Source organism: Tachypleus tridentatus, chromosome 8 (genome assembly GCF_004210375.1).
Source record: "Tachypleus tridentatus isolate NWPU-2018 chromosome 8, ASM421037v1, whole genome shotgun sequence".
NCBI classification, from domain to species: Eukaryota; Metazoa; Arthropoda; class Merostomata; order Xiphosura; family Limulidae; genus Tachypleus; species Tachypleus tridentatus.
The window spans coordinates 66,346,577-66,490,755 of record NC_134832.1 but is presented as its reverse complement, the minus strand read 5'-3'; the positions used below and the strand labels follow the sequence as shown (position 1 = coordinate 66,490,755).

At 33.5% G+C, this 144,179-nt stretch overlaps 2 protein-coding genes across 10 annotated transcripts; one reads left to right on the top strand and one right to left on the bottom strand.

Annotated features, from left to right (window-relative positions):
* Positions 1-12,412: 12,412 nt before the first annotated feature.
* On the bottom strand, positions 12,413-50,097 carry LOC143222559 (DDB1- and CUL4-associated factor 12 homolog). 2 transcript variants are annotated; one of them, XM_076449205.1, is made up of 9 exons: positions 49,993-50,061; positions 48,188-48,226; positions 47,507-47,953; positions 46,596-46,802; positions 35,109-35,169; positions 20,589-20,752; positions 19,052-19,114; positions 16,215-16,523; positions 12,413-14,945 (listed from the first exon to the last, which is right to left on the bottom strand). In XM_076449205.1, exons 3-9 carry the CDS (start codon positions 47,924-47,926, stop codon positions 14,787-14,789), a joined length of 1,383 nt encoding a protein of 460 aa, XP_076305320.1. In that variant the 5' UTR covers positions 47,927-47,953; positions 48,188-48,226; positions 49,993-50,061; the 3' UTR covers positions 12,413-14,786. The 2 variants fall into 2 exon arrangements, with proteins under 2 accessions (XP_076305320.1, XP_076305321.1); XM_076449206.1 differs by having other exon boundaries at positions 14,803-14,976; positions 47,507-48,226; positions 49,993-50,097.
* A 21,883-nt stretch (positions 50,098-71,980) lies between these two features.
* Positions 71,981-143,659, top strand: LOC143222557 (bifunctional peptidase and arginyl-hydroxylase JMJD5-like). Of its 8 annotated transcripts, none has more exons than XM_076449200.1 (9): positions 72,321-72,486; positions 78,121-78,234; positions 78,394-78,614; positions 88,356-88,507; positions 92,565-92,734; positions 94,087-94,241; positions 101,238-101,399; positions 118,486-118,591; positions 122,153-126,632. In XM_076449200.1, the coding sequence occupies exons 2-9, from the start codon at positions 78,145-78,147 to the stop codon at positions 122,330-122,332; spliced, it is 1,236 nt and encodes a 411-aa protein (XP_076305315.1). In that variant the 5' UTR covers positions 72,321-72,486; positions 78,121-78,144; the 3' UTR covers positions 122,333-126,632. The 8 variants fall into 8 exon arrangements, with proteins under 8 accessions (XP_076305314.1, XP_076305315.1, XP_076305312.1 ...); XM_076449201.1 differs by lacking the exon at positions 72,321-72,486 and adding an exon at positions 72,551-72,868; XM_076449199.1 differs by lacking the exon at positions 72,321-72,486 and adding an exon at positions 71,981-72,088 and having other exon boundaries at positions 78,121-78,614.
* Positions 143,660-144,179: the final 520 nt, after the last annotated feature.

Sequence of the window (144,179 nt, the reverse complement as noted above, 5' to 3'; positions counted from 1 at the left end):
GTTCAACCATATCCAGTAAGCCCGTACTCGTTACTTTCTTAAAGATTGAAGACTGCTATATATCTCCAACTATTTTTTTGGATTTGGTCGAATTGAATGGACGAGGAGCAGAAACAATATACACGTCATTGTTGAACAGTTTGCACCGTGCCGGATTCGATAATGAATATTTGAAAACTAATTTGATTGCTTTCTGTTCAGATGGGGCAAGCGTAATGCTTGGCCGTAATTCTGGAGTGGGCGCTCGATTTAAAAGCAATTTCCCAATATTATCATTTGGCATTGCCTAAATCATCGATTACAACTTATTTTGGATGATTCTGTCAGAGAAGTAGAACAAGTGAATCACTTCAAAATATTCATGGATAAAATCTACACAATCTTTCACCAATCAAACAAAAACCAAATGGACCTTTTCAAAATTTCAGAAGAACTTGGCCATCAAATTCTGAAGATAGGAAGAGTTTTGGGACCAAGATGGGCTGCTTGCAGTTTGAGATCTGCACTTGCTGTATGGCGTGTTTATCCAGCATTGTACAGATATTTCTCTAGTGACACGAAATTTTCAGGAATGGCTGCGCGTCTTGGCAATACATATTTCTTTCATGACTTGGCACTGATGATAGATATACTGACAGAAATTTCTTTACTTTCTGATGCCCTTGAAGCTAGATGTTTAACCTTGTCAAGAGCTGAGAAACTGATAAAGAGATCTATTAAGGCTTTTGAAATACTGAAAGAAGGTATTGGAACATTTGAAAAGAAATCGACGATAGAATTTCTTCTGATGAATTTAAGGATATCCATTTTATCAAAAATAATAGATTTGTTAGACTTCCTCGTAACAATTTACTTGATGTAATAATCGAAAATATGAAAAAAAGGCTGATGGACTGCGATCATTTAATATCCAAGAACAATGACCGGGAAGCTGACAACAAACTTCATGAATTGCTGAACTTGCTGGAACCAAATACTTGGAATATTCAGGAAATTGTTGTCCCATGGAAAGCTGCGGAAGAAAAGTTGAATGGCTTCTGTAAAATATTTCATCACAACATTCCCATTAATGATTTTCGTGATTATGTGGAAAATGTCCTGAAAGATTTTAATAATCCTGTAATTCCTGAGAGTATACAAAAGGCGAAAACCATTATGAATACGATTGCCATCAGTTCTGCAGAGGCAGAAAGAGGGTTTTCAAGAATGAATATTATATACTCAGATAAAAGAAGCCGCCTCACAGTAGAAAATGTCAGAAACCTATTGACGATTAATCTTATTGGCCTTCCTTTCGATTTATGGGATGCTACTCCTTTTGTTAAAACATGGCTTCGCAATAATCACAGTGCAGATGATAATAGAGTGAAACAGAAAAAAAACGGACAAATATGATGACAATCAATTGACTATTTGGAAATTTTTAAAATGAAATAAATAAAAGATTTTAAAGCACTTTTTCCATTATTTTCCTTTTCAAATGATGTATCAGTATAGACTTCCGGAAAAGTAAGAGAACCCGTTATTATTGAGGCCTTCCCTTGAGAGAACCCCTTCTTAAAATTTTTGAATCCCACCACTGGGCGTGGCCAAGTAATTAAAGTATTGTGGAGCGGTTGGAAGTACTGACACTTTAATCTGTAGGGGCGTTATAACTGTGACAGTAAATCCTGCTATTTGGTTAAGAGTAGGAGGCAGGTGGTGCTGACGAGTTGTCAATCTTCTGATCAACAGTACCAAGTTATGAATATGAAACAAAATGTTGTTCTGATTAAACATTACAAATACAAAATACTGTAAGTAAATCATATAGAAAATACAAAAGCCCAGAACACTCTGAAGATTATATTCTCACGCAATGTGGACAATGTATTAACCTATTTTTTTTAAATTACATACATAAATCATATTATCCACTAATAAGAACAAATCCATTTCTAACTGCAACAAACATGACTATTCTAAACATTAGCGACACAACGATTTCAAAATAGAGACGGATAATCAAATAGTATATATAGTGTATATAGTGAAAAACAATACAGACTAAAAAATTAATCTACGTATTACATGCTGAGCGACTCATGCATACCCGCATCAGTCAGAATATCAACATATGCATAACATATTAGAGTCAACAAAGAGCGCTGCAAGTGAACACTATCTAAGTCACCACGTGACTTTTCACTTGATAATGATTCTACCTCTGTTATGTAAAAAAACATATATTTTACTAAGAATAAAGTACTTTAAAAATCGGGTGTTTTTTCAAAGCGCAAATTAAATGAGTTATTTATACTCTGCCTGTCACAGGTATTGAAACCCGATTTCTAGCAATATTCACTTGTAGACGTAACGAAAGGTCACGGGGGACTAAAGAATCAGAAAAATCAGCGACTGTATTCTAATTTTAAAATGTTCATTGTAATAAACAGAGACACGGATAAAATTATTTGTATAATCGCCTTTCCTACATACTTATATATTTTTAGAAACATGTATATTTATTATTTCTAATTATTTTAAAGTTTCTATCAGCTATTCGTATATTGACACTACTCCTTGTCATTATATTATCAAAAAATTAAATTCTGAATGTTTGCAACTATATTGATGTGTTATACCAGTCTTGTTTTCGGTTTGTTTGTAAGTTGTTGGTTTTTTCGCACATATGAAGGAAAAGCGTACTCTTTAAATAACGTTTAATGCTACAACCTTATGTTTTAATAACAGTCTAAACATTATGCGATTCTTCAACACATTCGTACGTAGAATGATGTCAGACGTAATTTCAAACTTTTCGTAAGTAGCACTTCCATAATGAAATGGAAAAAATAACACAATCAGGAATAGGTTTTGTTCTATCTGAAGTAAGATGTCGGAATTCTCTTAAGCATGTCACAAATATTTCAGCTTGCACAAAAAAAAACAACGACATCCACACCATTTCACATAATGAAGCTCGTTTGTTTGCAGAATAAATAACAAATCAGATGACGTTCTTTCTGTTTAAGCTACAATTGTTTTTGAGAACTATTTTGAAGTGAAAAATATAGTGTAGTATTTACAATAGCAATACAATAATTTTACAGATAGAAAGCATAGATAGTGTAACAAAGAGAGTATGGGTAAGATCCATAGGTTTATAATGTAATAAAATAAAAATTAGGACGAAGCCGATTGAGAACGTTGAAATCTCTGTTAAGTCTGACATAGAAACGTCAAACGGTTTAACTGATTTGAAATTCATTAATATATAATTTCTGAATGGTTGACTAAAAACTCGGGACCCCGAGGTTTAACTGTAATTTTAATTATTTATAACACAAAAGTTCGGAGATCGGTTCGTGCTGCGGAATAATGCATTCAACTCATTGCACATCTTTACGTTTAAGCAAAAACTAACAATTGACGCATAACAAATGACTATTGTTAAACAAACAATAAATGCACGGATTAATTATATTCTGCCACTATAGGGAGAAGAAACTAAACCTTTACTTAATTATGTCTTTGACATTCGACTCGTAATCTGAGGGTCGCGGGTTCGAATCCCCATCACACCAAACATGCTCGTCCTTTCAGCCATGGAGGCGTTATAGTGTGACGGTCAATCCCACTATTCGTTGGTAAAAAGAGTAGCCCAAGAGTTGGCGGTGGGTGGTGATGACTAGCTGCCTTCCCTCTAGTCTTACACTGCTAAATTTGGGACAGCTAACGCAGGTAACCCTTGTCTAACTTTGCTCGAAATTCCAAACAAACCAAACCAAATCTGTCTTTGAATTTTTATTAGTTTAATGTCTTACTATTATTTTAACATGTAAATGCATATCATTTACCTCGAGTTTGTCTGTCAGTGGTTTCTTAAATTTGAATAATTTTGTTATTACGAAGGTCAGTATGTCGCCGATTTAAAAGATTATGGTTAGTTTTGACTAGCTCACAAAATCTAGAAATGTGTTACTACGTTCAACGTGTTAACATTTAAGACGTCTTCACTAACTCACAATATGTAGAAAGATTTTATAGTTTGCAATGGCTCGCAGTTATATCACCTTTCCCGGCTCACAGTATCTAGATATATTTTATATGCTACAATACGAATCATTTAGATCATTTTAGAAACTAACAAAATCTAAATTTTAAAGTTCAGAAAACATCTCTTCAGCTCGTTTTAACTCACCAAATATAGTTATATATTACATCATAGAATTCGTCATATTTAAATCATCTTTACTATTTTATTTCAATACACAAAGGCTGAAAATTATATTTCCTTTCAGAGCTGACAGTAACGAGGTCATTAGCTATTCTATTGAGCAACAGATTTCAGCTCTTGGCTTATGTAGATGAGGAGTTATTGGAGGGAAGGAAGGAAAAGGGAATAGAGAATAATATAGATTATGAACTTAAATAGGTTGTAATTACAGGTGACTCCTTGACACGACATGTGTATAGAATAGTATGTTGGGTAAATACGAAGAAAAGAGATTATGCTACTCTTGGGTACAGGTGGATAACATAACTGACAAAGCAAAAGATATAATGAAGGAGATTAGCAACGATGTAGTTTTTGTTGTGCATGTAGGGGTAACGATATAGGGAAGAGTTAGTCAGATGAGCCAATTAATAAGTACGAGGGGTTGATAAAATAATTTAAAGACAAAGGCCATAAATTAATTGTATCAGGGATACTGCGAAGAATTATTTGTGGAGATGAAATTCTATTTGGTCACAATGGCTTAATGCTGGGCTCAAATTAACATGTAACGATGAGCAGGTTAGCTGGTTGGGCTTGTGGGATCAGTTAAGACGGAGGAGAGAACATTTTGGAATGGATGGTTTACACTTAAGTAGTAAAGGGTCTGACATGTTTGCAACAGCTATTAATGCAGCTTTAAGTGAAGTTTTAAACTAGAACTAAATAGTAGTTAGAGCAAAAATAAACTAAATGAAACAAAATTGAAATGTAGAGGAACGTTTATAATAGGAAATCAGTATAAATGTTGTTATAAGAATAGATTTAATTGTTACTATTGCAACGCTAGAAATTTAAGAAATAAAATAGCTGACTTTAGGGTACTCGTAGAGATTATTTTGATATAATGGGAATAACTGAAACATTGTTAAATGTAGATGATTTTGAAGTCAGAAATTTCTTTGAAACACATGGTTATGGATTATTTAATAATGATAGATTTGTAAAGAGAGGGGAAGGAGTTGCTGTATGCGTAAAGTGTGAGGTACATCCTGTTGAAGTTGATAATATTAAAGATAATAGCAAGGAGGCTGAATCCATTCAAATTTCTGTTCGTGGATATCAAGGGGAAAAGCTTTTAGTAGAGATTTGTTACAGACTATCAGATAAGACTGATTAACATTATGTTGTGTTCAGTGCCCCTCGTCAGTGGAACTTTCGGTCCTTTAAAACTCGTACTTCTTCGGGGTGGTGTGCCAACAATGTACTCACGCCACCCGTCGCTGGTGGGCTCGATCTACTTTAAAGATGAAAATGGTTTCTTCACTTCATTTGTAGTCTATTTGCTCTTCTTAATATATTTTGGTCGTATCCAGGATAAGCCTGATTCAGCTGAACATTGTTTCCGAATCCCAAGTCTCAAAGCTACTTATGAAACGAGGTTGCAACCTCGGCAGCTAACTTCAAACAGATATAATGCTTTTTTCCATCTTCTATTATCATAAGTACAAATCACTTCAACATATCTGGCGGGCTTCCGTTGATGGGATCCTTCCATTGCACAGTCAACTCACTAAAGATTTCTTGTCAATCACATAAACAATATTCAGCCTGAGGTTTGTGAGTATAATTTAATTTCAGGTGGAAAATTTTCATTCCCTCGAAGATCTACCGATATCTTCCAGTCATTTTCACAGGAGAGTATGCTGTTTCTCCGTGAACTCCTGCCATTACTACATGACCCAAGAACCTCTTTGATAATGGTGATAAAATGCCTGGAGTCAGTTGCTACCTCTTATTCATTAGCTTTCTGCATTTTGTCTCCATGGCTGTATCAACAATCACTTGGGGCACGTTGTTATGATGACAGATGTACATGCCATCAGCTATGTTTGATGGGCATGAACTCGAGATATACTGCAATACTCTCTTCCTACCACAAGCATGACATAAGTCTGACTTATCATTATTCCAAACACTTAAAATTGGATGACATAGAGAGCAAATCATATGAATATCACCAGAGGAAAGAAATTCTAAATGGCTCCATCCTCCATAACACATTCCATGATAAAGTATGCTGCTGTACATATTTCCATTTTGTCCAAGCACCAGGTTTCGCCATAGTAACTGTTATGGCCAGTATCTTTTCCTTCTCAGCTTTTCGAATCTCCTGAAAAACTAATATTACTCTTGGTGATCAGCAGATAACAACATATTATGACTTGACAATCCTCGGCCCTTGTACCCTACACAAGTAGCTCTAACAATCACTTTGTGCCTGAGTCTGGACTTTGCCTCATTCACCACTTTTTCAACAGGCCACTTTCTGCAAGATCTGACATCAGGTTGAGTATCTCTGACCGCAGGGTTTTTTTGAGTCTTTTAGAGTCATAAATGATCTTGCCTTTCATACTTTGAACTCATATACAAAAGACTATTAACAACACTAAATTTGTGCAGCAGCTGTGCAATACAATGTTATTCAAACAACCAGAAATTTTTAACCATCCCTTCATATACTTGTCCACCTGGCGCTCCGTTCTTGATACATGACCAATTACAGCTTCATATACAGTTAATGGCCATGTGATTTTGGTATAAGGACGTACTCTTTCAATACTCTTGCTAGACTCTCTAGCATCAGCTTAGTTACTTCCTGCACTCACTTGGCGTCTTTCAGCTCTTTAGTCCACCATTGTCTTTTAGCTTCTTCTGAGTTACGTTGAGTTCACTACTCTTACCCAATTCAAATAGCTTCTTCGTGAATTGGTAGAAGTCATTGAAAAATTTCCCTTTAGACAATCTATCCTCTTCTTTTTACATATTTGTTGCTCAGTTAGGATAACATTTGGTGCACCTACTCAAGAAGCTTTGTAAGTCCTCACTTTTCCTCATCACCAACTATTTCCTATTGTCACCTGAGACTTCTATCTTAAGGTTATAATTCTCTTCTGCCACGTACTTAGTATAAACTAATATCTAGGTAAATTTTATAGATTATGACTTGAAATATAGCATAATGTATAGAGTGACAGAGTTTCCTCCGTTAAACTTGGTTTTTTACTTACTTAAAATGTAGGTCACTTCAAATACTCTGCTGTTAAATTGCTCTTTTCGCTCCAGTATAAAGTGATTTTCAGCATGAAGCACGAAAATAATTTTACATACTCCGTTCACAATACTAAATTATTTGAAAAGAATAATTTATTCGATTGTTTCAGTAGTTGTGGATTTGGTATATGATAAGGAAAAATAATTATGTTTATTTAATTACATTTCCAACCCTAACACCACTTTATTTGACAGATGGGCCAATGACCACTTTAAGGTCCAGGATCATAAACATCCCTAATTGAGATCTGTTGAGAAAGGAAAAGCAATCAGTCAGCAGAACATTCTGCCTTCACTTCCCTGAATATCGTTCGTACCTTCTGACAAAATAGTCCGGATCACTAACTCCCAGGTCAAGTCTGCCCGATATTTATTTAATGCAGCTACCATATTTCTATCTCACTGATCGTTAAAAATGTCTCAAGATATATTAATAATTTCCTTTAAAAATATCTTAAAGCTACTGTACTTGAAACTCATGCTAATATTTCCGAATACGTTTTTACTTAGTTTGTGTATCATAAAGCTTCTCAATGGCGTATCTACATATTAAAGAATCGAAATACGGATTTTAGCAGTGAAAGATTAGAGGAAGCAGCTAGTTACCACAGCTCGCCTCCAACTCTTGGGCTGCACTTTCACCAACGAATAGTGGGATTGACCGTCACATTAAAGCAGCTGACAGCTGAAAGGACTGTTTCTTGTGAAACGGGGATTCGAACCTGCAAACATCATATTGTGAGTCGAACACTAACCATTCGGCTATGATGGGTCATGTATATTCTGAAACTTTCCACTGACTCACTGGGGGGAACTTTTTAATCGTTACGACAAGTTCAGTACATTACGGTGCAGAAATATTATGCTTAAAAAACAATCACTGTCAAATTCAAAGAATTATGTTAACTAATAAGCTTTTAAACTTACAGATATCACGTTAACTGCATGCTTTTTTACTGTATTAAATACCCAACCGCGTCTTAACCCAAACGAGTATTATAAACTGTTTTTGTACTTACAGCTATACTTTCTACCATTGTAAGAGTGATATGCATGAACTGAATTTTCTTTGAAAGTGAAGAAAATAATTTTTGTTTACACAGCCCTCCCAAAAGTAGACAGACATGTAAATCCAGAAGGACATCTTCCAATCACTGTTATAATACGCTGTAGCACTTGACTGTCTTTTACATGAATAACTGTTGCTATTGTTCTAAATTACATACAATTTTTTTATTTAATAGCTTACTAAATTGTACACTGACACAATACTTAGAAAGTGTATGGACCTTATGATATAGAAATTGTGGTTTAAATGTTGATATTGGAATACAATTATAAATACGAGAATCAATTAAGTTAATGATTAAATGAGTGATTCATATCAGTATTAGTAGTGAGAATTATCTTTTCTACACAGTTAGTCAAAAGCTTAGCAATAACAACCTGTATGTAATCTATACGTTAGGCGTAGATACCATTAGGCTTGGAATATTTGTTCAAACGTTGTTTACGAATTGAAGTCTAAAATTTGTGCCACGATAAACGTAGACTGTAGCGAACATTAATGAAGAAATAAATTGATACGTTATATTACAATTATGTTGAGTGCATTTGACATTATTTTCAAACTCGTAATCCGAGGGTCGCGGGTTCGAATCCCCGTCACACCAAACATATTCGCCCTTTCAGCCATGAGGGCGTTACAATGGTACGGTCAACCTCACTCTTCATTGATAAAATAATAGCCTAAGAGTAGGCAGTGAGTGGTGATGACTACTGCCTTCCTTCTGGTGTTACACTGATAAATTAGGGATGGCTAGCACAGATAGCCCTGGTGTAGCTTTGCGTGAAATTCAAAAACAAACATTATTTTTACCAAATAATCCAACAAAACTCACTCGAAGAAGGAACATGTTACAAAACTGGTTTAAAAGCAGGAATATTTCAGTGAAAATAAGAATATAGAAATTTGATTAAACTTTAACTTCAAGATGATCACAACAAAAACAGAAAATGAGACCGAATCATTATTAAAAACAAGACACAACTGAATTAAAAGAAGGTCAAAAAGTGCGTAAGAGAAAAGTAAAAGAATAATAATAAGATAGACTCGTAATATTTATAGAAGTATTAAAACCAAAAATGAATCTGACTAAAAACCGGATCAATGAAGTTACTGCAGGTGTATGTAAAAAGAGATTACAACAGCATGATAACACACGTGAAGAAAATAAAAAAAATAAATGAAAGAATAAAATATTTGGAAAAATAATTGGTAAACGCAAAGATCTATTCTGGCATACTTTTTTCTGCCTCAGCTCAATAATTCCAACCTGAAAAATCTTTGGTTATTACATTCATGTTTCTAGAAAATCACTTGTAAAGAATAATCTAGCACCAAGATACAAAATCTATAGCTTATATCTAATATCTATTTTGAGTACTTTCAAAAGCCAGACCTTTCTTCTTCAAGGGCAAACTATTACATATAAAACGAGAGAATCTCTTTGGCCTAAAAGTGTTGCTGTGTCAACTGTGACTACAGGACCTTCCTGGATTATTCAAGCCATGACACGACCAAATGAAGTTCCAGAATTATCTGGCTACTTCCTTGACATTACCAAATCAAGAAATCGATGGACTACAAGAGAAAGTTATCATGAAGTGAATATCAAACTCAGTCCAAAATAGTTCTCAAAGTAAACAGATGGATTAATGAATAAGCTTTTTTTCTTGGTGCCCATTTAAAAGGGACAACTTTAATAAAGAAACCTTTCAGATGGAAGTTGTCATTACTGCCAAATATTATTGGGCTGTCTGTGCTCTGCCCACCACAGATATCAAAACCTGATTTCTAGCAGTGTGTGTCCTTAGACATACTGCTGTGCTACTGGTGGGCGAAACATTAGTAATTGCCTTATTCAACAAACTGGTAATGACAACATAAAGACATATCCAAAGCAAAATTCCAGAAAAGGGTAAGAAAAGACCTTAACAGAACTTAGAAAAGATTTGTAAATTCTTTTATAATTAAATTACCTGACCTGGATGTTACAGGTCAAGTGATGAATTGATTGGCACCCTAAAGAGTTTAACAGTTTCCACAACTAAAAAAGGTACAAGAATCAGACTGAAAAAAGTAAATGTATCTCTTTAATTTAAAAAAAAAAGATCTAAATATACAAGTGATTGATTTATCAGATCAATTAGTATTAAAACACTAATTTTCCCTGACAATAAGCTAGAAGAGATGAAAAGATGAATTAGGCAAGTTACACAGAATGTAGGAAATAAACCACGGGACAATGTATGTTTCAAGTGTAATATGAAAGCAAAATATTGCCCAGAACAGAGGACAAAAGCTGCATGGGATAAAAAACTTTTCTAAATGATTTCTTCTTTGTGGTATCACTTGGGAATCTGGCCATTAAAACCTAGACTGATAGGAATCAATAGTTAATAAGCAAAGAAGACAAATTTCTAAGAATGAGTTTTCAAGCCCATTCAGATCAAAGGAACAACAAATAGCTAAACAGACATTGTAAAAACAGAAATTACCTTATATCACTTGAGTATACTTTATTTGCAACAACTGAGATAACAATTTAATTAAACCAGTTTACAGGTTTATTAAGAGGGAAGGTCTTGTACAATGTTGATCAATATTTATTTTGTAACTACAATAGTTAGATCACATATCATAATAAAAGACAAGAAATCGTATTCAATAGTGAAAGATGAAGATGGATTGATGGAAACTGCAACAGTGCATAAAGTTCTAGCAAAAAGAAAAAATGTTTATAGGTAATTAATATAAAGTACATGTTGCAATCTGACTTCATGCAAAAACATTGATGCAAAATTAGCCTAGTTTCAAATAGCTTCAGTACATGATAATTATTGCATCTGAGGTTGTACTTCCAGTAATGAAAAGGAGAAAAGTTCTTGTAATACAAGAAGTGAAATACTATATCAGAACATATAAGTTGAGGTTGTACTTCCAGTAATGAAAAGGAGAAAAGTTCTTGTAATACAAGAAGTGAAATACTATATCAGAACATATAAGAAATAAATTTATGTCAAGTGACTGGCACATATTATAGCCAAACATTACAGTGTCCTGATGTATTGATAGTTAAAAACAAACAAACTATATTGGATATAAAGAATATGTATATACTGTCATTAATTCCATAAACACTACAAAGTGTAAAAATTCAAGTCAAGTCAGGATGAAACATTATCAGATAAGGAGCTGTAAAGGTAGTACTACAACGTTATATATTTCAAGATGGGACATCCAGCAGTGATGATGAACTAAAATGTATCTCAGAACAGCTGGCATGAGTATTAACACTTTTACTGATAAAGAGAGAGTATCAGTTAAAGTGTTAATACCCATATCAGCCGTTCTGAGATACATTTTTATAACAATGGTATTTAATACATTGTGGTTCTAACTATTTTACCAAATAAGCCAAAAGAACCACCAAACGATTCAGGCAGGTAACTCCAAAAGACTTATTTTAATACTCTAAAACAACATACTTGTTGTACAAGTTGTTGAGAAGGAAGTATTTTTCACTTGGTATAAAATATTGCCCACCTGCCTGCTTTTAGCCCCATATTCAATATACAGTGATTCAATTTTTATACAACTTTATGAATTGTCAAGTTTTAAGAGCTGGTGGAATTTAGAGAAAGTAAATTGGTATAAACTATTCTTGGAGGTTTTGTACCATTTTTGTGTGTTTTAAACTCTCTGAAATATCCATATTTGGGAAAAACAAGCAATATGAGCTTCCTAGATATTTCCTTTTCACATATGATTGCACTGGATACAATAGCTAATGAATTTACTGCAATTATGAATTTTGTATTTTCATCAAGTGAACAATTTCGTATGCAACAATGCATGTATGATCAAGCATATCAAATATTCTATCCATCATATTTATCCTAAAAGTCATGTTTGTGTTTCCATAGTTATACCATCTAGGTTACACTGTAATGCATGGCCAGTGGACCATATCACATTTAGAGATGGTACAGATACTTTTGGCAAGGTAATGCATATAATAAGAGAAACTCAACTCCTTTTGATGTATTAAATTTTATTTGTATTCCTATAAATCAAAAAAACAAACTTACTTAATCATACTGGCAATATGATGAATACTAATCTTGGAGGAAATAAAACTTGTAGTATTTTTGATATATAAAAACTGATATACACTTTTGATGAAAAAACTATTGTATGTGTAAAATCTATTAACTACAAGTAAGTTTTCAGTGTAATCTAAATTTTGTTTAATTCAAGATGGAATTTTTATTCCACAGCAAACACTTTCCTTGCTATAAACATAAAGAAAAGTGACAAAAACAGTTCAACTTTTTGTTGATATTGAAAAGAACATGTTTAAATAAAAAACAAAACTAAGATCTTTTTCTTTGTGTTTTAGATTAAGCTTCACAATAGTCTGCAGTACAGATAATCTTTATTAAGTAATGCCATATATATACTTATTTTTAGGTTCCTACTTCAGTTATGGATAATAAAGATCTTTTAAATTAAAAGCATAAAAGTAACTAATAACAATATGATTAAAATTTTAAGAAAATTATCTAAAAGACACAAAATACTCATCACCAAATCAAGGCTGTCTTTCCTTCTTTAGAGCCTACACAACTTGAACATGTGAGCATACATGTTTCATAATGACTTTTCTGAAATGTATGAAATAAATATGAACAGTATAACAGGAAGAAGATCACAGTCTCATACTATCCACATCTAGAACTTTTAAGATTTAAGTTTGAAAAAAAATTATGCATGCATCACTGACAAAAGTTTTGCTGAAAATTGAAGCACACAATTTTTCAACAACTCTTTTTTTCATGAAATACATCATAAAATATGTTTTATGTTACCATATGCTTTCACTAATGTTTATGTATGCTTGTAACTAACTTAAAACTGTTTTCAATGTATACAATTCTGAAGAAAAAATCAAAAGTTAATACATATTGTTAAAAAACATTTCACTAAAATTCATAAATATAATAACTATTTTCATACATGAAATTAAGTTACCATTATCACTTCTTGGAACAGATGCGACAAAATGATGGTAATGTTAGCAATGAATTCAAACTCAAATTGATTAATTCATCAAGACAGTAACAAATGTAAAAAAAAACTTTGTTCAGAATCAAAGTACACAAAGTATCAGTTTTTCAATGACAAAAACTATTTTAATAATTACAAAACCATTCTTTTTTGACAGCCAAATTATTTTGATGGATTTTTTTTAAATAATACACTGAAAAATGAATTATGTATGCATTCTTTTAAAAACAGTTAAGACATTAAAACATTGCTATGTATTTCAAAGACAAAAATGATGAATTTCTAAAGGAATCAAAGGCTTATAATGCATTAAGAAAAATACAATAAAGTCACAATATTAGTTTTTCATTACTCCATACACACAATAGTTTGTTAAATGTGTACAACACCAAAAATGATCTTCTATTAAAACATGTCACCTCTATTGAAAACTGATTTAAAATTTTGTTTATACTTATTAAAGTGCCTGTAGTAGCTGATATTTAAAAAATTTTACTAGTGCTCTTGCCATTCCATGGAAATTGTTATAAATTGTATGACTATCCGTTTTATATTTGTCCAGAAATTTTTGAATAACAAAGTTATATATAATAACAATTTTTGTTCCAATAGAACAAAATTATTATTCTGAAAACATGATTCAAATTGAACAAACTTTATTTTCACTTCTATATGTTTTTAACATTGAAAAATTAAACTACTACTAATAATTTAATGAGATAATCACTCAATACATAGAAAAGTTACATTATCACCCTTCAAATGCAAGTTCCTGTGACACATCACTAATAATTGAATGCTCTGCACATTTGTAACTAAAACATCATACAACAATTTATTTTTCTGCACAACCACAACTATTTACACTGAAATTCGTTGAAAATCATGCATAATAATATATGCATACAAGACAAAGAAAATTTTACCACTTTGATTTATTCTAATCTTACAGTGTAATATCACTGGACCCAAAAATGCCTATCAAAATAAAAATTCACTACATTAACCTGAGATTTCACCTATAAACATGAGACAATAGAATTGTTTGCACAAGTATTAAAAAGACAGATTTAACTTATGAAGTATACATGTACTTTGTCAGACAACAAAGAGTAACAACTGAATTACTGGTTACAAAACACTTAAAAAAAAAAAGAAGAAAGGGCATAATGAACAAAACATTTTAAATGTGACCAACACAGAATGAAGTTACCAAGTGAACAATCGACACATTTTATACGTTGAACAAAAGTAAGAGAATTTTGTACAGTATTTAAACCATGAAATAGAATAACAAATTAAACTAGTTTAGCACTGCTTGTTGTCATTTAACAGCATCTGTCACTGCCAAATTCCTGCATAGCTTCCTTGAAGACTAGCTGGTAGAGGACCACCAGCTGCAAAAAGTCGGGTTCCAGATGTATCATAACAGTGGGTGTAGATGGCAGTATTATGCTCCCAATTCATCAGATATTCTTGGAATATCAGTTCATCTGGATACTGAAAGTACCAAAATAATACGATTTTGATACTAAAAGTACCAAAATAATATGATTTATACACCATTGAAGATTTTCTGCTGATAGTTACTGTATTTATCACAGATAATTATAAGAAATTACCATAATAAACTGTTTAATAATTGTTTATGAAAACATTGTTGGTGTTATGTAACTCTACTGCAAATATTGTCATTAGTAAAAGCAAAGAGTAAGCCATGCATAAACATTCTTAACCTATTATAGTTGAGTACAATTTATACATGTTCTACTGTAAAATAAATACACACACAACAGTCCTCTAATTACATCCTAAAGTTTCACCAATTCCATTATATGTGTAATATTTAATTTCAAAAGGCCCAAATGACCATTCATGTGTATAAAATAATCCATTATAGTTCAATTTCAAATATAAATTACATGCCATATTAAAAAAAAAATCACAAGATTTCTGTGCTCATACTTTGTTGATATTTTCTGGTTGTAATAAATGAATAAAATTTTCTAAATCACAATATTATTTCAGTCAGTAACTCTCAACTTGAAAATAAAAGTATATTTCCTGTCATCAGTATCTTAATAGCAATATATTTTCTAAAGCTGATTATAGTTCTCATCCTTTTTCTGTAAATTCCTTTTTTTATTGTTATCAACATATATAGAAATTCACTTAATACTTGGAATTATTCCATAAGAAACAAAAACATTAATTCTGTCACACTGTTATGAGCTTTATTAAGCAATATAAGTTCAACAATAAAACAAAAGATAAGGTTTTCTTGTGACCACACTCAATTACATTGTTTACCTTATTAGAATTTTAATTATATGGCAGACTAGGTTTACTATGTTTTTAATAATGAGAAAAATTGTACAACTTGAATCACAATAATGATTGAGCTAATGTGATCACTAATATGCTTTGATGAAAAAAAACAAACTGTTAAGTCAGGAAATGGCCATAATAATTTACAGTTCTTTGGAAGTGTACATGCAAGTTACTTTTGGAAAATAATACCAACACAGAAATATTGTGCTGTGAAATTAATAATCTATGTTGTTTTTTATTATAATAAATTAACAGACAATTCAAGAGGAAAGGTATCCACATCTGTACAACTCTGAAAACATGATTAACTGTGCTTTACATAACTTTTCCAATCAGAAATAAAAATATTATGTATGCTTCCTGATTGAGTCAAAATCAAAACAGAAAGTTCAAGAATGTCTCAAACAACTACAGTATATCATATATGAAAGTTCTTACCACCCAGCTTTTTGAAGCACAAAGAAATGCTTGACGATTAGAATCCACCTGCTTTAGGTAGTCCGATGCTCGAAAGTCATAAAAATGAATCTCTCCAATACCTGTCCCTATTGTGAGAAGGTCCCCACGAAAGCTCAGAGAACGGATACTGACTCGTTCTTGACTGGATGGGATGCTTTTTATAAGACGCAAAGTCCGATTGTCAAAAATTAAAGTATGAGCCCGAGAACCAACAACGTAGATACCTCTTTCTTGTTGTTGAGCTAAACAAACATTCTCTTGACAGAAACCTAGCTTTCTCGAAGTTTTCTAGCATAAACAAATAATTTAGTAATGAAACCAACAAGGTGTTCAACTTTTGTTTGTGGGTAAATAAAATTAAAAATTTATATCCATAATGTATAATAAAACCTCGTACAAAAGTCAACATGATATTAAGAGTCATAATTATAGAAGTTTATTAGTCCCGTGGGTCAAACTTATAGCAAAACAATACAATATTTCAAGAAAAATATTCAATCATCATAGAATGTGTACAAATCTCACCTATATCCACTTGTTTACCTCCTAAGCAAATACATTAAGTTGTGCAATATTTATTTATCAGATCATTAGTAACCAATAGTACAGTAGGTTAAATAACTGGCAAACAATAGAAATATGTTCTGCCTAATACATTAAAAACATGTGTGAGCACAGTTCAACCACACTGTCAAAAGAAAATCATTTAATAAATATAAAACACAGATTTGTAGTTAATCTCTATCATAACATAAGATTGTGACTGATTATAGGAAAACAGCATTCCCTTTTGATAACAAGTTTTTTAAATATTTGCAAGTTTACTAAATTTCCAGATGTTTTAAATGTAATTTTGAAAACACTTGGATATATATTGAGCTTTAATACTTAAAAAATATTATTTGTAAACTATTAAAGTCTAACTTTGTTATAACAATTGACACAGTTTTCCCACGAACATCTATACTGCAAAATATGTTTGTCATTAAAGCTAATTTCAATTTTGTTCATAACACTTTTATTGGTACAAGGATATAGAGAAAATTTAGGGGTAGTCATATGCTACTTCTTGTTGATGCATCTCTTTTCTTGATGCCATGATTGGATTAACTCTTTTGTATGCTTTGTCAATAAGTACAATGTTTAATGCTTTTTGTTTTATTTCAACATAAAGAGTTATTAAAACAATCAGTTGAGTGATAGAACCATCCTCTCTTCAGAAATGAAAGCACTAATGAAACAACTGTTCTAAATTATGAAATTCTGAAAGATTAGGAGACAGAATAAGAAAATATCAAAGTGAATATTTTGCAGATCTTCTTGTTAGTTCTTAATAAAGATACACACAACTTATGAGTTGTTTCTCTTCTCTTCTGTCAGGGAAAAAAAAATTTACGAGGTCTGTTCAAAAAAAATACGCGGACTGACGTCATAAAACAAAATGTACTTTATTTAGAAGTTACAGGTCTGGGACCCCTTCAAAGTACTCTCCTCCCCAATGCACACACTTATCTCAACGGTGTTTCCACTTGTTGAAACAGTCCTGGTACGCTTCTTTTGTAATGTCCTCCAGCTCCTTCGTCGCATTTGCCTTAATCTCGGGAATCGTCTCAAATCTTCTTCCTTTCAAGGGTCTTTTGAGTTTGGGGAACAAGAAAAAATCACAAGGAGCAAGGTCAGGTGAGTAGGGAGGGTGGGGAAGAACAGTGATCGAGTGTTTGGCCAAAAACTCACGAATTCTGAGGGCTGAATTTCGCAGCAACGCGGTGCATCTTCAATTTTTCGGTCAAAATCTCGTAACAAGATCCAACTGATATCCCACACTCTTCAGCAAGCTCCCTGACATTCAGACGTCGATTTGCCTGCACCAGGGTGTTGATTTTGTCGACGTGTGGGTCGTCAGTGGACGTGGAAGGACGTCCAGGACGCTCATCATCTTCAATGGACTGTCGACATTCCTTAAAATGTTCATGCCACTTGAAACATGCCGTACGCTTCATAGCAACATCACCGTAAGCCGTGTTAAGCATAGCAAAAGTTTCAGTCGCAGATTTTCCAAGTTTAACACAAAACTTCACAGCAAGTCGTTGCTCCTTCAGGTCATTCATTCTGAAATCTGCCAAACGAAAAAATCGCACTTCACTTAAAACTGCGTAGCTAATACACAAATGAAGATATCTGCAATCGGGGAAATTGCGTCGTAATCAGTTGATCTGTGCGAACCTAGCGACACCAAGCGGATTCCCCTGGAACCAACTGGAGCCACGCAATTCAAACAGTCCGCGTATTTTTTGAACAGCCCTCGTAAACCATGTTTTGGAAGAATAAATGTGGTTTGAAACTCTAATTTAATCAATAATAACTAAGTTACTACTTCAAATTTATCATTTCCAGTTTTAAAAATGTCATTAATAAGTATTATAACTAATAAAATAACAGAAATTATAATTTCATTTTGCATTCCCTATTTTGACCAAGAATGCAGTCTCACAAGTCTGGAGATTGTCTCACCTTTGATTCTTTAGCAAAGAGTATTATGTTAATTTTTTGTTTACTTCTATAAAAAATTGTATCTCATGAGTAGTACTAGTTAGAAAAGTTTTTAAAAAAGCTCTAACCAAGATCTAACCAAGTTTATATTTATTGCTGCATTCAGTGATGGAAACTATCATTTTTAGTTTTATAGTACATTTTTCACATTTCAAGAAGTTTGCTGCAGTATTGGTTATTTTCATTTCACAAGAAAAGCTGAAACTTTGAAATGAACTATCTTAAAACACAATAATTTATTTTAAAACTTATATAAATAAACTTACCTGTCTGAAAGTGCCAACATCCCACAAATGAAGGTAGCCATTTAAAGATAAGGCAACCAGTTCCTAAAAAAACATAAAACATAGTTAATTTTTATACAAGATATTTATACTTTAGTACAGTTGTTTTTATTATGATATTTTGCAGCATAATTTAACTTTCAATTATTATATTATTTGAATATTCAGCATTGTTCAAACCTATTATTTATACTTTTTTTTAAATGAATAATGCATGAGATATTTAACACATTATTTTACATATTTTAAATTATACTTAAAATAATCATTTAAATAAATACTTATATTAATTTACAATTATAAATTTCTATAGTTTTGCTCATAATAAAGAAATATTGGGAGCTAAGATTCCTAACTGAAACTAAAATAAATAAGAACTAACTATAAGTACTAAAATCATGATTACTTTACAATGTATGAACTTACATTAGTTTAAAATTCTAATTTTATAAGATATTATGTTTGGAGTTTGCAGTTTTAACATAACTTTTACTAACTACAATGTAACTCTAAATTTCAAACTAATTTCAGTAACTAAATTAAAACAATGTTTTTTGGACAAGTACTGCTTATTTTACAATCACAAACAATACTCAATGGAAGTGTAAGAATAACCTATCACTATTGTTTGAAATTCCCATAAATGGTAGGAAGTCCTTTTATGAAAACAAATACAGATGCCAACTATTTCAAATGACTGGGCATAAAGACAGAGCCCTTTCACAGCTTTAGTCCTTTTAGATTTGCCAGAAACAAGACGATCTGGTGAATGAGACCTCTTTTTTTCTATCTTGTGAACGATTGCATTGGTGTTTCTATGCCGCTTAGAAAATGAGAAATATCCATTTACGCGAGTGCTGATTGGCTGACAAGCACTGATGATGTAACAATGGATTCTCCCACGTACCCAGTATGGAGAAGCACCACACTCAAACTATTGGTAGACGTCGGAGATACAAATATTTTTTATTATTTCAAGCACAAACATTATTATCGCAAGTAGCCATTTGGACTATGTCTTTTATTTATTATCAAAATTTATTTGTATCTCACTAAAAATTTTCTTTTCACCCCTTTCAAGCCCTGGGGGAACAATTTATCACTTTATTGTATAGACCTATATAATATATAATAATTTGGGAGTTCCAACAAGTTGTAATATTTGTCTAGATGAGCCTATAGTTGTAATGTATATACCAAAATCATAACAATTACGCTCAAATTGTAATGGTTGGCATCTCTGCAAATAACACAAAGACAAGTCACATAATGAATGCCATTATAGGCATACAAAGAAGTATATTTTCTTGTCAAGTTAAACTGTTCTAATGCAATTATAAGAAAATATGTATCACTTACAGCTTTGCTTAGATTATTTATATTACTCAAACAAATCATTTAACAAAAACTAACTGTATAAAAATTAAAACTAGTTTAAATACAACAAAATATACCACTTAATGCACTTTTAGATATTAAGACTCTACAGTATTAATAAGCCCAAACAAAATAAACTCACATGGCAAATATCATTAAAAAGAAGAGCTCTAACTTTGTCTGCACTTTTACATGTCTTTATAGTCAAAGGATGTATAATGTGATACTTTGGGAGATTTTCTTCATTATTTTGATAAATTTCATTGTCCTTCACTCTCCATAATGCCAGTTTGGTATCTCTTGAACCTGAAAAAGAATTATTTTTAAAACCAACAACTTTACTGGAAAATAAGAGATCTAAACACATTTAATTATCAAAAATATATTATGAATACATATGAATGTTTACTATGATCCTGAACATATGTTTTCTCTACTTAAACATTTCACATTTCAATATAACTATCCCATAAATTACAGCACATCCTTGTAAATGATGCTGCTATTCATGAAATACAGAGTATATATATTTTAAATGTCCTGATGACATACTATCAAAATTTTCAACTTCAGATGCGTGAGACATTATTATTTTCCTTACCAAAAAATGTATTTCAAATAGATCCCCCTCCTGTATCCCAAGTTCCATCTAGCTGGACATATCTATGAGAAACTTTTTGAAGATACTGTAATGAGTGTTGTTTTTTTTTGTGTGTGTAAAAGATGCAGAAATGGCCATGTTAATTCAATAAATATACAAATGAAGTAGGTTTGCAGAAAACCCCATCCCAACAGTGGGCACTGAATACAGGTAGATGGATTTAACACTTGCTGTTCTCCCTTGCGCAATGCAAATTTTAGATACATATTCTCTGCGAGTCAGCACTGACTGCTCAGAAGGATCCAATGACACCAAACATAATGTAGTTTTCAGTTCCACATGGTTATGTATGTGCATTTTGCCTTTTCCTTCAAGTTTTTTCTGTTTTTTTGAATGTGTCCAAAAAACAAACAAACAAACACATACTGATTTTCAAGAAATGTGCAAGGGAACACTGAGGTCAAATTAGATCAGCATAGAAACTGGAAAAGAACATCAATAGGTAAAACTCACCACACTAAAGCCCCTGAATAGAGGAGAATGGTGATCACAAGGATGTGAAAACCAAAAGTGAATGAAACCACCCCATGATGTAAGTAATCGGAGATGGATGTATTAAAAGTCCGTATACCTCATTGGATAACCTACATCAAAAGCTGGCACCATACATATGTATAAGATGGAGTTTTTCAAGGTTTATGATATGCACAGGAAATTTCACAACAGCTTCACACCAGGAAATAGCTCTTAAAAGGCACAGAGAGGTAAGAAACATTTCTGAAAGGAAAATCTACTTTAATTAAACTGTTATTTAAACTGATGTATCCAAAACTCAAGTAAACTTCTGCATTAAAACTGATATTGTTTATGAAGATGCATTTACCCAAGAAATAAACCTATGAACCAAGTAAAAAATCTATGGAAACCTTACAACACTTAAGACATTATATGCTTAATTAAAAAGATAAGTAGAAAGTTGTGTGTGTGTCTTTAGAAAAACATACTGTACTTCTGGAAAGTAACAAAAATTATTGTATTTTCTTAGACATGTTTCTTTCCAGATTATGCACATCACTGTAAATCAATATTCATAAGCAACTGCCCTCATTTATATTGTACAGCTTAAATACAGATAATTTTACAACAAATCCTTTCTGAACAAGACTTAACATGTAAGTACAGTTTACTTCTTTCAGTGTTGTAAAAGCTTTCTGAAATATAAATAAAACAAGCAATGCTACTCATTAATTTAATGACAAAACAGGTTCAATTAATGAGGAACTTTTCTATTCAGTACATGGTTTTTCAGTCATTTCTCAACACATCACTGTATATTCGCAGCTGACAGTTAAAATTTTTGTATGATTTACCAAGAAGAGTATAATTGAAAATCTACTACAGCTACTAGAAAGTAAGAGGTTATAAGTAATAAATTCGATATTTTGTGGAGAAGATAATAAAAATTAACTTAGTATACGTAACACATTTTGCACTTGTGTACATTAAAAGACCTACTAATTTTGATATCATCTGAAGCCTGGACTTCCTTTTTCCATACAAGCATTATTAAAGTGAATTTAAATAATTTTAGTATTGTGAGTGAATACTAAAGTTTTCTATGTAAACATCTTAATATTTATTAGTCTCATTGAGTCCATTAATCTTTGACTAGATAACTAGATATCAGCAACCTTAGTTTTTAAAGGTTGGTTGGTAGTTTAGTGTTTACTGGTACAAAGCAACTGGGGTATCTGCGTCAAACAGCAGGTAAAAAGTAAAATCAGTAAAATATGTAAAAAGAAATCATGCTAAAACAAAAAGTCCAATTTTCATATTAAATTCTTAAATAGAGTTAAATAGACCAATGGCCCTTAAAAATTTAAAAACACAACTGAGGTGCACATTATCACTCACCAATGACACTGACCAATTTCAAGGGTGAACTCACCGTACAAATATGTTTAAAATGGTGCCATCGTTAGAATCGAGAGTGATGGCACGACAGTAAGATGTGTGCTATTGTGACTTGAGTGCCACCCAGACCACACATTGTTGCACCAGTATCAGATAAAAGAAAGTGGTGAGTTAAAAAACTGTGAACAATGCATAGCCTAGCCAGAACAACTTCCTCCTTCTGATCCTTAGGGAAACAAGAAGCTAAAGAGCAACAGAAGGTTTGATTTACAAAACCTTATAATGTTGCTCACTCCAAGTTGACCGGACTGTCAACAGGCATGGAGTCGAGCCGTGAATACAGGACCATGGTGTATGTATGAGACAGGCACAGCAGCAACAGTACCAGAGCAGATTGACTTAGCTGCGATGTCAGCGAGTTTGTTCCCGCAAATACCAATATAGCCTGGCATCCAGAAAATCTGGACAGAAGCAGATGATAGAGAGAAATGGGCCAGTTGGTTTTGAATATCGGCGAGAACAGGGTGAGAACCGATGTGAAGTGATTCCATGACTAACAGAGAGCTAAGTGAATTGATATAAATAGCACAGTTTGTGTAATGCATAGCTTCTGTGTGATCCAGTGCAAGAGAAATGGCATACAATTTTGCAGTGAACACAGAAACTGTAGAGAGAATTCTGTGTGCAACAACTGAATTATAACAGAGCCCACAGAGTTACCTGATTTTAAACCATCTGTATAAATTAGAATGGAAAGATGGTTCAAAAGATGTTCAGCAAATAGAAGGCGATACTTCCAATCAGGAGTATCTGCCTTCTTCAGATGACTCGCAGAGAGGTCACATTTGGGGATAGTAATTAGCCATGGTGGGATGGGCTGATTTGTGGATACTACGTCATCCAAAGACAGACCCAATTCATCTAACTGCACCTGGATATGGAGGCTAAATGGATCAATGGCAGACCATCTATTATGAAAAAGTGTGGTTCACTGAGGTTGGAAAATACAACCCCAGGTGGGACATTGTGGTAAAAATCAAAGTTTTGAAGCATACATTAAAGACAGTTGTAAACGACAAAGGTATAAAGGCGGATCATGGGATTCCATGTACAAACTCTAGACTGGAGAAGTGTGGAAGGCCCTCGTGCAGAGCCAAAACCCCTGATGGTGAACAGGGTCCAACATTTCCAAGGCCAAGGTCCTGGTAAAGCCACAAATTAGAGACCCATAGCCCAGTTTTGATCAAATAAAGGCACAATAGATTTTTAGCATGGAACATCGATCTGTCTCCTGAGAGGTGGAAGAGAGGATATGGAGAATATTCAGTGCCCTTGTAAATTTGACATGTAGCTGCTTGATGTGGGGAATAAAGGTCAGCTTATGGTCAAAGATAAGCCCCAAGAACTTCGCCTCAGGGACCACGGGAAGCAAAACTTCATCAATATGGAATTCAAGATCAGGGTGAATACCCAGTTGATGGCAAAAGTGCATGTAAACAATTTTGGAGAGAGAAGGGTTAAAACTGTTTGCTGTGGTCCACTTCAGTAAATGATTGAGGGCAATCTGTAGCTGCTGCTCAATATATCTCATGTTTGATGACTGACTTGAGGCATGGAAGTTGTCAACAAAGAGACCGTAAATGTAGGGGGTAGTTGTTCACTGATGGCATTAATCTTTACAATGAAAAGTGTGACAATGAAGACAGCCCTGTAGGACTCCAACTTCCTGTAGGAAATTGGAAAGTGTTGAATCCCCACAGACCTGGAATTGCTGGTTCATTAAAAAATGTTTAATAAAAATTAGTAAATTGACATCTGACCTGCATTACCTTCATGTTGTATCATTAGCTTTCACAAGGTCAATAAATACAGAAACAAAATGTTGCTTGAGAAGGCTTCCCTGATTAATGTTTCAAGTCGAATAAGGTGGTCCATGATGGAGTGCTGTCTTTGGAACCCACACAGAGGGTAAAAGTAGGCTGTTTGATTCAAGAATCAAACAAGATGAGCATTAACCATCCTCTCTAAAATATTGTAGAAACAGCTCATCAAAGCAATTGAATGATAGGTCAGAGGAATCTTGGGATCCTTCTCATGTTTAAGAAAAGGGAGTAAAATAGCATGGCACCAAGCATAAGGAAAAAAAATTATCCTGCCATATCCACTTAAAAACAACCAGAAGAATAGCAAGAGAAGCAGGAGAGAAAAGGCACAACATCTCATAATAAATACCATCATGTCCAACTGATGTACTGCTAGATCGATGAGAAGTCAGTTTAAGTACCACCAGTGAAATGAGGTGATTATAGTTATAGAGACAATCAGCCCAAAAGGAAAGAGGCGATTGTTCTGCCCATGTTTTGATGACTAAGAAAATGGCGTATGAAGCAGAAGTCCTAAATCATGAGAAAATTTTTTGCTGAGAGTACTGGCAATGCTCTGGGTATCAGCAACTTCTTAGCATTCAGAGAGCAAGATCGAAAGGGAAGCAGAAGTATACTGTTGACTGACCTTTCGAATCTTGTTCCATGTGAATTTGGAACTGGTGGTTGAAAACATGATAGAGGTGTATTTAATCCAAGATTCCATTTGGCTTTGACATCAGACTTGATGAGCATGTACACACACCTGCTGAAATGCAATGCAGCTTCAAAATGTGTGATCCCTACAAAAGATATCACAAGCCCATTTTTGAGCTTTTCTAGTCATGTGGCAGGTAGAATTTCACCAAGGACGAGGATACTGTGGGAAACATGTTGAGATTTCAGGAATATAGTGAGCAGCTGCTTGAACAATACAGCTAGTTACTGCTGCTACACAGTCATCTATCAATGGCAGAATTAAGATCTGAGAGAGCTGTAAAAGAAGGCTAGTTAGCCTGGTCCAACTTCCATTGGGGCACATGGGTTGGATGGCATTGACCATGACCAGTCTCTCTCAAAATGACAGGAAAATGATCCTTGCCCATGGATTACTTTCATTCATCCAAGAAAAGTGAAAGGTAGCAGACAGAAAGTTCTATAGCAGTAAACGACTCACTAGGTGCATAAAAATAAATATAAGAACCAGTATTGAAGAGAGATAGGTTGTGCTCCAATAGCATATGATCTATAGCATGACCCCTCCCATCAATACTAGCACCACCCCAGGGGGAATTATGTCCATTAAAATCCCCCAGTAGTAAAAAGGGGAATGATAACTGATAAATAAAGGCATCAAGGTCTGACTGGTTATAGATCTCTTCAGGAGCCAGGTAGAGAAAATAAATAGTGATGATACAACCCAAGTAAACACAGATGGCTACAGCCCCCAAGGGTGTATGAAGTGATCAACCAGCAATGCCACCCTACCATGCACTTGTCCATCACGACCTGTCGCTTTTGTACAAGGAAAACTGCACAAGGGTAACTGTATCAGCAGGTTTCAGAAACTTCTTGTAAGGAGATGGCAAGAATCAATCAAATCCTTAACATAATCTATATTTGATCAAAACCCTCAACAGTTCCACTGGATCAGAATGGCCATTCTTATTTATGTGGAAGACAATGTGGTGGGAAGATCTTCTGTTTCCAACCAAATTTTTTTCTTTATTGAATGATGATCTATCAACCTCCATGGGTCCTGCCCTGGGCCAAGTAGGCAGGTCTCTGTTTGTGGACAAAGATTCCAATAACTGAGGGCATGAACAAATGGCTGATTTACTTCTTGGGGCTGCAGAAGAGGATGGATCTGAGAAAATACTCGACCCTCAAGGAAGTGGAACTGGGCAGTCACTGGAAGGAGTGGTTGGGACAGAGATGGAAGTTGACATAGATGCATCAACTTTAATTATGAAGGGTGCGAGATTCTTAAGATGTTTTGTAAACAACTCTACTGGAGACATGGAAAGAACTGTCTGCATTCCCACTGTGTCATGGAATGGTGTGCAGCAGCATATGTCCGAGATGGAATTGGGGACAATAATTTCCGAGCCTCTGGGTAGGTGATATTATTAAATCTTCTACTCATTTAGGGCAAGAAATAGAGTAAGAGGAGTGTGAGCCACTACAGTTAACACAGTGTGATTCCAGGTTGCACTTGTAAATGTTGTGGTCATTACCACCACAACAAGTACATATCAAAGATCCATGACATGATGTTTTTGGGTGACCAAACTGCTAATACTGGAAACATATGCGAGAGTTAGGAATGTGAGGCCAAATACTGCAGCTCAGATAACCTGCTTTGACTGTGACAGGAGGACGTGGTGATGTAAACATTAATATCAGAACATTGGTAGGGTCCATAATTCAGTCTTTATAAGTGAAGATTTGATGCACCAGACTTACATCTTGGCTGGAGAAACCAGCAAGAATCTCTAACTCAGGAATGTTCTTTAAATTAACTATAACTCCTCTGGAAGAATTCAACGTTGCATGGGAAGTAACCTCAATGAGTATAACCCCAATGGCCTTTGATTTCAAGAGGAGTTTGGTATGTTGTGGTGAAGATGTTTCCACCAAAATGTCTCCAAAGCATAACTTCTTTACTCACTTTGGGGAGCCAGCAAGTCCCTCTAATCCATTTTGAATAAAAAATGGATAATCAAAAATCAAGGTGCGGAATCTGGCTGTATAATATTGAAAGTACAACAGTCATCCATGCATGTCTGTTTTTAAATGATCTCTTTGTTTTCAATTTTTATTTATTTTGTCAGAAAGAGAGGTATCCATAATAAATAAGCTACATTTCAGTGTCCACTGATCCCACCCACCATACGAGGGCATGCACTGCAGTGCCAAACAAGGATACTGTAGCAACATCAGGATTTTGTGAGCACTATACCCAAACACCAGCATGAGATACAATGTCTAAAACACCATTTGAGAACATCCAACACTGGCACTTTGTTGACCCTAGGGGACTGTCACTCCAAGACTGTCCATCTATAGAAATTCAACATCAAAGTGATCTGTTAGGGTTGGATCCCTCAACCATAAGGATCCTCTCCTCCCCTTCACAGGTCGCCATGCATGGTAAACATGTAGGTGAATGTTTAGACCCCAGAGGAGGTAAACTGAAAGAATAAAACCTTCTCTGGAAGGTCCCCTCACCATGTACAGGAATCTACACCAAGGTGAGTTTTTAAAGGAATTTAATAATCAAGTTTTTAACATCATGTAGTTTTTTTATCAACACACATTAACCAATTAATTCAGTAGCACTAGTTATTTTTGTTTTTGATTGTAGTGAAATTAAATTTATATCAGTAAAGTTAACCTTTTCCTAAATTGAAAATACATCTCAGATAATTCCTATTCTGACATTTATAGTTATTACTCAACTTAGCCTTTCTAAAAATTCGTCTGACATTTTCTTGCTTGCTTCACTCTTTTATACCCCACTCTATTATCCTTTGTAATATTTGTCTCCTGATACATTCCACCAATGTAAATGCACCATCTAGCCTGATACTGTATTTATATAAGCACCTCATTTAGATAATTTTATCACTTTTTTAAGAGTGGAACTATACAAGTCACTAACACTAGCTCTCAGTGGAGAGGAAGGGCAGTAGAGTATCAGCAGATGCAAGTATAATTGGAAATACATTTTCAATGTAAGAAAATGTTAACTTCTGAAACATACTTACCATTCCCTGATACTATAGCTAGAATCCCACAAGGAGAAGATGAAGGCATTAGTGAGGGCATAATTCATACAGAAAGCATCTTCATGTATCATGGGTGAATCTAGATAAGAGTGGTACATAAGTGGTGAAACTGCACTATACTACAGATATGCCTTTCACCCTGAAATTAGTTCATGTACCAAGGTTGGAATTGTACATGAGTAATCCTAACTATAGACCAGTACTAATCAGAAAGCCAAGGTTTCACTACTCGGGGTTTGAATTAAGGGATCTTGGCCTCTATATACCAAATTGGTGGCCAGTGCAATGTTATATATAGATACACCTTTTACTGGATCCCAACTTGTAGTCATAGAGTGATGTGCTTCAAAGCACTGGGATCATGACAAAAAGGTAAACAACACCTATGCAAACAAACCTTCTCCTTCACCTGAAGAAGCCTGAAAGACAGCATCCCAGGCTTAGAATGGAAGGATCAGGTATACTTTACTCAACCAAATTAATAAAACTCATCTGGTCTGAACTTATGAACATTCATCCTCATTTTCTCACCTGAGTGAGAAAGAAGCCATCCACTTGCTCCCAGAATTATGATAAGGACTTGGATAAACTGTGCTCAATCAATGACTCATGATGGGACCACTCTAATTCAGTATTACAAGGAGATAGTAGACTTTCTTTCATGAACAATATACTGAGCCCAATATTGATCTAAAAGAAAGACCATGCACATCCCAACTAGATAGCTGAACATCAAATGTGAATCACTATTACGAGTAGGTCCACACAGGCTAGTGCCACATCCGAGGAAAACACCTTGGGACCCAACATAGGAGGGCCTTCAACCCTATCCTCTTCTCTAAGAGTGCAAGAATTCATTGAAACACTCTGGAGGAAAACCTCTGTCCACCACTCCAGTGACTGGAAACCAGCTGTGGTAAGAACTCCCTAGCTCTACTAGTAGAATCAGGGAGGTAATGTGCATTAAGGATTCCTGAGGAACAGTGCTCTACAAATAGTGCAATAGGTGAATCAAGTTCTCTTAATTTTTGAAAGCAAAGTGATCATGATTATTCAATCCAATGATTAGCAGGGACGGGCAGGACTGCCTTTAACTCATGAGAGTCCAAAAGTGGAGGTCCAGAGTAATAAGGTAATACCATTTGATGAGCTCTTGGATGGTCTCATTGAAAACCTCATTTCTACAGAGCCTGTTGCAACCAGTAGTAAGTATTGTGGATATTGATTGCTAGTGCAGAATAGGATTTATAAAAGCACACCTGTTGGAGCAATATTTCCTTTGGAGTGGATTTCAGTGAAAAAAAAAAAAAAGGTTGTAACAGGCTGTGGAAAGTAAAGAGATGAGGAGAGGAAAAAATATTCTCCTCTCCATATAATCTAGTAGATGTAGTCAAAATGGCCACAGAGGGTAAGCAATAACCCTTAATAGAAAATACTGACTGTTTGTTTAAATAATGGAAGAGACATGTATTGGGATAAGTCAATATATCAGCCCACACAATGCCTTTTAGAGAGCAATTCAAATGAGCAGCTCAAGACAGAAATGTGATGAATCTGATGAGATGTGACCCTGAGAAGTTTCCTTGCTTATAAAGAAAGTCCAGAATAAACAATATGGATCAATTTGAAGCAACCTGGTCAAGGTAATCAGGGATAAATCCAGAAAACTGAAGGATCCAACGAATAAAGAGTTAATTTCTAGCACCTTGAAAAAAGTTACTAAAGCCACCTAACACCTCAGGAACCTGAAAGGACATAAACAATTTGAGCAGTCATATGGGTGAGAAACAGCTGACAAATGAATTGGTGAGAAGGATTTATCCCTTTCCCTGGTTACCAGTCTTAGGAAGAAAGGACTTATCCAGTTATACCAGGACAAAAATGGAATGAAGAAAAGTCCTGAACACATGTAGTGCGAACAACTTCAACCTATAATGTCCACATGCAAGCAACAACAAAAAATTTTTAGTGAAATAGTGATACACTGTCTATGAGACTAAAGGCTTGAATGGATGTCGAGATAAAGCATGTAATACCATTCTAATATCCCAGTTATGCAACTGAAAAGGCCTCTTGTGACAAAGGACTTGAAACAATTTGAGAAGGCCAGTTAGCAGTGGGGACTCAAATACTTTCAAATGTTTAGAATACTAAATTGTAGTCAATAATGCTGTCTTATATAGATTCACAATAGACAAAGTTAGACCTTTGTCAAAAAGCCACATTATGAAACAAGATATGGTGAACACAATTGGGTGAAGTTGGCTCAATTTCCTCATGAGACACCACTGGCAATAAATGTGCCATTTTCAATAATAAATGGCCATTGTGAGGCTAGGGATAGATTAAGATACATACATCAAGTGTTTGAGCTTGGGAATATCTGGGTGTTGTATCCTATATCAAGGTTGCCTCAACAGAGATGGCCAAAGAGGAAAGGCATATGTGGATATTCTTAAAAATACTGTAAAAGAGGAAACCATGGCTGGACTGGTCAAATTGAGGCCACCAACAGTACTCAACAATAAATGGATCGAACTGTAGCCAGAACTCTGGGAAACAGAAACATCAGGGAGAAAAAAATAGAGAAAACATCTAATTTTATCTCAATGCACCCACTGCCAGTGCTTGAGAGTGAGGTACCAGGGTTACAAACCCAGTAGTGAAAATTTCCAATGTGTGGTGAATGTGTCAGTTATCAGTCCTGAAGTGAGAGCACATCCACCAGATAAACCTCATGATGGAGCATCCATTTAGTCAAAAGAATTTAGTTGGGCTGAAAAAGTGATCACCCATGGCACATGACAAGCCAAGAGACTGATAACTATGTGAGTGAGCTCAGTATAGAATATCCAAAGTTTGAAAACAAGATTCAAAAAGTGTACTGTCCCCTTGATTTGAAATGTAAGATACTACCATGAAATTTTTGGAATGAATCATAATGATTTCCCCCTTAACAGAGCTAGACCTTTGAACACTGGACAGCAAGAAGCTCTAAAATATTGATGTAGAATAAAGATTTGCCATCTATCCGTAAATCCTGGAATTTCTAACTGATGATATATGCACCCTCTCCCTAAAGTGAAGCATCTGTGAAGAGATAAATCTTGGGAGGAAAGGGAGGTACAGACACACCAATGGTAGTCTTGGTCTAATGCAATTGTGGTTTGAGATCTAAGATGTTGTTAAGTAAAAAGACTGGATGATCCAGTAGATAACAGTTCATGATTCATTGATCATGCAATGAACACCGAAAGGACCACATGTTCTTGTCCCAAATAAACAAGAATAAAATCCCAAAAGAACAGGATTGTTCTTCTCTATGCCCCTTGACCAACAACTCTCTAATAGACTTAGAACAGAGACCACACTCTGTGAATCTGATGGGTGTGAGAATATCACAGATTGGGAGGATAATGGAGATGAAGATGTAAACTTGTGAAATGAATGACCAATTCCCCTGCCAAAACCTGAAGTAACCATGAATCTGTAGTGAAGGAATTTTACATATTAAAAAAATGTTATAACCTCATTCTCACAAACCAAACTGGCACAGAGTAGTTACCAATTCCATTGGTGACCATCTGCCCAAGCAGAGAAGCTTCTAGGGTAAGGATGAAACGTATTCTGGGTACCAGTAGATCAAGATATCAAAACCAAATGTTGGTACACATGATGAGCAGTCATGCCATGACTTTCAGTAGGAGCCAAAGAATATTTAGAAGCCAATGATGAAAAGGTAGAATGCATATGTGCATCATCAGTATGTGATTACAATGCCTCTTGAATGCTTGGAAACATCAAGGGATGACAAAAAAAAGCCTCACATAACTCGCAGAGGGTGAAAGCTGGTAGATATATCTGAAGGAAAGACAAATATTTCAGAACAGTAGTGAAACACAGATGAATCCGAGAAAACCGTAATTTATTTTAAGTGTTCACAAGGTCCGTTCTGAAACCCCACATGATCAAAGAGAATCAAGCCTTTAAAAATTAAAATACATGTCCTCCTGATGGTCGTACGCCAAAGTATGCTGTTCTGACAACAACAGGTGACAAACCATAGCTATCCCATTAGGTAACAGAGATAAGCCTCACAGCTTGAATAGCAATATCAGGTGATAAAGGAAAAACTATGTAGCCACCCTGAGGCCTTTCAGCCATGAAGGAAGTAGAAGATTTAAAAACAATTGGGGAAAGCCCAAAAACCTTACAAACCTGATTGACTAACTGAAGAAATCAGCAAGGCAATGCTAATTATCACAATAATTCTTTACAGAAATGCACATCTAAATTCCTTTTCAAGAAAAAGTGATAAAATTATCCAAATGAGGCATTTATATACAGTACCAGGATAGAGGGTGCACTGACCCTATGTGGAGAGTACCATGAGACATATCACTAAGGACAACTGAGTGGGGTATAAAAGACTGAAGGGAGAGAGAAAACTCATACAAATGCTCATATGGGTAAAACTGAAACCCTGGCAGTCAAATAATAGCTATAAGTGGCAGCAGACGTATGTTTTGTAATTAAAACAATTTTCTATGCTTTACTAAAGGTACAATACCATATTTACTTTCTTGTTAGGATTTCTCATTCAAATATCGCTGTTCACTACTTAAACAATTTTATGCTGTTATACGAGAATGGTAGCAACTCTGCATTTTGAGCAATTGTTTTCTCCTTGCCTCATATATTTTGCTAGTTTCTGAGAACTACATCTCATTATACACACTTCTGTTGTAGCTGATAGTAACTTTTGTGCTAACTGAGGTAGTACTGGAAATGTGACTGTACAGGTTCTAGCATGGTAATAGATTACATTACCATATCAAAAAGGGTAGCAATAAAAATAATTCCATTGAAAACAGCAATTTATGTCATGATCTGTTTCATCAGTATAATTAATGTCATAGGTTTCTGCATATATTTCATTGTAGTGATGTGTCTTTTACTATAAAGTTTCAACAGGTAATAGTGCTAATGGTGAGAGGCTATATGTATCCTTCAACGAATTTTATTGTGGAATAGGAAGTGTGAGTACTTCCTAAAACATTCTACTAAAGTGAGGACCAAACCAAATAAAGCAAAATTAGGATTGTTTTTTTATTTCAGCAAATCTAGTTTCAAGCTCTTTTCTCAAGAATGCCTTCACTGGTTACAGTTCAAACTGGCTTGTGTTATCCTTTAACAAATAGCAATGAAAAGTAACTAAAATTAGGAAAATTTCACAAATACCTGAGGTCTTGAACCTAATATTTCTAGTACTTTTTGAAAATAGTTGTATGATTGTAGCATTTTAAAGTTTGCTACAACTGATATTGTTCTTGTTGAGGATGATGATGTTATATGCAGCATATTCTTTCCTTTATTGCACAAGCCTTCCAAGGAAATAGAATAATGCAGGTTTCTCTGGAGCAAACTTGAAACATTTTATAATGATACTAATGTACTACTTGAACTTAAAATGTATAACAATCTTTCTAGTGATAGTTTTGAGATCATGGAATTCCTCCAGAACATTCACAATCACAAGTTCAAGTATGTAGAAGAAGCAAGATTCATTTGAAAATCTAACATTATTAGATTTGTTTGCAATGTTTACTGCATTACTACTTACTAGGCATATAATAAGTTTATATAATCATAAGATCTTCCAACATCCTTCCTGTTATATCATGATTATAGCTTCCAAGGAAACACTAGATATTAACACCCACATGTTGTAAATCTATGTATTCTGTGATCCAGTCTGGTGAATCAAATGAAACTGCTGTTTGTTGTGAAGCATTACTAGATTTTTGATGTCTTGCAAATGATATTGATATTCATATTTTGAAGAGAAATTTCAGTTTAACATCTTACACATATATATCCAAGATACATTTTCCAGAAAAAAACAGCCTGTGTTTGACAGATTGTATCATGGTTGTGTTTCTTTCTTCTTTTTTTTTATTCATCAAGTGAACAAACAAACAAGGATTTTTGTCTGGATAAGTAACAGAATTTTATGCTTATTCACAAATAGCTTTTATTTTCAGATCAACTTGAGAGAAAAGTGTTACTTGTAACTATAGTCAATGCAGTTCAGGTTCCAGTCACCATTAAAATGTCTTTACAAAGTACTGTCAAACAAACTAGAATCTTTGGATAAGTAAAAATTGCAAATTGTAGACTTTAGCTAACATATATATTTCTTTTCCTACAATTTCAATCCATGCTATAATGAATATTTTAAATAATAAATAAATAATTAGTAAAAACATTATAACAGAAACTACGACAGATTTCATGAGCTTCAAACTTATTTTATTGCCCCTAAAGTGTTGTTATTTTAAAAATTCACAAATAGTTTCTACAGAAAACAAACAGGCTACTGTTTGAACCATAATCACCAAGTTGTTTACCATTTTATTATTTCGAGCAATTTACAAATAAAAGATATTTCAAAGTGTTACAAATTATGTTTTATATATTAAAAAAAATTATACCTGACACAAAAAACTGGTCATCTAACCACTTGATATCAAATATCCAATCATAATGTGCTCCCTGAAAAGAAATAACTTCAGATATATAATTTGTTTAATTACTTTCTTGAACAATATTTTTTTATGCACAAAAACAAAAAACAAAGAAAGCATAACATTCAAGTTATCCATCCCACTGTTTGTTATTAAAAACATTAAAAGTTATATACAAATAACCATTTTGAAATAGATAGGCAATAAGTCTTTCTTCATACAGCATGGATATAAATACTTTTACTTTAAAATACTCTTAAAGGAGGTGGAAATTTGGTTTATTATGAAGTAAGAATATTTCTCTCCAAACTTACAAACTTCACCAGTTTCACGTTTTGTGTAAGTAATGAAATATTGAAACACGTCTTCTTGTTTTTTATTGTACATCTAAAATAAAGCTGGAATTAGAGGGGGTTATTTATTCATAAGTGTAGCATTGAAAGATGATGTTTGTTTGATTGGTTTAGTGTTTTATGGCACAAAGCAACAAGGCTATCTGCATTAAATATCCAGTAAAAAGTTAAAATTAAAATGAGTAAAATTCATAAAAGAAAATAAAGGTAAAAACAAAACAAAGCTTAATTTTTGAGTTAAAAAACATAAATAGCATTAAGACCAAGTTTTACATCTAGTCTTCAGTGGTAAGTGAAAAACTACAGTAATACAAGTTGTAAAAACTTTCTGTAGTGTAGTTGTAATTATCATAACTCACCAGGAAGACTAACAGGTAAGTTCAAATACCACCATTAGTCACCTGAAGTTGGCTTTTCCAGTCCTGGTTCTGAGTTATTTGATGCTGTGGCCATTTTCAGAAAGTAAAGTAATAAAAGTTTTGAAAGACTTGTAGCAAAATTTTAATTATAACTTGTCAACTTGTCAGAATGACTAATGGGTAGTTCAAACAGCAGCATTAGTCATCTGAAGTTGGCCTTTCCAATCCCGGTTTTGAGTTATTTGACGTTACAGCCATCATAAACCATAAAAAAGGATGATATAACTATTTTTCCAAAATAGAAGTATTTTAGAAATCCAAGCAGAAACTCCTATTTCTTCATTAAGAAATGCAGCAATGATTTTAACAATACCAAAATATATCAATGAAGAAACAGAGAATTTTCAGCTTTCCACAAATCCCATTGTTTATATAAAAGTTGGATACATATATTGCACAAAACTTTATTCACATTTATCATTAATAAAGAAAAAACACTTTTAAAATACAATAAATGAGGGATGGCTAATGTCAATTTTAAGGAAACAATGGAAACAAGATAGTAGGGATGGTATTTGCATCATATACACATAATAAAATAGGAATGCATCATAGTAGCATATTAAGACAAAAATAGGATAAATTCACTCGTGTTTGAATAGTTATATATGCAGACAGACACACACACACACACACATATATTTTACTTTTATTATTATGTAGTAATGATGTAAATGCCATCCCTACTATAATGTTTGTAGTTTCTTAAGTACTAACACCAACCATCCTGATACTTATTTCCTTTTTGAAATATTTTTCTTTAATTACCTGCTTGATTTTTAATGCAAGTTCCACAGCACATAAAAAATACATTCATCACCAAGTTCTAAGTACAATCAGGTTCCAATTGTAGTATTCATTGTTTATCTATTATTGGCTGAAAATTCCTGTTTTACCCTGCATTTAAACTTTCTGAAAGAACAGTAAATTTCTGCAAGAAAGCTAACTTCAAGAGATAGTGATAACATTGTTTACACTAGAATTATGACTTTTTATTAAAATTGATGTTTATTAATAATACTCATAAAAGTACACAGTGTCTGAAACTGTTACCTCATTGAAATTGGTTGACAATATTGTTTTGGTTATCAGGTAATAAAAAAAAAATTAGAAGAAAGAACAACAAGAAATCTAAACTTTTTCCTATGATATTTATAGGCATTCCCAGGACTTCTGACTCAGTCATGCAATAGAAATACATGTATTGTAAAGTTTAATGGCCTGTTGAACAAGTATTCAAAATACCATTTTAATGAACAATTTGGGCCATATGTACACAGACAGTGGTACCATATACCCAACAGTAGTATAAATTAACAGGAAAACAAGAAACAAACACTTTTAATATCTTTTTTGACCATTTAAATGTCAACATCAATTTTAATGTAAATCTGCATATCCAGTTCTGAGCACCTCCAAAATCCCTTTGAACTCCCCTTGTCTAGAGTAGTTTTGCATGGAATCTTACAAGCTAATACTATTTTTTAAGTAAATAAATTCTTTAAAAAATTCTTAATATCTCATTTTTGGAAACTTTTAATGACCCCTTCCAAAGCGTTTTATCTATTTCTATTATTTGGGACAAAAGATCTCACATAAATACCTATTCTTTTTCAGTGTTGACTTCTATATATTTTTTTTTTTTGCACGTGCCACAAAACTTCAAGCTCCCATGCATCTGGAATTGACTGAGTTCAATGCATCTTGTATGCAAATCATCATGCAACCCCTCTCCACCAATAAGAATGTGACATTCTCTTGACTCCCTCTATTCATTTTTACTTTAAATTTTGGCCGAAAATGGAAGAACTAGTTTTCAGTGGGAAGGAAAGGTGGGAAGTGTGAGAAGTAATTATCTATCAGAAATACATTTTCAGAATAGGAAAATTATAATTTCTTCTCACACAAATAGCTAGAATCCCACACAATGCAGCCAGAGGTACTGGTGTAAGGGAAAGAAAGAAGCATCCTTTGAAAGCATCAGAATGACACTCCTAAAGAGATTTTCAGAGCTGAAGATCATAATGTGGGTGACTACACCACTTCTGTATCAGGTATACTCTACACTCAGAGTGGAAAAAGGTGTTGCAGGTATGGGCAGAAATAGGGAGAAGCACATCCAACAGGGAGAGAACTATGGTTGTATAGCAATCCAACTATAGGATATATGAATCTCAATCCTATAATACACAAACGTGTCAGTAAATGGATGTGCCTCCAGATGTCAAGTGATGAGTGTGCAATAGATTATACACAAGAAGTCAATTAGATCCAAAACCCAGGTTGCCAGCAACCAACATCCACGTGGGAGTAGGAAAGAGGATCATTATGGCAACAAGTCAACTAAAATCCAAAATCCAGTCATCTGATAGGGACAGGAAAGAGGATAATACTGTCTTCACTCAACTTCATAAGACCAGAGGGAATCTCGTACTCTTTGATCTATAAACGGGCACATTATACCAATGTGAGAAATTGAATGATTGTCCATGAACCCGACGCCCAGCATCGACAATGTCTGCATATTGCAAACCATCCCATTTAAAATTAAAATGAAAGAAACTGCTTTCAGCAAAATAGCATCCTAGGAATAATAAGAACACTGAGGGGAAGTAAAAGGGGGAGAATCATAGTAAATTGCAAGTACCTCCATTGTGACCCATCACACGAGGTAACAATAGGAATGAATGAGGAAACAGAAATATTTGTAATAAATGTGTGAGGACCTTGATTGGTTCTGCTGTAAACCCAAAACCCAGCCACTGGGAACACACATTAATGTGGAGGGTAGGATGAAAGATCCAATTGACAGGGTGAACTGCAATTTTGATGTTTTACTCCAATGGTATATAGTGAATGATGTCTTGCCATCTACAAGAGCAGAAGACTTCTCTCAACTGAATAATATATGTAAAAATGGCTTGTTTGGCTTGAGAAAATTGTTTACGTGGGTGATTTTCTGTTTTAAATTGTGTATTGGTTCTTGTAATTTTGAGGTTAAGAAATTATATTTGATTGCTTTATTCTTTAAAACAGAAATCCACTGAAAAATCACCCATACTGGACTATACATTCCTTGGGACTCAGCACATGAAACAAAACAAAAACTCACATACCAAGAAACCAAATAAACACAACCATAAACCTATGCTCACCAGATAAAATTAATGATGAATTAGATAAAATAAAACAATACTTCATCAACATCAATAAGTTTCCTCTGCAAACCGTAGAAAACATTATACGCACACACCTAGACAGAAAGCAAAATCAACCAACAAAAGTAAATATATCTCATGAATCAAGAAATTACAAAACCATATACTGCTGCATACCATCTATTCCTGACATCAGCAGAAACATAACCAACATTTGGAAAAAACTAGTAACAAAATATGACATTCCAGTTGATACCAAATTTATTCAAAAACCAGGCACAAAACTGAGGTCTATACTATGTAAAAACTACACTGACAAACACCCCACCAACTTTATTTATAAAATACAATGTGATAACTGCCATGACTTCTATATTGGAGAAAAAAGTAGAAAAAATGGAAACCAGATTCAAAGAACATAAAAAGTCACCTTCACACGTTTTTGAACATTGCAAATCAAATAAACACAACATAACCATAGAAAACACTCAAATACTAAATAAAGAAATAAACATAAATAAATGCAAAATTAAAGAAGCCTTACTTATACAACAACTTAAGCCCAAAATAAACCAATATAAAGGAACACCTTTGTACCTGTATCAAAAAATATAATAAATAATAATAATAAAATGAATAATATAAAATTATATATTCAAACATCTAAGCACGCCCTCTACATTCCGACACTCAGTTACACAACCCCTTTGAAACATGTAGTCAGTTACCTCTTTCTTTCTTTGTAAACCTGACGATGAATGAAGAAGGTTGAAACGTTGTTCGCTCCTCTACGTAAAAAATTTTCTCAACCCAAACGAGCCGTTTTTACATATATTTTTCTCTACAAGTGGGTTTTCTTGATATCACTGATTATTATCTCAACTGGATAGTTCCATTATCATTTATGTATAAGTAGTGTGTGTGTGTATACATATGCACCGAAAAACAAGTCTAAACAAATATAAATTAAAAAATAATAAACAAAAAGTGCTACACTAACTTTAAAAATGGCAGTACCTTATTTTTCTTATTCTTATTTTTAGTTTCAAATTAATGTTTTCTTTTTTCTTTACTTTAAAGAGCAATCACATTCCCACAACTGTCTGCAGGTAGTAAAGGATGATACAGATGTCGGACATTGTATACTTGAGCACTCACATCTTGCTCTCCTGATTTATATATCTATTGCTACTCCTTTATTTTATTTATGTGAAACAGGTGAATGGAGGTTAAGACTGAAAGATGATTTATTCCCACTGCAATGTGTCTCCTACTTCCACAGTCACCTCCAAAACCTAGGGTACATTTTATATCCCATATTATAGCTTATACCCTGGGATCTTTTCATTTAGTGCAGAAATATTATGTTCATTATTTTTTAATTTATTTTTGTTTTGGCTTGTTTTTAAGTTATAACAAATTGATATAATTAGTCAGAAATTTGGATTTGTTGTTTTTAATGCAGTCCTTCCTTTTGATTTTGTTTACTTAACTTTATTAGTATTAATTTTCTCTAATGTATATATAATTTGCATTTCATTAACACATTCAGGAGGATTCCTTTGTGGTCTAACACCACCAGTGACTTGGAAGAGGAAAGTGTTAAGAACCCTCAAACTCCACTAGCAGAAAAAAGGGGATGAAAGTATGGTGGAAAATCCAGAAGAATGACAACTCCCGAGAGAGTGCAATGGGTGACCACAAAACCCTATTTTGAAAAGCAGACAATACTGGTTTATTCAATATAAGGAATAGCATGAACAAGAAACTATTTCCTCCTGCTTTACCCATATAGTCCATGGGTGTATACAGTCTAGAATGGGCATAATTAAGAAGCAAACATTTCACAATAATATACCTACAAGAGATCTTATGGAACACCCAATCTCAGCAGTGTGTGCTAAGTTGCCACAGAACTATGATTCTTAAGTCACCATGGTCTTACAGTACAGCTTATACTAGCTTAAACATACCTGGACAGGCAGCACTAACCACAGAGGAAGAAGAAAAAAAAAAAGAGACATGTTTCTGAAAAATAAAACTACTTACTCAGTCACAGCCTCACAAAAGAGTAAAGTATGGTCTCAGAGAATGTGAAATTAATGTATGTGGTGAAGTCCCAGTTATTGACAGAAAAATTATCTCTAACAGATGACAGGGTTAATATTCAGTGAAAATGAAAGATGTATGAATGAAGAAACCAGGAGGAATAGAAGAAAGTCAAAGAAGTGGAGTAAGTGAAGAAAATCAAAGAGGAGGAGAAAGAGAAGAAAACCAAGGGAATGGATTCCATTGAAAAAAACTATAAAAAAAATGAAGCAATCACAACATTTACAGGATAGAAAAACTTATATGGATCTGACTAAAAAGAAATGTGGAATATTATAAGTGAAAATGCTAACAGAAATATACAACATGAGCTCCAAAGATTTGTGAGGGTAAGATAAATACAATCAGGGTGACCTGAGCTGGAGTAACATGAATGAACAAACATTTTAAGAAGATTGATGGATTGAGAAATAAACAAACTAATGTGATCCTGTGACATATCAACAGCCAGGAGAAGTGGATGATGAACTAGAGACCAAAAAAAAGATATAATTACTTGGTAATTGATAGATTAAAACACATCATGTGAAGGAGTACCCTACAGGAGGCAGAGCCACCATCAATTTTGGAGGATGAAGAGGTTGCTCTGGATTGAAAAGTCAATCAGCAGTAACAACAAAAGCACCTGGAACATTATCCTTCAGGAGACATATGCTAAGTGTGTGGATTCAAAAAAGGAGATCCGCTGTTTCCCACAAAGCGAGTGATGGAAACCACCACCCTCGAAGAGTCAAAACAAAAATAGTCACATCTGGATAAGAGGAAGAGAGTGAACAAAGGCAAAAATGGAGTGGTGGAAGTGTCATTTTGTTTGTAGAACATTGTTCTGCAGCCTTCTACTAATTGAACTACATCTCCCACCTTTAGGGATGAGCATCAGTAAAAAGAAATAATCCAAGAGAGGGGAGGAAGCAGGAAATCCAACACTGTAGGAAATATGATCAACTATCAACATATCTAGACAAAGAGAGAAGGATAAAAATTAACAGGAAAATCCAACGAATAGCTTGGATAAAAAAAACTTCAAAAATGCATCTGAAGAGCAATATGGATGGTTCATCTTTAAGGAGGTGTTTAAAATAACAACCTTAAGGAGACTAGAATATGAAGAAACAATAAAAATATATCTAATTGGAAAATCCAACTATTCACACTAAAAGTGAAAGGGGTATATGAGTATGTTAAGACTACTCTTTTTAGGAAAGACTTGAGCAAAAGTACATACATCCAATGAATGTTGTGGGTACAATCCCCCAAAATGAAGAAGTCACAAAAAATGCAGACTAACTAACAAGAAACATAAGGAACCAAATCAAGTGCAAAGGGAAAGGCATAAAATTGTACTGATGCATGTGTTGAAAAACTGAAAAAGCAAGTGACCCAAGAATGGAAAATAAGAATGTGTATCTTGGGTATTCCCAGTCAGACAGAATTAACCCAGTCAGATATTTTCAAAGACTACATAGTAAAACAGGAAAGACTCAAGAAATAACTGAGATAAAATCTAGCAATCCAGAACCCCAAAGAGCAGTGGACATACAAGACAAATATAGAAAAGACAGATAAAGGATGGGAAGTTGCAGAAGATGTAAAAGAATAAAGATGATAATATCACACTATGAAACAAAAGAGCAACTAAGAAAAATTTAAAATAGCATAACAGATACAGTAAGAGCCCCAAAAGAACAGACCATAGGAGGAAAAAGACATGACCTTAAGTTCCTATTAGCAATGGATGGTAAACAAACAGCAGTGTCTCATACAGGAAGAACCCAAAAGTAAAGAAGCCATGTTTGGAAGGAAAGAACTAAAGATGGCAAATGGCCCAGCATGGAGGAAGAGGAGGAGGAAGAGATATACTATGAAAATCCTTAAATACAAGAAGAACACCCAAGAAAAGAAGTGGAATGTAAACATTATGTGTAGAAGAGTAGATAGGATAACACAGAGCTGAAAAAGTAGGTAGGTGAGAAAAATGGAAAAGATTAACAGAGCTTTGAAAGACAAAATCATGAAGAATATCTGCCTGATGATAAGCTAAGGCAAAAAGAAATAAAACCTGTATAAGGAAATGCTTGTAAGTACTCATTCTCCAAAGAGACATACAAAGGTCATCATGAAACAATGTCAAGAGATATACTGTGAAAAATCTCTGAAATGAAATAAAAAAACAGAGATGGCCTAGCAGATTCTGCAGTAGAGGAATGGAATGCAATCCATGATAAGGATGGAAGATAACTGACAAATACCAGGCTGTTTAAAAGGGGTTCAGCCATTATAGGAGGAATGCAAACAATATTGGGAGATGCTGTGTTGGAACCCAGCCTCCAGGGGCCCACACGAACAAAATTAAGTAAAAATTATAAATTAAGTAAATTAATAGTAAGAAACTGTGAATTGAAGTAAACATAAGTAATAGATGTTATGTGTTGCATAAAACAAAACATTTAACTTAGCTATTGATTGACCCAAAATTATAACAACAGGTAAACCGAAATTAATACACACTTGTTAGACTTAAGCTATTAAGATATTTAACCTAAACAGCAATTAACCCACAAGTGATACTAGAGATAAATGCATGCTAAATTTGATCACAAAAGTGCAGGAAAAAGATATCACTAAGCTCTAAAATAAAAAAATCTTAACAAAAAAATAAGTATGTACAATACTGGGAGAGGTTAGCATGAGCCCAGGCTCAATGATTCCATGCAAACCAAGTTAAGATAAATATTAACATAAATTAAATAAATGTTAATTTCCAAAATGAAATAAGTTTACAGTAACAATAACCTATTTATGAAATGTCATGAATGGAAGAAAATGTAAACAAATGATTGATATACTAATAAGATAAATTAAAGGTAATCCTAAAATAACAAAGACCCTGGTATCAGTGGCATAGAAAACAAGATACAACTAAATCTAGCTTCTAACCTGAACTGGACTATGAGTATCAACCATTCTAAGGAATATTATGGTTATATAACTCAAATAACTACAGATAATAATAATAAAAACTGGTCAAAGACCATAACAATGCAACATCTTTCCTTACTGAAGTTGGTGAGCTGTATGTCAAACTGTGTGAGCCCTCAACCTCAAAGTGGCACCCACTGAAGCAAAACCAATAATCTTCCACATAGTAATGCTTTTAGAAATGTCTGTAAGCATGCTGAGAGAACATATAACCTCGGAAGTGGTAACATAGAATTCATAATGCAAGATGAATAATCAAACACAAATGTGTTGGCAGAAATAAATAAAAGGTATTTGCAATGAAATAACAAGTTCCATAACCAGGAAGAAATATAAAATAATTCCTCTTTGGAGTAACTCAAGTTACAAATATCACTACTGTATAATAAAAAGTAAACTTGTTGAGAGGAATTAATAGAAAAATATAGAAAAAAAAAACAAACAAACTAGAAGATAACACAAACTAAACATTACATCATTAGTACTGCCAAATGAGAAGTGATAGTTAAGTAAAATAGGAACAGAGGGAGTTACATGCTTCAAGAGAGTATGTCACACTTACTGGTGGTGGGTTATTGCAAGATGACTTGCATGATAGATGCATTGGAATTAGTCAATTCCAGATAAGTGGGATTTTCTAGGTATGTGAAATACACAAAAAGTTTTGCAGATCAATTGCAGCACTAAACAATAGCTAGTTATATAAAAAGAGGTAATGCACCATATCAGTAATAACAATTAGTATGTAGATATTTCACAATGTTTCTTTTTCAATAAAAATAATATTACACTTTATGCTTTTGTACACATTGAATTTAGGCTTACTGTTATAACCTTAAAACTGATTATGCATTGTTTTTAAATCCATAGTATTCTGGCATACAAAAAATGTTCCTTAAACCAAAGACTTATAACCACTGCCAGAATAGTACAATAAAACTTTCTTAACTGAAGTCTAACCTGTCTTTTTTGAACCTTAAAAGTTTCTATCCTTTCACACTTTCCATGATGATAAGAAATCCACTTAAGTGAAAATGTACCTCAGGAAGGCTGGTATGGGTATTAACCCTTTTAATAATAAAGCAGAGAACAATGTTTCAACCTTCTTGGGTCATCTGCACTGGTATTTTGTAAAATATAGTGACATTTCAATTGTTATAGATTATATGTGTATATAGATTATTATTTATAAACAAGTTCTTGAACTTATTTTTCTTAAAACATGGAACACTAAATAAAGAAGCAAAGCAAACAATTTCCTTTTCTAGTTATGACCTTTGTACACTCGATAGTTGTTATAGCTTGCTAAGCTTTCAGAAATTTTGCACACAGGGAACATGAATTTCTCTTTTAGGCATTATATATATAGATGAATAACCAAAAAATTATAAATTACTATATTTATACCATAGATTCCATTATAATTAATCAATTTTAGTAAGTAAGCTATATTTGTCTAAAAAAATATGAAACTTGGCACAGGCTAAGGATTCAACTTACTAGCACAAAGGATTGTCTGGAAAGAGATGATGCTGTTATATTTTAAAATGGCTGAGAAAGGTACTAGGTGGACATTCTGAGCTTTTGATCGGTTATTCACATATCATATATAAAAGTAAATGTATATAAGGGGCCATTTCCCAAAATGAAAAGAGGTGAACAGGGCTACTGTGTTAGATTTGATAAATGTAGCAATATCTCAGCAAATAGAAAATACAGCAAATTCTTACTTTTGATTATAGCTTGCCATTATCAGTAATTTGAATCACTAATTCATACTGAGCTACAAACTTTGTATTGACGTCAGAAACATCTAATTTGAACTAGTACTGCAGTCAAAATACCATGTGACACACAACATCAACAGTTAAAGGTTTTTTTTATCTACTTTTGTATTAAAAACTCAATAATGTATAATATAAAAATTACAGCTTGCTACATAACTTAATTACATAAATTCATAAAATAGTGGTTCAATAAAATTTTGAATGCGAGTCAACAAATGTGATAATGTTGCCTTTGACCTGTGACCCATCTGGAAAGAGTTAATATGTCAAATGCACACTGTAGAAATGCACTTTATTGCTTTGATAAGAATTTATTACTTAAACCATTTAAAGGTTTAGATTGTCAATTGCAGTTTGTGTTTCAGTGGAATACTCCTGAAGAAACTGTAAAGCCAAGTGCTGAATGTGCAATTAAAGTAACACAACAAACTTGGTGTTATGAGGTTTACTTTTAGTAAATTAGTTTGTTTTAAATCTAGTACCACTCTCTTATATTGCTATTTTTTAAATTAAATTTTGATGCTCTTGTTATTTATTGGTAAAAGCCCTTCTGTAAATATACTCTGAAATGTAATGAAATCCATCCTTTTTTAACCATCAGCTAAAAGTTTAGGGTGGATTAATTACAGACTGCTAGATTAAGCCTTACCTCACCAACACACAATGGGTCTAGTGTTGGGAGTCTGTACACTGCGACATCATTAGAATTCTTTGCTCCTGTCACCAACATTGTTTGTGATGGGTTAATTTCCATGGCATGAATCCCACAAGGGTTTTCTGGAGGTTTGCTATGAGAACTACTCTTTAGACTTGGTATTTGAAATCTTCTACCACTTGCAACATCTTGAACAACAAACTGTAAAACAAGTTTCTTGATTTTCAAACTGAATGGAATTTCGTATTGAACAAATTGTAAATGTAATAAATTTTCCACAAAATACCTCACAAAATATTCAAGGTAAAACTTGAAATATTCCAATCAAAGACTGTAATAATAATTTTAATAGTTCTTAAACAGTTAACTATTATTGACGTGTACTTAAGTTATTGAAGTTTTCTGTGTATTGTTTGGTCTGTAAGTAAATGTTATAGTTCAATGTTTCATGTTAAAAGTGGTCAACCACAAAATAACCATACACTGTAGTATCTTTAAATGCACTTAAGTTATCTGAACTTCATTTACATTATCATTTTGAATTTTCAATATAAAACTGAAACATATAATACCTAGATTACTATATATGTGATATCAAAATAAAATCAGTGATTTTTACTTGTAAATAGACTAATCCTTTTTTCTTTCATATGAATTTAATATCATTTCAGTGTCAAACTTGTATATTCAAGAAAGGGAAATATGCATAAAATATCCATAACAAAATGGTCGAAATAATTAAAGATTTTATTTTGAAAACATACCTCATAATTTTTGAAATATTTATTGCAAAATATTACCTTATACATCATACAAAATATGAAAATTTCACTTCTTTTGCTATATTAATTTTGGAAACAAATACACAAATTTACTGACAAAATACCACACAAAAAACCATTTACCTTGTTACACTTTGTACCAAAAGCAACTTGCTGATCATTTAACCACTGTGAACAAAATACTTTATTTAACTCCCCAAGAGAAAATGATTTTTCAATCATTAGGTTACGTGTCACTAAATGTTGGATCCCATATTCTCTAGCAACTCTTGAATTCTGAAGTTTCTGATTTCCAATCTGACATGTGTTTATGTAATCCACAAAATTTCTAGATATGCAAGCATCCACATTTACACTAAACCTTCTTGGATATAGTTCCTCAGGAAGATGTTCTTCATAGTCTTCATCTGCAAGTCCTAAACAAATTCTTGCTTTAAAGTTGTACTGTTCAAGTTCTGACTTGATCTGGAAGCTCTGTCTCAATGCAACAGCTGAAGGCTTTGATTTCCCAGAAGTGATAGGGATTTTTCTGACTGAAGCCATTATCTAATTAGTTCTTTTGCAATAACACTAAAATAAAAATTCTATAACTTTAAAGAAGGTTGGTGTAATGATTATAAAAGTCAACTTGAGTTTACAAGATTACTTCAGAAATTCATATTACTCAAAAGATAGAATTGTAACTCAATATTCATAAATGTCTTCAGAATAGTCTAAACATACTTTTTTTTGTATTTCATGAATGAATGAAAAGGGCATAATATTAAGAAAATGAGAGTTCTCATAATAATAACTTTATCTCACTTGTTAATCCATGCTTGTTTGATCAGATTTTGAGTCACCCTAGAAAAAAGAAAATTGGTTGAGCTCACACAAGTGTGGGTAAAACTGATGTAAATAAATCACTAATGTTGACCATGGCCCCAAAATTCTTGAAAATCTTTTAAAAGTAATCTTTATAAAGAGAAAAAAATCAAATAAAGAATAAAATACAACAATGCTGAAAATAAAACAGTACAGAGAAAAGTATTTTATTCTACAATTGAATAGATAAATACTTTACATCATATAATTATCACAATGTTATTAAAGATAATTCTGGTGACATTACTTGTGGTAAAGCTTTTATAACCTTATGGTACAGAAAGGAAAATTATAGCGATGATCCTTGAAAGTGCCATGTATATGCCTGTCTTTAGCTTGTGCTGATGCAGATTTCAGTGATAGTAGTAAATACTTAAGTAAAAACACTGAGAACTGAGGCAGAGAAAGGTTCCACATGAACCTAATGCAACATGGATATATCAAAGAAAAAAACTTACTTTACTAATCTATTATGTTTCTAAAATGCTACACTACAGTGGTAGGTGTTGGGAAAAACTAGTTAATAGGACTGTAGGGAGCTGTATATAAAAACAGTTTTTAATGGATTACAATCAAACCCAATCCTTGTTGCTAGTAGAGTGCCTTGGAGATTAATGCTTGGCACTGGCTATCTCTTATTTAAATGACATTGATAATTTCATAACATTTGTAACATGTGCTGAAGACATTAAGCTCTTGGTTATTTTTCACTGTATTAATGATGCTTAAATACAACAGAATGACTTAGATTAGCTAGTACACTGAACAACTACTTCATAAATGAGGTTTAATTATAACAAGTGCAAGGTAATGTATCTGGTTATCAGAAATTGGATCACATGTTTAATACAAATGGTAAACCATTTAGAAGAAAATCTTGGTACAGTGTTAAATAAGTTATTCAATTGATTAAGGCAGTGCCCAGATACTGGTAGTATTGATAATAGTAATAGTAACAGAACATCCAGAAGAATCAAGAAGTAGGTTGGGCCTGGGGACGTAATTGTCCCTCTTGGCCCCTTTTTGAAGTCTTCATATATTTGTGGTACATTCATGGGCATATAAAATTTTTTTCTGGTGGGCAGAAGCCAAATGTGTTGAGAATTTAAATTTTTTGAGGCAAAGCAATTTCCTGCAGTACTGCAATAATTCCTTAATTATGTTATGAAAACGAGAATGCATTATTCTTTGTCCCATACTGCCCCCTGTAGCCCCCTGGCCTCCCCTCTTGTCAGGCCTGAAAACATCAGGTATAGCTAAAAATGATTGACATATTGAATAAAACTTAAAACTAAAAACATTTCTCACAACTGCAAAAACTTGTTCTATTTAATTTAACTTTTAAGTACAAATCAACCAATGGTAACAATTCATCAAAAGATCTGGTTACTTAAATAAAGAAATAAAACTTTTCAGCCATTTTAAGCTCACAGTTACAAATTACACAGGATTACCATTTTAACTGTTCGCAAAACGATAAATAAAAAATGTCACTTTATGTTAGAAGTCAGCTTTTATTACTAGTACTAGTATTACTAAACCTAAGTAATAGTTACACTATTACTGTTATTAGTAATGTTATTTATTTTTGAAGATGATGCTTCAGTTCCTATTCGTATACAGTATGTAAAAAAACAACAATAATTTCCACAGCATGAATTTCGTATTAATTTGATAATATACACTTCTTTATTTCGTGCTTTTTTTAAAACTCGATCTAAAAAAAAAGATATACTTTAAAATACCTTATTATTTCTTCCCTACATTCTCCTACTATCAATATTATCTTCACACCTTGAATGTTTGGAACGATAATACGCCACATAGCGGTTGTAAAATTTCATTTGTTCTGTTAAAATTATCTGGCACCACTTGTTCCACATTATAAAAACTAATTAATACAAAGAATATACAAAATTGAAATGCTTAATTTTGCTTTGTAACTCAAATTTATTATTGTCATAAAATATCATTCACTAATTATTTAACAAATGTATTTGAAGCGACTCTTCTGGTTTTAAACAATTCTAGCAACTGATTTAGCAAAAGAAGCTATCTTCTAAAGAGATGTTTGTTTTTTGAATTTCGCGTAAAGCTGCTCGAGGGCTAGCCGTCCCTAATTTAGTCGTGTAAGACTAGAGGGAATGAAGCTAGTCATCACCATCCACCGCCAACTCTTGGGCTACTATTTTACCAACGAATGGTGAGATTGACTGTCACATTATAACGCTCCCACGGCTGAAAGGACAAGCATGCTTGGTGTGAGGGTGATTCGAACCCGCGACCCTCGAATTACGAGTCGAACGCCTTAACCCACCTGGCCATGTCGGGCCCTTCTATAGAGTTGTTGTTGTTTTGAATTAAGCACAAAGCTACACAATGGGCTATCCGTGCTCTGCCCACCACGAGTATCGAAACCCGGATTTTAGCGTGTAAGTCCGCAGACATACCGCTGAGCCACTGGGGGGCCCTTCTATAGAGAACAATAGTGTATAGATATGCGTTTCTTACGTTTCATGTGTTTCCACTTTTCTACATGGCCTTACGCGCTTGGCCATGCCAGGCCCGGGACGGATATTGCAGATAGCCCTTAATTAGCTTTGCGCGAAATTAAAAACAAAACTTTCCTACACTAACATAGTTTTACCACATATTTATAATTTGTTATGAAACGTGTCAAGAAAGACATTAAGTAATTTCGTTCTTACTACTTTTGTTCCTTTACCATACGCTAGATTTTACCTGTACTACTTATGAAAAGGTAAATTAATGGTATTATTTAAGATACTTCTAGTTGCTCTGGATAAATAAAACGTTTCCTGTGAAGTAAGAAATACTGATTGTGAATACTTTGATAGCTTATTTCAGTATGATCAGTTGAAGATACCCTAGGTAGTAAAGGAGATTGTCCCTTGTCCATAAAAGCAAGTATACACATTGTGATTTTAAGTATTATCAATGAATATTTATTTTATACTTTATTTTATGTCCAATCTCTTTCATTTTTACATTCAGTTATGCAAAGATTCAGTACTAATATACAAAAATCATCTTGTCAAACCTCATGTTAAATGGGCCTGTCTAATTACCCTAGTTTTACCTGAATATAATAAAGAACTAAAGCAACTCAATCTCTACTTAGCTGTAATTTAAAGTTTCAAATTCTTACACACCATATAGCATTTAAGCCATGCTTCCACGGGCAGAACAGGTATTATCGCTATAGAATGATAAAGTTTGAAAGAAATTAACGACCTTCATGACTACATCTTAAGCAAAAACTTAAGATTTTATATTAAGTTATTATCAGACTTCTAATAAATTGTTATTTATTAGAATAAACGAATTTTTCAAATATTTTGCGTCAAAATAAGAAGGTAGCGATGATATGACCGAACACTACATCACCCTTCCCCCCTTCCGCCTGTTTTGAGCTTGTCCTCATGTTGTTAGTTAAGCTGAACCTTAAAACCACTTGACTTTACACTCATGCTTTGGTTAAGAAGCGTGGTAATACTGCCACACACCCATGTGAATACTTTTTATAAACAACATGGATAGCATAACCTTTTTAAATAATGTATATAAAGTTCCATCAAAATAGCCTTTGGTAAGAAACTGCGTAATGAAAAACCCTTTAAACATAGAGTAAGTGCAAACTAATATACATATCGCCCTTCAATAACGAAACACATGAATCAAGCACTCTAACCGTGTAACCCTGAGAGTCACTTTTAAATTCCTTTCTGCATTGGTACTTGTCATATTAAAGAATTAATTAAACATCTTTCCTATAAATATGTTTTAATGAACTGTTTATTATTAAGTACGTTATATTTTAAAGTTTTATATTATCAAACTCTTATCCCTTTCTTTCCAAAAATATATCTAAAACGGCCAGTAAGACTTCGGTTTTTGCTTTCATGTGATCAACTCACAGTTACAATTTCTCAAATGTTTGTCTGTGCTATATAGGCTTTCTTTAGATAGTCAGAGTACACATTTTGCCCTTGAATACTGATACCGTAACAGTTGGTACTCGTGTGATCTTTGGTTGTGAAATGAGATAACACGAAGCTAAGTCCATTGTTCCCCCGATGGGTGCGTAGAGCTGATCAAGTGTTTCTCACCTTGTATGTGTTAGTTTGTTAGACGGTTAGATTGCATTTGTGTTTTAATTAATTATGTGTTACTTGTATTTAAAATGCATAATTGAAAGGTTTAATTATTTTAAACAGCACTGTTGCCAAATAACTTTTACAAAACAGTTAAAACGTTTACTAATCGATGAGCCAAGCAACAGTCAATGAGCTATAGGCTTCGAAAGCTAAAATTGTGAATAACGCCTACTAATCAGAAAATTGCAGAATTTGACAAAGAATGTTTAAAAATTTCAAACAATACAAACCTTTTAACTTCAATGAATTACTTCAGACGTTATTATTTCTACGAGGACATTAAATATCTTCCTGGGTAAGAAGTACGCTTTGATCCAACCCAGGAACAGTGAGAAATGTTCACAGAAGACGTCAGCGCCAGTTTTGCGATTGTGGAAACATATTTGTTGTTTTTTTCTAATTTCGCGCAAAGCTACACCAGGGCTATCTGCGCTATCCGTCCCTAATTTAGCAGTGTAAGACAAGAGGGGAGGCAGCAAGTCATCACTAACCAGCGCCAACTCTTGGGCTACTCTTTTACCAACGAATAGTGGGATTGATCATCACATTATAACACACACACCCCGGCTGAAAGGGCAAGCATGTTTGGTGTCACGGGATTGGAACCCGCGATCCTCGGATTACCAGTCGAGTGCCTTAACCACCTGGCCATGCTGGACGATGGGGATATGTGACATTGAATGACACGTTTTGAATTCCTCGCAAACCCAATGTACACATCAGTATTTGAGTAAAAATAGAAGTAAACTGTTGATATTGGCTTCGCTTTGCTTATATTTTTCTTCTGTTTATGTGAGTGAATTCTGGATATTTAGTGGTTAAAACGGCAAATATCCATTTATATTTACGCAGTGATTATATGAATTATATTTTTATAATTATGTTGTTTGGCGTGACATGTGTATATTTTTTAGCATTCAGTTAAATATAGATTTATTTTTATAACAATGGCATAAATCTTTACCTACTGTTATATTACGGTAAGATAAATTATTGTATTTAAGTTAAGTTGTGAGATATTTTTAAATTGTATTTACCATTTTCAGCCTCTCAGAATGTCAGTAGGCCTGGCATGGCCTAGCGCGTTAAGGCGTGCGCTTCGTAATCTGAGGGTCGCGGGTTCGCGCCCGAGTCGCGCCAAAACATGCTCGCCCTCTCAGCTGTGGGGGCGTTATAATTTTACGGTCAATCCCACTATTCGTTGGTAAAAGAGTAGCCCAAGAGTTGGCGGTGGGTGGTGATGACTAGCTGCCTTCCCTCTAGTCTTACACTGCTAAATTAGGGACGGCTAGCACAGATAGCCCTCGAGTAGCTTTGTGCGAAATTCCAAAAAAACAAACAAAAACAAACAGAATGTCAGCTCACCAGCAAAGAAACAAAAACGTTCAACTGGAAGGAGCAGCAGCAGAGAGTTTCAAGAATCGTGAATTGAAAGATTTGGTATGATCAAAAAGGGTGATGAAGCATTATACATCTTATGTTCTGAAACAGTGGCGTGCAGCAATTCCCCTGTAAAGCGGCATTATGAAACTGTTAATAAATCTCAGCAAAATAAAAAAGAACCCATTTCTCGAGAAGTCAGCGACAACATGTGGTCATATGTTTTGATGAAATTTGTTTCAAGTAGTTCCAACTTAGTTGCTGCTAGTTTGAGGTTTCATGGAAACATGGAAAACCACTTAGTGATGGGGAAAATCACGGCTAAAAAGTGCTCCTTTTTTAACGTTTTTTTCAGTAAAAAAATATTCAACGCATTGAGGGATTGTCAGTGAGTAGAAACACAGTAAGAATAGAATATTAAAGACTGAAACAATCAAAATAGAACAACTATCAAAATATATTGGTTCATGTAAATTCCTTTACATTTGTCTTGATGAGAGCACTGATGTTACATCATCAGCTAGGATAACCATTATTACTCAAATTTGTAGGAATGATGAAATATGTGAATAACTGGTTAGCTTGATAACATTACCTGAACAAACCATAAAAGATGAAATGTGTAAGGCAGTAGTAAACGAATTATCCGGTGACAGGTTGACCTTTCAGAAACAGTTTTCATGACTGATGGTGGATCCAGCATGATTGGTAAAAAAGTAGATTTTGTAATTCTGTTTGCAAAATATGTAGGACATCTACTGGTAGGTTTTCGTTGTATTATATAGGAGATGGCTTTGTGTGCAAAAGCTGGCCTTAAAGAGCTTGAAAAAGTGATGGAAATTGTAACCAAGGTAGTTAATTTTATTTCTGCGGATGCTTTGAAAAGAAAGACAATTTCAGAATTTACCAAGAGAGGCGAGTTCGGTGTACACAAGAATACTTAACTACTTACGTACGACAACGTTTTTTGACCAAGTAGAGGCGTTGTCCTTAAAAGGATTTGTTGAGTGTTTGGATGAAATTCATTTATTTTTGACAAATGAAAAATCTTCTAGTCAAGAATTATTTGATGTTGTGTGGACTTGTAGATTGATGTTTTCTACAGATTTCTCCTCACATATAATTGACTTAAACACCAAATTGCAGGGATCTGACAAAACACTTGGTGTTATGTTTGGTAACATAAAAGCTTTTGAAATCAAACTGAAAATTTTTAAACGTGATGTTTATAATAACACTTTTAAATATTTCCCAAACCTAAAAGAACACATGACAGATCTTGAAATTCATGAGAAAATACATATTCAGATCTTGCAAATGTAATTTTCAAGCATAATTAATTCAACTTTTGAACAATTTTCTTTAAGATTTAACAATTTTAGGTTATTTGAAGAAACTGCAAAATTCATAAAGTATGCAGACAGTGTTACGTTAGACAAACTGAATTTGGAAATGTTGCATTGGATCGATTTGAATAATTTTGAGATGCAACTAAATGATTTACAAAACAGCTCAATTTCGAGGCAAAAAATGTGTGGACTTAAGAGCTGAACTATAAAATGTTAAAAGAGATCGGTTAGTGACTGAAATGCTGCAGAAAATGAGGTTCTGAAACTCTGGAATTCTAGTCCTGAAACTTTTGACTGTTTGAAAATGTCACAATGTTGTATAAACAGTCCTTTCATCAACATATTTATATCAGTCATTATTTTCAGTGATAAGCTTTGTAAAGTGCAATTATAGAAATAGACTTGATGATGAAACTAGTTCTGCATGCACAGCTCTCAAACCAACCAAATACAGCCATGATATAACATATGTGCCATCGTTGGGGCAGCAGCAAAAGTTTCACTAAGAGTAAAATATGCTTATTTTTCTTTCCTTGTTTTTTTATTTTTTAATGTTACATAATATGAACCAAAGCTTAGCATTTCACAAAATGCTTTATGTTAACAATAAAACAATCAATAAATGTAAATAAACAAGAGGACTCCTTCTTCTTCCTCAAAAAAAAAAAGCCCGTTATTATTGTTAATAGTTCATTAATTTTATTTATATATGTAAAAACGGCTGGTTTAGGTTGAGAAAATTTTTTATCCAGAGGAGCGAACAACGTTTCGACCTCTTCGGTCATCGACAGGTTCACAAAGAAAGAATGAGGTAACTGACCCAGAGCTGACCACATGTTTGAAGGGGGTTGTGTAACTTAGTATAGGATTATAGAGGGCGTGCTTACATGTTTGATTATATTTATTAATATAGGTATAAAGGTGTTCCTTTGTATTCGTTTATTTTGGGCTTCAGTTGTTGTATAAATGAGGCTTCTTTAATTTTGCGTCCGTTTATGTTTGTTTCTTTATTTAGTATTTGGGTGTTTTATATGGTTATGTTGTGTTTATTTGAGTTGCAGTGTTGAAAAACGTGTGAAGGTGACTTTTTATGTTCTTTGAATCTGGTTTCCATCTTGCTACTTGTTTCTCCAATATAGAAGTCGTGGCAGTTATCACATTGTATTTTATAAATAAAGTTGGTGTGGTGTTTGTCAGTGTAGTTTTTACATAGTATAGACCTTAGCTTTGTGCCTGGTTTTTGAATAAATTTGGTATTAACTGGAATGTCATATTTTGTTACGAGTTTTTGCCAAATGTTGGTTATTTTTCTGTTGATGTCGGGAATATATGGTATGGAGCAGTATATGGTTTCGTGATAGAAAGGGTTTTGAAAAATGGGACCAGGTGTTACAGGGTAAAACTCTCCATCAAAAGTCTAACACACAATAAAACCAAAATACAGCGTATTATAACCCCCTTTCTACATAAAGAATTGTCATAATTCTTTAGATGTAGAAATGAGAATCTGACGAGGATCAGGTAACATTTTAAATAAGGTTTTCATCACTTAGCTAAGCTAGGTGACTGATTCTCTTCAAACATCAGGCGATATTTTATATCAGAAAATTCATTTACCAGATCTCTCAGAATTCAAAGATCAGAATTTTCTTTTAGTCCTTAGTTTTTCAACACCATGACTGTACCAGCTTATGAACTACAAGTGTTTGTTTGTTTATGAATTTTGCGCAAAGCTACACGAGGGCTATCTGCGCTAGCCGTTCCTAATTTAGAGAAAAGGCAGTTAGTCGTCACCACCCACCGCCAAATTTTGGACTACTCTTTTGACAACGAATAGTTGGATTGATCGTAAACATTATAACGCCCCCACGGCTGAGAGGGTGAGCATGTTTGATGTTACGGGGATTCGAACTCGCGACCCTCGGATTACGATTCGAATGCCTTAACCATCTGGCCATGCCGGGCGAAGCATAAGTGTCGATCACATAGTATTGTGCTTATGTTACACACTAAAATGCCATCGGATAGCTCAGAAAGGATGTGCTGCACACCCTTTATTTCTAGTATGACTGCTGTGCAGCTTTTGGGGTTAAAAAACACAAAGGGTATGCTTATATAAAAACATTTTGCAATATAAATAAAAGTAGTAATTTTAACTTTATTTCAACAATTTTGTTTTTTGCTAAATATATTTAGTGTAGCTAGCAAAGAAAAGTTTTGAAATACTGGAATGTTTGTCTATTTGCAGTTTTTCCAGAATTTTCTGCCATCCCAAAATATAGGTTTATGTTTAACTAGATTCTGACCTTAATTGCAAATTAATATATCCATGGTTTCAATTAATTATACTTGTCATAAAACTTATTTTAAACACATTTGAATACTAATATCTTAATCTAGTTATTTAGAGCTTTTCAAGAATTATAAGAACATATAAAAATAATAATAATATTTTAACCACTATATTTGTGATATCTGTTGCCAATGGACAACAGATTTTGCTTAGACTAGAAATTTTCAGAATACCTGGATAAAACAAATAAACAAAGGTTAAAATGTTTTCTCACCTGACAAGTCGTGGACAACCAGATAAGTACTTTCAATTTTTCATTTTCATCCTCTGTATGCGATGAAATAAAACAATGCTATTCTTTTCATGTGGCTCCGTAGTCTCTTTCTCTGATTATTTGTCAAACCAGTGCATGAAATATTTGTCAACAATGTATGGACAGAGTTAGTCAACACGTGTTACATGGCATACTTTTTGACCGCTATGGTTCATGTGCTTATGGACCAATTCATGTGAAATACGTTTTTTGAGGGATAAATGCCTGTTGTTAACATGTTTTTTCCAAGTTAATCTGGTGTCGAATGTGATGCTGAGAAATTTAATATGCTTGCTCATGTTAATAGTCGAGTTGCCGAGTGAGATGTTTACTTTTTCTAGCGTTTTTCTGTGTCTTTAATATAGCATTCCAGTTAATACTAAATTTATTCAAAACCCAAGCACAAAATTAAGGTCTATACAATGTAAAAACTACACTTACAAACACTACACCAGCATTATTTATAAAATATCAATGTGATAACAGTCACGACTTCTATATTGGAGAAACAAGTAGAAAAATGGAAACCAGATTCAAAGAACCAAAAATGTCAACTTCACACTTTTCGAACACTGGAATTCAAATAAACACAACATAACCATATAAAACACCCAAATACTAAATAAAGAAACAAACATAAACAAACGCAAAATTAAAGAAGCCTTACTTAAACAACAACTGAAGCCCAAAATAAACGAATACAAAGGAACACCTTTATACCTATATTAATAAATATAATCAAATATGTACACACGCCCTCTACATTCCTATATCCAGTTGCACAACTCCCTTCAAACTTGTGGTTAGCTATCGGTTAGTTACCACTTTTTTTCCTTGTGAACCTGACGACGATCGAAGGAGGTCGAAACGATGTTCGCTCCTCTGGATAAAAAATTTTCTCAACCTAAACCAGCTGTTTTTACATATATAAAGTTTCCACAGTTCTTCTTTTAACATAATTTCTAGTTTTGTGTTTTGGCTGATTTCCAATTATTTTTATGGTCAAGATTTCTAATCTATCAAATAACATTATTTGTTTGACGGCTTTTAGCATGCTTCTTATGTTCTGAAGACTTGTTAAGCTGGGTCAATCAAATGTCTACGTATCCATCTTCTACTTTTTCATGTTGCAAGTTCACTCTTTGTCGTATTGTTGTACCTAATGGTACCAGATTAAACTGGTGAAATATTGTAACATACATATCGAACTCTGTGTATTGTGTAACAAATAAGATTCTCAAAACGAAATAATACTACAATAATAGAATATGAACCACACACAAGAAAGGGATAACAGAAACCATTAATTTACATTTAGGTAATTTGATAACAGAATGAGTCCGATTAGCATAGAAGTCAACAAAATATAGATAGCATACCAATTTTCTTACCAAGAAAACACTTTTGCATTAAAATATTCTATATTTACACAAGTTACTACAACTCTTGTATCTTCATTAACCAAAAAAGTGTTATGAAAACAAAGCACATGCCAATACCGAAGCATTAAAAAATAACTTTAATGACAAATCACCCATGAATATTATTACTGTGGTTTTCAATGCAATATCAAAGCCCCTTGCTAATCCTAATAATTTTTGTCAATTTGTTGTGATTGTTTTGTTCGGTCAAACGTGTATGTGACCATTATTTCGATAAAAAGATCTGTGGTAAATATCTCCGAAAATAACGAAAGTTGATTATTCCTCGGTAAAAATGGCGGACTCGCTTTGTAAAAACGATGCAATTTACTTTACCTTGACGAAATCACATAGGAGCAAGCATTCACAATATTTGTACATATCTATGCATATAGGTGTGGTATAGCTAATTCTTCTCTCAAGTCTCTTTGTTAGGTTTCATGCAAAGCTATTCGAGTATTAACTGTGCTAGGTTAGCTGTCCCTATTTTCGAAATTATAGACTGGAGAGAAAGCAACTGCCAACACTTGGGCTACTCTTGTCAGAAGAAATAGTGGAACTGTCCCTGTTATAATATACCCGTTTTCCCAGAGTAGAGCAACAAGACGCGATTAACGAATAATTCTTAGACTCACGATCTAGTACACTATCTATTAGGCACGCACAGCTATTTCTGTTCAAAGTGAGCAATATTATTTGAAATATTCTAAGCCTAACTGATACACCAACATTATGCTTGCGAACAGATGGTCTCATTGGTGCGTATTTAATAAATTATGGTGCATGATTTCATATTATGACGCTTGTTATTTGGTTAACATAATAGAAATAACGCCTTTATCGTTATTTTTTCTTTTTGTACATGTATATCCTAGACTAAAAGAATGTACTTTAAAACCTGAAAAGGATTAGTTCCCTTGTTTCCTTTGCTGTATGCGAGCATGCTTCTAATAAATATAAATAGTTTCAAAAATGAGTAAGAAAGAAGCATGAAGTTTCAGGATCAACGGCGAAGCTGTTTGGTTAACGTTTACTTCAGAACGTATCTTGTGAATCCATAAACTTTTCTTGGTGCGTAGCATCTCAAATTGCGAAATTCTCGCCTATTCACTAAATTTGTAGAAGTTTCTCGAGCGTAAAAATTAGCAATATACGATGTGTGTCGGCAAAATACCAGTGATGTTGTCTTAGCTCAAATTTCTAGAATATCTCGTTTCAAGCTTATAAATGATAACCATTGCAAATCGTTAGACAGTATATATTGTTGGTTCGCTACAGTTAGTATATTCAAAGCTGCAGAAGCTATAACTGTGATTAACGCTTATCGAGCGAAAAACTACAGACATTTGACCATGAATGCTTGTAGATTTTTAACACAATAAACCGTTGAATTTCAAACAATTAACTTCGAACGTTAGTATTTTTTCGACGATATTAGATGCCGATGAAAAACTTATGTGTGTTTAGTGAAGCAACTAGCTAGCTAGTCGTTAAGCCAACTGTACTCAACGTGAATGCATACGCTTATGGTAAACCGTCAATAAAATATTCAGTTCCAGACCAGGTAGAAGATTCTGTATTTTTGGCAAGTTTGTAAAACTTTTGTATACAAACCATTATTTGTAATAACTAGTTAAAATAACCGCTGTTGTAAATTATATCAACATTTGTATATTAATATATATTTGTGTTAAGACACAAAACTGTGTGTGTGTGTGTATCAGTCTTATTGGCAGATATCATAAATTTAATGTATATTGACATTCATTTAACTTCTGAATCCAAGTTACGATTGAACTCAGTTTCAGGCTGTTTCAGATTCAAATAAATAATACTATATATTTAGGTATCATCTAGGATGAATTATTGTTATTATAAACATTTACTTTAACTATGTAGTATTCTTTATTCAAAATCACTATACCATTCCTTTTATCTGGTTTAAGAATTACTAAATTATCAAGTGAGCCAAGATGTTTTAAAGCCAAAATTTCCTTTTTAGATAAAATAGTACTTCATTTTCTTCGGGTCAGAAATAAAGTACTCTGAAAGGACAAGACCTGAAATTTTAGTAACTATATTATCAAATGAAATAGTTTCCCTCTATTGGTGTATTTTTTAATTTCTGTAGCAACTGTTTAAAGGTAGAAAAATATTTCATATAACCTATTTTTCAGGTGAAATAACTTCCACTGAAGTTAACCAATAATCTTAGAAGTTATAAATGACCTGTGTTTGTTTGTTTGTTTTTGAATTTCGCACAAAGCTACTCGAGGGCTATCTGTGCTAGTCGTCCCTAATTTAGCAGTGTAAGACTAGAGGGAAGGCAGCTAGTCATCACCACCCACCGCCAACTCTTGGATTACTCTTTTACCAACGAATAGTTGGATTAACCGTCACTTTATAACGTCGCCACGGCTGAAAGGGTGAGCATGTTTGGTGTGACGGGGATTCGAACCCGCGACCCTCAGATTACGAGTCGCACGCCTTAACACGCTTGGCCATGCCGGGCCAATCTTGTTATTGAACAGACAGAATCCGTGCAGTGCTCTAATATTTGCTTATTGTACTAAACCTTATATAAAAGATATGAATCTCAAACAAACAGAAAGAGCACATGAACATACTCATAGCAACTAAAACTGCCCTTCAAGTTAACTTGAAACACTTCAAAGTTCAAGTACAACTAGCATGGCCATCACCTATTGTCTCCAATACAAATCAGTCAAAAGAAAACAAAGTGAAATAAATGTATTAACTTAAAAATATCCACAGAAAAGGTGACAATATATTCTTTTTTTTAATGCTGTTATTGTCCCCTACTTGGAACGCTAAAATAGGGGGTTCGACTCCTTTCGATGGGGCACAACAGATAGCTCGACGTGGCTTTGATATAAGAAAACACGCAAACATTATACTGTTATTAATTTTTATTTTATCCACTGTTACGGATTTACTGAAAGTTAGGTTGTTAAATATTTTCAACGTTTAGAGAAAGTTGCTCAAACCATGGAATAACCTATCAAAAATGTACATTATTATTACAAAGTATTTTGACTGGCAAAGCACAAGAAGCTAATGCTGCTCTTTCTCTAGAAGATTGTATAAATTATAATAAGATTAAAGCAGTTATTATTAAAGCATACAATTTAGCACCGAAGGCTTATCATCAAAAGTTTCGAGATTATTTCAAGCACGAATGTCAAACTTATATGGAATTCGCCCACGAAAAATAGGTTTATTTTAATCACTGCTGTAATTTTATGCATAGTGACAATATTTTCGACAAACTAAGACAATTATGTTTAATTGAAGAATATAAACGCTGTCCAAGTTATAACCTTAAAACTTATTTGGACGAAACATTACAGGAAGCCGCAACTCTTTCTGATGATTATACTTCAGCTAATAAAATCACTTTTCATAAAAAGAAATTCTTGACATCTCAGCAAAAACCAGTATCTGCTCAATCCACTAGAGCTGAGGATTCTTATAGAAAACCCAGTTCCTCTAGTTCAAAATCTTCTGACAGTAAAAATAAAACTTAAAGAAAAACCTTCAAGCCTGTCTGCTATTTTTGTAAAACAACCTGATCATGTAATGTTCGATTATTGATGATTGATAAAAGAAAATGAGGCAACACGTAGCGCGTTCGCGTCCACATTTGGACATAATTTCACCAGATCACATGATGTTGTTGATTTGATCATTGATAAAATGGCTGATGTAATTAGGGAGGAATTTAGACTTTTTGTGTCTGTTGATTGGTGTGTCTTTGACAAATGACACTGTTAATCCCATACCCATAGCTACGTATTATTATTAATTTCAGACGAGTCTTTGATTTATTATAATACGTATGTTACGTATTATTATTTTAACTAACGGGAAACGTGATTTTGAATTTAGAAGTTAATTAGCGGTTAATATGTATTAAATTTGTACACTGAATGTAGCTGAACAACAATATTCTGTTCTTCCTTCTGCTAGCCGCTTCTTTTTTTTTTTTATAGGAATTATGCATGTTTGTAGAGCTTTCAATAATATTCTCGCGCGCTTTCGTCAAACAAGTATTATTAATTTTTACACTTGGGACTTGGGCAATACACATTCAAGAATATACGTCACATACAAAAAAGAAAACTACAATGAAACAAAGTAGATTCTAAACTAAACGTATAACAGTAGATCCGTAACACCATTTCTATACTACGTGATACTGGGCTACCCAATCATTGTTGTTAGAAGCTGTATTTCTTTTATATTCAAATTCCGCTACTGGTAAGTCTGTCATTGTTCAGGATAATGAAGGTGGCTTTGTTAATGTTGCTCTTCATAACGTTTAATTAACATTAGACCTAGTTTCGGGACCAGTTGTGGTTGGAGTAAGTCCTATTATTCTTGGGAAACGATTTGGCAAGTTGTTGTTCAACCCAAGATGGTTAGTGAGGCGATCAATATTTAATCTGAGGAGAATCTAGATGTGTTTTCCTCGTGTGTTGTAACTGGAGCTCAGGCTAATTAATTAAGCTAAAACAAATGATAAAAACGTATATAGAAGACGATATAATGGATTTGTCTCAGAAATGTTTGGATCTGACGGGGACCTTGTGAATAAATGTCCTACTAATAATTCATTGGTGAGTAATAATGATGAAAGTAAGGGATTTGGTTCAGCTGGGAAAGTTCCATTTGCTACAAACAAACTGATCAATGAGCAAGAAAAGGATCCAAAATGTTTCTTACTTTATAAAACTTGTCATACATGTCAATTGGCTGGAAATCCTAATAAAAATATTCCTGTTGCTTTTTCAAACCAATCCCACTCGTGTGATTATTGGTTAAGTCAAAAATATAACATTTGTGTTGAAGCATTTTCACGTGCCAAGTAATTTTATTGTCATTAGGTTATTTCTATTAATTGTGTTATATATTGTCATGATTATTGAAATTGTGTAATTATTTAATAATGTATTGTTATAAATTTATATATATATTTCAACTACAAATTCTATAAAGCAAATTTTAATTCTCTAAGGAGAAAGGTGTAACGGATTTACCATTATATGTTTGATTTAATACCTACGTTTATTTTAGTATAGCTTTTTTGTATACGTGTGACGTATATTGTTGGAAATATATTGCGCAAGTTCTGTCTCTTCTCTAAATTTGTAGAATATTCTTGAGAGTAGGAATTGTTACGTGTTATAGGTTATTTCGGATCAGTCTCCAATTTATTAGGTTATGTAAGTTAAGTATTACTATCTCAAATAACCGGAAATATGAATTTGCGCTTAATAGTTAATTAAATGTTAATATGTATTAACTGTATGTTATTTGCTAACAAGATTGATATACACAATTTCCTTTATTAATGTAATATGTTTTGATAAATAATCATAGAAATAAAACTATTTTTAATAAATGTTATTACCGATGATGGTTTATATACAAGAGTTTACAAACTTACAGACAACACTGAGTCTTATATCCGGTCTAAAACTAAATACTTTATCGATGATGCAGGTCCACGACGAACAAATTTATTTTGAGTTGATATATTGTCACATGCCTAAGCTGTTGTATCTTGATTGGCTTCACACCAAGTATGGGCCCGACATGGCCAGGTGAGTTAAGGCGTTCGATTCGTAATATGAGGGTCGCGGGTTCGAATCCCCGTCGCACCAAACATGCTCACTCTTTCAGCCGTGGGGGCGTAATAATATTACCATCAATCCCACTATTCGTTGGTAAAAGAGTAGCCCAAGAGTTGGCGGTGGGTGGTGATGACTAACTGCCTTCCCTTTAGTCTTACACTGTTAAATTAGGGACAGCTAGCGCAAATAGCCTTTGTGTAGCTTTGCGCGAAATTCAAAAACAAACAAACAAACCAGGTACAAGATAACTCTTTTCAGCGAAGATATTTAATGCCCTCGCAGAAATTCTAACATCTGAAGTAATTCACTGGTGTTGAACGGTTGGTAATGTTCAAAATTTATAAAGTTCCTAACTAAATCCTGCACTTTACCGATTAATAAATGTCAATCACATTCATAGCTTCCTAGGCCTGTAGCATAATGACTGTAGCTGTTCAATAATATTTTTCTCATTTATCGGCTATCCGCTTTTTAATTTGTAGTTCTCTTAGTTTGTAGAAATTTCAAAAATTCTCGGGCGCTGTCGTTGAACAAGTGATGTTGCTTTTTACCCTCAAGAACGTTCTAAACATTTCAAGGACAGGCGTGACTTGCGCAATACACATTTAAGAATATGCGTCACAGGCAAGATAAAAAAACTATATAAAGACAAACGTAGACACTAAAGCAAATGTACAACAGTAAATCTGTTTCAATGTCCGTGAGGCACAAATTACTTTTATGGTGATACACATATATATTTCACTTGACGGGAATGATAGCTAGCTTTATTCTTTATACGTGAGTTTTTTTTATTCTGCTGAAGCTGTGCGATGGTTTCGTAGAAATACTAACGTCCGAAGTTAATTCTTTAAAGTTCAACAGTTAGTAATTTTCCAAATCTATAAACGTTCTTGGTCAAATATCTGTAGTGCTCTAATGAATAAGCGATTAAGATAATTGTAGCTTCTGAGGTTACAATATTCTGACTGTAGCAACCAAACAATATTCTATCAATGTCTCTCGGCATCTTGTAATGACAAGCCTTTTATCATTAAGAGAAATTATCAAAAGTTCAACAATTGATGAAGATATGTTTGCGTTTTTGTGAAACATATATTGTTGATTCTTACTCTCGAGAATATTTTACAAATTTAGAGAAGAGGAGGGACTTGCGCAATAGACATTGAACAATATACGTCACATGCATCAAACTGAAGCAAACAGAGATCTAAAAAAAACTATAACAGTAAATCATTTACACTAGAAAGAGCTGCAAATCGTTGGTGATAAAGTTCAGGGAACTTAAGATAGGCCCCAACTTCTAGTTCGTCCCTAGCATGGCCACGTGGGTTAAGGCGTTCGACTCGTAAGCTAAGGGTCGCGGGTTCGAATCCCCGTCGCACCAAAAATGCTCGCCCTTTCAGCCATGGGGGCGTTATAAAGTGACGGTCAATCCCACTATTCCTTGGCAAAAGAGTAGTCCAAGAATTGGCGGTTGGTGATGATGACTAACTGCCTTCCCTCTAGTCTTACACTACTAAATTGGAACAGCTAGCGCAGATAGCCCTCGTGTAGCTTTGCGCGAAATTCAAAAACAAAAACAACAAACTTTTATTTACGTCCTCCTCCTTGAGGTATTGCAATTGGATTCTTGTTTGTTTGCTTATGTCGCTACGTATCTAGAACACTAATAGACTGATTTTACGGTAATTTTACACAAGATGAGAGGTCAACATGATACAGACAGTCCTTCCCATATTTGGTCAGAATCCAAATTTGGATCTGTATAATTTTTACAATGGAGAAATAGGAAATTTTCATAGTTTTGAATTAATAACGCTGTAAAGTGTGATAGGATTTGTACAAAGTTTTATGGACATGTTAAAGTTAAGATTCCTCATCACCTTACAAAAATAATATGGGTCATTGATCATTCTGGATGTAAGTAGGATTTTTTTGTTTTGTTTCGAAAGATAAAATTTGACATTATCCAATATAAACGCATGTTACTAAGCAACTCAGAACAAAACAAGTCCAAAGAAACACAATCAACGGCTCTAAAAAAATAAAGCAATTAGAAAAACAAACATAAATGGATTGTGCTAATTATAGTAGTAGAGGGTACTAGTAGCATCCGGTCCTTGTCTATAGTCAGTTACCCAAATGTTTATATTCTTCATGTTCTTTGTCTCACCCTGTTATCGTGCTTTATGTTTACTTCATAAACACAATAGTTCAAGAATATCTCAAACGACTTGTTGTATGCTTGGATGTTTCAAAAGAGGTGGTCATTTGTGTCCTTCAAATATGGAATTGTCTAGAAGGTAGCTTCATACATTCAGACAAGACTACTGGAAACCGACGAAAGGAGTTGTTTGTCAGAACCACTCTGTGCCTGACATGACATCTGTGTATTTGAAAATAGCTATTGTAGATCTATGTTTAATAAAGATTTCAATAATTCCGTTTTTCATTTAGAAATTTGTCTGAAATCATTCACATTTTATAACATTTGTATGTTGAGTCAAGTTTTAAAATTTTATATTAAAAATACACTCCTCCTACTTTTCTAGTTCACAAAATTATTTTGATAGGCCTATGACTGGGTTTATTTAATGCATTATAGTTAACAGTAACTAATATTTCAATAATACTTATCCCTTACGTTAAAATCCATTACAAGCCTTGAAAGCGATTGTCAGTAAATATTATAAAAGTAGTATATATGTATATAAATACACACACACACATACATAGTTGTTTGGATCTTCAATCCAAGGACAACAAGTAAAACCAGGTGTCATCTAGTCCAAAATAATAGCAGCACAGTCCAAGAAAACAGTGTGCGCTGAAAACTATAAAACTCTTCAACTAACCAGTAGTTGACACACCGGTAGAAACTATCCTAGGCTTATAAAATGTCAGTGACAATGACAAATACACGCATTTAAATATGATTGTTTGTTTGTTTGTTTGTTTTGAATTTCGCGCAAAGCTACACGAGGGCTATATGTACTAGCCGTCCCTAATTTAGCAGTGTAAGACTAGAGGGAAGGCAGCTAGTCATCACCACCTACCGTCAACTCTTGGGCTGCTCTTTTACCAACGAATAGTGGGATTGATCGTCACATTATAACTCCCCCCACGGCTGAAAGGGCAAGCATGTTTGGTGCGACCGGGATTCAAACCCGCGACCCTAGGATTACGAGTCGAACGCCTTAACACGCATTTAAATATGAACAAAAGCTAATCATTATTTTCATTCAATAGCCACAATTACATACTTATTATTTGGCAACTTAGAACGAGGTTCTTGACAATATAGTGAAACATGCTTGTTTTCGTGTTACTAAAGAATAGTTTGCACTATATTATGGTATTTGTCTAGGGAAATACATTACACTAAGAGACGTAGATGTATAAGACACAACGATTTATAAGAGTATTGAAAAAAATCCTACATATTTAAACACAGCACTTGACTTTCTTCTTCAGGCATGACAAATTCAAACAAGGAAGTTGGCGTTGGATGGTGATGACCAGCTACCTTCCTTCTTGTCTTACATTGCTAAATTAGAAACAGCTAGCACATATAGCCCTCATGTAGCTTTGCGCTAAATTAAAAAAAAGCAACCAAACAAAACTATCTTGCAGTGGGGCATCAACAGACGATATACTAAAAATTTACAGAATATATATTAGACCAGTAATTGACTATGCAGCTCCAGCTTGGATTACTGTAAGTGACAAAATAATCAAAATATAGCTGCAAACAATACAAAATACCCACTTCATAACAGCATACAGAGATCCCAGAATCACATCATCTAATTCAGTTGTTCTCAACCTTTTCTGACTTGCGGCACACTACGACAATCTGAAAATTTTCGCGGCACACCTGGAAAGCCTTAACGATTTTTTTAGGTACACGTTATAAAGCAAGCGTTAAAAGCCTTAGAACGAAAATCACGGCCAAAGCTAGCGATATTAAAGTCATCTGCACATCGACAATACTATCGCTTGCTTTGGCCGTGAGTGTCGTTCCAAGGCTTTTTAACGATTTTGTGGTATAGCAGAAAAATCAAAACTTTTTATTTTTACATATGTTTTCAATGTGACGCTTGTGCTTCCGAGAGCAAATCAAATTGAAGCAAGGCTCTAACTTAGACAAACAAGCTCGCATTTCATCATCGACTATAAGAAGCCTCTCTTTCTTTCTGGCTTTAATTTCAGTCAGTGCTAAAAATCCAATTTCGCAAAACCACGAAGATGCAAATGAAAGCAGAACTTCAACTGCTTTTGAAATAATTGCAGGATATAAATTTTTAATGGAGATCCAAAAATCACCCAAGCTCTTTTCGGGAAACAATGACTAATAAAAATTGTCGTTTCGTAAATCAATGAGCTGTTCTTCCTACTCAGTTGTAAGATTTGTTGTCTCGTTGATTTCAAATGGATAGGGCCCGGCATGGCCAAGCGCGTTAAGGCGTGCGACTCGTAATCCGAGGGTCGCTGGTTCGCATCCCCGTCGCGCCAAACATGTTCGCCCTTTCAGCCATGGGGGCGTTATAATGTGACGGTCAATCCCACTATTCGTTGGTAAAAGAGTAGCCCAAGAGTTGGCGGTGGGTGGTGATGACTAGCTGCCTACCCTCTAGTCTTACACTTCTAAATTAGGGACGGCTAGCACAGATAGCCCTCGAGTAGCTTTGTGCGAAATTCAAAAACAAACAAACCGAATGGATAGATCACCCAGTTATATTCGTCGACAGCAAGTGACGAGAAGTAATGTTTCAGTGCGGACTGTAGGTCGTTTAATGTGTTCAAAATTTGAGAGACTATTTTCTTCTTTGATGGACATTTGTTAACAGAAGGAAAACAATCGAGGGCTTCTTTCAAGATCTTATTCTTCCACAGTGTCATCGAAGGCCTTCAGTTTGGACGTTGCAGTAATAATGTTTTCAGATGGTCCTTGGAGACTTAAGTTCAGAGAATTTAATTTGTGAAACAAGTCGGAGAGAAATTGAACCTTCAGTCACCAGATCTCATCATGAAAAGAAAATTCAAAACCTGCTTCCTTAACCTCCAAGAAAGAAATTACTTCAGTTTTTAGTTGAACAAGACGCTTTAACACCTTTTTTTCGAAAGCCATCGAACTTCAGTGTGATACAGTAGCTTTTTGTAGTCTGAATCCATCGCCTCACAGAGAAGAGAGAAAAGTGGAGATTAAAGTGGCTGAGTCTTGATGAAATTCACCACTTGAATAACTTGATTCATAACAGACTGCAAATCTTTCGGCAAAGATTTGGAGGCGAGCGCCTCTCTGTGAATCATGCAGTGAACAATCCTAATGTTGGGATTTTATTGGCGCACCAGAGTGATGAATCCCTTCTTTTTTCCTTTTATTGAAAGACAGCCATCGGTGCAAACGCTGACACAGTTATTTCAATGTAATTTTAAGAGCAAAATATTTTTCATTCACCAACTCAAAAATGTCTTGGCCTTTCGCTGTACTTTTTAAATCTTTGAAAAATAAGTATTCGTTTACGATTTTTCCATCTTTCATAAGCCGAACAAAAGCCAGAAGTTGAGCTTTTCCACTAACGTCAGTAGATTCATCAACTTCAAGAGACCATAGCAGAGACAATTCATCTTCAGGCGCTTCGAAGTGTTCGCAAACTTGATCCTTCAAATCCGACGACAAGGCTACAATTCTGCGCGAAACTGTCATTGGACAGTGGAACTTGCTTAACCTTTTTGACGGCATCCGTTCCAAGCATAGTTTCAACGATGATTGCTAACGCTGGCGCAATGAGATTCGGCCTCCGTATATGCTTTCTTGCGTTTTGCCAACAATTGAGCAACCTTATAACTTGCAATCAATCCTTTTTCGGGCAGCTTCATGTAGTTCACAAGTTTCCTTGATTGTTCATGTTGTTGAGCCGCGAGATTCTTGAAGTATTCTTTTGGTTTATCCCTTCACAGCTGAATGTTTTGTTTCCAAGTGTCTCTTCAGTTTGCTAGGAACAAGCGCCTCGCATTGCAGAGTTGGCAGAATGGTAATTGAGAATGTTCCGATTACAAAGCGATAAAATCGTATTCGATGTATTCGTTTTTGTACTTTCGTTTGATGGGCCCGGCATGGCCTAGCGCGTAAGGCGTGCGACTCGTAATCCGAGGGTCGCGGGTTCGCGCCCGCGTCGCGCTAAACATGCTCGCCCTCCCAGCCGTGGGGGTGTATAATGTGACGGTCAATCCCACTATTCGTTGGTAAAGAGTAGCCCAAGAGTTGGCGGTGGGTGGTGATGACTAGCTGCCTTCCCTCTAGTCTTACACTGCTAAATTAGGGACGGCTAGCACAGATAGCCCTCGAGTAGCTTTGTGCGAAATTTCCAAACAAACAAACAAACAAAAACTTTCGTTTGATTCCTTGCTTTTGATTCAACACATTCTCCTTTGCAGCACCAGACTTACTTTAATATTTTTCCGTGGATAAATGATAAAGCTGATTCATACACGATAAGCACGAACTTCTGCAGTTGATATAAAATTCCAACCTACAGCATAGAAGTTGTAGCGTACCGCAGAATGAGAATGTGTTCCAGAAAGCAGTTTGATTGTTTGATGCATTATTTATGACGTACGAAGCGCTTGTTGCGCCACAATTAGACTAACAGTTGAATCGTTGTAGTCGAGAATGAAATTTAAATATGAACATCTCAGTGCTCAAGTTCAATGAAAACCATCGTATGTTTTGGAAAGTTTTAGAGTGTCTCTTTCGTAGCTTTTATTAACTGATGTGTTCGACTTGCTTGTAAAATCCCAAGAAAGTTGAATACGTTTCAAAAACACCGCGGCACACCTGCCAATCTCTCACGGCACACAGATTGAGAATACGCAAGTATTCAATCATACCAACCATAGCAGATAGACTCCTACACACTACAATAACGTATTTTGATAAAAATTGGATGAAAAATGAATTATTTTGCGAACTAGACAGGTACCGCATACATGATGAAGATAGTCCTAAACACCTCTCCCCGATCAACATATATTTTAAACACAAAAATAAAAATAAAATATAAAAGAGAGAAAATGAAAGAAAAAAGAGGCCACCATTAAACTAGACTTCCTACTGATTGAGCAAATAATATCTCTAAGTGTATGAAACTAGTACATGGACATTACCCTGAAAAGGGTCGGAGTAAACTCAGACCACTCTAACCCTAGAGCAATAGTCATACCAACCAACACTGCAAGATCATGTGAGTAAAGGGTACATATGACTACCTAAATCCCGAGAGAAACTATCTTGCATTATTTTACAATTGTTTATATTATTTTGTTTACTTGCCTGACAGTAATTTTAGCTTTAGTGCATTTAAATTCCGTCTTAAACATACTAAAAAGCCAATTTTTACATTTCTTACTTATTTTAGTGTAATTGGTAAAAAAAAATATCAGGAAAACAAGCGAAATTCATGTAACATTCACACAGGTTTATTGCCTGACCAAGTGCTGGAGTGTGAAACGTGCTGGCTCAGTGCTGAAACCGGCTCGGTGCCAACGGACTATAGCAATACTTCTTAATGTATATCATTCTACTTACTACGAGCGGATTTGACAACTGTGAATTTAGAAACTGAAGTTAAAGCTATTACCGGTAATAGTAATTTTGAATTTAGACAAGTACAAAAATTAACTTCGATGTAAAATGAGCAGTAATATAACCTAAGACATATTGCTTGATACAGACTGAACAATTGTTCCGTTTGCGTCATACCCATGCGTATATCATTGTTAAAGAGATGGAATTTGTACAGAATGTAAAGTGGTATAACAGCGGCGTACAATTGAACACTACCACCGAGTTTACATTATTTGTTTACTCAGCTTTTGAATGCGATTTGTATTTGTCATTATGTCAATAGTTGTCAAAGTCACAGAAGTACAACAGTTTTCTCAAAATTTTGTTTGAGGGTTGTAGCATTAAGTTTTAAATACTAATTTTCCGCAAAGCTGTAGAAAAGCAGTCAACTGTCAAGGTAAACCCTCATAATTTTAACTTTCAAACTTAAGGTATTATCGTGTTTAGAATTTTACATTGGTGGAAATTTCTTACTATACCATTAATATAACTACTATTATTACTACTACTAGTAGGGTGAGTCATAACAATGATTATTATATCTTAAGTTATTAAGCTAATGGAAATAAAATTTAGCATGATTTATTAAAGTTTCCACAATAGTTGCACAGAATTCAAGAAATGAAATATTCAGTAGTGAAATACAGTTTCGTTGTAACCCACCTAAGTAACTTTTAAAATTTTATGGTGAAAGTGAAAGTTAATGACGCTGTTATTACGAACAGTATTAAATATAACTCACTTTGAAGACTCATATTATTTATAAAGGTACAATGTTAAAATTTGTTAGAATAACCAGAATAAAAAGTTCAAATGAGATCTATGGAAAGAATTTTGAATTTTATAATAGATATTAAAATGTTAACACAATGTTGTTAAATTATGGCATGATGTATGCAGTTATTAAAACTAGTTTTGTAAAGTTTAGAGTACAAAACTTCTTTCCTCACTTTGATATTGTAATATTTATTTAGTGCTACAGAATTTCCACTCTCAATGAAAATTCTCAGCAGGGAAGTGATTAAACCTTGGGTCTGAACATGTAGTAAAGGCAAGTGGGTAAAGGGCTGTTTTCAAGTACTTGCTTTCCCACCCAGCACTGAAAATCTTTAAGAGCCTGTAATTGTCCATTTGAGTGTCTAGTTTCAAATTTGCACTATTTTAGATTTTACAGGTAGTGCACAACATGTCTAGAAGGTGGTGTTAAATTTACCACTCTTCTACCTAGAACTATAGTTCTTTCCTTCTCTATCTGGAGGTTGTACATTATTATAACAATAATTAAACAAAATTATATTGATATCTTTTCAAATTTATTTATTTATGGAGAATTTATTTTTTATTAGACTGTAATGAAAGCAAGAGTTGTTTTTGTAGAAGTGTATTGATTGGTTAACTCGGGAACATGATGACTATTATAAATAGCTGTCTTTTGAAAAGTTAATGACACATTGCAGAATCATATTGTTGAACATGTTAAATATCATTAACAGTATCAATTTCTCTATGAGTGAAGCATTCACAAATAAACTATTTCAATATGTATGCTTGCTGTATATTGCATTCATTGGGATATTATTTGAGGGTACAATGCAATACAGCATCATACAAGATTCCAGTGACTTGTCACTTGTGTTTTACATTAATTGGTCACAATGATCATTTTGTGGTGACATTTTGTGTTAAGTGGGCATATTATCTGTATACAAGGCTTCACTCATCCATACATCCATCCATTGATTTAACAGATGGTTTACAATGTGTGTACAAGTTAGCTTATAAAACTAAATTGTGTTTGTTTTCAGTTCTAAAGCAAGCATTCTATTTATCCTAATACAAACAGTATATAATGGTATTCATAAATTATGTACTTAGATATTTTATATTATTAGTAACATAACATATTATCCTTCCTAGGAGGTTCCATCCACGTACCCTGTATTGTGAAGGGCAGTACATTTTAAGTTTGATTATTGATTTTGGACTGTTCTTTTTCAGCTGGAATGTGTACACCATTTTCAATCTTTTTAACCTCAGCTGTAGCTAGGGCTGTTAGAAAGTGACATAAATTGTCTTATGAACAGAAATTTTTATTAGCATGCAGTGTCTGTATTATGCCTTTTTTGCCATACTCGATATAAAGTTGGGTTAAAAATGACCTTGCAGTGTGCTTTCAGCTATAGCCAAACTTTTCCTTTGGCAGTCAGCTGTTACCTTGTATTTATCAGGACTACATGCATGACTTAGCTTTTGAACTTTGATTTCTTTTTGAATGATGGATGCTGTGTGGTAGAGTATTTGGTTAAAATTGCTTGTCGATTGTATGTTACAAGATGCATATTCTGTCATTGTAAAAAATCTTCATATCACTTTTCAAGTCAGCTGTGGTATTAACTACATCAGCTAGGTTTATATTTATTGGAATGATGGTGCTTGCTTGACCAAAATATTGTTAAAGGGTTGTCTGACTCATTGTAGTTTTTCAACCTTTTCTGTAATATTTGAGACTGGTTATTAGTTTGTTTGGGGGAAAAAAGAGACATGAATGTAATCAGTAGGTTGGATATTTAGGAACCTTTACCACGTCATCATCAGTATCTTGGAGTGCCTTAAATGACATCTGGAATGGGTGACAGTCATTGCTTGCATCAGGTTTTGTCTGATATGACTTCAAATTCCATTATCTTGTGTAAGATGCCGTAGAAACTTTGTGATAAGATGCTTCTACAGCAATTGGGTTACCATTCGGGATTCACCTTTGCATATCAACATCATTGTGAAGATTCACAGCATCAATTATGGTTTGCTGGACATTAAACACCATAATTTATGAGGTTCACATCTTTCTTGAAAGATTTCTGGCAGCAATATGACAAAGGTTCCTGTTTGTAGCAGTTCTTTTCAATATCATCTCTATATACCTTCTACTAAACAACACTTGATAGTGGATTCAAAGTCTTGAAAATGGCTGGCATGTACACTGACATTTGTCTTGTAGCTTTGTTAATATGTTCTATGGTATGTTATTGGTTTTTGTTGGAATTTTGTCATATCAGCTACATCGTGGCATGTGAGACTATACTTGGACTACTGAAAGTATAGAAGAGATGCCTTGGTGTCCTGGATTTGATTCTTTTTATGGTTTAATTTAACAAGTGAGCTATTTGTGTTTAATTTGTTAACAGTTTGTTAAACTACAGAACTTTGAGGGGATTATTACCATCAATAAATTGAGCCATTGTTAATGAGTTCTACTGGCATGTGGAATTTAACTGGAAAGTTTTCTAGTTTTAACTAGAAACTATTCTTTGGCCATAGAGATCATTGACTATGTCTTGTGAGTTCGAAATATATTTTAAACATATGAAACGATCAAAATGTTGTGCCACCAACTTATGGTTTACTGTCAGTAAATGCTATATGCTTGTAATAAACAGAAATATATTTTATAAAGTAATTTAAATTGACAACAAAGGCAGATGCTGTAGGAGTTATTAACTAATTACAAACTAAACTTAAACCTGTATTTACTAAACACTCATTATAAGGTTTCTTCTTTGAAAAATAAAAATAACAGAGATATGTGCAAGTGTTTTTCTTGAACTATATTCAAAAATCACATCAAATGGTTAATTTTATACACCAATACATTTAATTATAGATAACATACAATATACAGAGCCAACCCACATTGGTAAGAAACATTAAACTAAATAAAATGCATGGAATGAGCCCATATCCATTACATTTCCAATAACGTGCTAACTGGAATGCACAAGTGTCCATAAACCATGTAAAAGTAAATATAGGTTATTCAAGTTAGATTTTGTTTTGTGACTTACACATCACATTTTGAATCTACAACAGGCTAATTATTGTTTATTAAACACGAATGAACATGAAAAACACATCAAACCTCTTTAGTACTAGAGGTGCAAATAACTCGTATTTTAAGGCCCTTTCTGAAAAATTGGCTCTTGCTTATACTGGTACTACTGTAATTGAAAATTTGAGTTCTAAGTGACAAGTAGTTTAAAAAACTAATCCATTAACTTTAGAATATTTTATAATAACCTTCATTAAGCTTCTCAAGTCTTATACATATTAAAGATGAATTTAACTTGTATAACAATTATCTGAAAAAAAAAAAAAAATCTCAACTGGTACAAAAGTTTCAGAATACTATATTACCCATTAATTTTATAAGTCAACTAATGGAATAGTATGAATTCTCATTTTAACAGAAATATTTATAAAAACCTTTTCATCAATAAATTTATATAATAAGATCTCGAAATAGTTCAAAAGTAATTACATTACCTAGAAACTATATAAGATATTATAAACGTGTTTAATTTTGAAGTAAATGTTTTCCTGCATAGCTATGTCAATCCAATTTTTAAGCCTTCATTCTAACTTGTAACATTTTGTATAATCAGTACATTAAGATCTTTAACTTAATTGAACAAGGGAGTTCTAATATCCAACTGATTCAGTCTAGCTTAAAGTTCACCTTATTTTCACCAAAGATATTCTGATGTTTTACTTTAATTTTAATAATTCATGTGAACAAAAGTGAAAGTATTATATTTTTCTTAAACTTTTAATATAACATCTTTAAATGTATAAAGTTATCAGTATACTACATGCTATATAATAAAACATTTAATCACCCAAGAGAGGAATAATTTTTTCATTTATTCATATTTTTTTTCTAAATAAGTATAATATCTGTTTTAGAAAACCTTGATGTACCATTAGTGTGTGTTGCTGTTTGTTTTGATGAGATTTATCATGAAAGTGAGAAGAAATTTGGTGAAAAGTTAGTAGGGAGTTTATCTGTTTTTTTTTTTTAATATAAACATGAATGGAGAAATTCCTGACATGCAAGATTACTGTTGTAATCTTAAACTTACAGGTAATAGCTTTAGACTTTGTAAACTTGGGTTCAGACTTGTTTTTCAGTTACTTTTCAAATGTTCATTGCTTTGTCTGATAATGCATTGAGTTCATTTAGTTTAATTTTTTAAATGCTTGCTAAATATGTGGATGTAGTAAAATTAACATTTTTTTTGGTGAGAGATGTTCTTGATGAAAAGATAAGTACTTTAAGAGCTTTTACATTCACATGGTTTAGCTTGACTATGTAGACAGTATGATTTCAAATATTATACCTGTGACTTTTGGTAAGCTGATTATTTATTGAATTAATATGTTGATATATACTGTAAATACATATGATTAAATGCATCAAGGAGGTTAACATTATTAATTTAATACTTCTGTCTAAAAGTTCAGTGATTACAGTAAAATTTAGTGATAATTTTCTTTAAATGCATAAAATATTTCTTTTGTTTTGGTTCTGTATGGATTCTATTTATATCTATTTTTCTTTTTTTACTTTATGTAAATATATAAAGATGTACAGCTACAGTTTTATTTGTTTTTATTAAAGTCTGGGAAGCTATGGCTGTTATAGAATACCTAACGTAGGTGCTGTGTTTTAAAAATATATAGCTAACATATAGTCTATCTATTTACTTTTTGTTTTATTTTAGGTCAGCTGTTTTCAAACAATCCTAAATGCTGTGTTTTAAAAATATGTAGCTAACATATAGTCTATCTATTTACTTTTTGTTTTTATTTTAGGTCAGCTGTTTTCAACAATCCTAAATGGCACCAAAGTCATCTCAGTCTCAGAGTTCCAAAAAGTCAGCAAATATAACTGGGGAGGAAATCCATGGTGTCTTGAGCCTTACATATGTAAGAAATCATACAAAAGAGTTCATACAAAATTATTTACTGTCACTGAAGGTACTGCAATTCACAAGAAATAACATATTGATATTGCTTGTTATTTTCCTTTTTAGTTATTTATTTGTTTGGAATGGTTTACTTCTATGTTGTTACAATCTTGCAAAGGGAGCTCAGCTATTCCTAACTTTTGGTTCTGCTCCACCTGGCCATCTTAAGCCTCTTGGTTTTCATCAACCACCAATTCCAGATGGTGTTACAGAAATGTTCGAATTTCCATCCCCACAGCAGTTTTGGAAAGAATTTGTTCAAGCAAGTAAACCAGTTATATTTAGGGGAGTGGCCAAAAAACTTCCAGCTTTTAGCTTGTGGACAGATGACTTCCTAAGGTGAGAAGTTGGACTATTGTATGTTTTTAATATTAAGTTGCATACCAATTTCTAGATTGCATTGAGTTTTATTAAAAAAAAAGGTTTGTCATTGGAATTTTCAGAGAAATTGTTCAAGCTGTTACATGTTGGGAAGTTTAATAACATTAAATTTTTGTGTACTGATTAAATGGTTGGGCAAGTTGTAAAATTATCAGAAGTGAAAGGTGACAGCAGGTCATATGTTCTATTCATCAGCAGATAATGTTAATGAAATTTTTTCTCACTTAAAGAAAAATATTCTATCTGTAACTTGTATAAAAAAATGTTTTAACAGCATACTGAACTTGTGAATTAAATCATGGTGAAAATGCTGTTGGTATGTGTAAATTTTCATTTTTCATACATCTGGTTACATAAATTTACTTTATAATGCAGTATTAACTCATTGTCTTCATTTTATGGCTTTGCATTTGAAACCTGCCATTGCAAGATTATTTGCTTTCATGCTTAACTTCAAGATTTTCAATGTACAGGTTGATTATTTGTTTTGTGCAAATTTTTGGTTTTAATGATGCTAATATACATTAATCTCACATGTTTTACTCTTAAGAAACTTGTTAATGTGGCATAAATTCCTAAACATTATACTATTTGATTTACTTCTGCCAAAAATTTTTGACAACCATAATTTTTCACATATAGTACAATTTACATGTCATATGTGATTCAATTTCTTGTTTCATCTTTGAAAGTTGGAATCTAATTTAGAATTTTTTAACATTTAATATATACATGTTAAAAGATATGGTGAAAAATGTTATTACAACAGTTTTAAGTAAAATCAATCAACTATATTAATTTGACAAAAAGCATTAACAGTTTTGTACAGATTAATTTAGTCTTTGCAATAATGGTTTGTTGCTTAAACTTAACATCATCTACAGTCAGCTCCCTCTCATGATTTCATAGCTGTTCAGTAGAAAATTAAAGGTTTTACAATACATCTTGAAAGGTTGTGGACTGAATTAATGCACAAAAGTTGTTTTTAACTAATAATAATGAATATTGTATAAACATAAAAGGAAATTATTTGAATGCATTTTGCATAAAACCCATAATAACTTGATGCTTGATTTTAAGTTAATTAGAAAAGCCATTTGATAAAATATTTTCTTTGATATTGTATCATAGTGTATAATATTTTCAGTTGCAAGTTGTACATTAATATTTTAAATAGTGGCATTGATGTTTTCTGGTTTTCATGAAACATAAGTTCATGGGAAAAGAATGTTTAAATAAATAAGATACAATAAAATTTTTCATGTTTTTTGACAGTCTTAAACTCCTTTTACTGATTGTAAAAATAAACTAATTATTATGAAATAAGATCATCATTTTGTGTGTATCATAAAGTATTTATGTTCAGTATGTTTGCTGTAAAGTCTCCCATACATGGGAAAATGCCTTGTTTTTATTATTTTTTTATGTTTACAATTTTATAAGCTTCAAGTATGTAATATAGCAATTTATGGACAAGTATATTTAATACTAGAACTATGTTTAGACTTTGGTAAATAGAACTTTTTTTCCTTTTTAGAATAAAGTGGGTTGTTATTTCAGGTGCAGTATGACCTGTGTTTTTCCAAGCATTGTTCTGTAAACATTAATGTTTAAGTCATGCATTTGAAAAAAAGAAGAATTTAAGATGCAGTATAAATTAGTCATATTCTTGGTAAATGCGCAGACTGAATTCTTTGTTTACGTGTACGTGTACATTCACGTGTATTTAGCTGTAGGCTTCATTCTTAGAGAAAAAATAGGATTCATGTATAGCTTTATGTTGTGGTTATTCATTGCATAATTTATTTTAGTTGCCAATATTTGTGAATTAATGTTTTTGAAGCTTTCATCTGTTGGTTGATTCATATTTTTATATAAGTAGACAGTTTAATTTTTGAATACACTACCATTTCTACAAAATGTTGATAGTGTAATAAGATATCAATGATGACTACTTGTAAAGTTTAAATTTTTGCTTACAGTGACATATACAAAGAATTAAGGAAGTATTGTGGCTGTCTTTATGCACCTATCCGTAAGGAAAAGTAAAACTTAAGTTCACTATTTACTTTTAGAAAATTATCAATTCTCCTTTGAACACTTTTGTTAAGTGCTTGTTTTTTCCATGGTTGAATACAATTTTTTGTAAGCCAATAACCATTTTAAAAACATAAAAGTGTCTTTACTGATATCTAACTTGTCTTTTCCAAATGTTAAAACACTAAATTTAATTATCTTCATTACTGGGTTTGTGCTTAGTTCTGATCTGTTGAGTGATTATTTGCCCTGATGAGAAAGTCATTATTAATTAAACTAATGTCCTCTGGTCCTGGTGTCTTCAGAACATAACAAAGAAATAAGAAGTTTGTATCTTTTTTGGCCCCTGGATAATCTTGTAAGCTTCAATAAGATCCCCTCTTACTCATCTTTTCTCAAGATTTTATTAATCTTGATTTATTATCAAGATTTATTAATTTATTCCCATAAAAAAAATCCGTGCTCAAAATCATTTTATTAACCTTCATCTAAATTATTTCCAATAATGAAAGGTGTAACAATATGTTTTATATCTAGGGCTCATAATATATAGTAAAGAAAATTATTGTAAATACTTCATGCTGTTTGTACTTGACAAAGTAACCCTTCCTGACATTTTGTATAAAATCATCAAATCACAGGAAACCACTAAAGTGTAGAACTTTAATGCTCACAAGGTTTACTGTATTTTTCATAGTAGGCACTTTTTAGTTAAAATATTTTGTAGAAGTTATCAGTGAATAATGTTATGATGCTGACAATTGTAGATACATTGTTGAGTTTAAAAATGGACAAAATTAGGTTGTCATAAATTATGTATAATTTACACCATGAAGGTTCTATTGTAGGTGGTCTACTTGAATTGTAAAGTTGGAGAAATAAAAAAAAAAAGAGTAATAATCGGAAACAATAATAATAATTTTGTAGGTTGTAATAGTAATTCATTAGCTGAACTACCTTGAATTAATAAAAACTAATGAGAAATCATCTTGGCCATACCATGATTACTGAAATAATTGTATTAGTTGGAAAAATAAACAATCAGAAACATTAATTTTTATTGGTTAGTTTTTTTTTATATAAATCAACTGAAATTTTGGTTGATCAGTTATTTTTACTTGACATTGAGGTAATTGGAATAATCAAGTTTGTTACCAAGCTCTGATCTTTGATAAGCCAAAATGCCTCTTTACATCTTCTATGCAGATTATGCATAAAATAATAATATTATTAATACATATGATATTACTATCAAAATTTAAAATTAAATTTGAGGACAACAGACCTTTTGGTACAATTAGGTTGTCCCATCCACTAAATTATACTAAAATTTAAAAATAAAGAATAACTCAAAGTCAGTACTTTTCACTCAGATATTTAACAAGTCTTTTTTGAAACTCCCTTATATTTACAGCATCTACTACATCTTAAGACAATATATTCTAAAAGATAACAGCCCTATTAAGAAAATAAAACTTTTAAGTGTAGGTGATTTCTTCTCTGCAAAAAAAATTTTATTTCTTTATCCTAGTCCTATTATTCCTACCATTAAATATGAAAAAAGTATAATATGTTGATGCTATTAAGTCCCTTAACAATCTTAAATTTCTGTCAGATCTCTTCTAATGTGAGAAAAAAGAAAGAACTTTTCTTTTCCAGGTATCGTTATAGTAGCTCCCTTTTCTGAACTTTTTCAAATAATTTAATGTCCTTGCTAAGGTAATAAGTTCAAAACTGAACACAGTATTGCAAATGTGGCTTAATCAGTGGACTACATAATAAAAATTGTAACCTGTTTAGACTTGCATTCATTCTTTTTTGAGATACAACTTCAAATCATATTTTTTATGCTGCTAGCAACAATACACTACTTAGATGGCTCAACCGGAACACTAATATCATTTTCTTCCATAACACTTAAAGTTATTCCCATCAAAATTCTACTTGTTTAAATTATGATAACCTGCATTCATTACAACTTGTAGGAGGTATTACAATAGTCTAAATTGTATAACATTCATGCTGAGTTTTGATTTTATAGTAAATGCTCCATTGAATAATTCTTTGAGAGATTATGAAGTAGGAAATATCATATAGAAAAAAGAAAATAAATTATAGTTCCAGTCTACTTCATTCTTCTTTTCTATTAAATTCTTATTACCTCATTCATACTTTTCTTAAAATTTTCCATACATCTACCCCTGTATTTTCAAATAAAATGTATTGGAAGCCATGAACTTAGTACACACAGAAAACAGTTTTATTGTAGTGCATGTATCAATAAATAGTGACTTTTATTTGTGTTTCTAATGCTTATATATATCATGTCTAATGGTTGTTGTTTGCATAAAACATTGAAATATGTTATTGTTATAAAATATATACAAATAGATTAATATACAGGAATACATTAAGTTGCCTTAATGTTTTTAGTTATAATTGCTATGGTAAATTTATATCACATATGCTTCTATTTATTTGGGTAAGTGAATAATATTGGGTAATACATTTAACAGAAGCACTGTTTATGAGACTTAATTTAACCTTGTATAGCAAGTACACAAAATTTATTCTGTATTTATACTGTCTACATACTTAAAATATTATTCTACATCTGGTGATATTTCCAGTACAATACTCTCTTACATTCACAAGATTAGCTGTTCTCCTTCAGTGCTGCTCTCTGTATGTGAACTTTTTAAGCGTGCCATAAGCCTTCCACTCCATGTATTAAAATTGTAAGATTCCAACATGTCTCATGCAAATCATTATGCATCACCTTCTCAGTAATAGAAGCATGACATGCTCGTGTGATGCATGTAACTCCCTCTTCAGACTTCTATCGAACTATCACTTCTTGATGAAATTTGTAGAATGGACAGCAACTGCCTGTTGTGGAGACACAAGTTTAGAAGACGACGTTTCAAAAGTCTTCCACCTTTCATCTTCAAGTCAGTTTCTGTGCGGATGTTGTTGGTCTTTTATAGTGTTCTGGTGGATTGTGGAGAGCGTGTTATGATTAGTTGGATTACCACTGTTTCTGATTGGAAGAGAGATTTCCTGTAAATTCAACCAATGGCAGCCACAGGTTACTCACCTCCAATTTGGAATCTCTGTTTAGTGAAGGTGTTAATATAAAATGATTCTTTGATTTTTCTTGTCTTCCAGAATTTCTGTGTCGATGATTCTAGTTTTGTCCAAGTTGATTCTAAGTCCAGTTGACGTGGAGTGCTCAGCAATGACTGAATTTTGTGTTTTCATGAGTCTTGTATTATCTTTGTTCTTTTATTCTTGTCGCAAGTTTTCTTTCTGTTTCTCCAATGAATGTATCTTTGCAGGAAAGTGAAATTTCATAGATCACGTTTTTGAGATTTTCTTTGGTAGGTCACTGTTTGTTTTTTTACCAGAATGGACCTAATGGTATTGTAGGTTTTCCATCAGACTTCTATGTTGAATTTTTTGGCTATGTGTTTGAGGTTTTTACTGAAATGTTGTAGGTAAATGGTGGTAGTGGTGGTAACATTCTGATCTTTTTTTCTGTCATGGTCTTCTTGTTTGACAGTGCTTGGGCTCAGATATGTTCTTTTTGTTTGTTTAGTGCATCATGTTTAACTTTGTTTCCTTACAAGTGGTTGTTTTCTGGCTCATTATATAGCATTTTCTCCAGAGTTGTGGATAACCAAAATGGTTGACTCCAGTGTTTGCCTACATACATGTTTAGCACTTCATTCTCATTTTTATCATTTTATTATTACATTGAGTACTGGCTTCTTGCAATTGGTCAATTATACATGTCTGCTCAGGTAAGTTGATTGGTCCCCACTTGGTTGTGCCCATATGATATCCCTTCAGTAGATGCTTCATGGTTGAAGGAACTTTGCTCAGGATCCTCTTTCTATGCCCATTTCCTTCCCATTTGAGATTATCTACTTTCATGATTAACAAAGCCCATATGCCAGTTTGCATGCCACTTCCTCCTCCATGCCTGTGTCTACAGCTTTTCATGGGCAAATCTTTTCGAGAATGGGGAGCCAATGATTAATCACCAGGAGGGTCTGCAGACAAAGCACTTTGTATATCAGAATTTTCAAACTTCTAGCTGTATGTTGAAAATTGCATCATTTTCTCCTTCTCACCCAACATTGTTTGGTGATGGTTCCTTCAGACAATTCTATGGTAGTGGCACATATCAACCAATGAAGAGGGTGGTTTCTCTTTTTTTCCTGTTTCCCTTTCTTTCATTTCCCTTCTTTACCCTCTTCCAGATCTAGACAGGCTTCTGTGCTTAGTCAGGGTTTTATGTAGTTGTTATATTCCTTGTACTGGTTTTGTTTGGGGTACAAGTTTTTATCTCTTTATCCCTTGGCAGTCCTCATCCCTTCATGATCTTTCACATTCTATCCTTACTAATTGAGTCTGGCTTATTCCTCCCTTTCATCTTTCTCCGAGAATTTTTTCCAGGTGTCCTCCTGTCAGATCCATCTCCTCACTTTTGCCTTTGATTTTCATCTTCATTTTACAGTGAAGAAGATTCTGTAATCTGGCATGTTGACTACATCCAGTATGTTCATTTTCCACTGTCTCCACTATATCATAGTTTTTTTCTTTATCAAATATTTTGGCTACCACCTGTGGTTATTCTTCAGTTTTTTGATATTGTCCTTTGTTTTCAGGGCCCTTTCTATAGTTCTTTATCACATGGAGCCTACTCTGTGGTGAGTGGTTCCCAATCAGATATTCATCAACTCAAATTTTGCACTGTCCAGCCAAGATAACTTGAGCTTTATCTTTCATGGCTTTTCATTCTCACCATTGAGATGGGGTGTTTTACAAGATTGCTTGTACGTCATGACCTTGTGATATTTTGCTTTATAAACATGCTCATAGTGAACCATACCACACATGGACTGCATGGGTAAGGCAGAAGGAGATTGTTTTCTGTTCCTGTTGTACCTATGGTGTATAATTCAGTATGGTCTGCTTTTCAAATTAAGGTTTTGTGGTCACACATTGCACTGTCTGAAGTAATGACATTCCTTCAGACTTTCTGCCACATTGTCACCCAGGATTCTTGGAGTGAAGTATGGAAGACCTTACTGGTTCCAAGCTCTAAATGCTGTGGTGGTTGACCATAGATGCATGCACCCTGCTGAATGAGTTCTACACAATAACTGTTTGGTTACATAGTAGAATGGTGGTTTTCTGCAGGTGTAGATAATATGTTATTTTCCTGTTTGTGATAACCATTGACAAAGGAATGAGACATTGCAATGTAGTTCACACCTTTAGTTGAAAGCCCTCATCCTATCCTCGCATGATATCAGTACCCAATGGACAGGGTTTGGTTTTAGAGTGAACCAATCAACCTAAGTCCTCACATAGGTTTTGAGTTCTCTATCTTTTTCTCTCGATGTTCTTCATCTGTGTTGTGGGTTACAGTGAGTGTTACATATGCTTGTTCTGGTTTTTTCCTTGGCTATCCCTCATCCCTTTTTCTTTTGAAGATGTTATTGCCATTTTGATAATCCTGACCTGTTTCATGGTTGGGGAAGTAGATTGCATATGACACAATTTTCAATATTGAACATCAAGTTTCTGGATCGATAGCTCAGAACTAATCTTCATGTCATACTCAGGAATCAGAGTGGCTCTCTATCCACTAGTCTTAAGTTTGAGGTGAAAACTATAATCATTATCATCCTCCCCTCATGTTTAGATCAGTATCCCACAGGTTGTTTTGGATGTAGATGACTTACTGAGTACCTCTTGCTTAACTCCAGCCACTCTATATCCAGGGATGCATCATTTGTTTACCAACCTTTTTCATTATGAAATTAAGTTACACCATTTCTATGGTTAGGATCACTTTCCTTCTGCATTCTCTCCCAATCAGATGTGCTTCCCTCATTTTTCTACCCATATATCTTGCACATTCCACAGTTGGTTAAGAACATACTTTGCTTAGAAGTGTTGAGTTCCTGTCTTCTAGTTTTCTGATCTGAATCTCTCATTTCAAAGGGTATCCTTTGGACAATTTTGGGGGGATACTTCTGTCATTCTATTGCACCAGTTTTTCCTCCTTATCAAGGTGGGATTCTAGCTAATCTTTTGAAAGAAAGTAATTATCATGTTGAAAGTTTAAAATTTTCCTCCCCACATTTCTCTGGTGCTGCTACCTTCTGGCAAACTGTAAAGTGATAGTTTAGTAGAGGAATGTAGAGGGAGTCGTGAGCATGTCACGCTCCTATTGGTGATTAAGTGAGACATGATTTGCATGAGAGACTTTGGAATTTTGATTTTCCAATAGGGGGAGTGGAAAGCTTGTTGCTTTTGTCATAAAAAAACAATAAAAAACTTTTATATATCCAGGGCAGCACTGAATCAGAATAGCTAATCTTGTGAGTAGAGGCAAGTACCTGTCAAAAATACATTTTCAGTAGTAGAAAATTATAACTTATAAAAAATTAGAGAATTTTACAGTGATCGTAGGAATGAAATGTGTATATGGGTTTGAAATGAAGAAGTGTTCAAAGCTAGTCATTGCCCTGTAGCTCAGCAGTAAGTTTGTGGCTTAAGGAAAAACTTGGGAGCTAATCACTGAAAGTGTTCATTGTAAACTTAGCCCATTTTGAAGTGTTTGGCTTAATGACCACAAAACAGAAATGTGAATTTACTTTTTTTTAGTAATACTTTTTATTTTTTTAGTATTGAAGAAAAATGTCTGTAAATTATCTCGGAAAATTAGTTGATATTGAACATACATCTAGCAGTTATTTATGACAAACATTGGGATTAATAAGAGTTTTATTTGAATAAATATTCATCATTTTATTTATTAAATGACTCTTTTTGATATAAAAAATTAAAGACAAAAAAAAGAACCTCAAGCAATAGACTTGCAATATCTATCGTAAAGTTTAATTCACAAATTTGCCATTAGAAAAATGACTTAATCATATTTTATTTATTAAATGACTGATTTTGATATGTAAAATTAAAGAAACTCTACTAACAGTTGTGCAATATCTATCATAAAGTTTAATTTGCAAATTTGCCATTGGAAAAACATGACTTAACACAAATCTTCAGTTTAGCCAGCTGTACTTTTTTTTTATTAATGTTGTAATTATGTGATACAAATTGCCATTTGTTGCACTTTTACAGGAATTTAAGAAAATATTTTTCAACAGGTAACAGATACTAAAAAGATTTATTTTTTTCCAAAACATAAAAAAACTTTCAATGACTAACAAGTTTCACCCTTAAAACATCTGAAATTTTCAAATTCAATAATAATAACAACAGTACATCAATAACTTTTCTGTTATTGTACATATTTGCTTATAGAATTATTGCTTTAAAAGATGGTTTTTAGATTATTTTTCTTGCTTGCATATTTTAAGCATGTAAAATCATATGCTGATAAGCTTTGTAAAACTCCTCAAAATACATGTACATGTAGTTGATTGATTTTTTTATGTTTTCATACATTATCTGTAATAGTTATTCTCTTCTGGGTTTTAAAATTTTGTGTGGGTTACAAAATGAAATTCATTTAAATATTTATTACATCTGCAGCAGTGTTTACAAAAGATTGTTAAATTATGCATGATGCTTAAAATTATCTTTAAATTTATTTATAAAGATCAGCTTTTTTTTTAGACTTCATTATGGACACATTCATATGAGTGTTGAGGTAAAGAAGAAAGAAGACAGAACAGCTGCAACATTACTTATGCTTTTTTCTGACTTCCTGCGTCAGTATGAAGAAAAACCTTATTACTTGGTGGAATCTCTTCATTTTTCATTTTTAAGTATGCAAAAAGGGATCCTTCTAAATATTTAATTATCATAGTTGTTACTACTATGTAAACAATCACTAAATTTAGAAAAGCTAATTAACTCTCTGCATCACTGAGAGCTGTTACTTCACACATACTGTCATGCAAATTCCTGTGTATGTCATAAGCTTTGAACAAAACTCCCATCTTTTCATGTGTCAATGTGATTTATTTAATTTATTTAACCTATAATGCACTTATCATTAGACTATAACACTTAACTGCTAGAAGTGGCACATCATACATGTACAATAATCCCTATGAACACTGTCATTTTAACCTAGGATAATTCTTTCCTTGATACTGCTTGTATTCATGTTGTTATTTTTTTTGTAAGATTTATTGAAATTTTTTCTTGTGTTTTAATCTTTTTTTTTATCTTTCTTAAATTTCTCAGTTATATGAAAGAATGATACTGAATTTTAGGGTTATCAGTTAAAAACTATAATTAAAACAATTTTTAATTTTTGGGACACATATTTAATTGTTTGATTCAATATGTAGGTATTAATTAGTACTGTCCAGAATTATCATTAGGCTTATGCACCACTGTTATACCTAGCTCATTTTCTTTATAATTAATAAAAAAAGAAAAAGAAAAGTGTCTTCTATGTTTTCTGTTACTTCAGTTGAGTCTGGAAATTTTGTTGTTTCTATGATTGCTTTTACCTCTTATTTCCTCTTTCCAATGTGAATCAAGTAGTCCCATGTTCATCTTTCACTGTTTGGATTCTACATTCTGTGGGCTTTCTCTTTGTGATGCTGTTTTTAGAAAGGAGCTCATCTTTGCACTGTTCTCTCCACCTTCTTTAGTGAGGAATTTTAGCTCTTTGCAATGAAGAAAGGTGAGCAATGTTCTTGAGATGTTAATATTTTCATTACCTGATGGATACCTCTATACCATCTCCCACCTTTCATCTCCATTTCTAGTGCATTTACTTTGCCATGTCAAGAGTGAGCCCATGTTTGTATTGTAATGCTCATGGGAATTACTACATATGGAGGATTTGTCACCCTTCTGTCGGTAGAGGATTATAATGTACTGTCAAGTCATGTGACAAGCACAGGAATTTACATTGTAGCTCTTTGTCATGCAGAGAGGTATCTATTTGATATGTCTTTCTAGCATTATTGTACTTTACTTTTATGGTGTATATACAACTAGTGATTTGTAGAATGAATAATCTTTTATACTAATAATGTATATGTATGTTTTTTGAATAGAATCATAATTTATTTAAGGGTTATAATTTGACATTACCATTACTAATTGGATTTAATTGTGTATCATAATATTTCGGTAGACATTAGCATTTAAATTTACATTTATCTTAAATAATAGAAGATACTGTATTAAAAGCACTGGAAAATAAAAAGCATATATTGATACTAGACATTTAAATAGGTTACTTAAAATTTTTACTAAATTGTTGGCATTGAGAAAATTAATATATTTTATTATTTGTTAAAAAAGAAAAAGAAAAAAGTTAGAAAACTAAGGTGTTTTTGCCACTGATTTTTCAAATGGCATAATTAGAAAGCCTTGTCTTCTTTTTGCTTTTGAAGTTTGGTGATGGGTATGGTGGATTTATTATTGCTCTAATGTTTAATATAATATGAAAGTATTTGTTTTATTGTTTTAGAAACATCAATCATAGGTATATAAAAAAACAAAAATATGATGAGTATTATAAACCTAACAAAAGAAAAAGCTGTTCATTGGCCAATTTCTGTCATTATCATTTAACTCATAATGGAAAATATCTGTGGCCATAGCATCATAGATGTTGAGGAATTCCATCCATAAGATATCATGCAACTGTCAAACTAGTTAGCCTTTATGTAAGATCAAATTAGGGGTTTGGGAGTTGAGTGTTTTGACCAACAGCATTTGAGCTGTTGTTGTCTTTTATTGTCTGAAGCAGGTTATGAGAATGTATTAGGGTTTTATGTATGTGGGCTAAGGATTTTTCTACCATAGGTGACTGTGGCTTGTTGAGGATAATGTCAAATAATAAATGGATAGTACACACTCCACTTGTTTTAAAATAATATATTCAAAAGAAGTTAAACTATATAAAAAAATTCTTTACACTACAGATATCACAGTTGTATCTCAAACTCTTGCTAAAAGTACATTCATGCCAATTCAATTACTTTAGAATTAAATTGACAAGATGAACTGTCTTTCTGTATTAACACAGTAGTATAAAGGAATAATTTACTTACTCTACCCTGTGGGTTATCACATTATTATCCTGAATTTCAAATGATCGTTTTTTGTCAAAGCTCACACACAGACAGGTTCAATTACTTTAGAACACCCTTCGACAAGCCAAATTATTTTCCTTGTTCTTGTTAAATTGTAAAATACACTTTAGAATATCACCTGTTAAGGCTAATCACTTATGATGGAAATCTTTATGCTTTTTTTTGCTGACTGAACTACACTTGACTTCCATTTACTTGGTTGCCTATATTTATACATTATTCATTGAGGTCTGGAATTTTTGACAAACTACATGGGTGGTGCCGATTAAACAATGCTGAATTAACATAATGAGAAAAACACTGAAGATTCAAGTAATGTGATCTCAACAGTATTATATTAGTAAAGCTTAAATAAGTGTAATTGCAAACACAATGTATGGCTCATATATAAGTTACAAAATAACAAAAGTTGTCACAAGTAAAACTTTTAAAACAATCAGTATTCAACACTCCTATCATGAAAACTAAAAAATTCATTAAATAGTAACTCATAAGATAAACTAAACATTTGCCTTAAAAATTTTTGTATATCCAACAAAGGCAGTCATCTCTAATATATTGACATAAATTACAGATGTTAAAATAATCTTGTGTAGATAAAATAAGCTACCCTATATTTTGACATGTGTATAATTCCCAACCTTCACCCTATTAATATTAGTACTATATAATGTATATATGTGTGTGCGTACGTGTGTGCGTGAACATATATATGAAATAAAGGCTCTAAATTTGATATGGATATCTAATACATATATGAAAAAAATACCCTGAAATCTGAAAAAAAAAAGTATGCAAAATAATACTTTAGTTCTTTTTTTAGAATTTTGATTAAATGGATGAACAGAAAAGAATTTTTTTTTTTTACCAGAAAGCTACTTTAGATGCGCATGTGTTTGTTTGATGTGTACTGGATCTGGTGGAAGTTCAAAGAATATGTGAATTGAGGTAGTGAACTCTCTTGAGGAGTTTCATTATACATATTAATAATATATACATTGCGTTTTTTAAGATACTTAAAATCTCTTCCCAGAATATATCAAATAATTGACTTTCATGCTTAAAGCTTGTTTTGTTTTTGCAAGTTATCACTATGAATATTATTAAGTTCTTAAAGGTGGGAGATTCTTTATCTCAAGTGAAGTAAGTAAATTGTATGCAGTTTACTCATACAAGCAAAAGTACCCATCCCAAGTTATAGGAAAAATTTAAATTCATTTATCAATTTATGTTATGCTCAAAATTAAAACTGAGTTACTTATACTGCCCACAGCAAAAAGTAATTGTTGAATATTTGAGTTGTGTTAAGAGTTGCTTGTCAGTAACATGCTAAATTTACATTTTATATTTTAAGTTAATGTGAGATATGAATGATAGTGTAATTAATTCTTAACAATTTATTGTAGAATATCCTGCTTTAGAAATAAAATTTGGCATTAAATTTATTCTTGCCTTTTCTTCCATCATTTCAAAAGTGAATGTTGAGCTTTGTCTGCATGTACAACTTTTGAAACAGGATATAGACAAATGCACAAAGACACCATGGTTCACAACATTTGCAACATAGTTACACAAATCTGTTAGCTAGTTTGTCATATTTATCTTAATTGTTTAGAAACTTTTCATGTGAAACATTAAATGTTGAAAGCTTAAAACTGTTTATGATTATAATTTTTAACCATTTTCACTAGCAGAATAATATTATATATATGTTATTAAATATGATCTAATAAAATTAAACATGTTTTTTGTATGATAGAAGAAATAGGCATTCCAAAAATATTGCAGTGTGGAAATCTTCAGAAATCTCTAGTTGATATAGTTGGCTGGCTAAGTAGTGGAGGCACGAAGTCTGTGCTTCATATAGATTCAATGGATAACTTGAATTGTATTCTGGATGGAAGCAAAGTGGCATTTCTTGTGAATCATGTATGTACTTGTATTGTTTTATAATGTTGTGTTTTTAAGATATTTTGGAGAGTATGTTTTTTATTGTTTCGTGAGTTGTAAGTATATATATGTCAGGCAGGCGGTAGAACTGCCTATGTAGGGATGGCTTGGATTGTTTGTTAAAATAGTAGTTTAAATATCTCCTTAATAGGTCATCAGAAATTTACAATACTACATAGTGTTTCCTTTTTTAACAATATGTGATGATTGAGCCACAAGCTCTTGGAATGTCTGTGAATATCATAGCAAAAAGTTTGAATTTCTTGTTTTTTTTTATTACACAATAATTCAAAAACCAAAACAGTGTTGTCAACCAATTTCTCACTGAGGTGACAGTTTCAAACAAGTATGTGCTTTTATGAGTATTGTTAACTAGTAGTAATTAAAAAAAATATATTCTTGTGTAAACGATGTTATCATTACCTCATCAAGTGAGCTTTCTTACAGAAATTTGGTGTTCCTTTAAAAGGCTTAAGTACAGAGTAAAATAGAATTTACCAGCAAATAATAGATACACAATAAATATTACAGTTTAATTGAATTTAGAGCTTAGTTATCAGGCAGATGGTAGCACTGCTGATATAGGAATGGCATAGATAGTAAATACAATCTTTGTATGTCTGTTGAAACACTGTATTGAAAAATGAGTAAAGACTAATTAATATCAATCCTTCAGAAACAATACACACACACACACACACACACACACACATATATTTTAAAGTTTCTTTACTTGTTTTCAATTGCAGATCAATTTACTTTATGTTATTGTCTGTTAACATTCTTCTACACTGTGTGCCTGTGCTGTTATGCAGGGATGATGTAAATGTTATCTGTACTATCCAGTTTCCATTGTTCTTGAAGAATTTTTATTAGCCATATCACTGCATTTTCTTCTTTTTCTAAAAACTTTTGTCTTTATTTGGATATGCTAGTTTCTTACTCTTCACTTGCTTTAACATTATACCTCCTTATCCATGAAAAACCAGTCTTTTATATGCATTAACATGTTAGCTAAAGTGTGCAGTAGCTCATTGCCTCCACAAGTACATTTTTCTTGCTAAACATACAGTATAATCAGTTAGTACCTTTTCTAAAAAAACAACTTAATTTGAACAAATAAACTTTTGAATTAACTAAAAGGAAAGAATCTGAAATTCAAAAGCATTTTTTGAAGTGTGCTTTTAAGTTTAGAAAACAATTAATAAAAAATTAAATTAGACTGACAAAAGATGAATTAATTAGAAAAGAAATATTGTTAAAGGTATTATATTTATATATATATGACTCTGCGAAAGTGTTAATGAACTTTGAATATATTTTCTTCTTAGACACTAACTAAGAATGTGAATATTGACTATGAAGATGGCTCATATAGTGGAGTTGATGTAGAAAAAGTGGACATGTATCGTTATCCAGGATTACAGGATGTGCCATGGTACAATGTAACTATTAATCCAGGAGACTGCATATTTATTCCTTACATGTAAGTTAAACATATTTACTTTGAGTGATCAAAATTTACTTATTTTATTTATCAGCCAGATATATATATATATACACACACCAGACTCATTCACTCAGCTTGCAGGCTAACAACATAAAACTTGTAGCACCAGAACTATGGAAGTTTATTAAAGCAAATTTTATTATGAAACACACCATAAAAAGTTATTTATATTCCATTTTTTTATAATTTTTTAACAATATCACTCTGAATGCTTCATTTGATGTAAATATTTCTTTAGTATGGAAACTTAACATTAAGCAAAAAATACTCTGAGCTTCACAACTGTTTTTACTTGAACCAGTTATGTTTTACCAAACATTTCAGGGATATTTCTTTGAACTACACAATATTTGTAAATTTTACCTGTCAAACTTTATTATTTACAAATATATTGAGGGAGGATGAAATAGTTGTTAATCACTTGCATATGTGTTTATGTCATTTGAAAGAAATCTATACTAACTAAATGGATTATTCTGGAACAGTAATACCTTCTTTTACTCAAAGCTATCTTGATACTGGTCAGCCCTGAAAGTATTGTTAAAAAACATTTCTCTTTAGTCACCAGCTTTTATCCCATCAGAAAATTAATCAGGTGTTTTTTTTTTGTTCTAGTTGCAGAATTTCATTTTTAATTCCATTTTATTTCATTTCATTGGTTTGAGAGGCTTTCTCATTTCCAATCTTTGTTAGGCCCAACCTTTTTCTCTTAGGCTTAAAGATATGGAATGAGCAGTCTTGAATACTTTCTCTTTTTCTTACTGTGAGTGAGTACTCTCTCTTGGACTCTTTTTTTTCTTGGACAGCTGACTCCTGCTCTCCTGTTCTGATGTCCAGTCAATCAATAATGCTTTCTTACTTCTTCAGAAGACTAATTTGGATGGTTTTTTTTGCTATAGTTGGAGAAACTCATTCTCAACCTCAGTTTATCTTATTCATTTGATGGAGGTCCTCAATTTCTATCTTTGTTGGGCTCATCCTCACTATGTGAGGGTGGGTCTCTCTCTTTAAGGGATGTGGGCTTCCTTGAAAGCTGACATTTTCTTGGTTCAAGCTTGCTTGCATTCCTATCGTTGGATATTTCTTGATTAATGGAACTTCTCTCATGATCTTCTCTTTGGGATCAGGTTGGACCTTGCTTGGTGGCTAAAGAAAGAACTGATCATGGTAAGGGTTCCCATTCTTCCATCTTATCCAAGATATCATCTGTTTACTAATGCTTCATGGGTTAGAGGGCTTTCTGAGATTTATGGTTGATTGTCTATCAAGAAGGCTACTCTCAATTTTCAACATCCTGGAAATTATGAGCTTGCTTGCTCTGTATCATTTCCTTTCACTTCTGAGGGGGTGAGTGATTATAGTTCATTCCACTTATTACACTGTCTTTGGTTAAATCACCAAGCAAGGTGGAACCTAATCTGAATTTCCATGTTTTCAGAATCTGGATCTTCTTTACTGGGCCCATGATCATTACATGGTAATCTTAGCATGTGACATTCCTGTTGTTATGAATCTTATAGCTCATTGTTTATCTTGACTCAACCAGGTTCTCCTCATGGAGTAGTTTCTTCTTCCATGGTGGATGCATTCTCCTCTGAGAACAATGCATGTATAGATATGTTTGTCACTCACTGGAATGCCAAAATTCCTTAAGCTCTGAGAGTAGATGCGTTCAGTCAGGGTTGAAGGAATTCTCACTTATATGTCTACCCTCTGAACCCACTTCTCTCAAGAGTCTTTTTCCCTTTTTCAAACCACTTCTTGTTGTATCCTGCCCATTTCTCCAGATTATCCTACTCATACAGGTTCTCTCTGCTTTGGCCCTTACTGGTGCACCATTTCCTGCCTTTACTTCTGCTCCAGTCTCTCCTTTGACAACTGCTATCAGCCATAGTTCATTCCAGCATCACCAAAGTCCATCTTCACACATCTTTTGTCACAGTTCCTTGCCTCAGCTCAGGGAGTTGCTCCATGAGAAGCATTCCATTCAATCTCCATTTCGTTTTGTGTACCAGAGGTGGTGATCTACTTTAAGAACGTAGTCTTTCACAGCCCTTCATCTGGTTTTTTAATCAGGGTTGGTCCTTGTGAGCTGTTTCTAGTATTAGAGATGTTCTGTGTAACACTTTTCAGTTCTCCCATTTGTGGACGGCTTTCTCCTTGCATCTTGTTTCATTCCTTTTCTGTTCCTTTTGTCTTATCTGTTTTCCACATCCTTTTATTTTGCCATATTGAATCTCAGTTTTGTCCTTCATGCTCTGTTCATTTGAACCCATTGCTTTTTCCCTTATGTTGTCTTCCTCCTCATTTCTCTTCAATAACCTTCATTCTGGTATTTATGCCAATGATATTTTCTACATTTATCATATCTTATGTTATCCTCTATCCAGATCAGGTTTTCTTTCCCTAGACATTATTATGTGGGCAAGCATTTAATCTTCTCTCCTATTTCCTTACCTTCCATTTCCCACCTGTATTGCTGTTTGGTTCTAGATAGACTTTTTTGTCTGTTTCTTTCTGTGAGATATTATGTGGCTTGTGTTGCTTCATTTCATGTTATCCTTCCTATCTATTTGTTCTAAGGACTTTCTTTGTCCTGTGATAAGGTCCACTCTTGCACACACTGGTTGGATTCCTCAATTCACATGACTGGTGTATTCTAATTTGTCCATGCACATTATTTCTTCACACCTAGTTTGTCATCTAACTACAACTCTAACTGCTTGTCTTCACCTGTCTCTGAAGGAGATAAATCTCATTGGGATGTTGACAGTTCCTAATATACTTATATTATCTACATGACCTGGCCGTTTCTTTCTTGGGGAGGTATCATAATCCTCCTGTGATGATGTTACTTGTCTTTTTGCCATTGATTGTGGCAAGTTTATGTATTACTTTTCCCATATACTTTTAATTTGGGATGGAGATTTCTTAATCTGTTGGTTTTGAAAAATGTATCTTGCTCATGTGTACCCAATTGGGAAGAAGAGGGCAGTTGTTATACAATAATATTTAGTATATGAGACACTTCTTCCAAATGTTTTTGCCTTTGCAAATTTTACTTGTTAATCATACATTTGTTATGCAAGATGCTTCCACTGGATGTTTTTACTTGGATTGGACCACACTTGACATAATCCATTGTATCCCAAGGCACTTACTCTGAATGTTTTTGCCCAGGTGGACTACACTTGGCCTATTAAAATACATTTCATGTTCTTTAAGCCCTAGCTACATATTTTTATTACATATTTTCTCCAACTCATTTACATCTATCACAACATTCGGTTCTGTGTTTTCTCATGAAGGCTCATTATGACGTGGATGTGGACTGGTTATGATGACTCTCAAAATCACACTCATTGCAGTAATTTATATCTTTCATTTAGTTTTGTCTACTTATGCTCCTGTATTGATTGCTGGGTGAAGAACATACCTATTCTTCAAGTAGTTATGTACCCCATTGGGGTGTTTCTTTTTATATTCTAGCACACCAATTTTATTTTTTTTTAGTGCAGCTGCTTTCCACTTAATTTGAGACTGATGTGCCTTTGTAGGTTTCTACACCTTGATAATGTGGGATTCTAGCTGTGGGTGAGAACAGGGAGTCTGGTTTCAGAAGCTAACATTTTCTTACTCTGAAAATGTAGTTTTCATAGCTCCTTATCTTTTTTCACCTACTTTACTTCTTCCTGATTGGTGTTGAGTTGTCACATTATCAGAAGATGTTCAGAAATGGTGTAAAACTGTTGGGGTATAAAGACTGTGTGAGGTAGTGAAATATTTAAGCAATGCTTAGTAGGCAGACCAGGACTGAGATAATTTAGGTGATTACCTATTGGAAATAACATTTTCTTACTCTGAAAATGTAATGTTTATATTGTGGGGATAAAAGATGAAATAAATTAGATTGTTTTTGCAAACTTTAGAATAGGTGATATTCAGATGGGTCAAGGCCTGGAGAATAAGGAGGATGTGGAAGTTTTTTCCCAGTCTAGCTCTTCAACCTTTGCAGATGTGATTTTTGCTATATGGGGTCGTGCATTATCCTGGTGTAACACAACACCTTTATGATTGATCAAAGCAGGCCACTTTTCTTTTAGTGCACCATTCAAGTGCTATAACTGTTGGCAATAGAAGTCTGATGTAATCATTACATTGAGTGGCAGCAACTCAAAGTGGATCACACCAACAATATCCCACCAACTACTTAACAAGACTTTCTTAGGGTGGAGGTCCATTTTGGGCCATGCTTTAGTCAGTTCATCTGCACTAAACCATTGTTTGTGGTGCTTAACATTTTTATAAAATATTTATTTTCCAACTCCAGTCACTAATCTGTCCAAAAAAGGTGAGTTATGTTCACGAGAGTACAGAGAAGTGCAAATGTTCACTGTTGCTCTAAGGTTGGCTTTTGTCAAATTATGGGGGACCCATTTTCCAAGTTTTGACACTTTTCCAAGTTGCTGCAGATGATGGTGAACTGTTGAATGGATTGAAGTAAGCTTCTGTGCTAGTTCTTCAACTATTATTGCACAATCTCCATCAAGTGCAACCCAACACCAAGTCATCATTAAACTCAACAGGATGATATGAATGTGGTGCATCACCTAAGCTGTATTCACCTGATCTGACCTTCTGAAATAACCTTTGACATTTTCTTTCATTGAGAGACTCAGCACCATAAACACCTTAAATGTTTTGTGTAGTTTCTGCTGCACTCTTGCCTTTTTTAAACTATTATTTTGAAGTATTATATACCTAATGTACTTCTCAGACACATCCATCTTCATAAGGGTTTATTTGATTAATGATCTGAAAAAGTAGAGTTGTGTTAGTTTCTTTTATTTGTCTGAACATTTTTATACATGCCCTATTACATGTTTCTGTTTATAAAGCCTTCTACAAAGACAGAAATAATGATGCACTTTCTGTATTACATTTTTGGGCATTAGTTATGGGATGACCTGATATTAAAATCTAGAAGGATGATGATACCAGTACTTTAAGTGTATATAAACAAATGCAAAATTCAAACACAAAACCTTAACACATAAACTCTGCTGTTTGAGATAAGTTTCTGAGTGATAACAGATCCATTCTCTAAATATCTTTATAAAAGTTATAGCACTGTTTACACTAACTTCTCTTTTGTACATATAGTGACATTGCTTCACTACCCCTAATTTCGTACTTGTATTATTTAGTGAAGTTGAAAAGCTTACCCCCACATACATAGAACAGTTTTATATAGATATAACTTCCTAGTTGTATAAATATGCAAAGAAAGATTATGTAATCTTTCAAGTTTTTCATTTGACATTAGCTTACAGAGGAACTTTCCCAAATTATTCATTTAGAGAGTATACTTGCATTTAGCTAAATTCTGTCATTTATAAGAAAAACAAATGTTTTTTGAATTACATAATTTTTATTGATTAAACAAATATAGCCAGCAATTATAATTTTGAATCGATCGTTTGCATTACTATGAGAAGAATTACAATAATGTGTACAGGTAAAATACTTACTTAATTTATTGTCAGCAGTTACTTCAGAAAAGCCTGGTAGATAATTTTTTCCAAGTTTAGATAAGCTCTCATTGGATGTTAATACTAATTTGAGCTGGGAAATTAAACTGATATAAATAGTTACCTATGATAAACATTTGCAGTGATTACTGCCATCTAAACCAATTGGTTGACCAGAATAGCACTTAAATTGATAAAATGTGTATTGTTTTTGGCTATTACTGTTTTCAGTTATTTCTCCAGTCAATTGCAACTTAAATAATCACCTAATGAAAATTATTATTTCTGATTACTACCATTTTCAGTTATTCCAACAGTTGATTAATTGAAATTCTGATTATATTGAATGTTAAAAGAGTAATCAACTAATCAAAATTGTTTTCAGTCATTACAGTTTTTGTTTATTTCAACAGTCTGTTAATCTAAATTGTGATTCAGTCAATAGTTATGTAAGTAATCAAGTAATCAAAATTAGAGTGTTTCTAATTATTACAATTTTGGATTATTCTAACTATCCAAGTGACTGAAATACTGCTATTATGTTTGTTGTTAAGTACAAAGCTACTGAGTATGCTTTTTTTTCACTTTAAGGTTGTTTAGCATTAGTAACTTAGAGCAGGGGTCTTAGATTCACTTCCTATTACCCTTAAACTTTCATGCTGTATGTTATTGCAAAAGCTTCTAAGGGTAGTTTGAGTACTAATTAGAAGGAAGTTAATTGGCTGTCTGCACTTGCCCCGTTATCAGTTTTTTCTCTTTAATGCTTACATGTACCATGGTTTGAAAATTACTGTATTAATTGGTTAATTAATTGACAAATACAACTAATTGTCTAGCTCTGAGATGAATATATTAAACTATGATCTTATACTGCTGCATAGTACATTAAGTATAAAAAAAAGATTAAACATTCAAGACTGGCCAAAGATCAGTTATTGTGCTCTAAACTTATGTATCACATGAGAAATTTGGCTTTGAAACTTAATTGCCTTTGCCTCAAAGTGTCATATGGTCCATAACTAAAATTCAGTTGTGACTGGTGGGTTACATGTCAGTGAATGTATTAATCTCTTGTTAATATGTTAATATTATATAAAACAGTTAATATTAATAATTATATTTCTTTTTATAATACTTAATGACAAATGATATTTACTTATTCAGAAGTGTTGTACATGTATAAAATTGTTAAATCAACTTTACAACATTGTTGTAACTAAAATTACAGAAGGTATTTTTCCTAGCATTTTTTCCTTTAATCAATATAATGTATTATTTTCTAAATTCTTTTTCTGGTAATTTGTTTTAGTTTAGTGTTCTTAAGTCTGTGAAGCAGTGTAACTCATCCTTTAACATATGGTTTTGCAGTACATTCATAATGTTAGGAAACTAACCATAATTCTTAAGTGCTTTCTTGAATGTGTGATGATGAATTTTTCAGGTGGTTTCATTCTGTTCAGTCTACAAAACAGCGTAACCTAGCTTTTAACATATGGTTTCACCATCTTCTTTACTTTAATGAATCAGACTGTGAGGGTAAAGAGCTTCAAGAATTTCTGCCATTTTACATGCTTGGGATGCCCTCCTCAGAAAAGCGTAGACAGTAAGTTATATTCCATTTATACAGTCTAGTCAAAAGAAAATCTCTTCTGTAAAATTTTCCAAAATGAGAATGTGCTCTGCAGCTTTAGTTACATTTTCAACTTATTAATAGTTGTAGCTGGTTAATCTATGATAGGTTTGTCTGTTTTTTTGTTGAAATTGTAATTAATTTGAAAAATAGTTTATTTGCAGTGAATACCTGAAAAACAAAAATGGCATAGTATAAACAGGAGTTATTGTTAGCAAATATTTTCATGAAAGATTGCATAAATTCAACTACTGTTTGATTCTATGACTGAAGGAAAATATGTATATCATTTAGATTTGGGCAGTTTGATTAATTATAATAATAAACTAAATGACAACAGTTATATTGATTAGTCATGAAAACAATCAACTTATGAAAGTTAATGTTTCCAATTACTTCAACAATCCAAGAAATTGAAATATTGCCATTATGTTTTTTTTTATTATTATAATTGATTCAAGCTTGTTCAGCATAATCATTTGTGTTACAAGAAATGACTATTGAAAATAAATAACACTATGTAACAAAATTTTTACTTTTTCTTGTTCCCGGGCAGAAAGTGTTATTTTCCAATTGCTTTTGCCTAAAGTAAATGGAAAAAGACCTATTTTTTTCTTCAAACTTTGCTTTTGTAACCTGACAGCGTATAATGAAAACATGGTGGGAGACAATATTTGGAGGCTGATACGTGAAAGTGATTTACAGTCGCAAATCTTGAAAAACGGCTCACTTCTAAACATTTTTGTATAACTTTAGTATAAATACGTGTAAATCTTGATTCATATATTGTTTTATTCAGACCTTATGTAAATGAAAATGTGCAAATTTACCCATTTTTACATAGAAAATAAGTTAATTTCTAAATTTCATTATCCAGGTCACAAAAGCAAAGTTTGAAGGGAATAATGGCCATTTTATGTACATAAGCAATTAAGAAATAACACATACTATACAGGAACAAAATTTGTGTTACATAGTGTAATCTAAGTTAGTGTTTTGAATTATTACAACTTTGATTATTTCAACTACCAGAATATTTCTGTTATTTATTATTATTTGTTTGATTAAATAAGTCTTGTTCAGCTTTGCATTAGATGGCCCAATAATGATCAGGTAATTGGAGTAATTTTTTTCCCTCACCAACATGCTTTACCTTTTGGGTACAGGGCATGTTATATTTGTTCCTCTGTTTTTGTATTATGGTAAAGCTACTAAGCTCTAGGCTACTTGCCAGAGCTCATTATTTTAAATCACTTCCCAGAGAAAGAAGGCAGCTGGCTGACAGCACCCGTCACCAAGTTAACTAAATGTAAGTTTCTTGTTTTCACAATGTGTTGTGTTTCTAGTGTTTAATTCCATAACTACTATTGTTTAATGTTGAATAAGACTTAAGGTTTTTTTATATGTAAATAAATTATTAATTTACCTTTTTTAGATGGTATTTGGTTATGATTATAACACTACACTTCTTTCTTTGATGAATTTGTGTTCTGTTGGAAGTTATTGCACATTTGGAACCCACAATTCCTGATTAGTAGAGGGCAAATGCATACAAAACAGTATTCTTTATTCACTTTTTCATGCTAGCCTTTTACCTTGTAGTAAATTGCAAATATAATTGTACTAATTGATTACTCAATAAATAATAATAAAATGAATAAACTTATCTAGTATTAGAATTTGTAAGTATCTATCATTTTAGTAAAGTAACACAAAACATATACATTATATTTTACGTTGTACTTTGTATAGAATAGTATTATAAGAACATCTGTTGCAGTGGGCTTCAACTGTTGAGTCCCAGTAGAAAAGAAAAATTGTCTGTAGTGTTTTGAATAACTTTGGATAAAATGATCCCAACCCTAATTCTTTTCGCACTAGAATATTGCTGTAGGTAAAAATTAAAGAGTATTTTATACTCATTATAATCTGTTCTCCTCTACTTCTAATAAGTTAAGTGGCATGTGCTGCTACATTTATTGTTTCTTTGTATAGCAGAGAAACCCAGAATATTTAAATGTGCTTGATAACTTTAACATAGTTCTGTATTCTCTGTTCATCACGACGTGTTTGATAACTTCAATGTAATTGTGTTTGTATCAGATCGTAAATTTGGTTCTAAGAAATAAGTTTCTGTAATTATCATATCCTCTTCCTTACTGATAATCTTTTTAGATGATGTGATATTTATTATTTTTCTGATTTGTAATTATGGTGATAGGAAGTAATATTTATTTTCTTCAACAAAAGTGCAGTAGTTTTAATAAAATAGTTGGAAATAGTAAACAAGTTTGGTGGCAATATTTTTATTGCTAGAATCATCAAAAATATTAATAATTGAAAAGTAATTTAAATTTGTCAGTTATGTTCATGACAATTTATTTTAATCATAATTAGGTTTAATTAATTGTGGGAATAATTGGAAACAAATTTTAATTGATCAATTTAATCATAATACAACTATTTGTGATAGCTTCTAATATACATCATTACAACTGAAATATTGAAAAAACTAGTGCTGTAGATATACTGAGAATTTATAGTATTTATGAGTGATCTGTATGTGTATTCTTTAATATAACTAAATTTTCTGAAATTTGTTATTATTTATGATTATTGTATCAATGATCTGTATGCATACTCTGTATTATAACTAATATGCTACAGTTTGTCATTACTTTGGAATTGAACGTAAAAATAACAAACAAAAATTAATGCTGTAAATGTAAAAATGGGCTTGATGTTTTAAGAAATGATAGTATTCGTGAGTGATCTCTATATATACTCTTTAATGTAACTAAATATTTTGCAGTTTATATACCCACAACTAAGAAGATATACCAAAAAAAACTGTTGTTTAATACAAATGATTTGATTCAAAAGGTCAGACTAAGCTCTTGTAGTTGTAGGTACTGCTACTGACTGGTCAGTAATTGAAAATTAGAGGTTACTGTATGTTAATTCTAAGGGTTTTTGAACTGTTTTCTCAGTGAACATGCACATGATATATCACTGATGTTGAAAATTGTAATTCCTTTATTACAGTGACATTTTATATAACATCAAAGTGAATAAACTTTTGTTTATTTCAAGGTACTGCTTGTGGTGAAATGTCACAAAAAAGGCTGAAACCCCTTCTAGAGTTTTTGTATTATGCATTTAATATGTGTATAAGTTTTCACAAGAAGAGTACTTAATGCATTTTAAGTACACTGTTTATTTTAAATTATTGCTAGTGAGTTGAATGTGTTGCATAACCCAGTCTGTTAAAATTGTTTTCATAGCATCCTTTTCCTAGACATTATACTGTATGGTGTATAAAGCCAAGACTGAATTTTGAATCAAGGTGTGTAATAAGAAAATATAAACTACAATTCATGTACTATTAGGCACAGATTTTTCTTTTACTAAAACTGTGATTGTGATAATTATGGTTAAACCAAAGTATTTCTATGTATTAGTTTAAAATTACATTATAGTTGAAAAATGTCACAAAGAATGTTTGATGATGAACATTAACAATAATATACATGCTGACATGAACCATTTGTGTGATTATAAAATATCACTGAAGTATCACCTCCCATGTTTTTTAAAAAATTAAACCATACAAAACTTGGGAGTAAATATTGATGGAGAAACATTATTGTTCATCTGTATTACAGAAGTATGATATACAAGTTTTGAACTAGCTATTCATGTAGTAGGAGCAAGTTCATATATATGTGAAAATGTTGATTATTTAATAAATTACTATTAATTGTAACAAAAACTTGGAACATTGATGACAACATAAATTCCAATTTTAAAGAAATTAAAATTTATGGTTACCTTTTGATCCATGCCTGTATCCTGACATTATGGTGTTTACTTGCTATTAGCATATCTTAAGAATTTTAAAATGTGTCTCTTTATTTCCTAACATGATTACCTTGAGGGTAATGTTTTTGTTAAAAGGAAACTTTTAACTTCTTAGTAACATTTAAGTCTGAAACTGCAAATAATTGAGTTGTAAGATTGTTTTCAAAATTATGAACTGCTATAGCTTTTTTTATACTTTTAAAGTAGCATGAGCTTTAATTTTTAGTTGTTATTTTTGTATAGCTTCTTAGTTAAGCCTTTTCATTATTTTGAAATACAAGTATGAAGTCTAAACCACAGCTAACTTGATATACACAATAAATTAAAAGATAATGTTCACTTGTGAAGGATGGATGATCAATATTCAGACATTATGTGGATATTGCAAGAATTTATCAAATTTACTACATGCATACATTAGAAAATGTTTCATTGTAATTTCATTGTGGTGTTTTACTTTAGTTCCTTTAAATAGAAGGTAAAATATGGTAACACTTATGATGACTTGTAATGTTGGTATACATTATTATATATTTAATTATATTGCATATAATAAGCATTTTGGTTAATTTCAACCTTAATGATTACTTTACTGATACTTTCATTATGCTTTCCTGTATATACATAAGTAGTTATATCACAGGCACATGCTGGAATTTGAAATGCCAGGGGCAGGTATGAAATATAATGATTTTTGTTGTTGGTTATTTGCCAGAAGAAATCACAACTCTAAGAAATTGTTTTTCAATGTAAAGAATATTTATTTTTAAGCTGGGAAAAAAATATAAATTTTGGATGCATATTTAGGTTTTCAGGAAAAGTGTTAATGTTACAAAAACTACATATGTAATGTGTATTCTTAATATGGCTTATGTTAAACTTATTTTACTACAGTACTTCTGTACAAGTTAAACATTGCAAAATCTTGACACTACACTGTTCTGGTAACAAAGGATGACATGAAGTAGAAATTAAACATTTTGATAAATTTATGAGCCCCTCAAGGTGGATTTATGTACGTGGTGAGGGGACCTCTTAGAGAAGGTTCTGTACTTTCAGTTTACCTCCTTTTGGATCTGATCTACCCACATGTTTGCTGTATGTGGTGACCCATGAAGGGAAGGAGAGGATTCTGGTGGATGAGGTGTCTAACTCTAACATACCACTTTGGCCTTGAATTCCTGTGGATGGGCAGTCTCGGGGTAGCACCCCAGGGTTAGTCGGCTGGTCCACTTGGGCTAGGGTCAACTGATGCCAGTGTTGGATGTTCTCAGTGGATGTTGTGGACATTGTGTCTTATATGGTTTTTAGGTATAGTGTTCATGAAATCCTGGCATTGCTGCAATGTCGTGGTTTGGCATTGTAGTGTGTCTCCTGGTATGGCTTCATGGTGGATAGGGTCAGTGGGCACTGAAATGTATTGCCTTAAGGAAATGTTTCTGAAACCTGCAGATGCAGTCACCTTTTGGCAGTTATTTTTGTGAAAAAAATGACAGGCTGTGTGATGGATGAGTGCATTTAGAGGTGGCACTTCTGGCCAATCAGCATGTGCTCACCCTGTCTTTGCTACTTGATACACCTTTGGAGGCTGTAGCCATCCTTGTTTCCTTGGGTTGTACCATTACGTTTTGTCCTTAGTTGGCTCATAAAAAGACCTATGATCAGTTGGACCATGGTGTCTTTATTGAACAGTTACCATCTCCATATTTAATCCTGGGAGATTTTAATGGACATAATCCCCTCTTGGGTGGTGCTGATATTAATGGGATGATTTGTTCCATATGGAGAGTATGCTTTTGGATCACATCTTTCTCTCTTAAATACTGGTTCTTATACTTATATTCATGCACCTAGTCAGTCTTTTATTGCTATTGATCTCTCTATCTTCTCCCTTTCACTTTTCACAGTTTCCCTTGGGCCAGTGATCATTCTCCTATTATTTTGAGAGAGAAAGGCCATGGTTGATGCTACCTGACCCATATGTCTTGATGGAAGTTGGACCAGGCCAACTGGCCCTCTTTAACTGCTATCTCGGAACTTGATCCTGCTGTCATCTGTAAGCCATTGATAAACGACTGCATGGCATCAGTGACTGACTGTATTGTCCAGGCAGCTTCTCAATGTATTCCTAAAACCTCGATATGTTTTCCACAGTATCAGTATCAAAAGCCTCAAAAGTGGGAATGGGGTACCTTTTGTAGGTATCCCACACTTTTAAACTGCATTGCTTTTCAGCAGGCTCGTGCACATGATTGGCAGGTCAGACATTAAATGCAAAATAAATCATTGATTAAATACACATCTGTCATTTCTTCTACCAGTTCCAAAGTCATATGGGACTAGATTCAAAAAGCCATTAGACAGTATACTTCTGCCTCCTTTCAGTCTTGTTCTCTGATGGCCAGGAAGTTGCTGATGTCCAGAGCATCACTGATACTCTTGGAAAAAGCTTTTCTTGTGCATCTAGCATTTCTGCTTCATTCCACGCCTTCTTAGCCATCAAGATACTGGCAGAATGATTGCTTCTTTCTGTTTGGAATGATTGTTTCTATCATTATAATTGCCCCTTTTCCCTGATGGAGCTCAAACTTGCTTTTCATATGTCTGTATGCAAAATGAGGTGATTCTATGCGCTCTGTTGGAGTTTTTTTGTGGTTTGGTGATTGCACACAGAATTCTCTTTACAGTTTCTGTGTTCACTACCAAACAGTATACCACTTCTCTTGCTCTGGATCACATAAAAGCTATGCAGTACATGAACTATACTATTTATATTGACTTGCTTAACTCTTTACTGGTCCTGGAATTGCTTCACATTAGTTCTAACCCTGTTTTCATCGATATTCAAAACTGACTGGCTCATTTCTCTATCATTTACTTTTATCTAGTTTTTCCAGATACAGGTATTTGCAGGAATGAGCTCACTGACACCACATGTAAGTTTGTCTTTTCTGGTGCTATCATGGACGTACCTGTCCCATGTGAGCATTCTTCTCTCACTGCTGCTTGACTTCCTCATGAATCTGCAATACCTGTTCATGACAAAGAGAATTTGACAGCTTTATTCTGTCACCTAATTATGCCATGTCTTCCCAATTCCTCTCTTACAGAATCTGCTAGGCCTTACCCAGGCTTTTCAGATATAACTTCTCTCGTGTGATTCATTTTCTTGATATCTTATAATCCTTTACATTCCTCATTACATGACCCCCTTCTGTAAATTATTTTATTTTCCCTCCTCTTGACATCAGGATTTATGCTGAGCATTTCATTTCTCATTTGAGAGCAGGTGCTATCATGCCTTGTCCTCCATGGGATTCTGAACTTTTGCTTTGGCTTACTGTCAGTTTGAATGACATTTTTTCATTCTCAGTAGTTAGAGTCACTTTTGTCTGTATGGAGGTTGACCCTGAAAATTCTCCTCATTTATCCAACATATGGTTTTCCCACCTTTGCCCTATAGCTCTTCTCTGGTACTTTTCCACCATACAACTCCTTTCTGAGGCTTTCTGCTTATCTCCTGAGGGGTTTTCAGGAGATACATTCTCTCTCATTACTCTTACATTGGTGTAGTTGCTCTCTTTAGCTCTGTCTCTTTACATGTAGTTTTTTTGCTGTTGGGATCTTCTGGGGAGAGATGCTGTCTTTTTCCAGTTTTGTTTACCATTCACTTACTTATGGAGTTTATGGATGGCTTCTTAATTAATCGTTCTAGTTTTGGAGACAATTCTGAGCCTTTGGAATCACATGTGAAACCTGTGAAGCAATATTCAACCTTTCACATTTGGTTGCTTGTCTGTTTTATTCTGAGCTGTTACTATCTTCCTTTCCCATTCCCCACCCTGCACCCTCCTCTCCTTTAGCTGTTACTAACTGTAGAGGTTCCAGTCTTAGCTGTGTTTCTTAAAATTACTTTCATCATCACCAGAAATTATGGTAACTGACTTGTGGATTCTGGTTGAGAAGGGTTTATTTGGCTAATTTTATTTTTCTGTGGTGGTAAATTGTTACCAATCCTTGAATTATTCAGGTTTTGTAAGAATGACATTTGATCAGTTCATTTCCCCATTTTTGCTGTCACCTGCACTGATATTTTTCCTATTACCTCAGGATGCTATTAGTTACCATCTGTCCAAGATGGTGTGGACTTTTCTACCCCAGAGAGGTATAAAGCCTGTTGGATGTCCTTCCCCATGTCTTTTCTCTAGGATTTTTGTGGCCATCAAAAAAATCAAGAACTACTGTCCTGTGATTGATTTGTCTCATCTCAATCATTTTTTTGGATAATCCCTGATTTGCTATGGATCTTTTATCATGCTGTGGTAAGTTTTTCTCTAGGACTGTTGATGATCAAATCAAATGTCTCACATGCTTAGGTTCATATTCCTATTTCTCATGAGTCATGTTGATATCTTTTTGTTCACCACAGGATTTTATATTAGTCTTGCACCTTGTTCTTTGGGCTTGCTTTGACTCTGTCTTCTCAGGAAACCAAAGCCTTTACCTATCTTCTATCTCTACTTGAACAAGTGGCTTCTGTTAACCCTTTCTAAATTGGAACCTTCACAACACACCCATCCATTTTTGATAGAAGCAGCTAGAGTAGGTTAGATTAGCAAGTTTGAAATGTATTTCCTGTTATCTTACCAATACCTTATCCTTTTGAGTATTCTTTTTTCAACAGCCACATCACTCAGGTCCACATTTCTCCACTTTGAGTCCTTTCATTGGTGTTTTCAGTTCTCCATTCCCATATTACTTTTGAGGATATGGGCTTCTTTGGAGGTACTTATTCTCTTGGGTCAAGCACATATGCAGTCTCTTCAGTGAACTCTCCATGACAGTTGTAATCTTAATAAAAATTATTTGGATTGCCTTTCTTTCTCCTCCCCTTCTAGATGGTCTGTGCTGGTAGTTGAACATGGCTCACATGTAGTTGGATGTGTTACTTCCTCCATCTCATATGGAGTTGCACCTGTTCACAGATGCTTCTTTCCACAGTTGGGTGGTGTGAGTCACTGAACAGAAGTTTTTCTTAACAATGGTACAAAGCCAGGAGGTCTTGCCATATCAACACATTGGAGCTTCTAGCAATATGTAATGCTCTGGATCACTTTTATTCTCTTGTATGAACTCAAATTCTCAATGTTCATTCAGGCAATTCTACAGTAGTGGCTTATTTCCATCACCAACAGTGCATTCATTCCTATTTCATTTTCATCAAACTTTGAAACCCTTTTCTTGGGGATCCATATAATGGAAGTACATCTTGCATATCATGGTTTTTTTTACATGCTTTCAGTCTCATGGTAAATTGCCTTTCCAAACCAGGCAAGGTTTATCTTGTGGAGTGGACTCTCTTCCATTAGGTTTTCCAGTGATTATGCAGTCAGTAGAGCACTCTTCATCTGAATGCATTTGTCACTTTCTTTAATACAAAGTTACCTCTTAATTATTGGTGGTTCCTCATTTTCAATCCTAGCAGTCAATGCTTTCATTAAGAAATCCATGTATTAACCATTACTTTTATGTTTCTCCTCTTATCTGTCTTCTCTCTTGGTTGATTTCAATCATCCATACCATTTTCTGTCATGTACTTCTTAAAGCTTGTTCCACGTTGGCTTTCTCTTTTCCTTCTGCTCCAAATTGCTCCTCTCTTGCCTCTTTCTTTCGACCTATTCCTTTTATGTCAATTTGGTCATTGGGCTTTCCTCCCTCTCTTCCTACCTACAGTCTTCTTGCCTGGCATTTATTGGGTCTCTGGTAAGGAAATCTAGATTGTCTTGGCATGTCACTTTCTCTTCAGTACAATCAATTTTCTCTCCATCTGTAGAGGTTTACGAGTATAAAAGGAAACATCTTCTACTTTTAGTCTTTCAGTCAGGTATTTCTTTTTCTCAGCCTGTTGTTCCTTTTGTTATGGATTTCATCACTTTACTGTTTGATATGAGTGTTTTGTCTATTTCATATCTGGTTGTGGAGTAGATTTATCACACATCTTTTTCCCAGTTTGATTCAGATAGGTTATGTCCCATACATTCTCTTATTTTGTTACAGTATCCTCACAACTTCTATTCTGTAATTTCTGTCCATGCCTTTTTATTCACTGGCAATATTATTTTCTCTGTGACCTTTATTTTTCCATCCTTACCAATTGGATTTGGATTTTGGTTCCCTTGACATATTCTTTATTGTCTCTTTCTTACCAAAATCTGTTCCAGTTGTCATTGCATCAGACACAGCACTTTACCTTTTCCTTAACATCCCACTTCCATTGTCCATTAAAAAAAATTCTTCAGTTGGGCAGGTGGAGCACACTGTGTTCTTCTCACACTTTCCCTCATTAGAGTACCATCTTCCATCTTTTACCAAACTTCAGGGAGACTGTGACTCAGTAAGTTATATTTTTTACATACAGCTTGTTTTCTTTCAGTGGCACAACCCACTCAGTGGTTAACATTGCCTGTCCAGGTAAATTTTCTATACAGTACAGTACAGCAATGCTGATTTGATATTAAATCAGTATATCCAAAGTCAATAACACACCTTGTTGGGAATGGGGTGTTCCATAACATTGCTCATAAGTTTTCCTCACAATATGTATGCTATATTAATATACTCATTCAAGACCTTACTAACCCATGGGCATATATGGTAGAACAGAAGGGGATAGCTGCCCTTCCCTTTTTATCCCTCCATTAGAATAAATCAGGGATGGCTCGTTTTTTTAAAATAGGGTTTAATGGTCACCCTTTACACTGTTTGTGGTGTTAGCATTCCTCTGGACTTTTTCCCTGCATTTTATCCCCTTTGTTTGTCTAGTAAAGTATTAGAGTCTTTGTCACTTACTGGTTTTGACCTACTGGGGTGATAGACAATTAGGTATCCTCCTGAATGTGTTTACTTCCATTTGTTAGAAAGTAGGGTGGTGATGTTCTGCTGATGTAGATGGTGTGTGATCCTCAAGTTATGTGCTCCACCTCCATGTGGTAGGTCACAGAAGTTGATGTTGCAACCATCTTCTGTGCATTTCTATCTGGAGGGTGATGTTCCATATATTTTGTAGGGAGGATCCTTTTCTATGTAGTGGGACCTGAAAGATTACATTGTGCTTCAATTTCTGTGGAGTCCTATCCAGGGGACGACATTGCACATTTCTACAAATAAATATGCTGCACCTCCATGCAGTGGTCCCAGAGAATGATATTTTGCACAGCTTCTGTTCATTTTTGTCCAGATGGTGGAGTTGCTTTATGTTACGGATGCAATCCACTTCTGTATGGTGGCATATGATGATTGCTATTGTGATTCAACCTTTGTGTGATCCTATCCAGAGGATGTTACTTTGGAATAGATCCATCATTCTGCATCTTACCCCTTTAATTGTGATCCTTCATCTCACCATCACCTGGTTGCCAGTTAGTGGTTTAGGATTAGAGCTGGACCAGTAAACATAGATCCTCACACTTATTGGTTGTGTTACTTCTTCCTGACTCAATTTAACTCAAGATCTCCATCTTCATGAGATGGGTTTCAGGGTTTGATTTTGCATCAAGCTTCTGTATGGTACTATCTTGAGGATGCAGTTGCTACATATTTCTAGAGGCAGTCCAATTCATCATGGTGTGAGACATGGAGGGTAGTGTTGCTCTCCAGCTTCTGTGGTCTTGTCTTATAATGTTTATTGGGGCTATTGTTTTTACCTTCCATTTCAGGGTGTTTTCCCTGCCTGAGACTAATATTGCAGTCTGATTGAGTTTGAGTTTAATGTTGCCAGCCACTTTGCCAGCCCTCTCACCATCATTCAGATGTAAGGTTCCAAGATTTGTGGATTTGTATCTGTTTTATAGATTGATTTGTTCTGTATATTATGACGTTCTGTGTTACTTGAGGTTAAGACAATGTGGACCATCCTTCCATCATGGGTCAGAGGTTCTATTTCTTTATTCCACTTGGTTTTGGACTGAAGTTGACTGACTGTGTAAGGCTATTGTATTCTAGCCACTTTACACATTGGAGCACATTAATTTTAACTTTCCTCACTTCCTTGTCTGTAGATGGTTTTTCTGTGGTCATGCATGGAATTAAGCTTCTGGTATACTGTGGTTAGGATCCCAATCCAATTGGTTTTCTCTCCCTTGTTGGTTGTGCTCCTCTTATTTTCTACTTATGTATACAAAAGTCTTTCACGTGGGTTTTTCTTCCAACAGGGATCATATTCCATGGTTGTTTTTTGTAATGTTTTATAAGAATATTTATTTATATCCTGCATTTTTGTCTCTCAGCCTCCTCAAAGTAAGGTTCAAGCCATACATTTGAGAAGAGGTAATAATACTGTATCAAAAGTTATCATTTTTCTTGTACTGAATATAACTTCTGATAGGTACTTACCTCCTCTCACACTTCCCACTCACTGAAAACAGGTGCTTTCTTTTCTGCTTAATTTTTAAGTGATGGTTTGGTAGAATCGATTAAAGAGAGTAACATATTTTAGAAGAGTGTGTCACTATTTTTTTGATGGAGGATTTATATATAAGATGCTGGTAAACTGTGTTAATTGTAAGGCACATAGGAGTTCAAGACTTGTGGTATGTGAAACATTTTTAAGTATAGAGGGCAACACTGAATTAGAATAGCTTTAAGTGTAAATATTTATCAGAAATTATTTTGAGTATAGGAAAATAATTTTTTTTCACTCTTAATTTTAGTCTGTTACCAACTGCCCACTTCCAATAAAATTAAGGTTTGTTCTAGATTTTGGCATATAAGTGCACATAACAAATTCTTTGTTTCCAGTTTCATATATTTTGGGACAATATATATCCAAATTTACCTCTTGGTACAAAATACTAAAAAACAGATTTTGATGATCTATTGCATAGTTTTGAGATTAAAATTAAACAGTACAAAGTAATAACCAATAGGGTTTGGTAAAAAAACGACTAGAATTTGAACACCAGGTTCTTAAGATAGAAGCTTGCAATCCATTCTTCTACTCATATTTTGAGTATTCTGTCCATGAGAGTATTCATGAGTGATCTCTGTGCATACTTTATCAAGTAAGTAATATTATGTAATTATATCATTATTTTGATTATTTTTTCATTGATTAATATTAATTTGTGATCCCTATGCATTGTCTGTAACATTACTAAAATTGAGCACTTTACATCACAGCTTTCAGTGGATATTGCTGGATGTTTTAACTATTTTATCCAGTAAGGGTTAGAGAGTGATGCAAAGTGAATGCTATCAGACTGTTTAAATTTAAGATGTGTAGAGTTTAGCATGAATGTGGCAGTATTTTGATTTTGTTGATAAATTTTCCCAATATTAAGGTATTTTTTGCCTGCAATTTTTATAGCAAAATTTTGCATTTCTTGAATTTCAAATATTCAGTGTTTACTGTTTATTCATGTTGGTTGCTTAGTTTGTTAGTAGTCGTTACTCAATAAAACAGTATTATTTCCCCTCAGTGTGGATTCCTGTACGTGGTGAGGGGACCTCCCAGGGAAGGTTCTGTTCTTTCTGGTTACCTCTTCTGGGATCTAAACATTCACCCACGTGTTTGCCATGCATGACAACCCGTGAAGGGGAGGAGAGGATCCTGGTGATTGAGGGACTTGCTGGCTCTCCAATAGAGGGAAAAAGAAACTTTGATCTGGAGACATATTGGTTGAAACATCCACATCCCAACACAGTGAACTCCTCTTGAATTCAAAGGCAATTGGGGATGTACTTGTTGAGGTTACCCCTCATGCTACCTTGAATTCATCACGAGGAGTTATTGTTGAGAGGGATTTGAAGAACATCCTAAGTCAGAGATTCCTGCTGGTTTCTCCACTCAAGGAGTTTCTGCAGTAAGGCGCATCTCCACTCGCAAAGATGGTGTTATACTGCTAACAAATATCCTTGTTTTGACATTTACATCACCACGTGCACCTGCCATCATCAAGGCAGGTTATCAAAATTGCTGGGTACGGCCATACGTTCCAAACCCTCTTCAATGTTTCCAATGTCAGAGGTTTCCCTGACATGTGCTTGTTGTGGTGGCAAGGACCACAATGCCTACGAGTGTGACATGGAATCACATTGTGTCAACTGCAATGGTTCTCACCCTTCTACTTTCCTTCTTGCCTTAAATGGTTGGAGAAAAAGAGGTGCAGCATTTGAAAACGATTCATAACATTAATTATCCTGAGGCTCGGAAATTGCTGTCCACCACTTCATCTCGGACATATGCTGCTGCATTTTGTTCCACAACTACAGTGGGAGTGCAGAGAGATCTCTCTGTGCCTCCAAGAGAATCATTTTCAAAACAAATGAAAAGCCTTTTGACCTCCATGGTTAAAAAGGTTGATGAATCAACTTCAACACCCATCTCTGTTCCTCCCATACATTCCAACAAACCCCAAGATCCTCATCCTTTAGTTTCAAATACAGGCATTTTTTCAGATACAATTTTTTCTCCCACCCCAAGATGCAAAACAATCATTCATTTGTGTCCTCAGTCACTGGAATCCCCTTCCAACAACAAAGACCTGTCCAATCGATCCAGGGCAGGATCCATGGAGATTGATAGACCTCCTCCGAATAAGGATAGTAAGGAAAAAAAAGACATGATCACAAACAGAAGGGTTCTTCAGTCACTTCACCAACGTGTCATTAAAAATGGCCACCGTGATACAATGGAACTGTTGAGGTTTACGTTCTAATCTGGATGACATCAAAACAATGATTGCTTCCTACCATCCTATATGTCTTTCCTTAAAAGAAACATTTCTGAAACCTGCTGATACAGTCACCTTTCGGAAGTTTTCTCTGTACAAAAATGACAGGCTGTGTAATGGACGAGTACATGGAGGAGTGGCACTGTTGATCGATCAGCATGTGCCCACCCTGTCTTTGTCACTCAACACACCCTTGGAGGCCGTAGCCATCTTCGTTTCCTTGGGTCATACCATCACTGTTTGTTCTCTCTACCTGTAACCTGGAGAGACATATGATCAATCAGACCTTGATGCTGGCCTTAAAGATGCTGGACCTCATTCATCATTAAGGACTTCAACTCTGCACTGGGGCTTTCTGTATTTCCTCAGTTCAGAGTTTGTATGTAGAATCTCATAAACATTCTTTGCATTTTTGCCATTTGCAACTGTCTTTACTATATTCTTCGAAACTTCATTCCTTACCAAAGCATCCCACCTGGGATTGTGTTTTCCTTCCTCGGTGGACCATACTTTTTCAGAACAGATGATCTACCATTGCTCCTTCTGGCCTTTGCATCCAGGCGCAATTGGATCAGTTGGGTCTGTCCTAGGATAACATTGCAGAATCTACTGGTCTGCCCATCCCACCATGGCTTATTACAGTCCCCATGTGTAACCTTCCTATAAGTCACCTGAGAAAAGCAGATACTTCTGATTTTAAGTACCGTCTTTTATTTATTGAACACCTCTTGAACAATCTTTCCATTTCAATTTATATCGATGGTCCCAAATCACGTGACTCATGGTTTGTTGCAGTTCGGTGGTTGCACACAGAATCCCCTCTACAGCTTCTGTGTTTACTGCTGAACTGTATGCAATTTCTCTTGCCTTGGATCATATTGAAGCAAAGCAGTACTTGAACTGCACTATTTATACTGACTCGCTTAGTTCTCTTCTGGCCCTGGAATCGCTTCATGTTGGTTCACACCCTGTTCTTGCTGATATTCAAAACTGACTGGCCCATTTCTCATTGACATCTACTTTTATCCAGTTTTTCTGGATACCAGGTTATATTGGTATTCGCAGGAACGAGTTTGCAGACACGGCAGCTAAATCTGTCTGCTCTGCCACTATCTTCACTGTGCCTATTCCATACATGGACTATGGTCCTGTATTCAAGGCTTGGCTTCGTGCCAGCTGGCAGTCGAATTGGAGTGAGCAACGTGAAAACAAGCTTTTCTAAATAAAACCCTATGTTGGACTTTGGCTATCTTGCTTCCGTAAAGATTGGAAGGAGGAAGTTGTTCTGACTAGACTACTACACATTGGTCACAGTTTTTTAACTCATCGTTTTCTATTATCTGGAACTAATGCACCAATGTGTAGTTTGTGTAACATTCAGATCACTATAAGCCACATTTTACTTTCTTGTATCATTACGACTCTCAATGATGACACTATTTTAAAAATATTCTGTCCCAAGGTTTGTCCATAACATTAGACAGTGTTATTGGTGATGGTGACACTGTCCACCTTGATAAAGTTTTTAGTTTTTTAATGGCCATTAATCTTTTTAATGTCATTTAAGTGTTTTATATTTCTTCATTAAACATTTTTTTGTTGTGGTTCCATTTTTAAGAGTCACAATCTCTCTAGTTCTATTTGAAATTAGAAAATGGCCGTAACACTAAATAGCTCGAAACCAGGACTTGAAAGGCCAACTTCAGGTGACTAACGCTGCTGTTTGAACTTTTCATTTGGACTACCCATTAGTCATCCTGGCGAGTTATTATTACAATTTTGCTGCATGTCTTTTTAAACACTTTTATTACTTTACCCTTTGATAATGGCTGTAATGACACATAACCCGGAACCAGGACTGGAAAGGCCAACTTCAGGTGACTGACAGCAGTTCTTGTACTTACATGTTAGTCTTTCTGGCAGGTTATGATAATTACCATTATGCTACAGAAAGTCCTCTATAACTTCTCTTTCTGTAGTTTCTCTCTTAACATTGTAGACTGGATGTTAACGTTGGTTTTATACCATTTATGTTTTTAATTGCTGTTTTGTTTTACCTTCATTTCCTTCTATGTATTTTACTACATTTACCTCTTTACCGGATGTTTCATGCAGATAGCCTAGCTGCTTTGTGCCATAAAACACTAAATTAACTAACTAACAATATTATTTAAAGTAAGTATAAACATCAGTACATTGTACCTATTGTTGTTGTCTTAGTTCTCTTGGTAATGCTTATGTGAAGGGCATAGGATGATCAGAATTTTTGCTCATTTATCTTAAATGTTTGAATGTACCTTTTGTTATTTTGTTACTAGAAAGTGAATTATTAACCATTTTAAGATGACTGTACTGATACTTTTGTGATGTCAAAATTTAAAGCACTCATCTTAAAATTTTAGACCGATTAAAATATTGATTTGTGACAGACATACTTAAGCACTTTTTCTTTTCATTTCATTTTTAAGGTATGAAATTATAACAAATGCAAAAGGTCATGAAGAGTTATCTCTTGAAGACTTTATGGAAGTCTTCCTAATGAGTAAAGTGAACATTCCTGAAACTGTAGAAGAGGTACCTATAACTTTATTTTTCAAATAGCACTTTCATACTCTACTGTTAAACATTTTTATTAATGCTTGAAGTAAATACATTAAGTAACAGGTAATATAAGTTAAGAGCATGTGTTTTAAAATACTGGCCTGAAGTATTATGCCTTACAATGCTTCTGCAGTACTTCTGCTACAAATTGATTGAATATTTAAACTACAAGCACAAAACTGAAAGGTGTTTTTAATATGAGGCATTATGAGATATGTTTTGAAATTATCTGTAATGTCGAGAAACCCACTTGTTGAGAAATTTATATACAAAAACGGCAAGTTTGGGTTTAGAAATTATTTTATATAGAAGAACGAACAACATTTCGACCTTCTTCAGTCATCGTCAGGTTCACAAAGAAAGAGGTAACTGACCGGAAGCTGACCACATGTTTGAAAGGGGTTGTGTAACCGAGTGTCGGAATGTAGAGGGCAGTATTAGATGTTTGAATATATAATTTTATTTATTTTATTATATTAATATAGGTATAAAGGCATTCCTTTATATTGGTTTATTTTGGGTTTAAGTTGTTGTACAAGTAAGGCTTCTTTAATTTTGCATTTGTTTATGTTTGTTTCTTTATTTAGTATTTGAGTGTTTTCTATGGTTATGTTGTGTTTATTTGGCTTGCAGTGTTTGAAAACGTGTGAAGGTGACTTATGTTCTTTGAATCTGGTTTCCATTTTTCTACTTTTCTCCAATATAGAAGTCGTGGCAGTTATCACATTGTATTTTGTAAATAATGTTGGTGTGGTGTTTGTCAGTGTAGCTTTTACATAGTATAGACCTCAGTTTTGTGCCTGGTTTTTGAATAAATTTGGTATTAACTGGAATGTCATATTGTTACTAATTTTTGCCAAATGTTGGTTACTATATACAAACAAATGGCCTAAGCATGAGCAACCCAGTATCACCAGTTCTAGCCAATATTTTTATGACACAAGTTGAAACACAAGCAATTAACACAGCATTACATCCACCACTATACTGGTACAGATATGTAGATGACACGGTTGCGGGATTCAAATCTACAGAACACATACTTAATGTTTTCAATCACATTAACTCTATACATCCCAACATTAACTTCACATGTGAACAGGAAGAAAGCAATCAAATATCATATCTTAACCTCAAAATTACAAGAACCGACACACAATTCAAAACAGAAATCCACCGAAAAATCACCCATACTGGACTATACATTCCTTGGGACTCAGCACATGAAACAAAACAAAAACTCAACATACTAAGAAACCAAATAAACACAGACATAAAACTATGCTTACCAGATAAAATTAACGATGAATTAGACAAAATAAAACAATACTTCATCAACATCCATAAGTTTCCTCCACAAACCGTAGAAAACGTTATACGCACACACCTAGACAGAAAGCAAAATCAACCAACTAAAGTAAATATATCTCACAAATTAAAAAATCATGAAACCATATTCTGCTGTATACCATATATTCCTGACATCAGCAAACAAATAACCAACATTTGGCAAAAATTAGTAACAAAATATGACATTCCAGTTAATACCAAATTTATTCAAAAACCAGGCACAAAACTGAGGTCTATACTATGTAAAAACTACACCGACAAACACCACACCAACATTATTTACAAAATACAATGTGATAACTGCCAAGACTTCTATATTGGAGAAACATGTAGAAAAATGGAAACCAGATTCAAAGAACATAAAAAGTCACCTTCACACGTTTTCGAACACTGCAAGTCAAATAAACACAACATAACCATAGAAAACACTCAAATACTAAATAAAGAAACAAACATAAACAAATGCAAAATTAAAGAAGTCTTACTTATACAACAACTTAAACCCAAAATAAACCAATATAAAGGAATGCCTTTATACCTATATTAATATAATAAAATAAATAAAACTATATATTCAAACATCTAATACTGCCCTCTACATTCCGACACTCGGTTACACAACCCCTTTCAAACATGTGGTCAGCTTCCGGTCAGTTACCTCTTTCTTTGTGAACCTGACGATGACCGAAGAAGGTCGAAACGTTGTTCGCTCTTCTATGTAAAATATTTTCTCAACCCAAACGAGCCGTTTTTGCATATAAATTTGAAATGATATTTTCCAGTTAAAAGCATTTTGGGAGGGTGGAATTGATAACATAAATAAGCATGTGAGGTATGAGAGAATGGGGAGCTGTTCACTAAGTTATTGATAATTGTTTAATATCTTTAAGTGCTGAATGTGTAGGTATTTCTATGTGTGCATGAGTAGGAATGTTTCATTAAGAACTTCTTATGTTATTCATGTGTTATTTTGAGATATGGTAATTATAAATTTCTGTTTACATGAATTGCATTCATTTATAAAATTCTTCCTGTATCTGAAAGCCCTTGGTATATGTTTACAATGAATCTAATTATGCAAATAGTACAACAGCATATTGTTGTAAATTTTTCTGTTTCTTGGTTTTATATCTTTAATGGATGTTTTGTAGTGTTTCTGATACTGATGTTTTGTCTTTGAGATTTCACTATGTACTTTTCAGATAATATTTTTCGAGAAATGGTTTTCAGTATTAGTTCATAGACATTTCTTGCTGATAACATTTTTAGTTGATTCTCTTGAGGAAATTTGCTTAATTATATACAGTTAAATTTATTTGTCATTTCTCATTAATTCTTCTCACCCTCTGAAATCCTGTTCTGATTAATTCAATGTTAAATTATTTTCACTACTGAAATGCCAGATAATAGTTGCTGACCAGAACATTTCTTTCAGTACTTCCATTTGTAATTTTTTGTGCTGGTATCATTTATCTACTAGGTAACATCTGTTTTTGTTGTTTTTTTTTTTTTTCTTTTACTGCCTTATATAACTGGGTCAAAAAAGAAATTGATTATTGTTCAGTATTTTTTGAAGTATTCTTTAGTGAGTCATGAATTTCATTGTTAAACTTTCAAAAAATAGTTTCTTCTGGTGTTTTTTTTTAAAGTACCCTTTGGAAGAGTATTTGTCATGGTATGAGTATCTTGTTAGACAGTTATTGTTTGGCAATGAGTTTGTAGATTTTTCTTTTCCTTACAATAAAGTTGAATGAAATCACAAAGTATTGCATGAAATACATACACTGAAATAACTTACAAATTGTTCTCACTTTTGTTCAAAGGTTGGGTACAGGCTCTCAAACTGAAACTTAATAAACTGTATAGTAATATTGCAGGCTCTGTTGAAAGTTTGTGTTTCGTGATTCACAAGCAGTAAATCACTTTTGCCACAAGTTTAAAGGGAGAGTGTCAAAATACTGTTTATATTTTGTCTATTTTGCATGAAAGAAACCAAAAACTAAAAGTATAAGTTTCAGAGCTAGATCACAGATACAGCTATTTCACTGATTCTTCTAGTCAGTGTTTTCTTTGTTTATTACTATTTTAATAGTTACTTTTTCTGGATGAATAACATTTTGCATTACTGCTATTAGTTTGATTAAATATTAAACTAAAAAAAATGATACATTTTATACTTTTCAGCTCTTTCACAAATTAGATAAAGACAGTAGTGGAACTGTTTCACTTCAGGAAATGTACGAGTATCCTCCTGAAGAATTTAATCGTTACTTTTTTGCCTATATTGGCATGGAGTATCCACAATATCCTGGATCAGATTCAGACAATGTTGAACTAAATCGAGGTGTTCGTGAAGAACTTTAAACAGTTTAACTTCTATTTTCTATTTGTAACATTTCAGTTGAGTTATAAAATAAAACCTGTTATTTATTTATATGTGGTTATCAGAGAAATTTTAATGTATGCATATGTTTGTAGTTATTGCTTTCTGAGATCAATTTCTTGCAGTATCACAGTCCAGACAAACAAATGTTTGTTTTTGATGGTTTACCAACTTTGCTGAACAAAGGAAGTATTTAGTTTTTTAGTTTAGATAGATATTATTTACGTATTCATGCAATATAATAAAAGTTATATTTATGTATATAATCTCGAAAATTTTTAGTAAGTGAATTTATAAACTGAAGTATTCCATTGTTTTTGCATCTTGTTGGAAGGGGAAATATTATGTTGATAAATATACACAATAAATGCTCCCAAAACCAGTTAATTTGGAAAATGTGTGTGAATTTGTAGTTTTGAAAGAAACTGAATTTAATATATAGTGGATTTTCAGACAATCTATAGCCCAGTTTTAAAAATTTACTCTGCTATAATAAATACACAAAGTTATTATTTTAGCAAAGAAGAAAGTAAGAAGAATATGCAAATATTTAGCATTAAAATTTATTTTATCTCTGGATTTCTTCAGGTCATAATTAAGCTATTTTATGAAGCTAGTGTTAACTTTTTAATCCATTGATTATTGTTTCAGTTAAGTTCTGTTGAGTAGTAGTTACTAAAAGCTGTGGTAATTGAAAGTAAACTTCATAAATTTTTGAAACTGCAAGTAGGAATTTAGTTAAATGGTACACCTAATTTATGTATGTTTCTAAAATGCTGTTAACCCATGTTGTTATTTTTTGAGATGGAAAATGGTAAAGAAGATGTTTAAAATTTTAGTATGTACATTTGTTTAATTTATGTATATACATGTGAAATATGCAACACAGTAGAATTACAAACGTGAACATAAACAAGTATGAGGATATAATGTCTTCAAAATTTCTTCATTTTGGAAAATGTCTTCAGTTCTAGTCTTTGAATAAAATGCTTAAGTTTATATATTACTGGTTTTTAAATAATATCTGTTAGTAATTTTAAGGCTTCCTTCCAAATGTCTACATTTTATGGAAATTTTAGGAATTGTTTCATTTGAGGTCAATAAACACCATGTATGCAGGTGCTTGTAAAATTACTGTGTTCAGGTTTTTCACAGTCTTTAGACCTCACATGTATCACTTGTAGCACATATTGGGTTATTTCATGTATACATTTTAAGATTGTTTTGTTTTTTGAGGGTTTTAAAATGTTTTACTCATTTGTACTATTTCAAATGCATTAGTTATGGCAGCCACAAAGATGTGTGAGGAAATGAAACTGTTGTGCTCTTTTACATACTATTGCATATTAGTTGTTATTTAGTGAATTCAAAAAGATGTATTATTTTATAGAATGGAATACTCCCTAGGTTTTACTGTTAAATGATGTAATACACATGTAATTTTCCTGTATACAGACTACAATGTATTTTATTTATATCTCATTCCTAGTTTGTCCCTGATGGATAAAGGTTCACTTTTTAAAAGAATGTTGTTAGAAGGTTTTATATTTTTGTCTTAAAGTACTGTTTATATTTAGTTAGGGAACTCTTGGGATTTTCTCATAAAATAATTGTTCTTTTTTTTTCTTTTAGAACAAGTATTTTAATAAAATGATTTATGTAAAATCTGGGTTTCTACGTTTCTGAATATTGGAAATAATTGATGAAACTTTGTAGAATGGGTGGCAACTACCTGTTGTGAAGACACAAATGTAAAAGACGATGTTTCAAAAGTCTTCTGCCTTTTGTCTTCAGGGCAATGTGCAAACGAAAATGCAAACTAATGTGGCAGGGGTTTAGTTTAGAGAGAGAGAAATCAGAAGAATTCTCTCTCCAACTGGGGTGTTCAGGAACGTTGTAGTTCCTCTTCATCCCCTCACGTGAGAAATTGTTAAAATTTCCATGGGGTTTTTTCCTTTACTTTTATTTTGATATTTTTAAGGTAGAGTGGGGTATTTGTGAGTGAGAGGAAAGACGGGAGAACTGGACGAGAGCAGCATAAGTGAAGTGAGCCAGACCTTGGCCCGAGGACGGAGAACACTGGCGGCTGGCGAATTGATTTAAAATTTACTGTGGCTCGATAACCTATGACTGAATAAACAGCCCTTTTCAGAATGTGGCTTGGACCTACAGATCCGATGCCAGAGATTTTGCTGTTGGGGGAAACGGGAGTATCCCGAGAAAACCCACTTTCACGTCCTGGGCACCGAAAAATCTATACAGACCATGCCCGGAAGTAGCTGGAAAGAAACATAGGAAAAGGAAAAACTGATGAGCTGTGACAGTGGTATACATGGAAACTGTTAGCTGCAGTCTTGTAGATCAGGTAGTAACTTCGTCATGAACTTGTTTTCACACTTGAAGTCCATTGGTGAAAGTGAAAAACGTGGTCTAGGTGGTGGAACAACTGGCTGTTATTTGGTGAGTTGTTCTTCACTGGTCTGTGATGCTTTGTTTCTTCTTGTGAGCTTGGTTTGAGTTTTCTGTGTGGAGGTAGTTTGTTTTTCAGTTTGAACTGTCGGGTCGATGGTTATCTTGGTAATGGTTCAACTGGGATTGAAGTCTGGCATGATCTGTCCTTTTTCTTTCTTGGACTGCTGAAACTTGGCGTGTTGCTAACAGAGGGAGTTGACATCTTCTGGGTCGAGTTATCTGTATCTATCTTCGTGTTTCTTCTGGTTAGATCTAGACTCGGCAGTATTTTTGTAGTTTCTCGTTGGAAGTTGTCCATTGGTTGTTTATGATGTCTGGGTGCTTTGTTTGACCAAGTGTTGAATGTGGGCGTTTGGCTCTAAAGTGAAATATGTGATAATAACAGCCGTCACGTAAAATACAGTCAGCACTGTACTTCGACATTGTCACTATCTTCATGAAGTACGTAGGAAGGTTAGTGTTCTTAGAAAAAATTTGATGAACAGCATATACATTGGCTTGGATTTGAGGTTCTATGGCTTGTTTGATTTCTTCTTGTTGTATTGATGGGTCGATGCCCCTGAGGAATACTAAATAAAGACTGACTGGACTTTTAGTAGGGGAACAACTTATATTAAATTCGGTGTTCCATGGCTGGCACAGATAAATTTGGTCTGCGGTAGTGGCGGGTTGAATGAGAATTCCGCCTTGGTGTAAGATTCGGGTTCTGGACGGTTCAGTGGTTGCCCCTGGCTTGGCTTGGGCGATCAACGTGGAACCTTGAAGCGGTGTGAGGTTCGACGATAGACCATCGATGATTAGCGGTAGTACTAACGGCCTGACTACTGTGGATGAACGTTTCGTCTTAAAAAGCATGTTGGCAGAGATATCAGCACGTCTGACTTGCTCAGTGACTAGCTCTGGACTCTACCGACTATTATAGACTGTCTCTCAAGGACCCCAGGGCAATGTGTTTAAGGTGTCAGTCTTTTTAGCATCCTGGTGGATTGTAGAGAGCGTGTTATGATTGGTTGGATTATCACTGTTTCTCATTGGAGAGATTTATTGTAAATTCAACCAATGGTAGCCATAGGTTACTCACCTCTAACCTGGAATCTCTGTTCAGTGAAGGTTTAATAGTGTTAATATAAGTTGTCCTCTACACAAGCTTGTGTCTCCACAACAGGTAGTTGCTATCCATTCTACAAAGTTTCATCATGAATACTCTGCCTAAACCAGTCTATCAAAGAATTGGAAATAATCATTTTTTCTTTATTTGTTTACTTACAAGCAACTTACATTATTAGGTTTGAAGTTGGATATAGGTATTTGTATAAAAAGCTATATTTGAGAAATTTTGCATGGTTGTGTTACCCATAATGAATTGTATTGTTAGTTGGTGAAGTGGATATGTGTTTGAAAAAGAAAAAAAACAAAATATGACAAATTAGGTCTCGTAAGCCCTGATATAAGTACTGCCTACAAAATTACTTGCAGTCTTAAGTACTGGTGAGTACTTGCAAAATTTCATCCCTGAGCTGAAACATCTAGATTTTGTGAAAATTTAGGAATTATAGTCTTTCAATTAGAAAAATATTAAAGATATGAAACTTACATGAAAAATGTCCAAAACAATTGTGTGGTAAGAAAAGTTATGAACTATTTAAGTATGTTGGTAATATTACTTTCAGCATGAGGACTAACAATGAACAAAATGTAAATAGTTCATCAAAAGAAAGTTAAATATTACTAAATTTTAATTTAAGAAATTTCAAATGTAATGGCTTTGTGATGCCCAAATATTAAAGAATCAAATACTTTTGTTTCTTCTAGGTTATGAAAAAGTTTTTCTTTTCTGTGTAATAAACATATTTTAATGAAAACTTCATAGAAAATGTTTTCACATATTTAATATGAGGCATATCTAAATATAAAGGGATGTACTATAAAACCAAAAATGAAATGGTATGCAATACTGGAAAAAATGAGAATACCTTTAATTCATTATGAAAAGAAATAGCACAACAAGAAGTGTGAAAAGGTTAGAGTACATTTAATTAATTATGCCTCACATGACCACCTCTATTTAAGCAACTTTCAGTTAGAAATGATGATTAAAAACTCCTAAATTTTATTTTTTTCATTTCTAAAGCTAAACTTTAAAATTTGGTATAATTTTACTGATAAGAAATATTTAGCATAGAATTCTTAGATGACATTATATTTGTTTCTTTGTGGATAAGCACAAAACTACATAATGAGCTATCTGTGCTCTGCTCAGTGTGGTATCGAAACCCAGTTTCTAGCATTGTAATTCTGCAGACGTACTGTTGTGCCACCTGGGTGCTAATAAATGATATTGTTGTTACTCATATAAAGTTTTATTCTATGAGTTAACCATCGAAATTAACTAGCACAGGTTAAGCTGAGTAAAATTACGTGTACAGTATGGCATATTTTCCCAGAGTAGTAACTTGAGTTTACTTTTTTAATGATGTCTAGTAAATGTTGCAGTTACTTTAACATATCATCTAATCTAACACTTTTTCTCTCTCAAGAGATCATTACTATTTGCTGCCTTATTTTATGAACGGAATCATGAGAGATGTTGATAGATTATCAGCTGTTTTCTTGGTACTTTTTTCGTATTATATATATGTATATATATATATATTCAAGATGAAAGTGGTGTGTTGGAGTTGGAACACTCAACCACCAGGATCCTCCCATTTTTTGGTCTCTATCCACTGTAAAAACATAAGTGGGATGCTCAGATCCCAGAGGAGGTTTCACTTATTCAACTTACCTCCTCTGGCATGCCTCCTCACCATGTCCAGGCATCCACATCAGTGGACATTATTTGTGTCTCCTTATATGAGTATGCATACTTTGTTCCAAGAAATTTTTTTAGTTCATAGTTAATCGTTTGTCATGGTCACTTCTTCAAATCTTTGAAAATTTGCTTGCATAAACATTGCAGTTTTAGTTTAAGACATTTCTGTAGAAGAGCTTAATGGAATTGCACGCTTTTATGTTTAGGTTTGTGTTGTGTTTTTTCTTTAATAATTATACGCTGCAGAAAACTAAAAAAAAATAAAATCGATGTATCTTGTATTATCTGTTAGCCACTTTTTAAACTTCTGTAATTAGACAATTGTTGTTAACAGTCACACTTGAGTATCAGATTATAGTTTGATAGCCATTTTTAGTAGAGTAGCTGGAAGTTTATCTAATGAAAGACACAAAGCCAAAACTTGAACATTGCTCAAACTTGTTTTGTTCACAGAAGTATTTCATAGGTATCCCATGGTTCCTGTATGTAAAGAAAATTATAGAATGTCTCTTTATGAATAACACGTGTGAAAGATTTAAATTAACATTCATAACTTTTGTTTTATTTTAAAACCTACTGGAAAGTATGTATGCATAAATTATTTAATTTCTTAATATTCTGATCATAAGTATACTGATTATATAATCATAAAATTATAACTAACAAATCAATGAAGCCAACTCCTATACAGCAAACTAACTCTAGGTACTTAATGCATATCAATGTCCATTAAAACTGCAATCTGTAAAAACTAGGAGACACTGATTTATAATTTGGTTAACTTGAAGTACTAACGAAATTTAATTTTAAACTTGCTAAGAAGATTTACATTACTTAATATATGCAAACGTTGATTAAAACAACATACATTAAAAATTATTTTACAAGCATTATTGAAGTGATCACAGCAACAGTGAAGTCACTAAAAGAAAAGAGAGTAAACACAACGTCAGTTGTCAAGTGCACGTAGCCTTCAATCTCATGATCATGAACTTGCAACACTGAAATCTTAGTTTCAACAATCGTTGTCGGAACAGCACAGATATTTCACAATGTAGTTTGTGCTTTTGCCTACAAATAAACAAAAGGCATTCCTACGAATACATAAAATCTCAAAATTATATTAAAAATTGTGAAAATAAATAAAACAGAAGTAGAAACTCATAAATATGCAGAAGCACACCAGTGGCGTATCAGGAGAACTAGACAGATGTTCTGACTTTTAAAAAAACGTTATTACCAGTATCAGGAAGTCACTATAAAATATTTTAACAACAACGAGTGACCCAAAGAAATTGGGTTTTGACCCACACTCTCTAATATTAACTACTTTGACATCAAAGGTAGGCTCGGCGTTCGATTCGTCATCTGAGCATTGCGGGTTCGAATCCCCGTCGCACCAAACATGCTCACCTTTTTAGCCGTGGGGTCGTTATAATGTAACGGTCAATCCCACTATTCGCTGGTAAAATAGTAGCCCAAGAGTTGGCAGTGGGTGGTGGGTTGGCCTTCCCTCTAGTCTTACACTGCTAAATTAGAGACGGCTAGCACACACAGCCCTCGTGTAGCTTTGCGCGAAATTAAAAAACAAGCATCATTTACCTTTGATGTTTACAGGTTAATGTATAATTTATAATAATTCATTGGATCTTTTGCCTTTGTTTTCATTTTAACTTTTCCATTTTTGAATACAGAATTTGTGGCAATGCAGTAGCAACAAGTTATACACCCAGCAATAAGTGGCGTGTATACACATCGTGAAGGCCTGCTTTCCACACAATTATGGAGCGGTAATTTGTAGCGATCATTAATGATAAAATAACTGTACAAGTGTCTGGATCCACAATATTTAGAATTTTCTTCAACACTCACAAGGTGTACTTCATACATTACTTTCTAAACCTTGTAGATATAAATCCCAAACGTTTTGAATTTGAACGTGAATACGATTTTGTTTTCAAACATTGACGCAATTAGTAACGACCTAAAGTATGGTAAAATCGTTGGCCGAACGATAAGTTTCTGGGCTTATAACGCTAAAAATGAGGTGTGATATCGGTAAGAGGTACAGCGTTATATAGTCTATTGTGTTGAAGAACACCCCTAACTTAACCATCACTAATCGTAACACAAATCCTGCATCTCTGCCAATTGCATGCAGATACAATATTCAAATTCACAATACCTCGATTGTTGCAAAAAAAATTATTGTGCAAAAATAAATAAATGGTTCTTAAACGTTAGGCTTAAAAGTAACAGTGCTAGCAATAAACTGCAGGTATTTGGCATTGAGTGTTTATTTTGAGGCTTTAAGTATAAATGCAGTGGTTAACAGTGATTTTGATATAATGGGAATAGCTTAAACGTGGTTAAACGGAGATGATTTTGATGACAGAAGTTTCTTTGAAACATAGGATTACAGGGTGTTTAATTAATAGGGGTAGAGTGTTAAAGAGAGGGGAGGAGTGGCTTTATATGTAAATTGCGATTTTTTCCTGTTGAAATTAAGAATATCAAATATAATAGCAAGAAAATTGAATCTTTTTGGACTTCTGTTAATGGATATAAAAGGAAAATGTTTTCAGTGGGAATTTGTTACAGACCACCAAATATCCTGATAAAATTAGTGAGAAATATTTTAATGAGATCACGATTTCAACTTTTATTAAAGTCATAATTATGTGTTATTTTACGTTTAGGCATATAGATTTAGAAATGCTCAAGTTAAACCATAAGGGAGAAAGATTTTTGGACACTGTTCAGTATAGGTTTATTCACAGATTATTCAAGGAACCTACTAGAAACTGCTATTTTAGATTTATTGTTTATTTTAAATATAGAAATGACAGAAGGAGAAAACTGGAGAACATCTGGGTGAAATGATCATTGTTCTCTTAGGTTCCATTAAGCTGTATATTAAGTAGTAATGATATTTTGGTTATAAATTTCAAAAAACAAATCTTGAAGGGATGCAACGAGAATTATATGTTGGGCAGCTGAGATATTTGTGGATACTGATCAGAAGTAAAAAAATCTTTAAAGATAAATTTTTTAATATTCAAGGTTAACGTATTCCTTATGGCCTGGCATGGCCAAGCGCGTAAGGCGTGCGGCTCATAATCCGAGGGTCGCGGGTTCGCGCCCGCGTCGCGCCAAACATGCTCGCCCTTTCAGCCGTGGGAACGTTATAATGTGACGGTCAATCCCACTATTCGTTGGTACAAGAGTAGCCCAAGAGTTGGCGGCCTGGGTGGTGATGACTAGCTGCCTTCCCTCTAGTCTTACACTACTAAATTAGGGACTGCTCGGTGCAGTGGGCTAACAACCTACTCACTTAAATACCTGTTGAAGAATCCTTGATGGAATCTAATGTTCATATCTAACATATTCCTCAAAGTGAAAAAAAAAAAAGAGCAGGTGAAAGTAAAACCTAGGTTAGCTCAAAAAGAACGAAAATTAAGGAAAGGTGTGATAAATTTAAAAAATTTAAATTGATCGATATGATAAGAGACTTAAAAGATTTAGAAAATTAGTGAAACAAGAAATCAGAACATCAAAATGATATATGAGAAATTTTGGTTGAAAATATAAAAATTAACAGTTAGGATTTCTTTAAATAGAGTAAGAGTAAAGAAGATGTTAGAATGGGGATAGGACACTTGAAGGATCATAAAGATCATGAGATGGCAAGGTTATTAAATTTTGCCTTTTCTTTGCTTTTTACTAATGAAGATTTAAGCGGTATTTCACATATTGAACAGTTGATAACTGAAAAATAGAGATAAAAAAAGATGACTGCATTCATTTTGAATTAAATAACGAAAAATTGGTTTTATTTGTTTTGGAATTTCGCACAAAGCTACTCGAGGGCTGTCTGTGCTAGCCGTCCCTAATTTAGCAGTGTAAGACTAGAGGGAAGGCAGCTAGTCATCACCACCCACCGCCAACTCTTGGGCTACTCTTTTAGCAAAGAAAAGTGGGATTGACCGTTACGTTATAACGCCCCCACGGCTGGGCGGGCGAGCATGTTTTGGCGAGACTCGGGCGCGACCCTCAGATTACGAAGTGCACGTCTTAACGCGCTAGGCCATGCCAGGCCCCGAAATTGGTTTTAAAAAAGATAAGGCTCCTGAGCCAGACAATATTTCTCCATGTATTTTGAAGAAGGTTAAGATTGGATACGTGAGCCATTTACTGTTATTTTTTGTCAGTCTTTGAATAGTGAGCAGTATCAGAGGATTGGCAGTTAGTTAATGTAAATCCTCTTAAAAAGTAATTCAATAATTATTGACTCATTGGTATTACACCAGTTGCGCGAAAAAATTGATAAAATATGTTTAGCAGTATCATTTATCAAAGCTTAAAATTTTATTGGATAGCTAACATGATTTTATTAAGGGAAAATTAGACATTCTTTGGAAAGGTTACTTCTTTTGTAGATAAAGGTAAGGGTGTGGATTTGGTATACCTTGATTTTCAAAATAAAACGTTTGAGAAGGTGCCACATAAAAGGCTTGTAAAATATTATTTATTTTAGGTGTGGGGGATAAGTTAGCAAGTGGGGGATAGAAGAGTGATTGGATGGAAGAAAGCAGAGGGTTGTTTGTTTGTTTGTTTTGGAATTTCGCACAAAGCTACTCCAGGGCTATCTGTGCTTGCCGTCGCTAATTTAGCAGTGTAAGACTAGAGGGAAGGCAGCTAGTCATCACCACCCACCGCCAACTCTTGGGCAACTCTTTTACCAACGAAGAGTGGGGTTACCCGTCACATTATAACGCCCCCACGGCTGAAAGGCGAGTATGTTTGGCGCGACTGGGATGCGAACCCGCGACCCTCAGATTACGAGTCGCACGCCTTAACACGCTTGGCCATGCCGGGCCTGAGGGTTGTTACAAATGGTGTTCACTCAAACTGGATAAATTTTATAAATGATGTATCTCGAAGCTCAGACTTAGAACATTTCCTCAAGGAATAGTCAATAAATTACTTAAATTTTCAAGTGATGTTAAGGTTTTAGCTGTTGGAAACTGTGAAAAGGATGCTGTTGTTTTATAAGAGAATTTAACTCATTTAGGGAGTTGGGCAAATGAATGGTAGATGGGTTTTAATTATAATAAACGCAAGATAATGCATGTACGTTATCAAAATATGAATTATAAGTATAATTTAGATGAGAATAATCTTAACAGTGTTATGGAGGAAAAGTATCTAAAGCCACTTAAGCAGTGTGCTGTTGCTTGTGGTAGGGCAAATAGGATTGGAGGTTATATCTTTATAAATATTGAAAACAAATGTAAAGAGGTTTTAATTCCATTGTACATGCCGCTTGTTAGGCCACATTTGGAATTTTTTGTTTAGTTTTGGCATTCTTACATTAAAAATACATTAATATTTTTGGGATGGGTTCAGGGAATAGTTACTAGAATTGTGCCTGGGATGGAGGGTTGTCATACGAAGAGAGGTTGAAGTATCTCAATCATTTTCTCTTCAAGAAAAAAAGAGTAAGGAGGGGTTTAATTGAAGTGTTTAAGATAGTGTTGATGCATATTCTTTTCATATTTAACAGTGAAAATAATAGGACTAGGGGACACAAATATAAATTTTCGCAAGGTAGGAGTCGTTTTCAGCTAAGACAGTTTCATTTTTCTAACATGGTGGTTGGCCTTTGGAATGGGCACCTTCGGATGTTGTAAAGGCAGTAAATTCATGTGAGTTCAAGAAAAAAGCTTGATTGGTATATGAATGATAACGGCTAGCTTTAAGATCTTTTATTTATTTATGTTTTATTATTTTAATTTAGCTTAGAGCATAGTATAAAGAGATGGACCAATAGGTTCCATGTTGTTCCAAAACGTTATACTATGTTAAAGGTTATCTCTCATAGACTTATCTAATTTTGAATTTTTAAACTAACATGAATGTTGATAGTAAACAACATCTATCATCAACTCTTGGGTTACTCTTGGTTAACTGAAGCGTGGGAATTCATTGCTACTCTTATAGTTTACCTATGGCCCCAAAGTGAGGAGCGCGTTTTTACTATAGTGAGTCGTGAAACATGAACCCTGGGTTTACTGTCAAAGCGCGATAAATAATAAGCTCCACTCTTCTCAGTAACATAATAGGGTGTATTTTTCTACAGACAAACAAAAATAACGATCTGTATATAACCCACTGAGAAGTAAAATATGTTTATAAGAAACATAAATTGTAAAATATAAATATAAAGTTTAAAAAAATAAAAGGTCATGTCGCCCCTCAATAGATAACACGATAACAAAGATAAATAAATTTTAATGCATATGTTTTCAAATAATAGTTTGGTTATTTGTTTTCTGTATTTTGCGCAAAGCAACACGAGGGCTATCTGCGTTAGTCGTCACTAATTTAGTAGTGTTAGAGTAGAAGGAAAGCAGCTGATCATCACCATTTACTACCAACTCTTTTACCAGAGAATAGTGGGATTGGCCAAAAAACAGTATAACGTTCCCATGACTGAAAGAGCGAGCATGTTTTGGTGTGACGGGATACGAACCGCAATCCTTAGAGTACGAGTCGAGTGTCCTAACCACCTGATCATGCCGGACCTAGGTATGTTTTGTATTTCGCACAAAACTGCACTAGGTCTTTCTGGGCTAGCTGTTACTAATTTAGCAATGAAAGACTAGAGAGAAGGCAGCTAGTTATAACCATCCACCGCCAACTCTTGCTCGCCCTTTCAGCTCTGGGAGCATTATAATGTGACGGTTAATCTCACTATTCATTGGTAAAAGAGTATTTCAAGAGTTGGCAATGAGCGGTGATGACTAGCTGCCTTCTCTCTAGTCTTACACTGCTAAATTAGGAACGACTAACGCAGATAGTCTTCGTGTAACTTTGCGCGAAATTCAAAACAAACAAACAAAACGTCCTAATTATCATGGTTCGTGAAATTCACAGATTATATTAAACGGAATCTATCACTACTACATTTTACATTATTTATGTATTACCTGGGTAGTGTGATGTTCTCGAAAATTGATCGTTTTTGGGAGGGACATGTGACATCTCTTTCTGATGCAAAAACTTTATACAATCATATATCGAAGATGTTTTCATTTCGTGGATTTAGAATTTCAAAAAGAGTCTGTTGCTTATAATTAAAATTACCTTGGAAAACAAAGAATATGGATCAAGTTGAGTACTAGGACCATCCATAAAAAGATTTGTAAAACGTTGTACTACAGTTGTTGTAAGCAAATTGTAGTGTTTCGTATTAGTTGAGAAACCATGAATTCAACGATCAATATCAAAAGCCGTCCATGTGCCCCAGGCAACAGTAGCGAATATAATCAAGAAGGGTTTCCATCTGGAATAGCTGCAGAAGTCACGTGTGCACAAATTACTTTCTCGACATAGTCGTTTAACATCCGCATACCTCAGTCGTTTGGCAAATGAAACGAGTACTCATGATATTCTATGGGATGAAATATTTGTTCAGTAACTTACGTGTTTCTGTGAGATCAGATTCCTAAAGCTTACGTTGGAAAGCCATTGTTTTTAGGCATTAATTGACTTATAGAAAGCACCAGGTAGAAGGAGGTGTGCTTCATGCATGATAGCCTCACGATAGATCGGTTTGCAATTTCAGTTAAATTACAGAGCTATTTTTTACGCGTACGATCTTCAAATAGAGCATATCAAGACATGGAGACATGGAGTGTAACGACATGTTGAAGCTCCAACATTAATTTTAATATAATGTATTCGACCTCTTTATTGAGAATTGTATTAGAAACAGAACTGAAAAGAGTCATTCAAAGAATTAAAAATTAAGAAAGATATTCAATTTAAATTCATTGACACCAGTGCAACAGTGTATTTTCAGTGTTACCAGCGGTAAACCAGCCTTGAGAAAATAAAAAAACAAGCGTTTTATTCCATATAAAATATTTGAATCAAATCCATTAATGATACGAATATATAAATACTGCAGTTGTGAAAAAAAACAACAAACAACAGTGCCGTGGGATGTTGTTTACACGAGATATAGCCATCTTTGACTATAGTGACTGTGCAAGTACTGATTATATGTGTCGTTTATGGTGATTGGTGCAGCGAAGATAGTTCAGCAACATATTGGAATTATATCTCTCATGATTGGGAAGCAAAGTAGGGTAGTAAGTGCAAGATGGCGCTAAGTTTGTATTGTTCATAATGCTAAATGCTAATTTATTTCTAGTTACGCACTTTTGTATGATTTTTTGATATTTTTGCAAGTTTGGTTATTGTTATACAAGAATATATATATGTACACTATATATAAGTGTGATAAATCAAAGCCACCGACAAGGATGTGCTACTGTACCGACGTAGATAAAACAATTAACAATCTTCTTTTTATGTACAAAAGTTTCATGTGTTAATTCTAATGTAGAAATTGACTTGCATTGTTCGATGATATTTTAGAATTATTCAACTAAATGTAAATAGATATAAATAAACTTGGTAATTTTTCAAAATACTACAAAAGTCATTTTGTATGTCATTTGTATTTCATAATTTAAAACATTCTTGAATTTCATTTTTATTATCTTTGCTAATTGTATGAATGAAGACATACCGACTTTATTTAAAATGATTTGATATCTAGATAAATGTTATTAAAATGAAACCAAAAATTCACTCTAAATCGTCAAAAATAAAATACCAAAAAGTATTAGAATGCATGACAGGTGTGTACTTAAATAAAGAATGTATATTTGACATGGATAATACAATAGAAATTTTGACTTTATACGCTATGTATTGTTTACAGTTAAGCACAAAGCGACACAATGGGTTATCGGTGCTATGCTCACCACGGGTATCGAAATGCCTAAATGCTACTACTAGCCTTCCTTGTTATAACCGTAAAGATTCAGTAGCAACGACATATCTCAGCCATATATCGGGTTTTGTTTGAATTTCGCGCAAAACTACTCGAGGGTTATCTGCGCTAGCCGTCCCTAATTTAGTAGTGTAAGACTAAAAGGAAGGCAGTCAGTCATAACCACCCACTGCCACCTCTTGGGCTACTCTTTTACCAACACATAATAGGATTCTCCGTCACAAACGCCACCACAGCTGAAAGGGCAAGCATGTTTGGTGTGACGGGGATTCGAACCAGCGACTTTCAGATTACGAGTTGAGTGTCTGAACTAATTGGCCATGCCGAGTCAAAAATATACGATTTGGATCATCTTCTATACAATGTGAACTGTTCATTTGCTATGACTTTTCAGTTATTACTAATACTACAAAATAAATTGCGATTGACCACATTTGCAACTGAAACACGTCAGAAACTGTCACAAACTATACAGCCTTTAAGTATAATGTTTGTCTTTTTCACCTATTGATTGGTCAGTCGTGATTGAAAGCAAAAAACAGCAAATGATAATCAACGCGTCATTTACATACTTGTTTTTATCATTTACTCTACGTTTCCTATCAAAAGGAGATAATGTCTCAGTACATGACGTCTACGGATTTACAAAGCTAAATTCAGGGGTTCGATCCCCTCGGTGAACTCAACAGATAGCCTGATGTGGCTTTGCTATAATAAAATACACGCAGCACATGGCACTCAGAGTCCCTAAAAGGAAAATAAGTAGCAGCAATGTTAAGGTTTCAACTGTGAAACTCATAGATAACTCCTTAATAAAATTAAATCACATTTACAAAATCTTAGTTGAAGTTTCTTTTACACCTGCTCGAAGCTTGCATGTAAACAGAGTATTAGAAGAAGTTTACTGTTTGTTTTGGAATTTCCCACAAAGCTACGCGAGTGCTATATGTGTTAGCCGTCCATAATTTAGCAGTATAAGACTAAAGGGAATGCAACTAGTCATCATCATCCACCGCCAACTCTTGGACTACTCTTTTACCAACGAATAATGGGATTGACCGTCACATTGTAACGCCCCCACGGCTGAAAGGGCGAGCATATTTGGCGCGACGGGGATGTGAACCCGCGACCTTCAGATTACGAGTAGAGCTCCTTAACCACCTGGTCATGCCAGATCATTAGAAGAAATAGTTCTCACGATAAAAATTGCCTTAATGTATAGCAAAGACGCATAAAATATCCTCCATAAACTAGTAAGTGTCGTCACGAGATAGTTTATTTGTTTGGAGTTAAGTACAAAGCTACACAAAGGATTATTTGTGCTCTGCTTGCTACGGGTATCGAAACCTGGTTTCCAGCACAGTAAGTCCACAGACATACCGCTGTGCCACTTGTGGGCTCACGAGAGACAGAGATTGAATAAATCAAAACATGCTGTATTATGTTATGTTCACAACCAAGTTTTTAAGAAACTCGAATTAGCATTAATTAAACTATTAGGTCTACCTGCATAAGGATTTGGCATACACGTTATGGTGCGGGAGGGTTCAGAACTAATACTTTCTACTTTTAGACTACATCTATTTCAAAGTTGGTAAGTTGCAAATTTACAAGCTTTATCAAAGTTTTTAGTATATAAACACCCCTCTCGATAGTTCAGCGATAAGTCTGAGTTTCATAACCTTAAATATGGAGTTTTTTTAACTGCGGTGGGCATTGTATAAATAGCCCATTTATATAGCTTTGTGTTCAGTAGCAAACAGAAATGTTTCAAGCACAATATAAAGGAAGAAAAGAACCATTGTTAAGTTCATTAAATGACCAACATAAAGTTACACAACACAAACTAAAATGCATAAACTTGATTTGAACTTGGTTTAAAAAATAAAAATGTGATCAAAATAAAAATAGTTTTCATGGTCAATAACCTGTTTGAAGTACTGGCGAGAACACTATTCGAAGTTGTTACTTTTTTTCTTTTTCATGTAAAGCTACACAATGAGCTATCTGAGATGGGATCAAAACTGCTCTCGCAGGATTCTTTATTTTTGATTGAGAGATAACACATTGTTATTAATAATAACGGGGAATATGTAACCGAATGAAAAAATAAATACTTCTTTTGAAAAGATCGTTTACTGTATAAGGAAAAAAATGACATTACCTCCAGCACACGTGATAGAAAGGATACAGCCAGCACTATCATATAGAACACCTGCATATATTTTCACCCTCTAGTGATCAACCTAAGACTAAAATTAAAGGGTATGATTGAATGATGATATGAGTATCATAGTGTATTTGGCCAGTTCAAACCTCTGTTCTGATACTAGAAGTACGACATTTGTTTTCTTGCTTTCATACAAAAATTGTTAAAAAGAGTTAAATTGGAATTATTTTTTTGAAAGATGAGTGGTAGAAAGACAATAATTGTATAATTATTTCTTACATAAAAAAATAACAGACTTATAACTTTATTACCCGTTTCTTTGAAATCTTTATATTCTTATCTACTTCTTTTAATATCATTGAAATTCATATTACATTAGCTGATACGTTGTTGGGAATTGAAGTTACTATCTTATACATATTATATTCATAGAACGTGTCATATATCGCATTTTTTCTTAACTTGTGGATGTTTTTAATTCTTAAAATACACCCTTCAGTACATTTACAGGTATAGTGTTAATGTTGCATTTGCGCTTATTACTTGTTTTGATGATTAAATTGAATTAGTTGAATATTATTACCTCGTGTGTATTTGACTTAAGTGTTTATAAATGTATTTAATGAGAAAAATTTAGTTTGAAGTAAGTTAAACAAACATTATGGACATTAAGGTACCAAACACAAGAAGAAAACGTTAATTCATTTATTTTCTTTAATGAACCTATTTCTGTAAATAAAATATAAGAACAGTTGACTGTTATTTAACCATTATGATTTCTCATTTTCTTCTTTTTGTCGAAAACGAAATCGTTTTCTATTCACAGAGTATTAACTTTATTCGTGTACTATAATTTAAATAACGTATATGTTGCATTGGTTTAGTTTCACTTAGTTTCAAAATGAATAAATTCTGTTCAAAATAACTTTGATATAAATAGATAAAAAGATGTTTAAATTAAGAGTAAGGATTTTCTTTATTCAGTAACTAAATTGCTAATGAAGAAAAGAGACAGATGAGATAAAAACTACCCTTTGTAAATAACTTGGCAAAAAACACAGACTAAAGGTTAACAGTAATAAATTTAGTATGCAATGGAGAACAGACAAACTTGATATCATAAAATGTAAGTTGCCTTGCCTTGCACGTGATTGTAATGCTAGCAGTAATTTCCGTCCTCTATTAAATGTATTGTTATTAGAGAATAAATACAAATAAAATGTACTATATAAAACCTCCTAGTACGTCATTAAATTACCCAGAAGCCAAACCCATCGTTATTAAACATCAAAAACAAATATTATAGAGAAAAACGGGTTGTTCCAGAAGCAAACAAAACAAAAGAACGAGAGAAAAAAGGTTAATGTTGCTAGAAGATATAAAGAGTTTTACAGTTTATTTTGAATTGATATAGTAGTTGAAAGTAGTAAATGTTAAAGATATACTAAAATTCCCGTGTAATCTGAGGTATTATTATTATTCGAATAAACACTTAAATTTATTACTTTTTCTTAATTTGTTAAATATATATAACATGTTTATTATTGCCACACATTACGATTTCAAACTGCCTAAACTAAGATATATTGCAATTTTGATTTAGAAAGCAATTAAATCTCGATATGTTATCAAATTTATTATATTTGTTAACAATACTGATACATAAAGTTTTTTCTTAATGTAAATGGTCCGGCATGGCCTAGCGCGCAAGGCGTGCGACTTGTAATCCGAGGGTCGCGGGTTCGCGCCCGCGTCGCGCTAAACTTGTTCGCCCCACCAGCCGTGGGGGTGTGTAATGTGACGGTCAATCCCACTATTCGTTGGTAAAGAGTAGCCCAAGAGTTGGCGGTGGGTGGTGATGACTAGCTGCCATCCCTCTAGTCTTACACTACTAAACTAGGGACGGCTAGCACAGATAGCCCTCGAGTAGCTTTGTGCGAAATTCCCAAACAAACTTAATGTAAATATATTTTAATATTCAAGCAATAATACAACTTATAGTAACAAGTCTTACAAGTAGTTGTTAGAAATAATGATTTGAATACAAACGTTTTACAATCTTACAAACAATACTGAGTCTTGTGTCTGGTCTGAAACTGAATATTTTATCGACAGTTCAAGATGCTCGAATTAATTTTGAGTTGATATTGTAACACTTCACTTAACAAGGAGTTAGCTAGCTCTTTTGATCGTATGTGAAGTTTTATAGCTGAAGTTGTATAATGTCTTCCTAAAATATTAGCGTCTATGTTAATCCACTGAAGTTTAAACAGTTTATAATATTCGAAATATATAAGCGTTCCTGATAAAATATCTGCAGTTTCTCAATTATGGCCTCCGAGGTTTATAACACACCAACTGTAGCAAAACACCAATATAAACTGTCTCTGTGCGAGTTGTGATGTTTACCTTTATAATTGTTAGGCGAAATTCTCAAAATTTTAGTTGACACAACATACGCTATTGCTTTCATAAAACATATACTGTTGATTCTTAAATTCGAAAATCATCTACGAATTTAGGAGACAGGCAAGAATTTTGCAATACACATTTAACAGTATAAGTTACATGCAGTTTCAAATATATATTTAACTAAAACAAACATCGATATTAAGATATATACATATAATAGTAAATCCGTCACATCCTGCAAAAGAGAAGGATGATTTAAATCAAAATATACAAAATTTTATTGTAATTGGTAATTATTTCATAAATATTTTATGCGATGACAAACTATATTGTAATATGCTCATCAATAAGAAAGTAGAGATAAGCCTGGTATAATAGAAAATACGAATTACTGAGGAGGCGATAATAGCGCACATATAAACAATGCTACATATACATCACATTGATTTTTAAAAGTCCAAAATGACTGTTTTTTCATATAGCTAAGAACTATTTTAGACTGGATTTGAAACTTTTTAATAATTTTTTTTCTGTGATGAATTTATGATCCTTTGAACATTGTTGTTTAATTTGCCCTCTTTAGGTATCGAAACCAGATTTTTAGTGTTTAAGCCCAGCAGCAATTTTGAGCACAAGTGCGCCAATTTTGCAATTAATATAAAAATAACTGGAAAACAATTTTAAGTTTTCCAAGCAGTTTCTTTTCAATTTCGTGCAAACGTACGTGAGAGTTACTCTTTTACTAACAAATAGTGAGATTGACCATCACATTATAACGCCTCTGCGGTTGACAGAGCGAGCATACTTGGTGGAATAAGGATTCGAACTCGCGGGATTCAGGTTTTGGAAGCGACCGTCCTTAAGAAAAGTTTGTTTTTAATTTCGCACAAAGCTACTCGAGGGCTATCTGTGCTAGCCGTCCCTAATTTAGCAGTGTAAGACTAGATGGAAGGCAGCTAGTCATCACCACCCACCGCCAACTCTTGGGCTACTCTTTTACCAACGAATAGTGGGATTGACCGTCACATTATAACGCCCTCACGGCTAAAAGGGCGAGCATGTTTGGAGCGAAGAGGATGCGAACCCGCGACCCTCAGATTACGAGTCGCACGCCTTAACACGCTTGGCCATGCCGGGTCTCTTAAGAAAAGAAAAACATATAATATGCTATAGTGTTCCATTATTTTGACATCAATTACCAAAACACATGTACACATACACACAAGTATTTTAACTTCCACATATTTGTAAAGAAGCATTTCAGTATTATGGCATTTAAGTATTTACAGCAGTCCATGACACAGGTTCAAAGATATCAAATACAATAAACCCTGTACAATTATAAAGAAAATTCCGAACAAATTCAAAACCACAGATCACTTTATAACGCTATTGTATTGTATATTTTATCTTTATTCGCTTTTACCTTTCTTGTTTTCAGTTGACAAGTGTGTAAATATATTTATTTATAGTGTAAGCTATCTTCTACGTGTGCTCAGAATTTTTGAATCAATTATTCTAGAGACTGGTAACCATAAAGATAAAATGCGTAAGTTTATTCTGAGCACGCAAAATAATAAAACGGCAATTTCACTCAGGATGTTTCAGTAAATATAAATGTTGGCCTTTAAACATATCTTTATATTAAAAAATATTCTATAAATGCAGTAACCTTAAATACACTATAAATATATTATCACTTCTTCAAGTAAAACTTTTCACTTCAATTTGAATCCACTGCATGTAAAAATTATAAGCATTGGCATAACTATTCCAAAGCCACTTTTGAATGGGTTATTGTTTTGTGTCATGAAAGCAACGTACTTTAGTTTCAAGCAAAACTTTATGCCGAGAATATCTGAGATTAATATGCTCGTTTCTAATCCTTCTAATACAATTTATCTATCTATCTAATATTGCTGAGGAAAATGTTGTAAGAAAGTTTGCAGCAAAAAGGACTTTATAAAATTTTACAAGTTTTAACAGGACTACGCTGTTCTATACTGATACTGCTTGTTGTTTCTCGTTAGAAGGGAACTATTCCATAATCCTTAACTTTCTTTAATATTTACAAATTTTGAAAAAATGGTATAGAAATAAATGAATACTCAAAAGTCTTTATACGTCTCACGTCTTATAAAGATTACTGTACTATTACAAATACAATTAAATGATACCAGAGCAATCATTTTTTTACTCTATAGGCATGTTCTCCGCTAGTGCAGCGGGAAGTCTACGGATTTACAAGGCTAAACTCATCAGTTCGATTCTCCTCGGTGGACTCAGCAGATATTCCGAGGTGGCTTTGCTAAATGAAAACACACACACGCTCTATAGGCAGGATAATTCCGTTAGTTGATGAGTTCAGTAATCAAAATAATTTCAAAGGGTGTTCCTTAAAATTAAGCAAATAAGCATATACGTTAATTTTCAAAGTCATAAAACTATCGTTAAAATTTAAACGTAATTTCTAAAACGTATTACTATTTTTTCATTATGATATAGACGACTTCTTTATTGTATGTAAAATTTTTAGTATTTTTTCCTTTCGATATTGGAAACTGTGACTGAACTTCATCGAGACATTGAATATAAAATAATATAAAACATTTCTGTTGACGCCTTGATGAAATTTTTCAAATATGTTTTTTACATTTATTCAAACTGTTAGTTTGTTAATAAGGATGTTTTTCGTAATGGGTTATAAATAGTGTTTCAGTTTATTTTACACTTTTTTACTGGGTTCTTTATCTATGGTTCAATAAATACGGGAAAGAGAAATTTGTATATTGGACTTTCTTAGAGAAATGCTGAATATAATTAAACATTCTGTGCCGTCTTCCTTTGGGTTATGTGCCAACATTTAAATTTTATAATCTTTTCAGATTCAGTGCACAAACTGACTGATAGCATCCACTATGCATTATCGGACAGTACTTTTTATATCAACTGAGTTACCTTTTTTAAATATCAAATTAGTAACATGTTTTTACCCCAGCAGTAACTAGTGGGTTTAATTGAAACGTTGATTGTGTTTACGTTCACGATTTTTATCCAACTCATATGTTACCCGTCCCCAGTGGCAATGAAAGT

Bases quoted from the DNA above. Each gene is read 5' to 3' on its own strand.
- LOC143222559 (XM_076449205.1), bottom strand. From the start codon at position 47,926: ATGGCTTCAGTCAGAAAAATCCCTATCACTTCTGGGAAATCAAAGCCT. The intron at 46,803-47,506 runs GTAAATGGTTTT...CTTGTTTTACAG, and splicing joins TTGGTACAAAGTGTAACAAG to TTTGTTGTTCAAGATGTTGC. The intron at 35,170-46,595 runs GTAAGGCTTAAT...ATTTCTTTTCAG, and splicing joins ACCCATTGTGTGTTGGTGAG to GGAGCACATTATGATTGGAT.
- LOC143222557 (XM_076449199.1), top strand. From the start codon at position 78,145: ATGGCACCAAAGTCATCTCAGTCTCAGAGTTCCAAAAAGTCAGCAAAT. The intron at 78,615-88,355 runs GTGAGAAGTTGG...CTTTTTTTTTAG, and splicing joins TGGACAGATGACTTCCTAAG to ACTTCATTATGGACACATTC. The intron at 88,508-92,564 runs GTATGCAAAAAG...TTTGTATGATAG, and splicing joins TCTTCATTTTTCATTTTTAA to AAGAAATAGGCATTCCAAAA.